This window comes from Anolis sagrei, chromosome 9, assembly GCF_037176765.1.
Source record: "Anolis sagrei isolate rAnoSag1 chromosome 9, rAnoSag1.mat, whole genome shotgun sequence".
Taxonomy (NCBI): Eukaryota; Metazoa; Chordata; class Lepidosauria; order Squamata; family Dactyloidae; genus Anolis; species Anolis sagrei.
In genome coordinates this window covers 29,749,471-29,872,868 of record NC_090029.1, presented here as the reverse complement: position 1 = coordinate 29,872,868, position 123,398 = coordinate 29,749,471, and the positions used below count along the sequence as shown (strand labels likewise).

The window sequence follows — 123,398 nt, the reverse complement described above, 5'->3', positions numbered from 1 at the left end:
TAACACCTCTCAACAAAAGATTCCCCCAGGCTCAGCCAGGCCTTCAAATGCTAATGAAGGTGGTCAGTTGAAACATTCACACCTAGCTCCAGCAGAGAAGAGCTCTTTGTCCCACCCTGGTCATTCCACAGATATATAAACCCATTTTCCTAATTCCAACAGACCTCACTACCTCTGAGGATGCTTGGTTAGATGCAGGCGAAACGTCAGGAGAAAATGCCTCTAGAACAAGGCCATATAGCCTGAAAAAAACCACAAGAACCTAGTGATTCCAGCCATGAAAGCCTTCGACAATACATTGAACTCTACATCTGTATGCTTGTCCATTGTGCCCTGCCTCATGTACAGAGGTGGAATTAATAACAACAACAACAACAACAACACTTTATTTGTACCCCACTATCATCTCCCCAAGGGACTCGGTGCGGCTTACATGAGGCCGAGGCCGAATACAACAATACAAGCAAAACAACAACAGTACAAGCAATTAAAATAGAAATATATTATGAGATAAATGATTATAGAACATTAATAGATAGAAAGCATTGCACTATATGCAACAAACACTTGCAAATGTATGTTTACTTAAATAAAAATAAAATAAAATAAAAAATAAAACATAGACAATAAAATATACAACATTATCAATAAGACAACATGCAATTAAAAAGAGTGGGAAGGCTAAATGTAAAGTTAAAATGGAAATAATGTTGGAACATGGACTAAAAGTGATAGTGGCGTTTGTGGAAGGGCATACGAGCAGATCTAAAAAGTGTAAATTGCTGGAGGTTACAGACAATGCCATTGCTGTTGCCCATTTTTGGTCAAAAGATATTTAGCTGCCTGCACACTTTCTATTTTTATCCATTTATACTAATTTATGCAATGCTTTTGATACAAAATAAATAAAAAAATCCTTTTGGGGCTCCTCTCAATTACACTTTTTTCTATTCTTACCTCAATCAGGGATTTATTTATTTATTTGCAGTATTTCTACCCTGCTCATATCAGCCCGAAGGTGACTCAGAGCGGCATTATCGTTTTATCATTTTACCTCGTTGGCCTGCCCGTTGTGTTTGATTCTATACATTTCAATCTCCTTTATTTATTTTATTTTGCTATTTTATGTATTTTATTCTGATGAAATTTTGTTGCTGCATTTTGTATTTTATTTTGCTGTCTTGTATCTTTGGGCTTGGCCTCATGTTAGCCACCCCGAGTCCCCTTCAGGGAGATAAATAATAATAATAATAATAATAATAATAATAATACTTTATTTATACCCCGCTACCATCTCCCCAAGGGACTCGGTGTGGCTTACATGAGGCCGAGCCCACAGTACATCAATAACAAAACATTTATTTTAATTGCTTTGTATTAGTAGTTGTATTTTGTTTCGTATTGTGGTTGTTATTGCTTGTATTGATATGCTGTGGGCTTGGCCTCATGTAAGCCATGTTTTTACCCTATTTCTCCTTCCCTTCTGTTCCCTCACCCATATTGTGCTTCAGTAGTTATATTTATATTTTTAATGTACCAAACATACCAAGTTTGTATGAAAACGTGACTATTTCCTGTGCTGGTCAATGACCAAAATAAATGATTTGATTTGATACTAGGTGAGTATACCTGGAAAATAGACAGTTGCACTACTTATGTAAGCCTATCCCATAGCTGCATGCTGCAAAATCACACAAATGTAGCTGTGTCATGTGGTTTCCAGGCTGTATGGCTAATGTGTTCTAGCAGCATTTTCTCCTGACGTCTCGCCTGCATCTGTGGCTGGCTCTCCAGGAAAGCCATATGCCACCAATTCTGTTTAGGAGTCAACAACGACAACAATATTTATTACGGCCCATAATAACAAAATCACAACAATCCTTCAATAATAATAATACAATAATAACAATAGTATAAAATATAATATAAAAATCACAGCAACCCTTAAATAATAATACAAAAGAATACAATAATATAACAACAATAATACAATAATAACAAATATCACAACACTCCTTCAATAATAATAATACAATAATAACAATAATATAAAGATACAATATAAAAATCACAACCCCTAAATAATAATACATAGTAATACAAAAATATAATAATAATAATGCAATAATAACAAAAATCACAATTCTTCAATAATAATAATAATACAATAATAACAATAATATAAAATATAATATAAAAATAATAATACATAAGAATAAAATAATAGAACAACAATAATACAATAATAACAAATATCACAACACTCCTTCAATAATAATACAATAACATAACAATAATAACAAAAAATCACAACAAGCATTCAATAACAATAATAATACAACAACAATAATAGAAACATATAAGAATCACAAACTTTATATAATACGTAATATAATAATATAACAATAACAAAAATCACAACGCTCCATCACTAATAATCATAATACAATAATAAGAATAATACAATATAAAAATCACAACAACCCCTAAATAATAATAATATAGTAATAATACAAATATAATAATAATAATAATAATAATAATACAATAATTAAAAAATCACAGCAATCCTTCAACAACAACAATAATGATGTATTGTCGAAGGCTTTCATGGCTTGAATCACTAGGTTCTTGTGGGTTTTTTCGGGCTATAGGGCCATGTTCTAGAGGCATAGAATCATAGAATCAAAGAGTTGGGAGAGACCTCCTGGGCCATCCAGCCCAACCCCCTGCCAAGAAGCAGGAATATTGCATTCAAATCACCCCTGACAGATGGCCATTCAGCCTCTGTTTAAAAGCTTCCAAAGAAGGAGCCTCCACCATACACCACAGCAAAGAGTTCCACTGCTGAACAACTCTCACAGTCAGGAAGTTCTTCCTCATGTTCAGATGGAATCTCCTCTCTTGTAGTTTGAAGCCATTGTTCCCTTGCGTCCTAGTCTCCAAGGAAGCAGAAAACACGCTTGCTCCCTCCTCCCTGTGGCTTCCTCTCACATATTGATACATGGCTATCATGTCTCCTCTCAGCCTTCTCTTCTTCTTGGTGTCATCTGCAAACTTGATGATCATGCCTTCTAGCCCTTCATCTAAGTCATTAATAAAGATGTTGACGTTTCTGATGTTTTGCCTGCATCTATGGCAAGCATCCTCAGAGGTAGTGAGGTCTGTTGGAATTAGGACAATGGGTTTATATATCTGTGGAATGGCTGGGGTGGGGCAAAGAGCTCTTCTCTGCTGGTGTGAATGTTTTAACTGACCACCTTCATTAGCATTAGAAGGCCTGGCTGAGCCTGGGAAAATCTTTTGTTGAGAGGTGTTAAGATGTGCCTGGTTGTTTCCTCTCTGCTGTTTTGCTTTTGTAATTTTTGAGTTTTTTAATACTGGTAGCCAGATTTTGCTCATTTTCATGATTTCCTCCTTTCTGTTGAAATTGTCTACATGCTTGTGGATTTCAATGGCTTCTCTGTGTAGCCTGACATGGTGGTTGTTGGTGTGGTCCAGCATTTCTATGTTCTCAAACAATAATGATATAATATCCTAGGCTTTTGGGAAGAGCCCGATATTCAGAGACGAATTCCAGACACTTGGATTTAATATGCATGTGTGCTGTGTTGTTATGTGCAAACAAATCAATAATAATAATAATAATAATAATAACAACATAAATAATGTAAATAATATATAAAATAAAAATAACATAAATATTAATAAATATAATGAAAATAAAATAAATATGATAAATAGTACAATACATAATTTAAAAATAAAATAAATATGATAAATGATATAAGAAATATATAAAATAATATAATAAATCTCATTTGCTGTGACATACTGTGTTTTTGTGTCAGTAAAATAATAATATAATAACAATAATATTAAAATCTCAGTGCTCAGAGCTATGGGATCCTGGGAGTCATAGTTTTAAAAGATCTTGAGCCTTCTCTGCCAAAGAGAAGTACAGATCTAAGGATTTCATAGCCATGACTTAAGTGGGCCAAACAGCATCCATTCTCAAGTTTGGACTACAACTCCCAGATTCCCGGCGCATCAATGCCAATGGCTGCGCTGGCTAGAGCATTCTGGGAGGCGTAGTCCAAAAGGTGGCACGGCAGCGTGAGGCTTGGCCGGCTTCCGCCTGAGGCGTCTGGACTTCAACTCCCAGAATTCCTGGTGCTTTAATGCCAACAGCTGAGGCGGCTGGAGCATTCTGGGAGTTGTAGTAAAAAACGCGAAGGGAGCAGGGAGGCCTCTTCCTGAAGGAGGCTGTGGGGATTCCGGAAGTGTCGAGCGAGGCTTTGGGCCTTGGCTTCTGGGATGAGGCGGCGGCAAAGAAGAGGGGGAGGGGAGGCGGGGAGAAGCCGGGCATGAGCGACGTGGTGGAGCGGACGCTGAGCGCCTTGCCGGCCTTGCTGGGGCCCCAGGAGCCCGGCGGCGGGAGGGCCGGAGGCGGAGGAGGCGGAGGAGGGAGGCAGGCCGCGTCGCGCCTCGGAGGCCTCATCCGGAGCATCACCGCCCTCGCCTCCAAACACGTAGGCTGGGAAGGAAGGGAAAGGGGCGGGGGACTCTGCACATGCCCAGAGGAACCCTTATATCCCTTTCCTTTGCATCTGTCAGGAAGGAGAACTCTGCACATGCCCAGAGGAGCCCTTATAACCCTTCCCTTTGCACCTATCATGGAGGAGAACTCTGCACATGCCCAGAGGAGCCCTTATATTCCTTTCATTTGCCTCTTTCATGGAGGAGAACTCTGCACATGCCCAGAGGAGCCCTTATAGTCCCTCCCTTTGCATCTCTCAGGAAGGAGAACTCTGCACATGCCCAGAGGAGCCCTTATAACCCTTTCCTTAGCATCTGTCATGAGGGAGAACTCTGCACATGCCCTGAGGAGCCCTTACAGTCCCTCCCTTTGCATCTCTCAGGAAGGAGAACACTGCACATGCCCAGAGGAGCCCTTATAACCCTTTCCTTAGTATCTCTCAGGAAGGAGAACTCTGCATATGCCCAGAGGAGCCCTTACAGTCCCTTCCTTAGCATCTATCAGGAAGGAGAACTCTGCACATTCCCAGAGGAACCCTTTCCTTTGCACCTGTCATGGGGAGAACTCTGCACATGCCCAGAGGAACCCTTTCCTTTGCACCTGTCATGGGGAGAACTCTGCACATGCCCAGAGGAGCCCTTATATTCCTTTCATTTGCCTCTTTCATGGAGGAGAACTCTGCACATGCCCAGAGGAGCCCTCATATTCCTTTCATTTGCCTCTTTCATGGAGGAGAACTCTGCACATGCCCAGAGGAGCCCTTATAGTCCCTCCCTTTGCATCTCTCAGGAAGGAGAACTTTGCACATGGCCAAGGGAGCCCTTATATACGTTTCCTTTAACCCCAGTCATGGGGGAGAACTCTGCACATGCCCAGAGGAGCCCTTATAACCCTTTCCTTAGCATCTGTCATGAGGGAGAACTCTGCACATGCCCTGAGGAGCCCTTACAGTCCCTCCCTTTGCATCTCTCAGGAAGGAGAACACTGCACATGCCCAGAGGAGCCCTTATAACCCTTTCCTTAGTATCTCTCAGGAAGGAGAACTCTGCACATGCCCAGAGGAGCCCTTACAGTCCCTTCCTTAGCATCTATCAGGAAGGAGAACTCTGCACATTCCCAGAGGAACCCTTTCCTTTGCACCTGTCATGGGGGAGAACTCTGCACATGCCCAGAGGAGCACTTACAGTCCCTTTCTTTGCATCTGCCAGGCAGGAGAACTCTGCACACGCCCAGAGGAGCCCTTATTATTTATTTATTTATTTACAGCTTTTCTATTCCGCCCTTCTCCTCACCCCGCAGGAAACTCAGGGCGGATGACAATGTACACATATATGGCAAACATTCAGTGCCAATTTTTGACATACAAACATATACAGATATACACAGAGGCTATTTAACTTTTTCTGGCCACCAGGGGAGCTGTCGCTTTCCTCGTCCATCTGCGACGCTGATGAAGCACTTCCGCATTCCCCGCATGCTTCCCCGCTGGGATGCTTTGCTGGAGTCTTCTTTATGGCCTCATAAATCAGTTAATTTAGCCTCCCCACACTTTAAGGTGGCACCTTATTTTCCTACTTGACAGATGCAACTGTCTTTCGGGTTGCAAAGGTCGACAACAGGCTACACACAATTGGTTGGAAGCCCACTCGAACCCGGGCTGGCTTTGAACTCATGACCTTTTGGTCAGAGTGATCTTAATGCAGAGTTATCTTAATGCAGCCAGCTGCGCCACAAACCCTTTCCTTAGCATCTTTCAGGAAGAAGAACTCTGCACATGCCCAGAGGAGCCCTTCTAGTTCCTTCCTTTGCATCTCTTACGAAGGAGAACTCTTCACATACCCAGAGGAGCCCTTATATCCCTTTCCTTTGCACCTGTCATGGGGGAGAACTCTGTACATGCCCAGAGAATCCCTTATAAGACCTCCCTTTGAGTTTGTTTGGAAGGAGAACTCTGCACATGACTAGAGGAGCCCTTTGTTAGGGAGGAGAACTCTGTACATACCTAGAGGACCCATTGGTTAGGAAGGAGAACTCTGCACATGCCCAGGGAAACCCTTATATTCCTTCCCTCTGAATTTGTCAGGAGGGAGACCTCTGCACAAGTCTATAGGAGCCCTTATATCCCTTTCCTTAGCATTTTCATGGGGGAGAACTCTGCACTTGCCCAGATGAATCCTTATAGTCCCTTAATTTGCATCTGTCAGGAAGGAGGACTCTGTACTTGCCCAGAGGACCCCAAAGTTAGGGAAGAGAGCTCTTCACATGCCCTGGAAAGCCCTTATATTCCCTCCCTTTGAGTTCGTTTGGTAGGGGAATTCTGCACATGCCCAGAGATACCCTTTTAAAAATTTATTGTTTAAAATTTATATGAGGAAGGAGAACTCTGCACATGCCCAGAGGAGCCTTTATAGTTCCTTTCTTTTTCATCTCCCAGGAAGGAGAACTCTGCACATGCCCAGGGGAGCCCTTATATCCCATTCCTTAGCATCTGTCATGGGGGATGCTGTCGGGAAGGAGAACTCTGCACATGTCTAGAAGAGCTCTTCTATTATCTCCCTTTCAATTTCTTTCTGTGTTTGTGTTTCTTAGATAATGAAAGTAGGGAGGGAAGCTAGACCGGAGCCCATATTTAGGCCAAAAAACCTGGGGTAGATCTGTTATTATTATTATTATTATTATTATTAACTTTATTTATACCCTGCAAAATCTTCCGAAGGACTCGATGCGGCTTACAAAGGCCAAGGCCACCAACAACAACAACATACACATACACAATAAAAGTCATAAGCAAATAATAAAACATCAAGCAAAACAATAGAGCAGTAAAACAATAACCTAGATCTACACTGTGAAATTTAATGCGGTTTGACACCACTTTCACGCCATGACTTAGTGTTGTGGAATCCTGGGAGTTGTTATTTGGTGAGGCACTAACGCTCTTCGACGGAGAAGATGAAAGACTTTGCCAAATCTCGTGATTCCATAACATTGAGCGACAGCGATTAAAGTGGTGTCAAACTGCATTCGTTGTAGTATAGATGCACCTTTACACAACAGACCCAATGGGGATTGCAGTCAAGGAAATACAGAGTGTCCCCAAAACAATGTATAAAGGTAAAAGTAAAGGTTTCCCCTTGACATTAAGTCTAGTCGTTTCCGACTCTGGGGGGTGGTGCTGATCTCCATTTCTAAGCTGAAGAGCCGGTGTTGTCCATAGACACCTCCAAGGTCATGTGGCCAGCATGACTGCATGGAGCGCGTTACCTTCCCGCTTGATCTACTCACGTTCTTGTTATTTCCCACAAGAGTAAGCTCATCAAATCAGTTGTTGGATGTTGAGTCAACAAAATAGGTAAATCCAATTAATTTAATCAGTCTGCCTTAGGCAGGACTGTGGATAGAATTTAGGCCATAGCGTGGCAAAGATGCATTTTGTATTTGTGAAATGAAAACAGAAGTAATCTAATGATAAAATGCTCTTGATTTTTTTTTGTCAGGAGGAAGAAAAGTTAATCCAACAGGAATTAAAGAGTTTGAAAGCAACCGTTTCTGCACCCACAACATCACTAGTAAGTTTTAAAGGCAGTTGCAGAAGCTGATATTTGGTGATATGTTTTACATGACTACTGATTGAGCATCTTCTGCCATTTTAAATGTCTCATTTCTTGTATTTCAGCGACTCATGAAAGAGTGCATGGTGAGACTGATATATTGCGAGATGCTGGGCTATGAGGCTTCTTTCGGATACATCCATGCCATCAAGTTAGCTCAGCAAGGCAACCTTTTTGAGAAAAGAGTTGGTATGTTTTTCCCAGTATGTTGCTCAACAAAACCCATGTGTAACTCTGATTATTTTCATAGTATATTATCGTATATACTTGAGTATAAGCTGAGTTTTCAGCCTTTTTTTAGGTTGAACAAGCTCCCCTCGGCTTATACTCAAGTCAAAGTTTGTTTGTTTTTTATTTTGCTGACACAAATACATAGTATGTCACAGCAAATGAGATCTATTATTATTACATTTATTCTTTTACTCAATTATTGTTATTATTGCATTTATTTTTTTCCTCTATTATTATTACATTTATTCTTTTACTTTATTATTATCATTATTGCATTTATTCTTTTACTCTATTTATTATTGTTATTATTCCACTTAATATTTTACTCTATTATTATTACATTTATTCTTTTACTCTATTTTTACTGTTATTATTACATGTATTCTTTTACTCAATTATTGTTATTATTACATTTATTACTTTAATTTATTATTATCATTGCATTTATTATTTTACTCTATTATTGTTATTACATTTATTATTTTACTTTATTATTATCGTTATTGCATTTATTATTTTACTCTATTATTGTTATTACATTTACATTATTTTACTCTATTATTATTACATTTATTATTTTACTTTATTATTATCATTATTGCATTTATTATTTTACTCTATTTATTATTGTTATTATTCCACTTAATATTTTACTCTATTATTATTACATTTATTATTTTACTCTATTATTACTGGTATTATTACATTTCTATTATTTTACTCTATTTATTATTGTTATTATTCCACTTAATATTTTACTCTATTTATTATTGTTATTATTCCACTTAATATTTTACTCTATTATTATTACATTTATTATTTTACTCTATTATTACTGGTATTATTACATTTCTATTATTTTACTCTATTATTGTTGTTATTTTTACATTTATTATTTTACTCTCCATTATTATTGGAAGGATATGCAAGCACATTTACATTGAAGAAGGTTAGAATAATGATTTAATCAGAGTTGGACAGTCTTATCTTAAATTATGTAAATATTCAAAAACATTTAACCTTCTGATGCCTCAATTAATGTAATTGTATTGGTATCTATTTATATTTTGAAACTGACCTGTAGCGGCTTATACTCGAGTCAATATGTTTTCCCAGTTTTTTGTGGTAAAATTAGGTGCCTCAGCTTATATTCGGGTTGGCTTATACTCGAGTACATATGGTATTTGGGAGAAAATAAAGGATTGCTATGGCTGTTTAAGTGGCACATCTACATTTTGGAACCAATGTCATGTAGTGGCTAATGTATTAAAGTGGACTTTAGAGAAATAAAATATATCCGGATCTCTGAAGAGGAAAGTATAGATAAATATTTTTTAAAATGTCACATCTATGGATGAATTTGTGATTCTTTTGGATGAACTGATTTTTGCTGTAATTTGTATGAATTGTATGAAGTGTATTTTAATGTATTTTATATTGATGACCTATAATGTTTTTCTTATTGTATTGAATTTTATGTTGTTAGCCGGCCTGAGTCCCTCCCCGGAGGTGAGAAGACCAGGGTTTAAAAACTCTAAATAAATAAATAAATAAATAAATAAATAAATATCTTAATTTTATTTGTTATTTTCCAGATCCTTTTAGCATTTATCTAGTGAACAGAAATGTTGCGGACAGAAATGTTTTGTCTGTGTTTTGCAAAATGATTTAAGCTTTGCTCAAATACGGAATTTGGAATGCCTAATACCCACTTTTTTCTTTTGCCTTTTTAAAGGTTATTTGACAGTGTCCTTGTTTCTCCATGAAAACCACGAGTTGCTGCTTCTGCTTGTGAACACAGTTGTAAAGGTACAGTTTTGTGAGAGGTTAGAACGGACTAGATCGAAGCTCTCAATATGCCCTTATTACTAAAGACTTGTTTATCAATGACAAGCCAAACAACGGAGAAAATTGTACAGTTATTTCTGCTTATTCATAAATAATAATAATAATAATAATAATAATAATAATAATAATAAATAACACTTTATATCCCACCAAAGGGGACTCAGGGCAGATCACAGTACACATGCATGGCAAACATTCAATGCCGAGAGGCAATACAGAGACAGACAGAACAGAAGGAGGTGTGTTGTTTCAACTCAGCTTTTTGGTGGGCTGGAATCCAGCCATAGGGGGTGCTGTCGCTCCATCCTCTGGTGAAGAGGCATCAGGACTTCCTCCTTCCTTTAGGTTGCCCAGCATTTTCCGATCTTTCTTTATGGCATCGTAAAACACCCCACCCGCTTTTAGCGGTACCTAATTTCTCTAATTGCAGCTAAAGCTGTTTTCGAACTGCTTAGGTCAACAGTAAGCTGGGCTGACGGTCAGCAGCTCATGCCGACCTGGGGCTTTGAACTTGCAGCCTTTTGGTTGGTAGATCTTTTAATTGCTGTAAGGAAGATTATACCTAAAGTTTATGTTATTCTCTATTTATATTTTGAAAACAAAATGAGTTTTTCGGTAGGCTGTTAGGAATTGTGGGAGTTGAAGTCCAAAACACCTGGAGGGCTGAAGTTTGCCCATGCCTGGTCTAGGTGTTGCTTTATGTAGTTTTTCGTTCCCTCCAGTTGTAGAATGTACAAGAAATGAAACTTATCTTAGATGCAAAGAGGGGTATAAGGGGAATTGAACCTCTGCAGGCAGGAAGTTGTGGTTTTTCTCTTAATTTGTACAGTGGGAAGTGCATCGGCAGAGTATTTGTCATGGTGTGTATGGGTTTCAGTAGGAGGATGTACTAGGAACATCCCAAGAAGGAAGCAGCTTGCTTCTTTGGGGTCTTGTTGACATGGTGGATTTCCAGATCATCTGTGCGATACTGTCCAAACCCAGGGTTGTCATGGATCTTGGCAAGGTGGCTGTCGTTTTTGTTCTGCCATGTGCTTCAGAGTCTATATTGTTCTCTCTCTTTCAGCCCATGTTTTTGTTGCGGGGGTGCATTCCATATGGCAGTTGCTGCATCAGTCTAGTGATGCAATGCCTTCTGTTGGCACATTAACCCTGTTGTACCTTGGCCCGAGCCACAAAAAGAAGCGGGTAGTAAAATTATGATTATGATTATTATGATTATTTTTGTGTCAGGAGCGATTTTAGAAACTGCAATTTGCTTCCGGTGTGAGTGAATTGGCCATCTGCAAGGACGTTGCCCAGGGGACTCCCAGATGTTTGATGTTTTACCATCCTGTGGGAGGCTTCTGTCGTGTCCCCTGTGGGGAGCTAGAGCTCGACAGGTGGGAGCTTACCCTGCTCCCTGGATTCGAACCACCAACATTTCGATTGACCAGTACAGCCGACACAAGGGATTATTACACAAGGGATTGTGGCGCAGCTGGCTGAGTGTCAGCTGCATTAAGATCACTCTGACCAATTACATTTTTATTTATATACATATAGTAAATATACAAAAACCCAATCTTAATAATATAGCCCAAGTTGCTGAGAGACAAAGTAACTCACTTTGATTTCCTCATTTGTGGCAGGATTTGCAGAGCACTAATCTGATGGAAGTGTGCATGGCTCTCACTGTGGCAAGCCAGATTTTTCCACGGGAAATGATCCCAGCTGTCCTTCCATTAATAGAAGACAAGCTTCAGCATTCAAAGTACGATCTTCTAGGAAATTTATTTATTTATTTATTTACAACATTTGCTGTATATACTCGAGTATAAGCCTAGTTTTTCAGCCATTTTTATAGGCTGAAAAAGTTCCTCTCGACTTATACTCAGGTCAACGTTATTTAATATTTTACTCTGTTATTATTATTTTTATTACATGTATTATTTTACTCAATTATTATTATTACATTATTATTTTAGTTTATTGTTATTATTACATGTATTATTGTACTATTTATTATTGTTATTATTACATTTATTATTTTACTCTATTATTACTGTTATTACATTTCCATTATTTTACTCTATTATTATTATCATTATTAGTATTATTATTATTATATTATGTTATGTTACTCTCTTTATTCTTATTGCACATTTACATTGAAGAAGGTTAGAATCAGAGTTGGAGAGTCTTATCTTAAATTACAGTGTTATGTAAATATTCAAAAACATTTAACCTTCTGATGCTTCAATTAATGTAATTTTATTGGTATCTGTTTTTATTTTGAAACTAACCAGTAGCTGCTGTATTTCCCACCCTAGGCTTATACTCGAGTCAATACATTTTCCCACTTATTGTGGTAAAATTAGGTGCCTCGGTTTATATTCGGGTCGGCTTATACTCGAGTATATACGGTATATGCCGCCCTTCTTACCCTGAAGGGGACTCAGAGTGGCTTACAAGATATATATACATACAAAACATTATATTATTTGCATAGTACAATATCAGTATTATATATTACTATAATGTAATATTCAATTATATTGTAATTGTTCAATGTATTGTCGAAGGCTTTCATGGCTGGAATCACTAAGTTCTTGTGGGTTTTTTTTGGGCTATATGGCCATGTTCTAGAGGCATTTCTCCTGACGTTTCGCCTTCATCTATGGCAAGCATCCTCTGAGGATGCTTGCCATAGATGCAGGCGAAACGTCAGGAGAAATGTCTCTAGAACATGGCCATATAGCCCGAAAAAACCCACAAGAACTTATTGTAATTGGTGCAACCCAGAGCAGAAAACGAGACCCTAAGATAAGAATCCACCACACTTGACTGTGGGAAAAACAATCCCTTTTTATTGACGAAAAATGGTTACAAAATAGAGGAAAATGCAAAGTCAAAAAGCCACAGTAAAAATCAGCAATCACAAATATCTATGAACTAGATAAAAGACCAAAAGCAACACTGTAAAATCCTGGAACCTGTTAGCAATCCACTAACCGTACTTGGAGCACTAGAAGCCTCTTGGGATGAAGACCACGGGAAACGGGAGATCTGCCTCAGTCTTAAACGATGCCTGATCTAAAGACTCAACCCGGCGAGAGGCACTTAAAGCCGAGGAAACTGTTTCGTGACACGCCTCCAGGCTTTGAAGCCCTTGTTTCTTTTTCTTTTAATCTGCTTGACCTTTGCGGACTCTGCGATTCACTCCTGTTTCTCCAAATCTGTCCTCTTCTATCCTCATTAAAGATCTCTGGAGAGCTATCACCGCTTGACCCTGAAACATTCTCAGGAAATTGTGTACTTTCACTTTCCTCCGCAGGAGTTTCTTCTACACTGACCTCAGAATCAACATTTTCATTAGCATCAGGAGCATCAGAAAATACATTTTCAGTAGCATCAGGAAATACAATCAGAGAAGCAGGTTCAGGTTCACACCCAGGCTGAACCCCAACAGTAATATTATTAGTAATATTACATGTAATATAAAATATATAATTATAATATCAGAATCAATATAAATTATATATTAAATAATTATACATTAAATAAAAATATAAAATTCAGAGTCTATTGTTGCAAGCACTTACTTTTCCAGATGTGTTTGGACATAACAATTGGGTTCAACCACATGAATGAAATTGTTTGTTTTTTAGGGAAATCATTCGAAGGAAAGCGGTCCAGGCCCTGTACAAATTCTACCTTATTGCGCCCAACCAAGTCCAGCACATCCATGACAAATTCCAGAAGGCGCTTTGTGACAGAGATGTAGGAGTGATGGCTGCTTCATTACACATTTATCTCCAGTTGGTGAAGGTGGGTGAATAATTGAATTGAGTTTGTCACTTAAGCAAAGGGCGGAAAACAATAGAAAACACCATGAATAGTGGGTATTAACAACATGGTGTTTTTATACTCCCCATTTCCAGTGTTGTTTGTGCTAATGTAGAAATGCATGTGCACATCTAGTATTTGATTTTAAACTTGAAAATGATCTGTATGAAAAAAACCCCTGAAATTAAAACCGAAACAGCGACAACTTGTGTTTTCTACAGTATTATGTCAAATGTCTTAATGACATGTTTTGCCTTTTTGTCTAGGAAGATTCCTCTGGATACAAGAACTTGACAGGCAGCTTTGTAGCTATTTTGAAGCAGGTCGTAGGAGGAAAACTTCCTGTCGACTTCAACTATCACAATGTACCCGCACCTTGGCTACAGATTCAGCTTTTAAGAATATTGGGGCTCCTTGGAAAGGATGATGTAAGGTAAGCCTTCCCTTTTTTTTAATGCTTCTAGCAAGCGGAGTTATTGCTTCTTGTATTTAGCTAATATTCTTCCATGAAGTAGTGCAAAAGAATTAAGTGGTGTAGTTTTGCAAGATTAGCTCTTCTATTGTAGGCTTGGTCCAATTTCTTAAGTAATCTTTGAGATATGTGTAGACAGGTTAAAAATACTTTGGTATTAATTTCTAATAATCTACTTATGTATGTGTGTGTGTATCTATAGACATAATAAAAGTGAAAATGTGTGTATGTTGCGGAGGTGTCCACTTACACAGACAGCCTCATAGTCTCCTGCCTCCACTAACAGGCTATAGTTCCAAGAGCTGAGAAGCCTCCAAAGGCACTCCCTCAACTGACATTGTAGGTTATCGTGAGCACCATGAACATGTAGCCCAGGCCCTGCCAATATCCTCCCCAAATACAAACAACCCAAGGAGTGCTTTAATTTGGGGAACTTTCCTTCCTAGATGTTCTGTTTTTCTCTCTCCAGAATGGACATCTCAGGGTTCCTTTCTCTCTCCAAATTTGCATGATCCCACCCACTGCCTCTCACTTAACCCTTTCCTATGCATTCCTATGGCACAAAGCCAACAGGAATTGATCAGCAACTGAACAAGAGGTTTGAGAAGAATTACCAAACATGACACACAGACCCAACATGGCAAACTTTGAATACTGATGGGGTTTGGGGTGATAGCCCCACAATTTTGGGAAATGCAGATCACCCACATCCTTATGCATTTTCTAATGGAAGCATTCATAAAAACAACAGGAAAGTCTGGCTTTTTTTCTAAGAAATAGAGCTACAAATTACCAAACTGATATTACCTAACACCCCAAAACAAACAGTGCCTTTTTCAAATAACCCAGGCCAACATAACATACTGGAGGGGTTTGGGAGGCAATGACCCACCCGTGTGGGAATTGCTGTTCACCCTGCATCCACAGATGACCCACCCGTGTGGGAATTGCAGTTCACCCTGCATCCACAGAATTTACCAGACTTCCCAAAACAAACAATGCTTTTCTCAATGTATTGCTACTTTCATGGGTGGAATCACTGGGTTGTTGTAGGTTTTTTCAGGCTGTATGGCCATGTTCTAGAGGCATTCTCTCCTGACGTTTCACTTGCATCTATGGCAAGCATCCTCAGAGGTTGGGAGGTCTTTCTCAAGTAACCCAGGCATTGGCGGGTCCCCAAGCTAGTGTATGTATGTATGTATGCATATATGTATGTGTGTATATATATATATAAAATCATCAAATGAAATTCTATCACCAAAAATAATATACTTTATTTATATTCCGCCCAATCACCCCGAGGGGACTCAGGGCGGATTACAGTACACAAATATGGCAAACATGAAATGCTGTTATATAATGAACAAAGAAAGACAGTACATAAACAGAGATAAAGGCTTCCCATCTTTTTCCGTCACTGGCATCTGAAGGCTGTGCTTGACTCCAGCTACAGGGTGGTGTGTGGGTGCTGTCATTCCCGCTTCCATGCCAAGGAGCTTTGCTGTCTTTAGACGCTTTCCTGATCGAATTGCCAGCATGTCTGCATGGGCGCCTTTTATTACCTTTCCACCAAAGCAGTGCCTATTTATCTACTCACATTACTGTTTTCGAACTGCTAGGTGAGCACCCCAACTCAGGCTTGACCTGTCGACCTTTCGATTGGCAAGATTTTTTTTATAGCTGGTGGTTTAACCCGCTGTGTTAAAGCCTGACCCACCATGGGATGGTGAAATTTAACTGAATTATTTTGAATACTAATTATGTTTAATACTGTTTTAATATTTGTATATTTTAAATTATATTGCAATGCTATTAACGTTATCCCCTTTGAGTCTCCTTATGGAGAGAGAAAAAACTCAGGATATAAATAAAAATTATTTATTTATTTATTTATTTACAACATTTCTATCCCGCCTTTCTCACAATAACAACAAGGGGCTGCAGTAGCGCAACGGATTAAACTGTTGAGCTGCTTAGCTTCCTAACCTGAAGGTTGGCAGTTCAAATCCACGAGACAAGGTGGGCACCCACTGTCAGCCCCAGCTCCTGCAAACCTAGCAGTTCAAAAACATGAAAATGTGAGTAGATCAGAAGGTACCGACTTGGCTGGAAGGTAAAAGGGGGCCCACAATGTCATGCTGGCAACGTGACTGGGAGATGTCTATGGTCAACACGGACTCCTCGGCTTGGAAATGGAGATAAGCACCTCTCCCAGAGCCAGAGATGAAAAGAGAAGCCTTTGCCTTTGTCTGTGTATTTGTGTTTCATTGTGTGTTTCAAAGACATTGAATGTTTGCCTGTGGCTATATATACGCTGAAATCCACTCTGGGTCCCCTTGGGGAGACAGGGCAGAATACAAATGAAGTGTTGTTATTGTTGTTAATGCTGTTATCTTATTAGGTGCACTGTGTGTTTACATTTTGACTTGAGATTTAAATTACAAGATGGATTTTGAATCACAAAAATATTATGCATTTTGCTCACGTTTCTTCCTTGTAGTTGTAAACAGAAAAACATGGTAAATAAACGGGTGTAATCTGTCAGCGGACTATTGGATTGTGTAGCATCTGATTTTTATGCTTAAGTAACTGCTCTTGAAAACTTACCATTTTGTAACAGGACCAGTGAATTAATGTACGATGTTTTGGATGAATCTTTAAGGAGGGCAGAGATCAACCACAACATCACATATGGTAGGTCTAAGTATATTTTCATGAGAAAAATGTATGAGATAATGTCTAGCAGGGGACTAGCTTAAGTCATATGTACAGAAGGAGAAAATGTTTAGGATGGTTGGGTTGTTGTAGGTTTTTCCGAGCTATATGGCCATGTTCTAGAGGCATTTTTTACTTGACGTTTTGCCTGCATCTATGGCAATCCTCAGAGCTAGTGAGGTCTGTTGGAAGTAGGAAAAGGGGTTTATATCTCTGTGGAATGATGACCAGGGTGGGACAAAGGACTTTTGTCTGCTGGAGCTAGGTGTAAATGTTTCAACTGACCACCTTGATTAGCATTTAATGGCTTGGAAGTGCCTGGGGGAATCTTTTGTTGAGAGGTGATTTGATGTGCCTGATTGTTTACTCTCTGTTATTTTGCTGTTGTAATTTTTTGAGTTTTTTAATACTGGTAGCCAGATTTTGTTCATTTTCATGGTTTCCTCCTTTCTGTTGAAATAACCAATGAAACCCTAACCCTAAAAAAGCTCTCAGCAAAAAAAGTATTGGATATTATTTAGTGTTGCTACTATGCATAGTCGTCCTTTGGAAGGTAGTGGTATCTCTATGGATGGAAGTTCCGTAACTGATATTTTCTGCTCTGTTTCCTTTCTCCTTCTTCAGCCATCTTGTTTGAATGCGTCCAGACAATTTACACTATTTACCCTAAATCTGATCTCCTCGAGAAGGCTGCCAAATGCATTGGGAAATTTGTTTTGTCACCTAAAATTAATTTGAAGTATTTGGGTAAGTCCTTAGTTCATAACATCTAATGCGTTTGATGCTGAATACTTTCGTGTTTTGGCCAATGTTGCAGTAACGTCTCTTTCTAGGATTAAAGGCCCTGACATATGTCGTCCAGCAGGATCCCACCCTGGCCCTGCAGCACCAAATAACCATCATTGAATGCCTAGACCACCCTGACCCTATTATTAAAAGAGAAGTAAGTTTGAATTCTAACAATTCTTCCAAACTTCAAGTCAGAATTTCACATTGTAAACGTACTGCTTTGAGGCTACAGTTTGTCATGTCTGAGAAGATGTATAGATACTGTTTTTGAGCAAACATTTGTCAGAAGGAGATATGTTGTAATGATTCAGAGTTTTAGGTTAATCTAGTAGTGGAATATAGGCATGGTTAGGTTCGGTCGGAATCTTCGTAATTCAGAATAAATTCAGAAAGATTTCCTTTTTGAAGCAATTTTGAAGTTTTTAAGGAAACCGGAAGTTCCTTTGCTCTTCCGGAGCCTTTTCTGCCATTTCTCTTATGAATCAGTAAGTGAGTCGGAAATGATTCAGCTTTTCCCTGCTTCTGTTCCCTGGCCTCGTTTTAAGCCAGAGAAGCGTTCTAAACCAGTGTGGATGGATTCCCTTCCTTTCCTTTCCCTCTCGCGAGAGAAGTGGTTTTAACCAGTGTGGATGGATTCCCTTCCTTTCCTTCCCTCCTGCGAGAGAAGTGGTTTTAACCAGTGTGGATGGATTCCCTTCCTTTCCTTTCCCTCCCGCGTCAGTTTAAACCAGTGTGGATGGATTCCCTTCCTTTCTTTTCATTCTCACTTCAGTCTTAAGCAAGAGAAGCGGTTTTAACCAGTGGATGGATTTCTTCCCTTTGCTTCCCCCCCCCCCCTTTCTGGAGTAAAACAACTACTTTCAAAGTAAAGACCACCAAATGAAACAGAACACCCCCCCCCCCCCATGACCAAGGCAAAATATTGGAGAGGTTTGGGAGGAATTTATCCTAATTTATAGGAGTTGTAAGTGCTGGGTTATAAAGTTCACCTGCAGTTAGAGAGCACTCTAAACCCCACCAGTGGTGGATCTGCAACTAACTTGGCACACAGAACCCTCATGACCAACAAAAAATACTGGCCGTCTTTAGGTGGATTTATAAGAGTTGTTTTTTACCTACATCCAGAGAGCTTTGTGAATCCAAAAGCCGATGGATCTGGACCAAACTTGGCATGCATACCTGATATGGCCAAATTTGATTACTGGAGGGTTTTGGGAGAGATTGACCTTGAGTTTTGGGAGTTGTAGTTCACTTACATCCAAAGACACTGTGACCAACCATCACTGACAATAGACAGGGACCAAACTTGACAGACAGAATCCTCATGACCAACTGAACCTACTGTAGGGGTTTGAGGGGACTGACTAACCATGGTGGGAGTTGTAGTTTACCCTGCAGCCAGAGTGCACCCAGACCCCAGTGAGGATACATCTAGAGCAAACTTTCTCAACATGACAAACTAAGTACTGATGGAGTTTCAGGGGGTTAACCTGGCATGATGTGAGTTGTAGTTCACCCATTACCTTATGCGTTTTGTAAAATAAAAAAACTGACTTCATCAAATAACCTGGCCAATACTGAGTCCCCAAGCTAGTGTAGAATAAGGATGAATACTGTTGCATCCCTGATCAAGAAACGAGACCATAAGATTAAATCCACCACACTGGACTGTAGGAAAAACAATCCTTGTTTATTGATGAAAAATTGGTTACAAAAGAAAGGTAAATGCAAAGTCAAAAAGCCACAATAGAAACACAGCAGTCAGTAGAATCTCTGAACTTGAGCAAAATTCCAAAAGCCACAATACAAGAACCAGGAACCTGTTAGCCTCTCGCTAACCATGAACTTGAAAACTAGAAGCCTCTGGGATTACCGGCCATGGAACACAGGAATTCTGCCAAGGCACAGCCACAGTCCCAAACGTTGCTTGATCTAAAGAGACACCCGGCAGGAGGCCCCTTAAACCAAATAAGATATTCTTTGAAACGCCCCTTGACTTTGAAACCTGGGCCTGTCTCTCCTGTAAACAATTTGACCTTCGTAGAAACTGTGAAACATTTCTGTCTCTAACTATCTGTTCTCTTCGGTCCTCATTAAAAAAACCCAGGTGGAGAGATATCACGGCTAGCTTCCAAAACATTTTCCTCCAGCTGTTCAGTTTCACTTTCCTCGCTGCTGACCTCAGCATCAACAACAGATTTCACACTGTCAGGGAGAGCTTGCTCAGTTGGAAAAACTATCAGAGAATCCGGTTCACACAGATCAGGATCAGGCTGAACCCCAACAAATACATCGGTCTTGTTTCAATTTGTATAATTGTTTTATTCCAGGCATATGTTTGAAACACATTTTTGCATTTCTGTATGCTTTTATTTTTCAAAAATATATCTGTTTATACCTTCGTATAACTGAGATTTAATGGGTTTTATACTATTTCTGCTCTTTAGACTGTTCTTTATTAAATTTTACTGTTGCTTGATAGGTCTGTCATGAAACATTCATTCACTTTGGTTTCTCCTTCAGACATTGGAACTTCTGTACAGAATCACCAATGGGCAGAACGTCACAGTCATTGTTCGGAAGATGCTTGACTACCTAACGCAAACCAAGGAAGAGTATACCATTATCAACATTGTTGGCAAAATAGCCGAATTAGCGGAGAAATATCCTTCCTTTGAGAGTTTTTGGAACAGAAACATAAATGGTTATTGAGGGATTTGGAACCCTAGGCTCTCTTAATATTTAGGCTTCCAACTAGAGTAAGTCGCACCCAGCATTGGCTAATGATAGGGAATTGTGGGAGATGCAATCCAAAACATTTGGAGGACCATAAGGACCCTATCCTTGTAGTAGATACACTACTTAGCTCTTGAAAGGAGAGAAAGATGAGAGTGTGTCAGAATTTAATATTAATAATAATATACTTTATATTTCGCTGTATCTCCTTGACGGGACTCAGACGGAGATAATATATTGTATTGTATATACATATAATATTTATAATATTATAATGTAATACAATATAATACTACTTCTAATAATACGATATTATATTTATATTACATGTAATATTACTAATAATACAATATAATGTTATAGTACAATATAGTAATATATAATAGTGATATTGTACTATGCTAATAATGTAATATATTGTATGTATATATATCTTGTAAACCGCTCTGAGTCCCCTTCAGGGTGAGAAGGGTGGCATATAAATGTCGTAAATAAATAAATAAAATACTTAGCACTTGAAAGGAGAGGAAGATAAGAGTGTGTCAGAATTTAATATTAATAATAATATACTTGATATTTGGCTGTATCTCCTTGACAGGACTCAACCGGATTACAGTACATATAATATAATATAATATAATATAATGTATATATATATAATATTTATAATATTATAATGTAATAAAATATAAAACTAATAATAATAATGCAATATTATAATTATATAATTTATATTACATGTAATATTACTAATAATATTACAATATAATGGTATGGTACAATATAGTAATATATAATATTGATATTGTACTATACTTTGGGGTAAGAAGGGTGGCATATAAATGTCGAAGATAATTAAAATGAATAAATATATGGCATATATGACATTATACAATTAACAAAGACAGTATGTAAACAGAGGTAAAGGCTTCCCAATTTTTTTCTATCTCCGGCATCTGGAGGCTTTGTTTGACTTTGTCACTCCATTTTCCATGCTCTTGTCCTTAGAAGCTCCATTTTCCTTAGAAGCTCCATTTTCCAACTCTTGTCCTTAGAAGCTTTCCCGATCAAATTGCCCGCATATCCGCATAAGTGCTCTTATTACCTCCCCGCCAAACCGGTACCTATTTATCTATTCACATTGCTGTTTTCAAGGTGAGCAGAAGCTGGACTGATGGTTGGGAGCTCACCCCAACCCTGGCCTGAACTGTCGACCTTCTCTCAGACAGAGACCTTTCTCCCACTGAGGTTTACCTCTGTCTGACTGCTACTTAGCTACAGGCAGACCTGCCTACCTCACACAGAGGCTTCTCTCATAGACTTAGGCCTACCTCACACTTTGAGGCCTTCTCTCAGACAGAGACCTTTCTCCCACTGAAGTTTACCTCCGTCTGACTGCTACTTAGCTACAGACAGACCTGCCTTCTTTCAAAGACTTCTTTCAAAGACTTAGGCCTACCTCACACTGTGAGACCTTCTCTCAGACAGAGACCATTCTCCCACTGATGTTTACCTCCTACTGACTGAACCTTAGCTACAGGCAGACCTGCCTACCTCACACAGAGGCTTCTCTCACAGACTTAGGCCTACCTCACACTGTGAGGCCTTCTCTTAGACAGAGACCTTTCTCCCACTGAGGTTTACCTCAGACTGACTGCTACTTATCTACAAGCAGGCCTGCCTACCTCACACAGAGGCTTCTCTCACAGACTTAGGCCTACCTCACACTATGAGACCTTCTCTCAGACAGAAACCTTTCTCCCACTGAGGTTTACCTCAGACTGACTGCTACTTAGCTACAGGCAGACCTGCCTACCTCACAGAGGCATCTCTCACAGACGTAAGCCTATCTCACATTATGAGGCCTTCTCTCAGACAAAGACCTTTCTCCCACTGAGGTTTACCTTAGAGTGACTGCTACTTAGCTACAGGCAGACCTGCTTATATAATGGATGCTAAGTCATTGCATCCATTTAACTCTTTCAGTCCTTGATTCACATTTTTTGTAATTTAAAATACCTAGTGATTTTTTAATATTTCTGACACTAACATCATTGATGTGGGATTGGACAGCTGTGAACCTACAAAGGGAGAAAAATCCATACCTGAAGTTCCAATGTACTTTTCCTTAATGTTCACGGCACATATGCTCCTGACAATGAATGGTTCATCCAGACCATGAATGCAGTATTTTCCATAGGAGGGGATAAAATGCATCCAGACATCCCAAACAGTTTCTTGCGACTCCTTGCTGAGGGTGAGCAGAGCAAGTACAACTCCATAGTGAAAACAAATTTACTGCTAATTATTTTTTTAACAATATCAACAAAATCACTGCTAATTAGAAAAGAACTGTTATGTTTTTTCTAGGGTTTGAAGATGAAAAGGAAGATAGCCAGCTGCGGCTTCATGCTGTCCAGTCCTATCTGAAGTTGCTACAAGATGAAAATGCAGTTTACCCACAGAAATTTGTTCAAGTGATGAGTTGGGTAAGAGTAGCGTGGATTCAGAAGTGAGAAGGCAATGCTCCAGAACATGTGCATCAAAAAAAAAAAAAAGATTTCTAATATACTGTTGGCTCTCCACATTTGCAGTTTGATTTTTGCGGATTTGATTAAAATGTTCTCTCTAGAACAGTTTCTCAACCTGGGGGTCAGGACCCCCAATGGGTCACTAGTGAGTTTCAGAGGGGTCACCAAAGGCTATCAGAAAACACATATTTCTGATGGTCTCAGGAACCCCTTTGGCAGAGAAGGCTGAAGATCTCTCCACCTGTTCTTCTCTTCCCATTTGGAAACAGATGGAGAACCCTCCCACCAAAAGCCCTCCTCCTGTTGTGATTGGCCGGCCTCTCCACTGTCCTCTCAGCCAAGGGGAGGGCTGTTTCTGGAACTCCAATCAGGGAGAGGAGAGCAGGCGTGCTCAGTGCACGGTAGCATGGTGTGCAGGTGAGGGAGAGCGTGCAAGGCTGGAGAGAGGATCGTGTCCCTTCAAGGCAGGGGGGGAAAGCACCCTTTGTAGGTTAACTATAAATCCCAGCAACTGCAACTCCCAAATGACTACAACTACAACTCCCAAATGACAAATCGATCCCTTCCTCCCACCAAAAGCCCTCCTCCTGCTGTGATTGGATGGCCTGTCAGCTGGCCTCCCAGCCAAGGGGAGGGCTGTTTCTGAAACTCCAAGCAGGGAGGGGAGAGCAGGCGTGCTCAGTGCATGGCAGCATTAATTATTTTGCTCTATTTATTATTGTAATTATTACATGTATTATTTCACTCTTTATTATTATCATTACATTTATTAGTTTGCTCTATTTATTATTGTAATTATTACATGTATTATTTCACTCTATTATCATTACATTTATTATTTTGCTTTATTTATTATTGTAATTATTACATGTATTATTTCACTCTGTTATTATCATTACATTTATTAGTTTGCTTTATTTATTATTGTAATTATTACATGTATTATTTCATTCTGTTTATTATTATCATCATTACATTTATTATTTTGCTTTATTTATTATTGTAATTATTACATGTATTATTTCGCTCTAGTTATTATTATCATTACATTTATTAGTTTGCTCTATTTATTATTGTAATTATTACATGTATTATTTCACTCTGTTTATTATGATCATTACATTTATTATTTTGCTCTATTTTTATTGTAATTATTACATTTATTATTTCACTCTATTTATTATTATCATCATTACATTTATTATTTTGCTCTATTTTTATTGTAATTATTACATTTATTATTTTATTCTATTATTACTGTTATTATTACATTTCCATTATTTTACTTTTATTATTATTATTATTACATTTATTGTTTTACTATCTTTATTATTATTGGAAAGACATGTAAGCACATTTACATTGAAGGTGGTTAGAATAATGGTTTAATCAGAGTTTAACAGTCTTTCCCACCCTCGACTTACACTTTAGTCAATAGGTTTTCCCAGTTTTTTGTGGTAAAATGAGATGCTTCGGCTTATATTTGGGTCGGCTTATACTTGAGTGTATACAGTAAGAACCTGTTCTAATTTTCCTATGACAGGTGCTGGGAGAATATAGTTGTCTTATGACCGATGTGGACCCAGAAGTTGTCTTGGCAAGTTTGCATAGGATTCTGGAGAGGAAGGCCACTTCTGAAACGAAAGCCTGGATTATGGCTGCGGTCACGAAAATAGCATCTCGTTCGACGTGTTCCGAAACTGTTGATAAACTCATCATGGAATTCAGTACCTCCCTGGATACTTGCATGAGGCAGTACGCCTTCGAATTAAAGCATCTTTATGAAGACAAGGAATTGATGAAGAAGTTGTTCCCCGTTGATGCTAGTTATGAGGATAGAGTGGTAAGTCCATGCAATCCTTTGTCTTTGAAATTGCTACAGAAAGCAATTCTTTCTGTAGATGCTGGAAAGAAGAGTACGTCCGTCTTGTATGTCTTAAAACAAAAGATCTAGGTAGATGGTTGAATTCAGCGGGGTCCAGCCTTTGATCTTCCTGGTGTTTGGGACTCCAGTGCTCAGGAATCCCGGAAGCTGAAGTCCAAAAAACCTCGCAGAGCGAAGATTGGACGCCAGTGATCAGTGGTTCTCAACCTGGGGGTCGGGACCCCTGAAGGGGTCGCGAGGTGGTGTCAGAGGGGTCGCCAAAGACCATCACAGACAGTATTTTCTGTTGGTCATGGGAGTTCTGTGTGGGAAGTTTGGCCTAATTCTATTGTTGGTGGGCTTCAGAATGTTCTTTGTTAGTCGGTGAACTATTAATTCCAGCAACTACAACTCCCCAATGTCAAGGTCTATTTTCCCCAAACTTCACCAGTGTTCACATTTGGGCATATTGAATATTCATGCCAAGTTTGATCCAGATCCATCATTGTTTGAGTCCACAGTGCTCTCTGAATGTAGGTGAACTACAACTCCCAAACTCAAGATCAATGCCCACCAAACCCTTCCAAGTATATTCTGTTGGTCATGGGAGCTCTGTGTGCCAAGTTTGGTTCAATTCCATTATTGGTGTAGTTCAGAGTGCTCCATGATTGTAGGTGAACTATAAATCCCAGCAACTACCACTCCCAAATGTCAAGATTCTATTTTCCCCAAACTCCACCAGTGTTCATATTTGGGCATATTGGGTATCTGTGCCAAGCTTGGTCCAGATCCACCATTGTTTGAGTCCACAGTGATCTCTGGATGTAGGTGAATTACAACTCCAAAACCAAAGGGCACTGCCCACCAAACCCTTCCAGTATTTTCTGTTGTTCATGGGAGAACTGTGTGCCAAGTTTGGTTCAATTCCATCATTGGTGGCGTTCAGAATGCTCTTTGATTGTAGGTGAACTATAAATCCCAGCAACTACAACTCCCAAATGACAAAATCAATTTTTTTGAGTGAAGGACATACATTGGGTTGTTAGGTGTCTTGTGTCCAAATTTGGTGTCAATTCGTCCAGTGGTTTTTGAGTTCGGTGAATACCACAAACGAACATTACATTTTTATTTATATAGATTATTAGTAATATTAGGACATACATTGGGTTGTTAGATGCCTTGTATTCAAATTTGGTGTCAATTTGTCCAGTGGTTTTTGAGTTCTGTTAATTCCACAAATGAACATTACATTTTTATTTATATAGATTATTAGTAATATAAAATATATAATTATAATATCATTAAAGGATGTTTTAATGTCAGGCATCATATCCACAAGTCTTGTATCTAAATTCAAGCACTCTCCCGACTAAAGAAAACAAAGTTGGAAGACATTCAGATGTTGCTGTATCACAACTCCCATCAGCTCTGGTCATGCTGTCCAATAAAGAGGAAAATAGGAGTTGGAGTCTAGCATCTGGAGGGCCACATGAAATGACATGAAGGACCAGATTCAGCCTCTGGGCCTTGAGTTTGAGAGGTGTGATCTATGGTACGGCTTTAACCTCCCCTCCTCCTCAGCTGTTTGATACAGAGATCCTCCTCTTTATGCATTGAAATGAAGTTGGAAGCCTTTAAACAGAGGCTGGATGGCCATCTGTCAGGGGTGATTTGAATGCAATATTCCTGCTTCTTGGCAGAGGGTTGGACTGGATGGCCCATGAGGTCTCTTCCAACTCTTTGATTCTATGATTCTATGAAGTGAGTGGGCAAAGTATAGATGTTGTACTTAGAACAACATGTCCCTCTTTGCATCACAGATTGACCAAAGTACACATAGCTTGATTTGGGGGTAAAGTGTGTTCCAGACTAATAAGAAGATTGGGCTCAGAAAGCATAATGGCATTTACTTGAGGAATGGGGATACTGTGTAATCAAACGTCAAGTTTTTGACATATTCTCTGATTCCTTATAGGTCGATGCTTCCTTATCTTTCTTAGATGGGTTTGTAGCTGAAGGACTAGACCGCGGTGCAGCCCCATACAAACCTCATCACCAAAGGCAAGAGGAGAAGTTGTCTCAGGAAAAAGGTGATTGCTTATTGACTCCGCCTGAAAGCATTTTTTTAAGCATAAGGTTAGAACAGGCATGGGCAAATTTTGCATCAAAATCAAAACTACCGCATCAAAACCAATTGGAAAAATGTCCGTCTCTGCCATAAAAAATATGAATTGTTCAAATGGAATGCATGTTTGTTTTCTTATCTTCTTGATGTTCCATGAAGCTTTTGCTGTGTCCAGGTTGGTTCCTCAGGTGCTCTGCTATGGTTGACTTCTCTGGTTGAATTAGTCTGCAGTGCCTTTCATGTTCCTTGATTCGTGTTTGGGTAACGCTGCGTTTGGTGGTCCCTATGTAGACTTCTTGTCCACAGCTGCATGGCATATGGTAGATTCCTGCAGAAAGTTCATATACTTCTCTTTTCCCTGTATTTGTCTATGTTCTATAAAAGAATGGTGTCAAGTGGTTCATTGTAAGCAGTTAGAACAAATTCTGCCAAGAAAACCCTTTGCCATGTTTCCCTTAGGTTTGGTATAGGTCAGAAATGGAGGTACACAGCAATAATAAGAATGGTTGGTGTGTAATGTGGGATGTGAAATATATGTGTGCAACACAATTTGAGTAAATATGTAGACTTCCCTATGCTGGTTATTGTCGTAAAGATTGATTGTTGAGTTTTAAGAGTGATTCTTAAAATGCAAGATACTCCATTTAGGCAGAAAAAACGAAATGCAAAGATACAGAATGGGGGACAATGCCTGGCTCGAGACAACAAGTTAAACATGAGCCAACAATGTGATGTGGCGGCAAAAAAGCCAATGGGATTTTGGCCTGCAACAATAGGAGCATAGTGTCTAGATCTAGGGAAGTAATGCCACTACCCCTCTATTCCGCTTTGGTTAGACCACACCTGGAATATTGTGTCCAATTCTGGGCACCACAATTCAAGAGAGATATTGACAAGCTGGAATGTGTCCAGAGGAGGGCAACTAAAATGATCAAGGGTCTGGAGAACAAGCCCTATGAGGAGCAGCTTAAGGAGCTGGGCATGTTTAGCCTGAAGAAGAGAAGGATGAGAGGGGATATGATAGCCATGTATAAATATGTGAGAGGAAGCCACAGGGAGGAGGGAGGGAGCTTCCATGGAGATTAGGACAAGGAACAATGGCTTCAAACTACAAGAGATTCCATCTGAACATGAGGAAGAACTTCCTGACTGTGAGAGCCGTTCAGCAGTGGAACTCTCTGCCTTGGAGTGTGGTGGACACTCCTTCTTTGGAAGCTTTTAAACAGAGGCTGGATGGCCATCTGTCAGGGGTGATTTGAATGCAATATTCCTGCTTCTTGGCAGAGCGGGGTTGGACTGGATGGCCCATGAGGTCTCTTCCAACTCTTTGATTCTATGATTCCATTATTCCCCCTCTCTTTGCAGCTTTGAATTTTGAACCTTATGGGCTGTCCCTCTCTCAAAGTTTCTCAGCATCTAGCTTTACTGGAAGGCAGTCCCCAACTGGACTTTCTCTGGGATCCGACATCTCTGGGAATAGCACCGATACAGGACAGAAGGGGTGAGTTATGTTTCTTTCTCCACGGGAGACTTGATTATGTATTTTTGATTTCTTGGCCTGAAATCAGAAAGTGTCAGTAAAATTTGGCCTCAGAGCAACTGCTATGAGGCACGCAATGAAAACAAAGTGTACAGTCTTCATTCAAAGCCTTGAAGTGGCACATTTTATTTAGTTACTTTCTAACAGCTACAAAAACAACAAAACATAACTATGTACAAGAGAAATCACACACGCGTCTTGCTTCCTCTCCGGCATGGCTGGAAGAGAATGCCCAGCAGTCTGTTATCTTAAATCCACGTTATTGGAATTTGTGACGCATACAGGAAAAGCTCACAGTTCACTCTCTAGGCCAGTGATGGGCAACATTTTGAGCTTGGTATGTCAAAATTCCCCAAAACTCTGAGCATAACTTGGGTGGGGTGTCACTTCGAGAGAGAAAAAACACACCATAATTTTGCAATATTTATGGTTTAAATAAGAAAAATATATAATCCATGCTGAGTTATGGAGTGAACAATGCTCAAACATGCAGATGTTAAATTTGTAGAGCCTTTTACCAATTTAAGGATGGAATTAGATTGGCTCTTATAAGGTGTAGTTCTCTGCATGCGGCTGCATGTGTCTGCGTGTCATCAAAAATAGCCATGCGTGTCAGTGCTGACACGCATGTCATAGGTTCACCATCACGGCTCTAGGCAGTAAATCGCTCTATGCCTTTAACTCTTGAATAATATTACATAGCATTACGTCCTGCATCGGACACCCAGAGTTTTAAAACTATAAACTATATTACACACCAGTAAAAACACTATCGTACTGACAATATGCAGCATATCACAAGAAATAAATCAGTTAGTATTAGCTGTGGACATACAGTGGATGGGGCATGTCAGGTATAGTGCATGGGGCAAGTCCTTCCTACTTTTCTTTGTACCTTTCTTCTCTACCTTCCCTCTCTGTTTCCTTCTTTCCTTTCTTCTTTTCTTTCTTTCTCCCTTTCTTCTCTGTTTGCTCCCTTCCTGTTGTTAATAGATACACATGAAAATATTCAGTTTCCCATGATTTTTTCCCACAACTTTTTCATGTAATTCCTCTGACCTATGATGCCTATTTTTTTGCTCTGATCTGTAAATAAAAACCTTTGATGATCTCTGTAGCTCCAGGTGTTTTTTTCCTGGGAGCCTTCTGTATCACTTAGTTCTTCAGCCAACTCCTTATCTAATGTTGCAGTTTCTGGCTCCTCTGACTGACCTTGAAGCCCTGTACTTTCCAAATCATATTTCTCACAGAGAAAAGCATCATTCCCCTGACTTGAATCTTCATCACTTCATGCCCCAGGGAATCCCACAGGCGATCCCATAATCCTCTCTAAATCATCAGTGAACCCCGCAGCCTCAGGAGCCTCTGCCTGATCTACAACACTCCCTTTCCTTCTCGTTTTCTTCTCTTCCTTCCCTCTTTGTTTCCTACCTACCTTTCTTTCTCCCTTTTCATGTAATCCCTCTGACCTATGATGCCTATTTTTTTTTTTGCTCTGATCTGTAAATAAAAACCTTTGATGATCTCTGTAGCTCCAGGTGTTTTTTTCCTGGGAGCCTTCTGTATCACTTAGTTCTTCACCCAACTCCTTATCTAATGTTGCAGTTTCTGGCTCCTCTGACTGACCTTGAAGCCCTGCACTTTCCAAATCATATTTCTCACAGAGAAAAGCATCATTCCCCTGACTTGAATCTTCATCACTTCATGCCCCAGGGAATCCCACAGGCGATCCCATAATCCTCTCTAAATCATCAGTGAACCCACCAGACTCGGGAGCCTCCGCCTGATCTACAACACTCCCTTTCCTTCTCGTTTTCTTCTCTTCCTTCCCTCTTTGTTTCCTACCTACCTTTCTTTCTCCCTTTTCTCCTTCCCTCTCTTTTTCCTATGTGCCTTTTTTCTCCTGAATTAAATGAGTGCACACTTCCATATAATCAATTTTAAAGCAGATAACCTGGATTTTTTATGGCAGTGTAGATGGGGCCTGAGTAACTGAAATAAGGAGGTGCTCTTTCTCCATATCCAAGCCAAGGAACCTGTTGTCCGTAGACACCTTCTGGTCATGTTGCAGGTATGGCTACATGGGCACCTTTATTACCTTCCCGTCAAAGCGGTACCTATTGATCTACTCACATTTGCAAGTTTTCAAACTGCTAGGTTGGCATGAGCTAGGGCTAACAGCGGCAGCTCACCCTGACCTGCAGCTTTGAATTGCCAACCTTTAGGTCAGCAGATTCAATAGTTGTGGCAACGCGGTCCCACCTTTTTCTTTCATCTTCTGGGGGGAAATACCAAGTTTTAACCTTCCCAATTACTATTTCCTTTAGGGCCAACAATTTGAAGCTTGAAGGTATTAAGAAACTTTGGGGAAAAGAAGGCTACCTCCCACAAAAAGAAAGCCCAGTGGAAAATGAAGACAGCATCAAATCAGTTCTGCCCACCAGCACAATTCTGGAGAATATTGTCGGTAACTTTCCATCAACGTCTGAGCCAAAAACGCCTGTCCTTTCGGAGGGAGAGAAAGAGAAACAACAACTAGCTTCAACCCTCTTTGTTGGCCTGAGCTCACAAAGCAGCATCAGTCTGGTATGGCAGTTTATTCAAGCATCATAGCAGTGGCCGATTTCAGTTACTTTTAACATTTAATCTAAAACTGTTCTGACCCTTCTGGCTGGTTCTGAAACATAGAGACCAGTTTCAAAAGCTCTGTTGTTTACTTTGGTGCAACCCAAGGTACAAATAATTGATTGGGTTTCCTAATTTGGGATTATTTTTTTTGTCATGTCAGGAGTGACTTGAGAAACTGCAAGTCACTTCTGGTGTGAGAGAATTAGCCGTCTGCAAGGATGTTGCCCAGGGGACGCCCGGATGATTTGATGTTTTTATCATCCTTGTGGGAGGCTTCTCTAATGTCCCCGCATGAGGAGCTGGAGCTGATAGAGGGAGCTCATCCGCCTCTCCCCGGATTTGAACCTGCGACCTGTCGGTCTTCAGTCCCACTGCGCCACCGGGGGCTAATTTGGGATATACCATATATACTCAAGTATAAGCTGAGTTTTTCAGCCCTTTTATAGGCTGAAAAACCCCCCATGGCTTATACTCGAGTCAAGGTTATTTATTATCTTACTCTGTTATTATTTGTATTTTTATTACATTTATTATTTCAATCTATTATTATTATTATTATTATTATTATTATTATTATTATTCCATTTACATTATTTTATGCCATTTTTATTTTTTTTAACATTTATTATTTTACTATATTATTATTGTTATTATTCCACTTATATTATTTCATGCTATTATAATTATTTCTTTAACATTTATTATTTTACTCTATTATTATTATTATTATTATTATTATTCCACTTACATTATTTTATGCCATTATTATTATTTCTTTAATATTTATTATTTGACTCTATTATTATTCCATTTACATTATTTATGCCATTATTATTATTATTATTATTATTATTTCTATTATTTCTATTACATTTATTATTTTAACTGGAGCACTCAAGGGCCAGGGCTTCCCAGTTCTCAGTGTCTATGCCAGAGTTTTTAACGGGTGCATAACAAAAATAAACATTGAGTCTGTTATTATTTGTATTTTTATTACATTTATTATTTCAATCTATTATTATTATTATTATTATTATTATTCCATTTACATTATTTTATGCCATTGTTACTTTTTTACATTTATTATTTTATTATATTATTATTGTTATTATTCCACTTACATTATTTCATGCTATTATTATTATTTCTTTAACATTTATTATTTTACTCTATTATTATTATTATTATTATTATTATTATTATTATTACTCCATTTACATTATTTTATGCCATTATTTAATATTTATTATTTGACTCTATTGTTATTCCATTTGCATTATTTATGCCATTATAAATTATTATTATTATTATTTCTATTATTTCTATTACATTTATTATTTTACTGGAGCACTCAAGGGCCAGGGCTTCCCAGTTCTCAGTGTCTATGCCAGAGTTTTTAACGGGTGCATAACAAAAATAAACATTGAGTCTTGTTGTCACAAATTGTGGGTTAAGGTGAGCTCTAATTCTGAAAACCCTCCCACCTTAATTATTTTTGAGTTCCCATTTTTGAAAGTGTGTTTTCTTTCTTTGTTTCCTAAGATGGGCAAAGGTGACACCGCAACTCAGAAGTTCACAAAGAAATCCAAAATAAGTGAAGCCAAAGCAAACGAGGGACCTTCCAGTGCCCTTTCTCCTCTTGCAGACACACTCTCAAAGAACAAGGAGTCCTTTCAAAACAATGGGCAGCGTGGATTTAGGAAAGCGTCACTGAGCTCTGTTGAAACTCCTGGATCCAAGGTGGTACCTGTCAGGTCTCACTCTCTGCAGGAAGATGGACTAAACGAACGGCTTTTGGACCACAGACTTTCTCAGTCCTCTCTGTTTGCCGATTGTAATATGGAGATCTTTCCTCCTCCTTCAAGTGCCCAGACTGTAGTTCGTAAGCAGCACTCTTTGATGCCTTACTTACCGGACGAAGCGGCTCAATATCCTCATTCAGAAATGACACAACTTTGCTCCGATGAAACTCTGGTTTTGTATTTTTGTAAAGTCTGGCAGGATGATTGTGTTTCGCTGTTTTTGTTTCTGGCCAATAAGAGCAGCAGTGTTCTAAGAGATGCAAGTCTGGAATTGGAGCGCACAGAGCATCTAAAGGTAATAAGGGGCTACTTAGGCGAAGCAATCCCTCGTAGTCCGAGGATGATGGTCCTCCAGGGTCAGTGTCCCGGCGGTGGGTCCGTAGGTGGCTGTGGAGCCCTATTCCTGATCTGCATCTTCTCCCTCAGTGAGAGCATCAGTTTCCAGGTGAAAGGCGGTCCTGGTCAGTGTTGACTTGACATGCCTTTCTCTTGGCGCATTTCTCTCTTTCGCCCTCCAATTGTGCCTCTTCAAATTCTACAGCACTGCTGGTCACAGCTGACCTCCAGCTAGAGTGCTTCCAATTTCTCAGTGTCTATGCCAGAGTTTTTAAGGTTGGCTTTGAGCCCATCTTTCAATCTCTTTTCCTGCCCACCAACATTCAATTTTCCGTTTTTGAGTTTGGAATAGAGTAACTGCTTTGGGAGACGGTGGTTGGGCATCTGGACAACATGGCCGGTCCAGCGGAGTTGATGGCAGAGGACCATCGCTTCAATGCTGGTGGTCTTTGCTTCTTCCAGCACGCTGACATTTGTCCGCTTGCCTTCCCAAGAGATTTGCAGGATTTTTCGGAGGCAGCGCTGATGGAATCATTCCAGGAGTTGCATGTGACATCTGTAGACAGTCCACATCTCGCAGGCGTATAGCAGGGTTGGGAGGACAATAGCTTTATAAGCAAGCACCTTGGTATCCCTACGGATGTCCCGGTCCTCAAACACTCTCTGCTTCTTTTGGGAAAAAGCTGCACTCGCAGAGCTCAGGCAGTGTTGTATTTCAGTGTAAATGTTGACTTTTGTGGAGAGGTGGCTGCCAAGGGAGTGGAAAGGGTCAACATTTTCTAATGCTACACCATTAAGTTGTATTTCTGGCATTGGAGAGGGATTGGCTGATGACTGCTGGAAGAGCACTTTCTTTTTTTTTATGTTTAAAGACAGGCCGGACTTCTCGTAAGCTTTTGTGAAGGTGTTTAGGGTTTAGTGGCTTGTAAGTCTTCTTAATGTGCACAGACGATGTTGTCATCAGCATACTGGAGCTCTATAACAGATGTTGTTGTAACCTTGGTTTTGGCTTTTCAATAAGGGATTACAATCATGTTTATCAGGGGCTTTGCTTTCCCCCTTTAAATGGTAATAATAATAATAATAATAATAATAATAATAATAATAATAATCTTTATTTATACCCTGCTACAACAGTTTCCGATTATTGACTTCAATTAAAGCAGATTCTTGGCTTTCCTTGACATATTCTGCCAGGGTGTGTTTTTCTTCTTCAACTGCATGTTTGACTTGTAATTATTATTATGATTATTATTATGATTACTACTAGCCAGTCACAAGGCTGAATTGAGTATATGGTTGCAGCCTGTATTGGACGAGGTTACAGTACCTCTGAAGACACAGGTTTGCAGCTTGGGAGTGATCCTGGACTCATTGCTGATCCTGAAACCCCAGGTTTTGGCAGGCCAGGAGAGCTTTTGCACAATTAAAGCTTGTGCATCAGTTGCACCCATACCTTGGGAAGTCTGACTTGGCCATGGTGGTCCACGCTCTGGTTACATCAAGAATAGATTACTGCAATTCACTCTACATGGGGTTGCTTTTGAAGACTGTTCGGAAGCTTCAAATGGTCCAACAGGCGGTAGCCAGGTTTCTCACCAGAGCGGCATACAGGGAGCACTCTACGCCCTTGCTACGCCAACTCTACTGGCTGCCAATCTGCTACTGAGCACAATTCAAAGTGCTGGCTTTAGCCTATAAAGCCCTAAACAGTTCTGGCCAAGCTTACCTATCCAATCTCTGTAATCCACCTCGGAGGCTAACATTGTCAGGGGAGGCCCTTACATCGAGAATAGATTACTGCAACTCACTCTACATGGGGTTGCCTTTGAAGACTGTTTGGAAGCTTCAAATGGTCCAACAGGCGGTTCTTCACAAGTGCAACTGGTGAGAACAAGAGACTGGGCCTTGTCTGTGTTGGCCCCTCGTCTATGGAACTCCCTCCCCAGTGAAATTAAATTGACCCCATCTCTCCTAAAAACTAAAAACATGGCTCTGGGATCCAATTTTTGGTCAATAATAGGAGCAAGGCCATAAAAGATTATAAATTAATCTAATGACGACCCATACTAGCCCTGGAATATGATCAGGATTATGTGATTTTAATTGTTGTTTTAACGTTATGCTTTAATTGGTTGGTTTTAATGTTTTTGTTTATTCATTGATGTATATATACATGTGGCATTGAATTGTTCCCTTTGTAAGGCTTCCTTGAGTCCCCTTCAGGGTTGAGAAAGGCAGGTTAGAAGTATAGTAAATAAATAAGTAAATAAATAAATAATTTTTCTTCCCTTTTTAACATATAGATGGTTGAACGTCTTGGCTGTCATTTTGCTACAATAGGAGCTGAAAGCATAGAAAGCTTCCAAACAAGTGTTGAGATGGAGGAACTTTGCTCATCGGTTGTCATTTTGGGTTCTGTCGTTTACCATCTAGAATCGGAAACACGCCTCAGGTTTTCTGTACCTTTAGTCCTGCTGGATTTTATCAGGTAATTCTCTTAAAACAAGTTGATTCATACATAGTTGGAACATAAAGCATCTGTTTCATGTGGAAAGCTCTCCTGTACGCAAATGCACAATATATTGTGTACACACCATACATGTAAACACACCCCATGTACTTTTTGTTGTTGTTATAAATACCCAATTTTCTCTCTCAAAAGCATCTTACAATATAACCAGTGCAATACAATTTAAAACCTAAAAATATACAAATGTTAAAATAGAATTAAATATTATTTGAAATGTGAAATGTTAGGAAGGGGAAGGCTTTTAGGTTTGTCTGTGTACGTATATTGTACGTTGTTGTTCTTTGTGTAAAGGGCATTGAATGTTTGCCTTTTATGTGTACTATAATCTGCTCTGAGTCCCTCCAGGGAGATAAATCAGAATATAAAGAAAGTGTATTATTATTGTATTGTCGAAGGCTTTCATGGCCGGAATCACTCAGTTCTTGTGGGTTTTTTCGGGCTATATGGCCATGTTCTAGAGGCATTTCTCCTGACGTTTCGCCTGCATCTATGGCAGGCATCCTCAGAGGTCTGCTGGAGCTGGGAAAAAGGGGTTTATATATCTGTGGAATGACCAGGGTGAGACAAAAGGCTTTTGTAAGTTGGGCTAGGTGTGAATCTTTTCAACTGACCACCTTGATTAGCATACAATGGGCTGACAGTGCCTGGAGCAAACTCTTCTTGAAAGGTGATTAGATGTCCCTGCCTGTTTTTCTCTCTGCTGTTTTAATTTTAGAATTTTTTAATACTGGTGGCCAGATTTTGTTCATTTTCATGGTTTCTTCCTTTCTGTTGAAATTGTCCACATGTTTGTGGATTTCAATGGCTTCTCTGTGTAGTCTGACATGGTGGTTGTGAGAGTGGTCCAGCATTTTTGTGTTCTCAAATAAAATGCTGTGTCCAGTTTGGTTCATCAGGTGCTCTGCTATGGCTGACTTCTCTGGTTGAAGTAGTCTGCAGTGCCTTTCATGTTCCTGGATTCTTGTTTGGGCGCTGCGTTTGGTGGTCCCTATGTAGACTTGTCCACAGCTGCATGGTATACGGTAGACTCCTGCAGAGGTGAGAGGATCCCTCTTGTCCTTTGCTGAACGTAGCATTTGTTGGATTTTCTTGGTGGGTTTGTAGATTGTTTGTATGTTGTGTTTCCTCATCAGCTTCCCTATGCGATCAGTGGTTCCCTTGATGTATGGCAGGAACACTTTTCCTCTGGGTGGATCTTCATCTTTACTCTTGTGGCTTGTTCTTGGTCTTGCAGCTCTTCTGATGTCTGAGGTGGAGTCTCCATTGGCCTGGAGAGCCCCGTTGAGGTGGTTCAGTTCATCTTGGAGGAGGTGGGGTTCACAGATTCTTTTTGCACGGTCTGCCAAGGCTTTGATGGTGCTTCTTTTTTGACTTGGGTGATGGTTGGAGTTTTTATGTAGATATCTATCTGTGTGTGTGGCTTTTCTGTAAACGGTGTGACCCAATTGTTGATCTGGTTTGCGGATGACTAGGACATCTAGAAAAGGCAGTCTTCCTTCCTTTTCTTTTTCCATAGTGAACTGGATGTTAGGGTGGATGCTGTTAAGATGGTCCAGGAACCTGTTGAGTTCTTCATCTCCATGGCTCCAAATGGTGAAAGTGTCATCCACATATCTGAACCATATAGTGGGCTTTTTGGTTGCTGTTTCAAGAGCTTGTTTTTCAAATTGTTCCATGTAGAAGTTAGCTATGACTGGGCTGAGAGGGCTCCCCATAGCTACCCCATCTTTCTGTTCGTAGAATTCATTGTCCCACTGAAAATAGCTGGTGGTGAGGCAATGGTGAAACAGCGCCGTGATGTCTTCTGGGAACCTCTGGTTGATGAGTGCCATGGTGTCTGCAACTGGGACCATGGTAAATAGAGACACCACATCGAAGCTGATCAATTTGTCGTTTGTATTTAGCTGGAGATTGCTGATTTTTTCAATGAAGTGGGCTGAGTCCTTGATGTAGTGTGTTGTGAGCCCAATGTGGCTTTGTAACTGTGCAGCAAGAAATTTGGCTAAGTCATATGTGGGGGACCCAATGGCACTCACGATTGGTCTGAGTGGGGTGGAGTCCTTATGGATTTTGGGGAGTCCATAAAGCCTGGGTGGAAGGGCTTCCGATTTACATAGCTGCTGTCGTATGTCGAAGTTGATTGAGGAGTTTTTAATTAGGGTCCCCCACATATGGGTCCATGTGGGTCCATGCCTGGCCATGTTCCAGAAGCATTCCCTCCTGATGTTTCACCCACATCTGTGGGAGACATCCTCAGAATTGGAGGGGTCTGTTGGAAACTAAGTAAGTGAAGTTTATATATCTGGAATGTCCAGAGTGGGAGAAATAACAGAAAGGAGAAAACAGTAAAAATGAACAAATTCTGGCTACCAGTATTAAAACACTCTAAAATCAGGATAGTAAATAAAAAGCAAGACTCAAAAAGCAGGGGGATTCCAGACAAGAATCAATCAGGGCCAGCTAACACCTCCCATTATTATTATTATTATTATTATTATTATTATTATTATTATTGCTTCAAAGCCTGGCTGATTGCTGCCTGGCTTTGGGAGGTGTTAGCTGGCCCTCCAACAAAGGATTCCCCCAGGCAGCAACCAGTCAGATTGTGAAACTGCAAGGCCATTAAATGCTAATTAAGGTGGCACATTGCAACATCCACATGTGCCTCAAGCAAACAAGAATTCTTTCTCCCACCCTGGACATTCACAGATATACGAGAACCTCACTTGCCTAGTTTCCAATAGACCTCACAAAACTTCTGAATATGCCTTCCATAGATGTGGGTGAAACATCAGGAGAGAATGCTTCTGGAACATGGCCATAAAACACTGAAAATTCACAACAACCCTATATGCTTTCTGTTTCTGCATTTTATGTGCCTGATGTACTGGAAAGTTTCCCAATGCATTTCCCTAATTACGGTATATATTTATTTAATTTGACCTCATGTGTAAGTCAAGGGCAGATTTGGATGCTTATACCCTATATACTGTACCTTATTTTAAAGGACTCCTGTCCAGCTTGATCCTTTATGACTCTTGGATGTTGGCTTATTTTTAAGTAATGAGCAGAAAAATATTTGTTTAAATTTATTCTTTAAATTAATACCTCAACTGGGTTGTTGTAGGTTTTCTGGGCTATATGGCCATGTTCTAGAGGCATTTTCTCCTGACGTTTCGCCTGCATCTATGGCAAGCATCCTCAGAGGTAGGGAGGATACCTCTGAGGATGCTTGCCATAGATGCAGGCGAAACATCAGGAGAAAATGCCTCTAGAACATGGCCATATAGCCCGGAAAACCTACAACAACCCAGTGATTCTGGCCATGAAAGCCTTCGACAATACAATACCTCAACTGTTTGTTGTTTTTTTTTCTTATATTCTTTGCCAACTTCCTATTCAGGCCAATGAAAATGACCACTGATGAATTTGGAAAGCTGTGGCTGACGGTTTCAAACGATGTGAAGCAAAATGTCAAGATGACGCCCTCTCAGGGATCGTTGCCCGTTATTCTGAACACCTTGCAGCAAAAGCTGAAGCTACATATCGTTGATATCATAGGTAAGTGGCTTGAGGTTTCTTCCATTGCAATCCAGGAATTGTAATTGGTAACTATAGCTTATAATAATTGCTTAAGGTGAGTACCTAAATTTCCTAGTTGACAGATGCAACTGTCTTTCAGGATGCAAAGGTCGACAGCGAGCTACACAATGGTTGGGAGCTTACTCCAACCCGAAAGAGAAAGAGAAGGAAAAGAAAAAGGGGGAGGAAAGAAAGAGGTAGAGAAGGAAGGAAGGGAGGAAGGAAGGAGATGATGAAAGGATGGAAAAAGGGAGTGAAGGAAGAAGGGAAAGAAAGAGAGAAGGAGGGAGGGCAGGAAAGAAGGAAAGATGGAAGGATGGAAGCAAAAAGCGAAGAAGGAAGGAAAGAAAGAGGTAGAGAAGGAAGAAAGGAGAGAAAGAGGGAGGGAAGGAAAGACAATAGGAAGGAAGCAAAAAACGAACGAAGGAAGGAAAAAGGTAGAGAAGGAAGAAAGGAGAGAAAGAGAAGGAAAAGAAAAAGGGGGAAGGAAATAAAGAGGTAGAGAAGGAAGGAATGAGAGAAGGAAAGGAGAGGAGGAAAGGAAAGAAAGGGAGTGAAGGAATAAGGGAAAGAAAGAGACAAAGAGGGAAGGAGGGCAGGAAAGAAGGAAAGACAGAAGGAAAGATGGACAAAAAGTGAAGGAAGGAAGGAAGAAAAGAGGTATAGAAGGAAAAAAGAGAAAGAGAAGGAAAAGAAAAAGGGGAAAGAAAGAGGTAGAGAAGGAAGGAATGAACGAAGGAAAAAAGGAAAGGAAGGAAAGAGAGCGGAGGAAGGAGGGAAAGAAGGAGAGAAAGAGGGATGAAAGGAAAGACAATAGGAAGGAAGGAAGCAAAAAGTGAAGAAAGGAAGGAGGAAGAGAAGGAAGAAAGGAGAGAAAGAGAAGGAAAAGAAAAAGGGGAAGGAAAGAAAGAGGTAGAGAAGGAAGAAAGGAGAGAAGGAAAGAAGGAAAGAGGGAACGAAGGAAGAAGGGAAAGAAAGAGAGAAAGAGGGAGGGTGGGCAGGAAAGAGAAAAGGAAGGATGGGAGCAAAAAGCAAAGGAAGGAAAGAGGTAGAGAAGGATGAAAGGAGAGAAAGAGGGAGGGAAGGAAAGACTGAAAGAAGGATGGAAGCAAAAAGCAAAGGAAGGAGGAAGAGGAGGAAGAAAGAGGGAGGAAAAGAAAAAGTGGGGAAGGACAGAGGTAGCGAAGGAAGGAAGGAGAGAAGGAAGGAAGAAAAGAGAAGGAAGGAAGGAAGGAAGGAGGGAGGGAGGGAGGGAGGGAAGGAGCAAAGGAAGGAGGGAAAGAAAGAGAGAAATAGGGAGGGTAGATTGACCACAGAAACACGTGGTGGGTACAGCTAGTAATAAATAATATTAATAATAATAATAATAATAATAATAATAATAATAATACTTTGTGGGAATATGATTTTTTTTTCTCCTGCTTTAGGTAATGAGGGAATAGCGTCGTGTCAGCTGCTTCCATCAGTGCCATGCTTGCTCCATTGCCGTATCCACGCCGGCATGTTGGCGCTATGGTTCCGGTCCCCTTGCTCGGCTCTTCCGGACTGTTTGCTTTATCAGTGTCAAAAGGCGATGGAAGAATCCTGAGTGTGTTGCAGTGCCTCCTTTTTGGAAAATCTCTGAATGCCAAGGAAGATTTATGCGGTTTTTGTACAGGGTTTGATCGAAGCTTCTCCGGAGCAGAGTTACACAAGAATAAACTCTATGGACACGAGGATTTAAGGTGGTTCTCCTGCCCTTTGCTCCAGAAAGAGCTCAGGATCAGTCAGTCCCTGACGAGGGACTAAAAGTATGGGTCACGTCTTATGCAACATGAGTGTTTCCTATTTATTCCCATTCATAGGAGCAGCACCACTTGAATTCCTTCACTTACTTGCAGGAATATTCTCAGTTAAGAACTTTCCTTGAAACAGCATCGCCATAGACGAGAGTTAGAGGAATGCAAGGTGCTAACTGTTGATGCAACTGACATTCAGTTATAGGATATCTATAGGATTGTCCCATGCCTGCTGGCTATGGTTTGGTTGTACGAGGGTTGAATGAAAAGTAATGCCTCCACCTTCGTAACTCCTCAACAGATGGCAGTACTGGTATGCAGCAGGTACTGGCTTGTTCAGTAGACTCTCCCCTACAGTTCCATTTTGGCAGGAAGCCTTAGCAGAAAAAGTAATGCCTCCAATATCATAACTCCTCAACAGATGGCAGTACTGGTACGCGGCTGGTACTGGCTTGTTCAGTAGACTCTCCTCTACAGTTCCATTTTGACAGGAAGCCTTAGCAGAAAAAGTAATGCCTCCAGTATCATAACTCCTCAACAGCTGGCAGTACTGGTATGCGGCAGGTACTGGCTTGTTCAGTAGACTCTCCTCTACAGTTCCATTTTGGCGAGAAGCCGTAGCAGAAAAAGTAATGCCTCCAGTATCGTAACTCCTCAACAGATGGCAGTACTAGTATGCGGCAGGTACTGGCTTGTTCAGTAGACTCTCCTCTACAGTTCCATTTTGGCAGGAAGCCTTAGCAGAAAAAGTAATGCCTCCAGTATCATAACTCCTCAACAGCTGGCAGTACTGGTATGCGGCAGGTACTGGCTTGTTCAGTAGACTCTCTTCTACAGTTCCATTTTGGCGAGAAGCCGTAGCAGAAAAAGTAATGCCTCCAGTATCGTAACTCCTCAACAGATGGCAGTACTGGTATGCGGCAGGTACTGGCTTGTTCAGTAGACTCTCCTCTACAGTTCCATTTTGGCAGGAAGCCTTAGCAGAAAAAGTAATGCCTCCAGTATCGTAACTCCTCAACAGGTGGCAGTACTGGTATGCGGCAGGTACTGGCTTGTTCAGTAGACTCTCCTCTACAGTTCCATTTTGGCGGGAAGCCTTAGTAGAAAAAGTAATGCCTCCAATATCGTAACTCCTCAATAGATGGCAGTACTGGTATGCGGCAGGTACTGGCTTGTTCAGTAGACTCTCCTCTACAGTTCCATTTTGGCGGAAAGCCTTAGCATTGAACGGTTGTGTTGTTAAAGTGCGACGTATGGAACCCTGCGCAGGTGGTCGGTCAATGCGACTTAAGCAATGTGCAGTCATTGAATTCTTGACAGCAGAAGGTGTCACCTCAACATCTTTAAACTTACTCGCCCAGTGACGCACAGTACTCACATCAACACAGCCACCATAAACAGCTTGCATTCTCTGATGAATATCCTTCAGGGTGACACCTTCTACTGTCAAGAATTCAATGACTGCACGTTGCTTAAGTCGCATAGACAGTCTGCACCTGGTTCCATACTTCGTACTTTAACAACACAACCGTTCAATGCTAAGGCTTCCCACCAAAATGGAACTGTAGAAGAGAGTCTACTGAACAAGCCAGTAGCTGCCATATGGTAGTACCACCATCTGTTGAGTAATGAAGGTGGAGGCATTATTTTTCATTCAACCCTCGTAGGTTACTGGCATGAACAATCCGTGGGAGCACCTCAAGAACATAGCTGCTTGCACCTCATGAAAGGAATTGCCTAGTTTTTGTGACAAGATGTTTACTCATCATGTGAGTATTAATATTAATAATAATTTTACATAATATTCATAAATATTATTTGTGAATGCAAATTGAGGCTACCAGGAAGTTATTCTTTGCCAACTTCGTTGCCTATCAGAAGTTGGCTTTTAAAATGCAATACCTCAATCACAGAGCTAAGTGTGTTGGGTTGCTGTGAGTTTTCCATATGGCCATGTTCCAGAAGCATTCTCTCCTGACATTTCACCCACATCTATGGCAAGCATCTTCATATCCTTCACAGCTTCTGAGGATGCCTGTCATAGATGTGGGCGAAATGTCAGGAGAGAATGCTTCTGGAACATTGCCATAGACGAGAGTTAGAGGAATGCAAGGTGCTAACTGTTGATGCAATTGACACTCAGTTATAGGATATCTATAGGATTGTCCCATGCCTGCTGGCTATGGTTCGATTGTAGGATACTGGCATGAACAATCCATGGAAGCATCTCAAGAACGTAGGTGGTTGCACCTCATGAAAGGAATTGACTAGTTTTTTTGTGACAGGATGTTTTACTCATCACTTGAATATTAATATGATTCATAATAATATTAAATAATATTATTCATAAATATTATTTGTGAATGCAAATTGAGGCTGCCAGCAAGTTATTGGTTGCCAACTTCGTTGCCTATCAGAAGTTGGCTTCTAAAATGCAATACTTTAATCACAGAGCTAAGTGTGTTGGGTTGCTGTGAGTTTTCCGGGCTGTATGGCCATGTTCCAGAAGCATTCTCTCCTGACGTTTCACCCACATCTATGGCAGGCATCTTCATATCCCTCACAACATCTGAGGATGCCTGTCATAGATGTGGGCAAAACGTCAGGAGATAATGCTTCTGGAACATGGCTATACAGCCTGGAAAACTCACGGCAACCCAGTGATTCAGGCCGTGAAAGCCTCCGACGACACACTAAGCGTGTTGGTTTGCGGCATGTAAACATGCAAGGCCTTTCATCTAGGAAGCTTCTCTTGCTGTGCCTCACAGTCATTCATCCATAGCTGGGCTTTTATGGTATACCAGCCATTGACCTTGATGATATAATTGCATAAAGATGTGCTTGCGCAGCTTGTGCCGCCTCGCCACAGATCCTTTGGTCTTCTCTTCTTCGAACAGGCTGTTTTTTGTGCGACCTTTTTGCTTTTCTATCTCTTGTGTTTCATCTCATGTTTCTGATGCCATTGTTTTCCGTGGATGAGGAGAGCTCTTGCAATCCCAGACACATTGCTGGAGCTCACTAGTCAATATGCAAAACATAGTGCAAAGTAATTAATTTTAAAAGGAAAATACTGTCATTTGGGAAAATGAAGCAGCTTCAGCCACGGCTTCTCTAGGTGCCTTGGTTTTTAGGCCTGTTTCTGAAGTTAATTGGGAGTTTTGTCGTCAAAGGCTTTCATGTCTGGAATGGCTGGGTTGCTATGGAATTTCCGGGCTGTATGGCTATGTTCCAGAAGCATTCTCTCCTGATGTTTCACCCACACTTTTGGCAGACATCCTCAGAGGTTGTGAAGTTTGTTGGAAAGTAGGCAAGTGAGGTTCTTGTATATCTGTGGAATGTCCAGGGTGGGAGAAAGAATTCTTGTCTGCTTGAGGCACATGTGAATGTTGCAATGTGCCACCTTAATTAGCATTTAATGGCCTTGCAGTTTCACAGTCTGGCTGGTTGCTGCCTGGGGGGATCCTTTGTTGGGAGGGCCAGCTAACACCTCCCAACAAAGGATTCCTCCAGGCAGCAATCAGCCAGGCTTTGAAGCAATAATAATAACAATATAATAATAGGGAAAGCAGCTTTTCTAACATAAATCTATTCACTCAAAAAAAAATTAAATCACAAGTGTTTACTTTTATCTATCTATCTATCTATCTTATCTATCTATCTAATAATAATAATAATAATAATAATAATAATAATAATAGCTCATCTTTCGTGCCCCTACTTCTTCTTTTATTGCCTTTTTGTTCAATTGGGAAGTGTCCGACATGTGATCCAATTCAACAGCCAGCAGAGTGTCTGCTGTGGACTCATCTTGTTATGTTTCAAATAATAATAATAATAATAATCCAGTTCTTGTGGGTTTTTTTCGGGCTATTTGGCCATGTTCTAGAGGCATTTCTCCTGACGTTTCGCCTGCATCTATGGCAAGCATCCTCAGAGGTGAGGTCTGCTGGAACTGGGAAAAAAGGGGTTTATATATCTGTGGAATGACCAGGGTGAGACAAAGGACTTTTGTAAGTTGGGTTACAAATAATAATAATAATAATAATAATAATAATAATAATAATAATAAGGATTTAAGGATCGAACTGCAAAGACTTTGGCACAAGCCAGTAAAGGTGGTTCCAGTGGTGATGGGCACACTGGGTGCAGTGCCTAAAGACCTTGGCCTGCACTTAAACACAATTGGCGCTGACAAAGTTATCATCTGTCAGCTGCAGAAGGCCACCCTACTGGGATCTGCATGCATTATTTGCCGATACATCACACAGTTCTAGACATTTGGGAAAGGTCCGATGTGTGATCCAATTCAACAGCCAGCAGAGTGTCTGCTGTGGACTCATCTTGTTGTGTTTCAAACAATAATGATAATCCAACAAATGCTCAGTTCAGCAAAGGACAAGAGGGATCCTCTCACCTCTGCAGGAGTCTACCGTATACCATGCAGCTGTGGACAAGTCTACATAGGGACCACCAAACGCAGCGCCCAGACACGCATCAAGGAACATGAAAGGCACTGCAGACTACTTCAACCAGAGAAGTCAGCCATAGCAGAGCACCTGATGAACCAGCCTGGACACAGCATATTATTTGAGAACACAGAAATGCTGGACCACACCAACAACCACCATGTCAGACTACACAGAGAAGCCATTGAAATCCACAAGCATGTGGACAATTTCAACAGAAAGGAAGAGACCATGAAAATGAACAAAATCTGGCTACCAGTATTAAAAAACTCTAAAATTATAACAGCTAAACAACAGAGAGGAAAAAAACCAGGCACAGATTAACACCTCCCAGCAACAGATTTTCCCAGACTCAGGCAGGCCTTCAAATGCTAATGAAGGTGATCAGCTAAACATTAACACCTAACTGCAGCAGGGAAGAGCTCCTTGCCCCACCCCAGCCATTCCACAGATATATAAACCCATTTTTCCTACTTCCAACAGACCTTCTCAACCTCTGAGGATGCTTGCCATAGATGCAGGCGAAACGTCAGGAGAAATGCCTCTAGAACATGGCTCCATAGCCCGAAAAAACCCACAAGAACCTAGTGATTCCAGCCATGAAAGCCTTCGACAATACAATAATGATAATAATAATAATAATAATAATAATAATAATAATAATAATATATCACACAGTCCTAGACACTTGGGAAGTGTCTGACGTGTGATCCAATAGAACAGCCAGCAGAGTGTCTGCTGTGGAGTCATCTTGTTGTGTTTCAAACAATAATGATAATAATAATGATAATAATAATAATAATAATAATAATAATAATAATAATAATAATAAATCACACAGTCCTAGACACTTGGGAAGTGTCTGACGTGTGATCCAATACAACAGCCAGCAGAGTGTCTGCTGTGGAGTCATCTTGTTGTGTTTCAAACAATAATGATGATAATAATAATAATAATAATAATAATAATAATAATATATCACACAGTCCTAGACACTTGGGAAGTGTCTGACGTGTGATCCAATACAACAGCCAGCAGAGTGTCTGCTGTGGAGTCATCTTGTTGTGTTTCAAACAATAATGATAATAATAATAATAATAATAATAATAATAATAATAATATATCACACAGTCCTAGACACTTGGGAAGTGTCTGACGTGTGATCCAATACAACAGCCAGCAGAGTGTCTGCTGTGGAGTCATCTTGTTGTGTTTCAAACAATAATGATAATAATAATAATAATAATAATAATAATAATAATAATAATATATCACACAGTCCTAGACACTTGGGAAGTGTCTGACGTGTGATCCAATACAACAGCCAGCAGAGTGTCTGCTGTGGAGTCATCTTGTTGTGTTTCTAATAATAATAATAATAATAATAATAATAATACTTTATTTATATTCCACCACCCTCTCCACAAAGGGGGCTTGGGACGGCTAACGTGAGGCCAAGCCCAAAGGTACAATACAACAAAATAAAATACAGACTGCAGGCAACAAAAATTACATCAGAATAAAATATGTACAGTAGCAAAATAACACAAATAAAGCAAATTAACACAATATAAAATTGAACAGAATGGGCAGGCCCAATGTACGAAGTAAAATGATAAAACTCTGGATGAGGTAGGAATAGAAAATATGTAATTGAGGGGAGCCCATAAAGGATAAACAGTGGGGTCGGCTTTCAGTTTAGGACGGGGGAAAGTGCATCATCTGGACAACACTATAGATGGAGCAGACAGAAATGGGATAAATGGTCACTCTCCAAAGGCACATCAGAACAGCCAAGTTTTCAGGTTTTTCTTGAAGGCTGCTAAGGTGGGGGCTTGCCTAATCTCACCAGGTAGTGAGTTCCAAAGGCCATTAAATGATAATCAAGGTGTCCAATGACAACATTCACACGACTCCAGCAGACAAGAGTTCTTTCTCTCACCCTGGATATTCCACAGATATATAAACTCAATTTTCCTAGTTTCCAACAGACCTCACAACCTCTGAGGATGGCTGCCATAGATGTGGGTGAAACGTCAGGAGAGAATGCTTCCGCAACATGGCCATACAGCCCAGAAAACTCACAGCAATCAAGTGATTCCGGTCACGAAAGTCTTTGACAACACTTGTTTGATAGTTCTTCTGTCCTTTGGGAATCAATTCTATGGAGGAACATAGGAATATGGGGGGATGCTATGTAAGAGCTGAACAACTGTGTGTATTTTCAAATATTTAATTGAAAACAATGGTAACACTCCCAACTCTTGGTATTTGTTTCTGCAATGCAAAATGTATAGGAGAGAGTTCCACTGAAATTGCGAGTGACACTCCACATTTACTTTCCGATTTATAAAGTCTTAGAATCTGGCTGCGAACAGTATTGTTTTTTAATGTATGTGTGTATTTATTTAACGTATGTGTTTGTCAACATTACCTACTTGTGCATTAAAAAAAGTACTTCTCAAACCAAATTCTCTTACACCTGAAGCAACTTACAGTATGTTCACAAGTCACTTTGGACACAATGCGTGCCAGCTGAACTGCTGACCTGAAGATTGGGTTGCTGACCTGAAGGTTTCTGGTTCGAATCCGTGAGACGGGGTGAGCTCCTGTCTGTCAGCTCTAGCTTGTGGGGACATGAGAGAAGCCTCCCAGCTAACACATCCAGGTGTCCCCTGGGCAACGTGTCTGTAGACGGAAAATTCTCTCACACCAGAAGCAACTTGCAGTATGTTCTGAAGTCACTTTTTACATAATGTGTGCCAGCTGAACTGCTGACCTGAAGGCTTGATGACAATCTGTTGGGAGTGATTTGATTGTGCTTTTCCTGTATGACAGGGAGTTGGATTCGATAGCCCATGTGGTCTCTTCCAACTCTATGATTCCAAGGCGTGCATTACCATGACGATTAAGGCATAGTGGTTCTTTTATTGGAATTTAAAGCAGTTCAGGGATTGCTTACTCTCAAAGCAACAGTATCCAAGATTCTGGACCGGGAAGATACATACGAGGGTTGAATGAAAAGTAATGCCTCCACTGTTGTAACTCCTTGACAGGTGGTAGTACTGGTATGCTCCAGGTACTGGCTTGTTCAGTAGACTCTCCTCTACAGTTCAATTTTGGCGGAAAGCCTTACCATTGAATGGTTGTGTTGTTAAAGTGCGAAGTATGGAACCCTGCGCAGTCTGTCAATGTGACTTGAACAATCTGCAGTCATTGAATTCTTGACAGCAGAAGGTGTGACCCCAAAGTTGATTCATCAGAGAATGTAAGTTGTTTATGGTGATTGTGTTGATGTGAGTACTATGCGTCATTGGGAGAGAAAGTTTAAATATGTTGAGGTGGGAACATCTGACTTGTGTGACCATAAAAGAGTTGAACGTCCTGTGACAACAACCACTGAGTTTCACAAGCAACACATTGACAGATTGATTCAGCATGATCGCCGTATCACTCAGAGAGAAATTTCAAGCATAATCAGCATTTCACAAGAATGTGTGGGTCACATTATTGCTTTGCTTGGCTATCAGAAGATCTGTGCATGATGGGTCCCCAGGATGCTGATGCCTGAAATGAAAGCGCACAGACTTGAAGCTTCAGAGACTGGATCTTACCACCGTACGGTATCATCCATACACTCCAGATTTGGCACCACCTGATTTCCATCTATTCCCGATAATGAAAAAAGATGTGCAGGGACATCATGATGCTTCTGATGAAGACGTTGAGAGAACTGTGTGATAGTTGCGGAAACAGAGTGTCAACTTCTTCCGCGACGGCTTCAGAAAACTTGTTCATCATTGGCAGAAATACAGGGTGAGGCAGCATAACTTCCTTTTTTCAAAACTTAATAAAACACATTGTATGAATTAGAATTTTTTTTTATAATGTAGGTGCATACCTAAAGTTTTGTTTTATGTAGCTTTGAAGATCAAATTAGGTAGGTGACGTCCCGCATTCTCCATACACTGAGTAAACCGATTTCTGGCGTTTATCCTGACTCTTGTTAGCATCACAGGCGTTATGTTGGCAATTTCTTCCTGAATGTTGGTCTTCAAATCTTGTAGGGTCCTTGGACGGTTCACATAAACACGAGATTTCAAAAAACCCCATAGAAAAATATCACAAGGGGCCAAATCTGGAGAGCGGGCTGGCCACTCCAAATCCGCTCGAAAAGTAGGTCTCAATGGCAAAAGCACGCTCCACTGTTCCAACGCATTATGGCGACTGAACTGTGTCAGGACAAAACTTTATACTCCCGCCTCTCGAACGAGACCACTACGTCTTCAACCGACTGAATGGCGCACGTTTTAAAAAAGGAAGTTATGCTGCTTCACCCTGTATATCCAATTGTCTGGTGATTATGTGGAAAAGTGAATAGTGGTAGTTAAAGAGCACATTCTAAGGATTATTTCTGTGTTTGATTTATTAAAATATTCCCATCCAAACCCAAGTAACGAAGGTCGAGGCATTACTTTTCATTCAACCCTCCTTTTTTAGAAGGATGCAAACGGGGACAGTAGAGATGATGAAATTCTGGAAGACTGTGTTGCTTGATCACAAGTCATTTAATGGATCCTTTATGATAATACAACACACACGCTTTGTGTCTGACTCAGACGCGACTGATATTTTGGAACGGGTTGTTGAACATTGTGAACACACCGATATAAAAGTAAACACAGAATATACATCAGATACCAGTATGAGGGATGCATATGAGTTCCCCTCCCACTCCGTTCGTAAGGCTCTCAAGTCCTATATAAATATCAAGAGAAAGATATTTTACTAAAAGTAGCACAAGTTCAAATACCAAGAAGAGAAAGATGTTAACATCTTCCTTTCCCTTCCTGTATTCTTCCAAATTCCCCAGTAGCCCCTTTTGTCCTTTCCTACCCAACTTCTATGGGAATGGACTTACTGAAAGCAATGGTGTAAGGTCTTGGTAGGATGGAGAATGGCCAGTAATAATAACACAACTGCAATTTAGCAGCACATGAATATGAACACAAGCAGGCACCCTCTCCCTCCTTCAGAGTAGTTACAAACAAAAGATTCCATTTATTTCTAACTATTTTGTGCCATGACTTCTTCAAGGACATGCTTTTGTTGATGTAAAGCAGTGTTTCTCAACCTTTTTAATGCCTCGACCCCTGAATACACTTCCTCATGTGGTGGTGGCCCCCCAACCATAACATTATTTTTGTTACAACTTCATAACTGTAATTTTGCTACTGTTGTGAATAGTAAGGTAAATATCTCATATGCTGGATATATTTTCATTCACTGGACCAAATTTGGCACAAATACCCGATATGACCAAATTTGAATATTGGTGGGGTTGGAAGGGATTCATTTTGTCATTTGGGAGTGTAGTTTCTGGGATTTATAGTTAATTACAAAGGGCGCTTTTCCCCCACCTTGAAGGGACACAAGACTTTCTCCAGCCTTGCACACTCTCCAAATTTGGCACAAATACCCAAAATGCCCAAATTTAAATACTGATGGAGTTGGGGGGATTGATTTTGTCATTTGGGAGTTGTAGTTGGTGGGATTTATAGTTAATCTACAAAGGGCGCTTTCCCCCCATCTTGAAGGGAGGAAGGAAAGAGAGAAGGAAGGGAGGATGAAAGAGTGTAAAGGGATGGAAGGAGGGAGAAAGAGAAAGGGGAGGGAGGAAAGAGAGAAGGAATAAAAGACAAAAGGGAAGGAAGGAAAAGGGAGAGGGGAGGAAAGGAGGAAGGAAGGACGAAAGTGAGTGGGAAGGAGGGAGGGAGAAAGAGAGAGGGAAGGAAGGGAGGGAGGGAAGGAGAAAGGAAAGAGGAAGGAAGGGTGAAAGAGGGAAGGAAAGAAAGGGAAGGAAGGAAGGAAGGAAGGAAGGAAGGAAGGAAGGAAGGAAGGAAGGAAAGGGAAGGAAGGGAGGGAAGGGAAGGGAAGGGAAGGGAAGGGAAGGGAAGGGAAGGGAAGGGAAGGGAAGGGAAGGGAAGGGAAGGGAAGGGAAGGGAAGGGAAGGGAAGGGAAGGGAAGGGAAGGGAAGGGAAGGGAAGGGAAGGGAAGGGAAGGGAAGGGGAAGGGGAAGGGGAAGGGGAAGGGGAAGGGGAAGGGAGGATGAAAGAGTGTAAGGAAGAATGGAAGAAGAGAGAAAAGAAAAGGGGGGAGGAAAGAGAGAAGGAAGGAAGGAAAGACAAAAGGGAAGGAATGAAGAGGGAGAGGGGAGGAAAGGAGAAAGGAAGGACGAAAGTGAGTGGGAAGGAGGGAGGGAGAAAGAGGGAGGGAAGGAAGGGAGAGAGGGAAGAAGAAAGGAAAGAGGAAGGAAGGGTGAAAGAGGGAAGGAAAGAAAGGGAAGGAAGAAAGGGATGGGAAAGGGAAGGGGAAGGGAGAATGAAAGAGTGTAAGGAAGAATGGAAGGAGAGAGAATAGGAAAGGGGAGGAAAGATAGAAGGAAGGAAAGGAAGGAAGGAAAGACAAAAGGGAAGGAATAAAGGAAAAGAGGGAGAGGGGAGGAAAGGAGGAAGGAAGGAAGGATGAAAGAGTGAGAGGGAACAAGGGAGGGAGAAAGAGGGAGGGAAGGAGAAAGGAAGGAGGAAGGAAGGATGAAAGGCTGGAGGGAGTGGAAAGAGGGAGAAAAGGGAAAGGGAGGAAAGAGAAGGAAGGTAAGCAAAGAAGGAAAAAGAGGGAGGGAAGAGGGAAGAAAGGAAAGACGAAAGGGTGGAGGGGAAGGAGAAAGAGGGAGGGAAGGCGTAAAGAAAGAGAGAAGGAATGAGTGATAGGATGGTGAGAGAGAGGAGGGTCTGAGAAAAAAGCCCAAGGGGCCCGCATCCGGTGTTATTTATGTTTGAAAATGGAGGTTTTTATGCCCTCCCTGCCTCCAAGACATTCATCATAACCATCTTATGGCTTCATTCTTCTGCAGCATGAACGGAGTAAGTCTTTTGGCTTGACGTAGATCTTTCACTCCTAACTACATGGCACTGATGAGATCATGGGTATGTAATGTCCTTTGCCCTTCACAAACTATGTCCTTAAATATCTTGTTTCTTTGTTGACTCGATTGTGGATCATTTCTGCATTCTACTAATAGCAAGTGATTTGGAATCAAGAGTTTCTGTTTTGGGGTTGTATAAAGGAGCCCACTCTCATGGGTTTGTTTGCGTTGACTTTCCGTTGTCAGCTCTCACTCAAGTCTTTTGTTGTTAAGGCCAGTTTCAAAGGACTTTCTCATCAAGGAGTTTGTTGATCCCGTCGCAGATTTTTTTGAGGTGCGGCCGACATTCGGCATCAAGGCTATAGAGGGCGGTGAGGAACTCCACGTTTGAAAAATGGTCGAAGACGTGGTTGATCCGCGCGTGAGACCTGGCCGTCAGGTGCCGCTCTACAAGTTCGTGCACAAGGTCTTTGCATTCCTTCAGGATTTCGGAAAGAACGTTTTTGTCGAAGGTGTACTCCACTTCGTAGAAACTGACAATCGTCATGGCGGCTTGGTTCAGCTTCTTGCGGAACTTCTCCACGATCTCCAGCTCTTCGGCGTTGAACTGGTTGTTTCGGTAGAGGATCCCAATCTTGACGGCAACTTTGATCAAGTCCTTCATGATCTTGTGCGCTTCCTTCTTGTTTTTCATGTGCTCTATCGTCACTTTGTATAACTCGTCAAAGATTTCGCTGCTGGTGTCGTCGATCAGCATGTTGGCCACTGTCCGGGTGGCCATTTTACTCAAGATCTTCTTTTGGGCTTGAAGCGCAAGGCTCTTGGAGCTGAAATTTTCAGGACCTAAAACGAGAAGCAGGGATGGAAGTGACGAAGAATGGAGAGAAATGGGTGGGAGAAGAAAAAACAGAAGTAAATTACTTGTAGTGAGTATTTTCACAACTCAAATTATGACTTATTGCCTACAATTCTGTTAATGTGAAATGGACAACATGATACATTCTCATCCTCCTCATTTTTGAAATGCAAAGTAACCTCTGCTACAAGTTGGGCTAATGTTGTCCCTCCAGATATTGGATTGCATCTCCCAGCATCCCGCATCCTTAACTATATGGATGGAAAGTGCATTGGAAGGTCCTTAAATTCCCCATCCCACTTACACCTGTTGATAAACTCTACAAGCTAGCTGGCATTGCCCCAACTAATGCTTGCATCAGAAAGTTGCTGCCAACTGCAAGAGAAATAAGGTTGAACACTGTGAAAGCCACCCAATGTATGACTCTCAGCCTCCTCCCAGTTGACTTAAATCAGTACTCTCAACTTTCCTAATGCTGCAACCTCTTAATACAGTTCCTCATGTTGTGGTGACCCCCAACCATAACATTATTTTCACACACACACAAATATAGTATCATAGATTTGAAAGGGACCCCTAAAGAAGGACAATTCTATATTGCATGTTCCAGAGTAGACAAACCAGACAATCTCCACATCAACACTGACAAAGAAACAACAAGAAATACTGTTTATCCACAAGCAGAAAAACATTACCTATATTAGAAACCAACACTTTCTCATTACTTTATTTTCCAGATCACCAGACTGGGCCACGGCAACGGCCTGGCAGGGGACAGCTAGTATCTATGTAAATAAAAATGTAATGTTTGTTTGTGGGATTAACATAAGTCAAAAACCACTGGGCCAATTGTCACCAAATTTGGACACAATACACCTACTACCCAAAGGAGTGGCCATCACAATACACCTACTAACATAACACAATAGCATATCCACACTCTCTTCTGGACTACAGCTCCCATCATCCCCTAGACCAGGCCCTTTAGGAGAGGAGGATGATCGAAATGCACTACTTCCAAGATGCAAGCTTTCTTCTCCTTGGATTTCTTCAAGAGCATCCCAATCCCTCCATATTTCCAATTTCCTATTCCTGGACTGCAACTCCCAGCAATCCTCCAGTTAGATAGAGTAGATGGAGATAGATAGGTAGGTAGGTAGAGAGATCTATCAATCAGGAAGACTGCTGGGAGTTGTAGTCCAAGAATTGGTAGAGAAGGAAGAAAGGGGAGAAAGAGGAAGGGAAAGACAGGGGGGGGAGAGGAAGAGAAGGAAGGATGGAGAGAAGGAAAGAAAAAAAGGGAAAGAAAGAGAGCGAAGGAAGAGAGAAAGGAAGGAAGGAAGGAAGGAAGGAAGGAAGGAAGGAAGGAAGGAAGGAAGGAAGGAAGCTTGGTCATAGCAACGCGTGGCGGGTACAGCTAGTTAACAATAAAAACACTTTATGTAGGTGGTGAGAACTGGGTATGACTGGACCAAACTGGAGACTGCTATTATAGGTTCTTGTGGGTTTTTTCGGGCTATAGGGCCATGTTCTAGAGGCATTTCTCCTGACGTTTCGCCTGCATCTATGGCAAGCATCCTCAGAGGTAGTGAGGATGCTTGCCATAGATGCAGGATGCTTGCCATAGATGCAGGCGAAACGTCAGGAGAAATGCCTCTAGAACATGGCCCTATAGCTCGAAAAAACCCACAAGAACCTAGTGATTTCAGCCATGAAAGCCTTCGACAATACACTGCTATTATAGTTTGCTATGTGCAAATATGTGGAATTCCTAGACCAAACGCTGGGCGTCACTGTTGCTTTACACTTCAATGGCAGGTAACAACATTGGCCATTCCTTAAAAAACTAAAAGCCAAAGCCACAGGATGTCCAGCTTCCATCTGTCTTAGGCTACAGCTCCTCTGGTTCTGTGGGATGGAGCTGATGGAACTGTAGTCTAGGTAGGACACCACGTTGGGGAAGCCTTCAAGAGAATACCAGGGATGGCGAAAGAGTGGTTTGTCAGCCTCGTGGGACTCCTGGGTTCCCAAATTGTGGCAAAGCTCCTCAACTCACATTAAAGAAAAATCCTGAATTTTTTTAGATAGATTGAAAACCATTTTAAATGCCTAAAACCACCTCACTGAGCAAAATCAAGCCAAGAAATGATGTGACGCAATGCCAAAAAGGTAGAGAGATGACTGTATTTCAAAACATAGCGAGGACATTGGTGTCCAAACTAAAGTCTTTCCCAGCCCAACTTGAAGACGTCAGGGACTCAATAAGCCCTCTTCTCTTTGCAAAATATAATGGCTCACCATTGAGCCGGTTTGCTGTCTCCTTAAAACGCATCTGAGATTATGACATTGGGCGTAAATTCCAATATCTGGAGGGACACATTAGTTGTAGTAGGCAACATCGGCAACCCACCCAAGATACCCAAGTGCAACAAACCAATGTTCATATTACATCCATTTATATGATGTGCAGAGCCCTCTGGTAGTATAGCGGGTTAAACCGCTGAGCTGCTGAACTTGCTGACCAAAAGGTTAGTGGCTCAAATCTGGGGAGTGGGGTGAGCTCCCGCTGTTAGTCCCAGCTTCTGCCAACCTAGCAGTTCAAAAACATGCAAATGTGAGTAGATCAATAGGTACCTTTTCTGCAGGAAGCGCTCCATGCAGTCATGCCGGCCACATGACCTTGGAGGAGTCTACGGACAAGGCATTAGACTCAAGTATATATATAAGCGAGCCCCCGGTGGCACAGTGGGTTAAACTGCTGAGGTGCTGAACTTGCTGACCAAAAAGTCAGCAATTCGAATCTGGGGAGTGAAGTGAGCTCTTGCTGTTAGCCCCAGCTTCTGCCAACCTAGCAGTTCGAAAACATGCAAATGTAAGTAGATCAATAGGTACCGCTTCTGCAGGAAGGTAATGGCGCTCCATGCAGTCATGCTGGCCACATGACCTTGGAGGAGTCTACGGACAATGTATTAGACTCCAGTATGTGTGTGTATATCTATATCTATATCTATATCTAATTGACCCCTTCAGTGGCACAACAATTTAAACTGCTGAGCTGCTGAACTTGCTGACCAAAAAGACAGCAGTTCAAATCCAGGGAGCGGGGTGAGCTCCCGCTGTCGGCCGCAGCTCCTGCCAACCTAGCAGTTCGAAAACATGCAAATGTAAGTAGATCAATAAGTACTGCTTCTGCAGGAAGGTAATGGCATAATTGACCCCTCCAGTGGCACAGCAGTTTACACTGCTGAACTGCTGAACTTGCTGACCAAAAAGTCAGCAGTTCAAATCCGGGGAGCGGGGTGAGCTCCCACTGTCAGCGCAGCTTCTGCCAACCTAGCAGTTCAAAAACATGCAAATGTAAGTAGATCAATAAGTACTGCTTCTGTGGGAAGGTAACAATGCTCCATGCAGTCATGACCTTGGAGGCGTCTCCGGACAAGGCGTTAGACTAAAGTATATATATATGCGAGCCCTGGTGGCACAGTGAGTTAAACTGCTGAGCTGCTGAACCTGCTGACTGAAAGGTCAGCAGTTCGAATCTGAGGAGTGGGTGAGCTCCTGCTGTTCTGCCAACCTAGCCATTCGAAAACATGCAAATGTGAGTAGATCAATAGGTACCGCTTCTGCGGGAAGGTAACATCACTCTAGGCAGTCATGCCAGCCACATGACATCAGAGGTGTCTATGGGCAACGATGGCTCTTTGGCTTAGAAATTAAGATGAGCACCAACCCCCAGAATTGGACACAACTAGACTTAATGTTGAGCCCTTGGTGGCACAGTGGGTTAAACCGCTGAGCTGCTGAGCTTGTTGACCAAAAGGTTGCAGGTTCGAATCCAGGGAGTGTCGTGAGCGTCTGCTGTCAGCCCCAGCTTCTGCCAAGCTAACAGTTCAAAAACATGCAAATGTGAGTAGATCAATAGGTACCGCTCTGGCAGGAAAGTAAGTGTGCTCCATGCAGTCATGCCGGTCACATGACCTTGGAGGTGTCTACAGACAACGCTGGCTCTTAGGTTTGGAAATGGAGATGAGCAGCACACCCCAGAGTCAGACACGACTGGACTTAATGTCAGGGGAAAACCTTGACCTTTACCTTAGACCAGTGGTTCTCAAACTTTCTGATGCCGCGACCCCTTAATACAGTTCTATATGTTGTGCTGACCCCCAACCATGAAATTATTTTCGTTGCTACTTCATAACTGCAATTTTGTTACTGTTATGAATCATCATGTAAATAACTGATATGTAAGATGTATTTTAATTCAGTGGATCAAATTTGGCACAAATACCTGATACGCCCACATTTGAATACTGGTGGAGTGGGGTGGGGAGACTGATTTTGTCATTTGGAAGTTGTCGTTGCTGGGATTTATAGTTCACCTACAATCAAAGAGCATTCTGAACTCCACCAGGAATGGAATTGAACCAAATTTGGCACACAGAACTCCCATGCCCAACAGAAAATATTGGAAGGGTTTGGTGGGCATTGACCTTGAGTTTTGGAGTTGTAGTTCACCTACATCCAGAGAGCACTGTGGACTCAAACAATAATAGATCTGGACCAAACTTCGCACAAATACGCAATATGCCCAAATGTGAACACTTGTGAAGTTTGGGGAAATTAAAGCTTTGTATTTGGGAGTTTTAGTTGCTGAGATTTATAGTTCACCTACAATCAAAGAGTCCCTTGAACCCCACCAATGATAGAATTGGTCCAAACTTCCAACACAGAACCCCCATGACCAACAGAATGTACTGGAGGGATTTGGGATGAATTGATAGTGATTTAGGGGAGATATAGTTCACCTTCCACCTTTCTGATGGGTCTTTGGTGACCCCTCTGACACCCCCTCGTGACCCCCCCCAGGGGTCCCGACCCCCAGGTTGAGAAACGCTGCCTTAGACTTAATGTCTGGGGAAACCTTTACCTTTATACACCAGACACAATTTCACTGCATGTTCATCTCTCCTTTTGAAAAGCCTGAAGTGAATGAGAATTCTCCGCACCAGACACAAGTGTCCAGCTCCTTCCATAGGATAAGTTACTCGTGTATAACACACCAAGAGGAATCTAGCCTTCGACTTCTAAAAGCAACTTTGCAATTCAATTCATATTTATGGCTTCTTGGAACTTTTGAAAAAGCTGACCAGCTTTGGGTTTTGGCTCCCTCCGTAACACAGCTGAAATAAGCCACTTCTGAGATTGCTGTTTACTGCTTGTCAATTCTGAAATAGTCCAATATCCATTCAAACAGGGGAAGCGGGAGAGGCAGACACAACCATTATTTCATTGCTTCTCCTTCAGAACATTTTGAAGGAGCCCAATAATTAGGGAAATTATTGCCAATTTATTTTCAAAGGCTGCCACTTAATAAATGCTATGTTGCAACCGTGAATGCAAATTGGCTTCATCTCTGATTTGGATTAGCGTTCCCTTTCTCCTGCCCGCATGTCCTAACCTTACAACGTCGCATTCTGGGCCGGAGCGTGGCAGCAAAAGTACTGTTTGGTTCAGCTCGGCTGAAGAAAAGCACGTCGGGACACCAAAAATGGGGCTGCCGAGCCACCACATGGCAAGTTAATCGAGTAGTATGTTAAAGACACACATAGGTAATGACTAGTGTACAATTGTTATTATTTATTTACTATATTTATATACCGCCATTCTCAGCCTGAGGGTGACTCAGGGCAGTTTACAAATGGCACAACTTGATGCCTGCAATAACATAAAAACAATTAAAACATTGGGTTGTTGTAGGTTTTTTCGGGCTATATGGCCATGTTCTAGAGGCATTCTCTCCTGACGTTTTGCCTGCATCTATGGCAAGCATCCTCAGAGGTAGTGAGGTCTATTGGAACTAGGAAAAAGGGTTTATATATCTGAGGTTTATATATCTTGTTACATCCCGAACAGACTACTGCAATGTACTTTACGTGGGGTTGCCATTGAAGACGGTTCGGAAACTTGAACTGGTCCAGCGAGCGGCAGCCAGGCTGCTCACCAGGGCAACATACAGAGAGCACACCACCCCTCTGCTGTGTCAGCTCCACTGGCTGCCGGTTCAGTTCTGAGCCCAATTCAAGGTGCTGCTTTTGACCTACAAAACCTTGTACGGTTCCGGTCCAGCATATCTGTCCGAACGTATCTCCCTCTACGTCCCATCCCGGAATTTGAGATCATCTGGGGAGGCCCTGCTCTCGACCCCACCGCTTTCCCAAGCGAGGCTGGTGGGGACAAGGAGCAGGGCCTTCTCAGTGGTGGCCCCTCACCTGTGGAACTCACTCCCAGTGGATATCAGGGCATCGACATCACTCCTGTCCTTCAGGAGGAAGGTAAAGACGTGGTTGTGGGACCAGGCCTTCGGGCAATCTGCTAACTAGGTAAGGACAACCAGACAAATAGGACCGGCAGGACTGATAAATGTGGAAGGAAACTCTGAACTATGAGATAGCGAACATTGACCGGCAATAAGTAATTGGCTTGTATCGGTTTGTATGAAATTTTTATTGGTTTTATTGGTTTTAGCGGGTATAGATGTAATGTATTGTTGTTGATTGCTAATTTGTGCTATTCTGTTTTATTGCTGTTGTATGTTACGGACATCGAATTGTGCCTTGGATGTGTAAGCCTCCCTGAGTCCCCTTTGGGGTGAGAAGGGCGGGGTAAAAGTAAACCAAATAAATAAATAAATAAAAGACTCTTGTCTGGTGGAGCTAGGTGTGAATCTTTCAACTGACCATCTTGATTAGCATTTGATGGCCTGGCAGTGCCTGGGGCAATCTTTTGTTGTTGTCCCTATCTCCATGTAAAAAGTAAAGGTTTTCCCCTGACATTGTCCAGTCATGCCCGACTCTGGGGGTTGGTGTTCATCTCCACTTCTAAACTGAAAAGCCAGTGTTGTCCATAGACACCTCCAAGGTCATGTGACTGGCATGACTGCATGGAGTGCTGTTATCTTCCCACCGAAACGGTACCTATTAACCTACTCACATTTGCGTGTTTTCGAACTACCAGGTTGGTAGAAGCTGAGGCTAACAGTGGGAGCTCACCCCGCTCCCTGGATTCAAACCTGCAACCTTTCGGACAGCAAGTTCAGCAGATCAGCTCTGCAAAGAAGCGATGACCCAAACAATTACCGTCTGGGCAGCCTCACCTCAATACCAGGCAAGATTCTAGAAAAGATAATTAAGGAAGTGTTTTGCAAATTCTTAGAAAGGAATGTGCAAAATAGTCAACATGGATTTCTCAAAAACAAGTCATGCCAGACTCATCTGATCTCTTTTTTCGATAGAGTTACAAGCTGGGTAGATGCAGGGAACGCCGTGGATGGAGCATATCTGGATTCCAGGAAGGCCTTCCTTCAGCAAGGTTCCCCATGACCTTCTGGCAAGGAAACTAGTCCAATGTGGGTGAGGCAAAACTACGGTTAGGTGGATCTGTAATTGGTTCAGTGAACAAACCCAGAGGGTGATTCTCCCCAAGGCTTCCTCTTCATCCTGGAAAGAAGTGACGAGCGGAGTGCCATAAGCAGGGTTCTCTCCTGGGCCCGGTCCTGATCATGATCTTTATAAATGACTTAAATGTAGGCTTAGAAGGCATGATCATCAAGTTTGCAGATGACACCAAATTGGGAGGCATAGCTAATATTCCAGAAGACAAGAGCAGAATTCAAAACGATCTTAACAGATTAGAGAGATGATGGGCCAAAACTAAGAAAATGAAGTTCAACAGGGACAAATGTAAGATACTCCACTTAGGCAGAAAAAATGTATTTGTCATGTCAGAGCAGCCAGTCCATTATATTACATTTCTAACAAAACAAAGCAAACAAACAGAAAAATACACAACTTGTGAGTTTGGTAGCTGGTTAAATGTCCTTTGACCAGTATCTGGCCACTTGGAGTGCTTCCGGTGTTGCTGCAAGAAGGTCCTCCATTGTGCATGTGCACAGAAGCAACCAGCATGCAAGCAGGCAGAAAAAATGAAATGCAAAGATACAGAATGGAGGATGATGCCTGGCTCGAGAGCAGAACATGGGAAAAATATCTTGGAGTCCTGTGCGGAGGAAGGTGAACATGAACCAACAATATCATGCAGCAGCAAAAAGTCAATGGGATTTTGATCTGCATAAATAGGAGTCTAGTGCCTAGATCCAAGGAAGTCATGCTACCCCTCTATATTGCCTTGGTCAGACCATACCTGGCATCACACTGTGTCCAATTCTGGGCATCACAATTGATGGGGGATGTCGACAAGCTGGAATGTGTACAACTACAACTTCCAAATGTCAAGGTCTATTTTCCCCAAACTCCAACAGTGTTCACATTTGGGCAAATTGAGTATCTTCACCAGTGTTCACATTTGGGCATATTGAGGATTTGTGCCAAGTTTGGTCCAGATCCATCATTGTTTGACTCCACTGTGCTCTCTGGATGTGCGTGAACTACAACTCCAAAACTCAAGGTTAATGCACACCAAACCCTTCCAGTATTTTCTGTTGGTCATGGGAGTCCTGTGTGCCAAGTTTGGTTCAATTCCATTGTTGATGGAGCTTAGAATGCTTTTTGATTGTAGGTGAACTATACATCCCAGCAACTACAACTCCCAAATGACAAAATCAACTCCACCTGTATTAAAATTTGGGCATATGGCACATTTGTGCCAAATTTGGTCCAGTGAATGAAAATAGATCCTGCATATCAGATATTTACATTACGATTCATAACAGTAGCAAAATGACAGTTATGAAGTAGCAACGAAAATAATGTTATGGTTGGGGGTCACCACAACATGAAGCACCGGGATTGTGGCACAGCTGGCTGTCAGCTGCATTAAGATCACTCTGACCAAAAGGTCATGAGTTCGAAGCCAGCCCAGGTTGGAGTGGGTTTCCAACCAATTGTGTAGCCTGTTGTCGACCTTTGCAACCCAAAAGACAGTTGCATCTGTCAAGTAGGAAAATTAGGTACCACCTTAAAGTGTGGGGAGGCTAAATTAACTGATTTGTGAGGCCATAAAGAAGACTCCAGCAAAGCATTCCAGCGGGGAAGCATGCGGGGAATGCGGAAGTGCTTCATCAGCGTTGCAGATGGACGATGAAAGCGACAGCTCCCCTGGCGGCCAGAAAAAGTTAAATAGCCTCTGTGTATGTCTGTATATAAGTTCTTGTGGGTTTTTTCAGGCTATATGGCCATGTTCTAGAGGCATTTCTCCTGCCGTTTCGCCTGCATCTATGGCAAGCATCCTCAGAGGTGAGGCTTGCCATAGATGCAGGCGAAACGTCAGGAGAAATGCCTCTAGAACATGGCCATATAGCCCGAAAAAACCGACAAGAACTTAGTGATTCCAGCCATGAAAGCCTTCGACAATACATATGTCTGTATATGTTTGTATGTCAAAAATTGGCTTTGAATGTTTGTCATATATGTGTACACTGTAATCCGCCCTGAGTCCCCTGCGGGGTGAGAAGGGAGGAATATAAATGCTGTAAATAAATAATAAATAAATAACCGTGGCATTAGGAAGGTTGAGAAACACTGGATTAAAGGAAATTGCAATGTTATAAGTTTTTCAGCCTCTGCCAAAAAGTTGTGGGAGTTGAAGTCCAAAACACCTGGAGGGTCAAAGTTTGCCCATGTCTAGTGTAGATGCACCCAAAGAAGTATGTCCATTTTTGGATATGTGGAGAGGAACATCTCCATCAGCTGTGTTGTGATTGACACTTGCTAGACCAAGAATCCCTCTCTCGCTAAAATAAGGAACCCCTTGAGTCCAAAAATAATCTTAACAGCCATCTGTGATGGCTAAGAAAGCCACATAATTCACATGCCACGGATTCAAGACTCTGTCCTGTTTGGGAACAGACATGCCATGAACCTGCTTTGTGGATGGGATTTCGATGCGCATGTGTTTTCCGTCCAGAATGAAAGCATATTTCCATGCAAATATAGCCAAGCCCAGAATGATCCCCGAGCCATGACCGTTTGTACCTTCCTTTCTACCATCTGGATGCAAAATATTCAGAGTATCCACCAGATGCTTGTGTACTTTGCATCTAGAATCTTGGTTCGGTGGGAGGAAGAAAACAATGTGAAGCGATTCCATTTTAAGAAAGCCCTCTACCATTTCTAGCCTCTCTCTACAATTATGGCAGCACAGCAGTGTCAGTATCAGTAACGACCCTGAGCCTCTCTGTCCCTTTCGCTTCCTAATAATCACATTCGTAGAAGGCACGGGGCAACATGTGTTAGGGACAAGACAGATGTTGGGGATTAAAAGAAAGGACTATTTATAATCTTTTTTCCATTGTTATTCTGAGAAGGCTTACTATTGTATGATGTCAAACGCTTGGCCAACAGATGCAGATGCTTCTTTTCATGATATGCCTATAAGAAACGGATTTTAATAGCTAATGCCAATACTCTGCATAGGTATTAAGTCACATATATGATCAGAGGGGTTTTTGTTCTTGACTTACTCTGAGGTTGAGAGAGTGGAACCTGCCCAAGGTCTCAGGTGTTCACAACCTTTCTAATGCCACAACCCCTTAATACACTTCCTCATGTTGTGGTGACCCCCCAACCATAAAATTATTTTAATTGCTACTTCATAACTGTGATTTTGCTACCATTACGAATTGTCATGTAAATATCTGAAATTTACGTTGTATTTTCATTCACTGGACCACATTTGGCACAAATACCCGGTACGCCCAAATTTGAATACTGGTGGTGTTGGGGGTGGGAATTGATTTTGACATTTGGGAGTTGTAGTTGCTGGGATTTATAGTTCACCTACATTCAAAGAGCACTCTGAACTCCACCCGTGATGCAGTTAACCAATCTTGGCACACAGAACTCCCATGACCAACAGAAAATACTGGAAGGGTTTGGTGAGCATTGACCTTGAGTTTTGGAGTTGTAGTTCACCTTCATCCAGAGAGCCTGGGGACTCAAATAATGATGGATCTGGACAAACTTGGCACGAATACTCAATATGCCCAAATGTGAACACTGGTGAAGTTTGGGAAAAATAGACCTTGACATTTGGGAGTTGTAGTTGCAGGGATTTATAGTTCATCGACAATCAAAGAGCATTCTGAATCCTTATTTATTTATCGTGTCATCCACAACCAGAACATTGTATTACATTTCTAACAGAGCAAAACAAACAAACAGTTAAAAACAACAACACAAATTTTGCAGACTTGGTAGCTGATTAAATGTCCTTTGACCAGTATCTGGCCACTTGGAGTGCCTCTGGTGTTGCCACAAGAAGGGGGACATGAAAAAAGCCTCCTCGCAGGATTGCAAGACATCCGGGCATCCCCTGGGCAACGTCTTCGTAGATGGCTGATTCTCTCGATCCAGAAGCAACCAGAGACGACTTGCAGCATTCTGAATCCTACCAACGATAGAACTGGACCAAACTTCCCACATAGAACCTCCATGCATTGAAGGAATTTGCTGGTGCAAGCCTCCCTCCAGCCTCACACGCTCCCCCTCGCCTGCACATGCGCACCATGCTGCCATGCTCTGAGCATGCTTGCTCTCCCCTCTCCATTTGGTGTCTCAGAAACAGCCCTCCCCTTGGCTGAGAGACCAATCAATCACAGCAGAGGAGGGCTTTTGGGGGGAGGACTCAAAGTCTGTTTCCAAAAAAGAAGAGGACAGGCAGAGAGATATTTAGGCTTCTCTGCCAAAGGGGTTCCTAAGACCATCAGAAATATATATTTTCTGATGGTTTTTGGTGACCCCTCTGAGACCCCCACATAACCCCCCCCCCCCCCCCCAGGGGTTCCAATCCCCAGATTGAGAAACGCTGCTCTAGGTCCTCTTTTGCAAACCCATAGCCAACTTTTATTGAAACTGGAAGCCTACTCTGGGGGAAAAGGGACATGAATAATTACCATTTAAACTTTCTCAAGAAATAGCAGGCAGAAGAACTTGGAGCCATGATAGTAACTAATTTCCAAGGCAACTTCCCAAGCTCTGGGACACACACAGATAATGTTTACTCTATCGATGTAGTTGTTTATAGAGAATATATAAGATAAACATTGAGGAAATGAGCCATATGTTCTCCTTCCCCAAACGTCTTGGTGTAAATGCACTGTTAGGCTCATGGTGACAATTGGCTATGGCATCTCTGCACATTCCATCCAGTCAAGGCTTAAAAATAACCCATTTTAAACATGAGGCATTCTGCACTTTGTAAAAATATTTAAATACTTCTCACTTTGCCGAAACTTGATGTTGATTGTGAGCGTAAACACCCATCGGGAAGAAATACGCTCTGAAAGAAAGCGGGGCGCAATAATTCTATCTGGAGTAAACAGTACTTTGAGGAATGTCTCTTGCTATAGAGGGGAAAGCACACTATCCGTCTGTGAGAGATTGATGTGCCAGCCATGAGTTTGCGCACATGGAAACCTAGTGGAACATCACACAGCGTGAAACCTCGGTTGAAGAGAGCAACAGCTAATGTAGGGCCCATCCATCCTTTGTGGCTTGGGAGAGTTCATTTTTTGGACTACTACTCCCAGAACTTTCCAGCCAAAGCCATGTTGGGATGACGATCCCAGGAGTTGCAGTCCAAAAAAGGTACCATATTTACTCGAGTATAAGCTGACCCAAATATAAGCCGAAGCACATAATTTTACCACAATAAAACTTGGGAAAACGTATGGACTTGTTATAAGCCGAGGGTGGGAAATGCAGCGGCTACTGGTAAGTTTCAAAATAAAAATAGATACCAATAAAATTACATTAATTGAGGCATCCGTATCATAGAATCATAGAATCAAAGACTTGGAAGAGACCCCATAGGCCATCCAGTCCAACCCCCTGCCAAGAAGCAGGAATATTGCATTCAAATCACCGTTGACAGATGGCCATCCAGCCTCTGTTTATAAGCTTCCAAAGAAGGAGCCTCCACCACACTCTGGAGCAGAGAGTTCCACTGCTGAACAACTCTCACAGTCAGGAAGTTCTTCCTCATGTTCAGATGGAATCTCCTTTCTTGTAGTTTGAAGCCATTGTTTCGCGTCCTAGTCTCCAGGGAAGAAGGTTCACCATTGCTCAGATGATTCATTAGAACCTGTGCCACAAATACCATCTGCTTGCAACAAAGAACTGGTGGGATCACGAGCCAGAAAAAGTTACCGTAAATGAACACATCAAACTCCTCTGGGACTTCCGAATTCAGACAAACAGAGTTCTGGAGCACAATACACCTGACCTCACAATCGTGTTAAAAAACAAAGTATGGATTGTCGATGTCACAGTCCCGGGTGACAGCAGGATTGAAGAGAAACAACTGGAAAAGCTAACACGATATGAGGCTTTAAAGATCAAACTGCAAAGACTCTGGCACAAGCCAGTCAAGGTGGCCCCAGTGGTGATCGGCACACTAGGCGCAGTGCCTAAAGACCTTGGCCTGCACTTAAAAACAATCAGCACTGAAAAAATTACCATCTACCAGCTGCAGAGGCCACCTTACTGGGATCTGCACACATTATTTGCCGGTACATCACACAGTCCTACACACTTGGGAAGGGTCCGACGTGTGATCTAATACAACAGCCAGCAGAGTGATCTTGTTTGCTGACAAAATTACCATCTGCCAGCTGCAGAAGTCCACCTTACTAGGATCTGTATGCATTATTCGCTGATACATCACACAGCCCGAAAAAAACTACAACAACCCAGTGATTCCAGCTATGAAAGCCTTCGACAATACAACCGTTCAATGGTAAGGCTTCCCGCCAAAATTGAATTGTAGAGGAGAGTCTACTGAAGAAACCAGTACCTTTCGCATACCAATACTGTCATCTGTTGAGGAGTTACGAAAGTGGAGGCATTACTTTTCATTCAACCTTCGTAAAAGCTTTGCCTTAGGGTGGCCATAGGTCAGAAATGATTGAAAGGCATGCAGCAACAACAAAAAGGATCACATATTTCATGTTGTTTTGCTTGGTCCTAATACAACTATTCCCCATCCATAAATTCTGGGTTTTCTTCTCTTTGCTCCTGGCCCCAAATAGCTTCCTTTCCCGCCTCCTCTTTTGTGTTAATTCCCAGCATACCTGTTGCTTGTGTGTGTACTTTTTCGAAACCACAAATCTCAACAATCTGAAGTGGAACTGGCGAGAATTAGCGGCGCTTTCTGCCCACACGAACATGCCCTCGAAGGTTTTTTGCCTTTTAAGGGATGGAAACTGGGTTTAATGGCTTTATTAACGGCACAATCAAGGGTATCGCTCATCAGTTTGAATCCAGGCCCCTGAATAAATCCATTGACCTTTGTCATTCGAGGGAGGCTGGGATGCTTGGAAAATAAATACCAAAATCCAAAAACGCTTGCAACATTTCTCCAATGTGCTCTCCCTACACTGTTGAAACAGATTCTCATTTAGATAAGTTTATATTGGGTTGTTTAATGGTTGATGACACAGCCATATTTTACAGGCTTTTAACAAGAGGCATCTGGGAGTCAATGCCTCCTGTATAGTCGGGAAAAGAGTAAACTTGTTGTTGTTCACTCGTTCAGTCGTCTCCGACTCTTCGTGACCTCATGGACCAGCCCACGCCAGAGCTCCCTGTCGGCCGTTACCACCCCCAGCTCCCTCAAGGTCAGTCCAGTCACTTCAAGGATGCCATCCATCCATCTTGCCCTTGGTCGGCCCCTCTTCCTTTTGCCTTCCACTTTCCCCAGCATCATTCCCTTCTCTAGGCTTTCCTGTCTCCTCATGATGTGGCCAAAGGACTTCAGCTTTGTCTCTAGTCTCCTTCCCTCCAGTGAGCAGTCGGGCTTTATTTCCTGGAGGATGGACTGGTTGGATCTTCTCGCAGTCCAAGGCACTCTCAGAACTTTCCTCCAACACCACAGCTCAAAAGCATTGATCTTCCTTCGCTCAGCCTTCCCGAAGGTCCAGCTCTCACATCCGTAGGTGACTACAGGGAATACCATGGCTTTGACTAGGTGGATCTTTGTTGCCAGTCTGATGTCTCTACTCTTCACTATTTTATCGAGACTGGACATTGCTCTCCTCCCAAGAAGGAAGCGTCTTCTGATTTCCTGGCTACAGTCTGCATCTGCAGTAATCTTTGCACCTAGAAATACAAAGTCTGTCACGGCCTCCACGGTTTCTCCCTCTATTTCCCAGTTGTCAATCATTCTTGTAAACTAGGACCGGATAATAATGTGTATTAGTAAGTGACTTTGTCAAAGCGTATTCGTAAAAAGTGGGACAGGAGAGACTAAAGACCATTGTGACAACTTCCATGCTACTTGCATTACACAAGTCAATAATATTTTAATAAATAATAATAATAATAAAACTTTATTTATACCCCGCCACCATCTCCCCAAGGGGACTCGGGGCGGCTTACATGAGGCCAAGCCCAGCAATACAATGATACACATAGGAATACAACAGTAAAATATAAAGGACAAAAAATAAATAAAATACAAGAAACAATATAAATAAGCACAACAAACCATATAAAATCGCAATAATTGAACACAATTTAAAAAAATAAATAAATGGACAAAAAGAAATGAATAAGTTAAATGGGATACAGTCAGAAAAAAGAGAGAGACTCCATCAAGGAAGCTGAAGCCCTTAGTTTATTATTATTTGAAACACAACAAGATGAGTCCATAGCAAACAAGATCACTTTGCTGGCTGTTGTTTTGGATCACACATCGGCAAATAATGTGTGCAGATCCCAGTAAGGTGGCCTTTTGCAGCTGGTAGATGGCAATTTTGTCACCGCCGATTGTATTTAAGTACAAGACAAGGTCTTTAGGCACTGCACCCAGTATACCGGTCACCACCGGGACCACCTTAACTGGCTTGTACCAGAGTCTTTGCAGTTCGATCTTTAAATCCTTGTCTCATGTCAGCTTTTCCAGTTGTTTCTCTTTAATCCTGCTGTCGCCTGGGATTGCAACATCGACGATCCATACTTTGTTTTTTAACACAATCGTGAGGTCAGAAGTCTTGTGGTCCAAAACTCTTGTCAGTCTGAATTCGGAAGTCTAATGGCATTGGTTCTAATGGCTTGTTCTTGGGCTGCTAGAATCAGGCCCTCCGTCTCCTTTTTTAAAGTTCCATTTGTGATTCTGGCAGCCCAAGAACAAGCCATTAGAATAAATGCCCTCAAAGCCAGAATTGAAAAGTCGACAACAGATCCTAAGTGTAGACTCTGCAAGGAAGCAGATGAAACAATAGTTCACACATCCTGAGCTGCTGCAAGAAGATCGCACAGACAGACTACAAGCAGAGGCATAACACCGTTGCTCAGATGATTCACTGGAACTTGTGCCACAAACACCATTTGCTTGCAACAAAGAACTGGTGGGACCACAAGCTGGAAAAAGCTACAGAGAATGAACATGCCAAACTACTCTGGGACTTCCAAATTCAGACAGACGGAGTTTTTGAGCACAATACTCCTGACCTCACAATCGTCAATGTTGCAATCCCAGGTGAAAGCAGGATTGCAGAGAAACAACAGGAAAAGCTGACATGATATGAGGATTTAAAGATCAAACTGCAAAGACTCTGGGACAAGCCAGTCAAGGTGGTCCCAGGGGTGATTGGCGCACTGAGTGCAGTGCCTAAAGACCTTGGCCTGCACTTAAACACAATCGGCACTGACAAAATTACCATCTGCCAGCTGCAGAAGGACACCTTACTGGGATCTGCACGCATTATTCGCCGATACATCACACAGTTCTAGACACTGGGAAGTGTCCAACGTGTGATCCAATACAACAGCCCACAGAGTGATCTTGTCTGCTGTGGACTCATCTTGTTGCGTTTCAAATGATGATGGTGATGTAATTGTGTTGCGTGAAAAAGCCACAGCTTGGCTGCATCGATATTGCAGATTTAATGCAGTTTGACCCCCACTTTAATTGCCATTACTCAATGCTATGGAATCCTGTAGTTTGGTGAAGCATCAGCACTCTTTGGCTAAGGGGGGTGCACTATGTGAAACTAACTGTATTATTGAAGGCCAGCCACAGATGCAGGTGAAACGCCAAGAGGAAATGCTGCAAGAACACAGCCATACAGCCCGGAAACCACATAATACTCCACAATGTAAAACTATAATCCCTATGTTCTATAGCACCGAGCCATAGCAGTTAAAGTGGGGTCAAACGGCACTAATTCTACAGTAGAGGTGCACTCCTTGCTGAAAAGGAGTACATTCAGCAAAATAAATGTTCTTTCCGCCTGGAGCTGCAAGACAGTGACGAAAGGCAGCTGATGGGAAGGAGATGACAGTCTGTCTGCTTCCAAAATACATTTTGAAAGGAGCAGGCAGCCGAAACAAGGGAGCGGCCTGCGCTGTCAAACGCTGCCAATGCTGAGCTTTGGGTTTTCCGCTGCGACAGTCAGAGGGACTCTTTCCCTCTCTCGAAGAAATGGGGGCCAGCTTCCAAAAGGAAAAGTCTTGGGGAAAACCATCACGCAAGACTTTTTTTTCTGCATTTTTCCTACTTTAAGCTTCAAAGGAAAAGTTGGTCAAAGCCTGGATAGCCAAGCCAGATCCCTCCTCTCCAAGCGAACTGAACAAAAACCTTGCAATGCAAATGAAGAAATAAGGCAAGGCAGGGGAGAGAGGGACAAAAGGCTCCCTCTTCAGAAGCAAGTGTGCCCTGCTAACCTCCCCCTGTTCAGTATTTCAAGCGTTACTCCAAGCAGGCTGCTGATTCTCAGAGGAATAGGAGATGGTCCAGACGGCAGCCAAAGAGAAGGCTCATTCAATACTCCGAAAGACCCCCAGAAATAGACCTGGGACTCATGGCTGCTTTGCAAGATACACAGGAGAAAGGAGGCTTCGCAGCTGCTGTTGCCTGACCTCAAGTCATTTCTGAGTTATGGTGAACCTAAGAAGTTTGCTTGGCAAGATTTGTTCAGAGAGTTTACCATTCCCTTCCTTCCTTGCCCAAGACCACCTAGTGGGTTTCCATGGCTGAGTGGCTCTCCAAGGTCCTAGGGTGCACTTACACTGTAGAATGAATGCAGTTTGACACCACTTTAACTACCAGGACCCAATACTATGGATTAATGGGTTTACAGATGTCACACTCAACTCCTGGAATGATTCCATCAGCATTGCCTCTGAAAAATCCTGCAAATCTCTTGGGAAGACAGGCAGACAAATGTCAGCGTGCTGGAAGAAGCAAAGACCACCAGCACTGAAGCAAGGGTCCTCCGGCATCTACTCCGCTGGACCAGCCATGTTGTCCGAAGGCCCGATTGCCAACTCCCAAAGCAGTGTATATATACACACACACACACACACACACACACACACACAACATACACACACACACACACACACACACACACTAGCTGTCCCCTGCCAGGCATTGCTGTGGCCCAGTCTGGTGATCTGGGAAATAGAGTAATGAGAAAGTGAAGGTTTCTAATTCTGTTGGTCATGGGGGTTCTGTGTGGGAAGTTTGGCCCAATTCTATCCTTGGTGGGGTTCAGAATGCTTTTTGATTGTAGGTGATCTATAAATCCCATTAACTACAATTCCCAAATGTCAAGGTCTATTTCCCCCAAGCTCCATCTGTGTTTGTATTAGGGCATATGGAGTATTCGTGCCAAGTTTGGTCTAGATCAGTGGTTCTCAACCTGTGGGTCCCCAGGTGTTTTGGCCTACAACTCCCAGAAGTTTTGGCCAGTTTACCAGCTGTTAGGAACGCCAAAACATCTGGGGACCCACAGGTTGAGAACCACTGGTCTAGATCCTTCATTGTTTGAGTCCACAGTGCTCGCTGGATGTAGGTAAATTACAACTCCCAAACTCAAGGTCAATGCCCACCAAATCCTTCCAGTATTTTCTGTTGGTCATGGGAGTTCTGTGTGCCAAGTTTGGTTCAATTCCATCGTTGATGGAGTTCCGAATACTCTTTGATTATAGGTGAACTATAAATCCCAGCAACGCATTTGGGCATAACCTGGTTATGAACAGACCATCAAGAACCATTAGTTTTACAAAAGGCTTGCTCCAGATGAAGCTGGAAGATCACTTTGTTGACATAGATCACATAACGTCTGCATTTTGGTGTGTTCCTTGGGGCTATGAGAACTGACCTTATTTATTTATTTATTATTTCAAAGTTTTCTATACCGAGCTTCTCACCTCTTAGAGGGACTCAGCCTGGTTTCCAACCATAAAAACACATACAATCAGTAAAATATCATAGTTCACAATTACAGTAACACATTTAAAATAACAATATATTTAAAACTACGGTGGTCAGCCGTCATATTAAAATCAAATATACATAATCTTCCATCCAAAATCCTAGGGTGTTGTCTCATTCATCGAAAGCCTGTCTCCACAACCACGTCTTCACCCGTTTCCTAAATGTCAGGATAGACAGGGCGGTTCTGACCTCCGGTGAGAGAGAGTTCCAGAGTCGAGGGGCCACCACTGAGAAGGCCCTGTCCCTCGTCCCCACCAGACGTGCTTGCGAGGCCGGTGGGACCGAAAGCAGGGCCTCTCCAGACGATCTTAATAATCTTGATGGTTCATAAGGGAAAATACGTTCGGAGAGGTAAACAGGGCCAGAGTCGTTTAGGGCTTTATAGGTTAAAACCAGCACTTTGAATTGTGCTCGGAAGCTAATTGGCAGCCAGTGGAGCTGGTGTAACAGCGGAGTGGTGTGCTCCCTGTACCCAGCACCCGTTAGTAATCTGGCTGCCGCATTGGACTTGCTGCGGCTTCCGGGCAGTCTCCAGAGGCAACCCCACGTAGAGAGCGTTGCAGTAATCTAAGCGGGATGTAACCAAAGCGTGGACTACCGTGGCCAAGTCAGACTTCCCAAGGTACGGGCGCAGCTGGCGCACAAGTTTTAGTTGTGCAAAAGCTCCCCTGACCACTGCCGAAACCTGGGGCTCCAGGCTCAGCGACATAATGAACACCTAGTCTTTAAAATGAACCTCTACATCAGACACCCCACTTTGCTCTGGGAAATTGAACATTATATCTTAACGTTAAAACCAGTGCTCCGTTTAGTGAGAGAGTACCGTAAATCATTGCAAGGAAAACTTTTCAGTAGGCGAGGGCTGATTTATAGGTGCAATATTTGCCATCTGGGACGGGAAGTAGTAACTCAAGGGTCCCAAACCACCACCGTTCTCTTCAAAAATCACCTTCTTCCTCGTAATTTATTGGCTTTGCATTTAGATGGTGTTCAATTTTGGCAAAGAAGATGAACGACTATGCTAAGCACTCTGGAGTCATGAGGTTTTAGTTACATGCCTGGTTGGAATCAAATTTCCATTTCAGGGTCATGTCATGTTGGTATTGTTTTCCACCATGAGGTTCAGGGCCTTTTCCAACACAAAGATTCAACAAGTGCGCATCTCCAATGAAAGACAGGATCATGTCGAACCTGAGTCTGCTGCACATCTGTGAATCGACTTTGCTGAAATGGAATCGCAGGAGAAGATTCATTAAGGCTATTGAATGTAGTGTCCATTTTGGTCCTCCTCTAACATGGAGGGTATACTACTACTACTACTACTAATAATAATAATAATTATTATTATTCCTGGGAAACATTGAGAGCCAAATGGACAGAGAAAAAACATGGCTGTGGCTCACAAATGGAACTCTGAAAAAGGAAACGGAAGGCCTGATTCCGGCAGCCCAAGAACAAGCCATTCGAACCAAGGCCATCAAAGCTAGAATTGAAAAGTCGACGACAGATCCCAAATGTAGACTTTGCAAGGAAGCAGATGAAACAATAGATCCCATTCTCAGCTGCTGAAAGAAGATCGCGCAGACAGACTACAAGCAGAGGCACAACACCGTTGCTCAGATGATTCATTGGAACTTGTGCCACAAACACCATCTGCCTGCGACAAAGAACTGGTGGGATCACAAGCCGGAAAGAGTTATGGAGACTGAACATGTCAAACTCCTCTGGGACTTCCGGATTCAGATAGACAGAGTTTTGGAGCACAACACTCCTGACCTCACAATCGTGTTAAAAAACAAAGTATGGATTGTCGATGTCGCAATCCCAGGTGACAGGAGGATTGAAGAGAAACAACTAGAAAAGCTGACACGATATGAGGTTTTAAAAATCGAACTGCAAAGACTCTGGCACAAACCAGTCAAGGTGGTCCCAGCGGTGATTGGCACACTGGGTGCAGTGCCTAAAGAACTTGGTCTGCACTTAAACACAATCGGCGCTGACAGAATTATCATCTGCCAGCTGCAGAAGGCCACCTTACTGAGATCTACACCCTCCCCCCGGAAATTCTCATGGTGGTCCGCGAGAAGGCCTTATTGGTGCATTATTTAAACTACCTAAACCACCTAAACTGGGCTCTACAGGCCAATGGATACTCCACCTCAGACATCAGAAGAGCTGCAAAACCGAGAACAAACCACGAGCGTAAAGATGAAGATCCACCCAGAGGAAAAGTGTTCTTGCCATACATCAAGGGAACCACTGACCGCATAGGGAAACTGATGAGGAAACACAACATACAAACCACTTACAGACCCACCAAGAAAATCTAACAAATGCTACGTTCAGCAAAGGACAAGAGGGATCCTCTCACCTCTGCAGGAGTCTACCGTGTACCATGCAGCTGTGGACAAGTCTACATAGGGACCACCAAACGCAGCGCCCAGACACGCATCAAGGAACATGAAAGGCACTGCAGACTACTTCAACCAGAGAAATCAGCCATAGCAGAGCACCTGATGAACCAACCTGGACACAGCATATTATTTGAGAACACAGAAGTGCTGGACCACTCGCACAACCACCATGTCAGACTACACAGAGAAGCCATTGAAATCCACAAGCATGTGGACAATTTCAACAGAAAGGAAGAAACCATGAAAATGAACAAAATCTGGCTACCAGTATTAAAAAACTCAAAAATTACAGCAGAAAAACAACAGAGGGGAAACAAACAGGCACATGAAATCACCCTCAACAAAAGATTCCCCCCAGGCACTACCAAGCCATTGAATGCAAATCAAGGTGATCAGCTGAAACATCCACAGCTAGCCCCAGCAAACAAAAGTCCTTTGTCTCACCCTGGTCATTCCACAGATATATAAACCTAGTTTTTCCTAGTTCCAACAGACCTCATTACCTCTGAGGATGCTTGCCATAGATGCAGGCGAAACGTCAGGAGAAAAATTGCCTCCAGAACATGGCCATATAGCCCGGAAAAACCTACAACAACCCATTATTTAAACTGTTATGTTTATTCATATCATGATCTGATCACCATACTCAATATATCCCATAAGCATGGGGGTATTGGGGTAACGATACAAAAGGTTTGCTAGGGCAGACCCTCTTTCGCTCAGACTCAGCCCCCCCCCCCCGAATCAAACTCAGCCCCCCCCCCCAATCAAAATCCTGGCTACGGGCCTGACCAGGTATCATCTCCTGACCTGACTCCACAAACTTATATAAATAGCCCGCAGCCACAATGGAGGAATGAAGGTATTCTGTTTGAGATCTGGGATTCAGTCCCTGGTCTTCAGAGTCAAAGGTATACAATTCTGCAGCTCTGGTTTCCTTCTGAAGTTTGGTATTAACTGGCACGTGATTGTTTGCTGTTTGGAGTTCTGTTTCCGAATGGTTTTCCTTATTTCCCATTTTGATTCTAGTGTTTTAATACTGGTAACTAGATTCTGTACATTTTTGTGGTTTCTTCCTTTCTGTTGAAATTGTTCACATGCTTGTGAATTTAAATGGCTTCTCTGTGTAGTCTGACTGATCTAGAATTTCTATGTTCTCAAATGCCCCCCAGAAACAGTAGAACTCCAGACAGGTAACAATCAAGTGCCAGTTAACACCGCCCAAACAGAGGATGCCTCCAGGCAACAAAGGCCAGCCTACCTCTATGCAAGGTGGTGCAATGGGTCAAACCCTTGTGTCAACTGAACTACTGACCTGAAGACCTGAAAGCCAGTGGTTCAAATTTGTGAGATGGGGTGAGCTCCCATCTGTCAGCTCCAGCTTCCCATGCAGGGACACGAGAGAAGCTTCCCATAGGATAGTAACACATCTGGGTGTCCCCTGAGCAACGTCCTTGCAGACGGCCAACTTCTCACACCAGGAATGACTTGTAGTGTATTCTCAATATGCTTAAAAAAATACCCTCTATGCAGATACCTTATTGATTGACTTTGTAGCCTCATGGCTACTCAATGCTGGTCAAGCTTGCTAATTGCGACATTCACACTTGCTTCAAGGAGACAAAGATTTTTTTTCTTCCATCCTGGAAATTCCACAGGTAATGGTATATATACACTCCACTTGCCTCACTTCCAACAGACCTCTAAAGATGCCTGCCACAGATGCAGGCAAAACGTCAGGAGAGAATGCTACTGGAACATGGCCATACAGCTAGAAAAACTCACAGAAACCTAGTGATTCTGGCCATGAAAGCCTTTGACAACAAAACCTCTGATTGCTTGACCATGATGACTTTTTTGTCTGATTCGAGTGATAGCGACCCTAAGACAAACGTATTACAGGGTGTCATGGCAAAATGTGTTCAGGAGAGGTTTGCCTTCCTCTGGGGATGTGAGAGTGTGACTTGCACAAGGTCGCACAGTGGGTTTCGAGGCTGAGCAGGAATTCGAACCCTGTCCTCCAAAGCCGTAGTCCAATGCTCACACCTTGCTGGCTCTCTGCCAAGGGATCAAGAGGTAGGTTAGACAGACAAGTGTGAGTTCAGCACCAATCCTCACTTGTTTTGGAATGCTCTTCTGTGGGCTGAATTTCCAGAGGTTATTTTCCCAGGGTAGAAAGGAACTAGCCATGTAAGTTAAACAGCATTTGGCTCAGAAACCCCTCTCCCACACAGCAACAAACACACACACAAACACACACACTGCCACCGATGTCTTTTGCAAGTGCTTGCCACTGCACCAATGATTTCTCTCTGTGCCGAGCTGAGAAACAAATAAATACGGATGGAGTGGGGAGCAGATCACCCAAAGATGAGGGCTGGCAACTAGAATGGCTTTGGGATGCCAGTTACTCTAAGCAGAAGAGAAATTGGGCAGCAGGAAAAGGGAGGGACGAAGGGGGTGCTCAGTAAGTCCTGCGTGGAGAATTGGCATTCGAAGAAAGAAATGGGTTACTACTGAGTCCATTCATATGCCTGCCCTGCAATTCCAACCACTAAAATGGAAATGGGATGCTCAGACTTCGTATAACGATGGCTGAAAAATTGGCTCCTTTCCCCAGCTTCAGCAAAAGGACCCATTAAGTCACCATATGAGACAATCCAAGGACTGAATGGGAATGTAAAACCTCCAGTTTTGGGCCCTGATTTTCAAGGATGGAACAGGCTTTCCTGGTTTGCACTTACAGATAATTATATCGATCTGCTTCCAACCACAGCACTATCGCCTTTTTGGTTAGTGTAGGTAGGCCAAGTTCAGACCTATGTATGCAGTATCAAAATGTCTTGCCCCAAAACACTACCAAGAGTGCACGAGAGGGCATTTTTGCCATAAGTGGAGACCAATTTAGCTCACCTTTTCTGGAAACAGGTGAAGAAAACACAACGGTGATGCACCTTACTAAGAATGACCAGGGGAGAGGGCACAAAACATGGCAAAAGTGCCCCACACCACCTTCAGGAAGCATTGGAGAGGAAGTAATGTGTTGTTGTTGTTGTTGTTGTTGTCTCCATTTATACCCCACCTTTCTCCCTATGGGGACTCAAGGCAGCTAACAGCCTTCCAAGGTCTCCTTCTACAGTTGCCCAAATTGTTATAGAGCAGTGTTTCTCAATCTTCCTAATGCCATGATCCCTTAATACAAGTTCCTCATATTGTGGAAACCCCCAAACATAACATTATTTTGTTGCTACTTCATAACTGTAACTTTGCTACTTTTATTAATTGTAATGTAAAAATCCTGTATATGATATGCAGGATGTATTTCCATTCACTGGACCAAATTTGGCACAAATACCTGATATGCCCACATTTGAATACTGGTGGGGTTGGGGGGGGGGTGTTATTTTCTCATTTGGGAGCTGTAGTTGCTGGGATTTATAGTTCACCTACAATCAAAAAGCATTTGGAACTCCACCAATGATAGAGTTGAACCAAACTTGACACACAGAACTCCTATGACCAATAGAAAATGCTGGAAGAGTTTGGTGGGCATTGACCTTGACTTTTGGAGTTGTGGTTCACCTATATCCAGAGAGCCTTGTGGACTCAAACAATGATGGATCTGGACCAAACTTGGCACGAATACTCAATATGCCCAAATGTGAACATTGTTGGAGTTTGGGGAAAAGGGACCTTGACATTTGGGAGTTGTAGTTGCTGGAATTTTATCAAAGAGCATTCCAAACCACACCAAAGAAAGAATTGGGTCATACTTGGCACACAGAACTCCCATAACCAACAGAAAATACTATGTTTTCTGATTATCTTTGCTGACCCCTCTAATACTCCTTGGTGACACCCTCCCCTCAAGGGTTACGACCCCCAGGTTGAGAAACGCTGGTTTAGCTGGTATGTCAGGCACCACCTGACATCCATCGGGAAGCAGCAGCCTGTAATGAAGGGACAAAGGCATTGACATCCCCGGCCCATCCTCTGTTCAGATATCAGCCAGCATGTAAATGACTTAAATCAAGAAATAGCTTCCTAAGCTTTACAGAGATACTCGCAGGAAAACCTCAGCAAGCGAGAGTCCAAAACTGGCAGGCTAACACCCAGCACCTCAATCAGTGTCTGATACTGGATGAGAGCCTCCCTCCTGGGCACACAGAAGATTGGGTGAACAAATTGTGCTCTGGCACCACAAGATGCAGAGCCAACTTTAAGAAATGGGGCCACAAAGTGGAGTCCATGACAAGCAAGTGTGGAGAAGAGCAAGCCATAGACCATTTATCACAATGCAACCTGAGCCCTGCCACATGCACAATGGAGGTCCTTCTCATAGTGACACCAGAGACACTCCAAGTGGCCAGCTTCTGGTCAAAGGATATTTAGCATAATGCCAAGTTTTTAACTTTGTTTATGATTTTAAATACATTATAACTGTATCCAAGTGGCTTCTGACACAATAAATCTTTCTCTCTCTCTCCCCCCCTCTCTCTCTATTCACAGAATCCCAAGCAGGGAGCATTTTGAATGCTTCCACCTTTTTGATGTGCAGTCTGTCGCATCACAAGGCCTAGCTCCAAAGTCCCCCCCCCCCTAATGTCAGGAGCGAATTCAGGTGTGAGAGAATTGGCTGTTTGCAAAGACATTGCCCAGAAGATGCCCGGATGTTTTGATGTTTTCCCATCCTTATTGAAGGCTTCTTTCATGTCCCCATATGGGGAGCTGGAGCTGACAGAGGGAGCTCATCCGTGCTTTCCCCGGATTCGAACCTGTGACCTGTCGGTCTTCTGTCCTGCTGGCACAAGGGTTTAACCCATTGCGCAACCAGAGCTCCAAAGGTAACCAAATGCACAAAAATGGATAGTCCTCCGTTGTCTTTGGAGATGGTAACAAGGAAGGAATTCCATCCGGCAGCAAAGTATGCTGTTGGATCCCTTCTTTGACCCACCGGTTGCTTGTCAAGAGGGCATCCCATCTTCCTGAGTCAGGTCCCGTTTACCCGTTAACAACCGCCGAGGGTCTGAAGTCTGAGCACACAACCAAAAGGAATATGGCTTTTACTGACAGGATATTAATAGAGTGCCATGTTCTGAGTCAGACTACCCCCAGGTCTGTTTGCCTTCCTCCGTTTAACGATGTAGAGACTAATGAATCTCCAAGGGGGGAGTCAGTCAATGAATATTTCATTTTCGCTCCGACTGCAGTGTCAAATAGCTTTTAGACTTTGTGTAAATACACCTTCGGAAGTCGTCAAAGCGGGCCGCCATCCAGAAGGGAGAGCTTGCAAACGGCGGAAGAGTCACCACCAAGTGAACAGCGGCTGCCTAAGGCTGCGTCTACACTACCATATGATGCATTATGTGATCAGTGAAGATCAGGCATGGGCAAACTTCGGCCCTCCAGGTGTTCTGGACTTCAACTCCCACAATTCCTAACAGCCGGTAGGCTGTTAGGAATTGTGGGAGTTGAAGTCCAGAACACCTGGAGGGCCGAAGTTTGCCCATACCTGCTGTAGATCCATATCATGCAGTTTGAACTGTACAGAACTGCATTTTGCAGGTCTACATTGCTATCATGCAGTGGGTTGAACTTGCTGACCAAAAGATCAGCAGTACAAATCCGGGGAGTGGGGTGAGCTCCCGCTGTTAGCCCCAGCTTCTGCCAACCTAGCAGTTTGAAAACGTACAAATGTGAGTAGATCAATAGGTACAGCTCCATGCAGTCTTGCTGGCCACATGACCTAGGACAGTGTTTCTCAACCTTCCTATTGCAGCGACCCCTTAATAGAGTTCCTCGTGTTGTGGTGAACCCCAACCATAACATTATTTTCATTGCTACTTCATAACTGCAATTTTGCTACTGTTATGAATCGTAATGTAAATATCCAATATGCAGAATGTAATTTCATTCACTGGACCAAATTTGGCATAAATAGCCAATACACCCACATTTGAATATCTGTGGGGTTAGGGGAATGATTGATTTTGTCACTTGGGAGTTGTAGTTGCTGGTATTTATAGTTCACCTACAATCAAAGAGCATTCTGAACTCCACCAAGAATGGAACTGAACCAAACTTGGCACACAGAATTCCTGTGACCAACAGAAAATACTAGAAGAGTTTGGTGGGCATTGACCTTGTGTTTTGGAGTTGTAGTTCACCTATCTCCAGAGAGCACTGTGGACTCAAACAATGATGGATCTGGACCAACCCTGGCACAAACATTCAATATGCCCAAATGTGTACCCTGGTGGAGTTTGGGGAAAATAGACCTTGACATTTGGGAGTTGTAGTTGCTGGGATTTATAGTTCACCTACAATCCATATTAGGGGGTCGCGGCATTAGGAAGGTTGAGAAACACTGCCTTAGATGCTCTCCAGAGCGAATAGCTGGCGTATCCTCATGGGCACATTTTATTACCTCCCTGCCCTCCCTGTGGTACCTATTTATCTACTTACATTTCTGTTTTCGCTCCATCATCCATGCTGATGAACTTTGTTGTCCTTTGAAGTTCTCCTGATCGAATTGCCAGCATGTCTGCATAGGCGCACTTATTACCTGCCCGTCAAAGTGGTATCTATTTATCTACTCACATTGCTGTTTTCGAATGGGTAGGTGAGCAGAAGCTGGGCTGATAGTTAGGAGCTCACCAGAACCTGGGCTTGAACTATCACCCTTTCAGTCAGCAAGAAGGGTATCCCTCCGGGCAGCTAAACCAGGAAACTCTAACTGGATGGCCCTCCACAAGGGAGGGTCTTCCCGCAGGGGCAAATCAAGAATGGGCAACTTAGAAGCCCCCCCCCCCAATCAATCACTGATACATATTTTCTGTTTGTCGTGGGAGTTCTGTGTGCCATATTTGGTTCAATTCCATCATTGGTGGAGTTCAGAATGCTCTTTGATTGTATTTATTTATTTATTTATTTACTTTATTTGCATACCGCACTCTCTCAGCCCTTAGGCGACTCAGTGCGGTTTACAGCCAGGACAATATACAAAGTGCACAACATTAGCATTTAAAACAGTAACTAAAGCAACTACATCGATATAACAATACAACAGTACATCAATATAACATCAATACATCTATATAACTAATCCATTACGTCTCATCAGTAAAGTCATAATCCGATCTCCTCGTCCATTATTCCAAGTTCCAAGATCAATCAGTTGGTTGCACTGCTTAATTAAACGCCTGTTCAAAGAGCCAGGTCTTTACTCTTCTCCTGAACGCCAGCAGGGAGGGGGCCAATCTAATGTCTGCGGGAAGGGTGTTCCACAGCCGAGGGGCCACCACTGAGAAGGCCCTGTCTCTCGTCCCCACCAGCCGTGCTTGTGAGGTTGGCGGGATCGAGAGCAGGGCCTCCCCAGATGATTGTAGGTGAACTATACATCCCAGTAACTACAACTCGCGTATGTCAAGGTCTATTTTCCCCCAAGAGCACCTCGAGAGCACCCCTGGGTAAAATCAACTATACTGCAAATGCTTACTTTGCGTAACTGGTTGAGCCGCCCCTGTCCACTATGCCCTACCTCATGGACAGAGGAAGAATTGTTGGAGGCTACAGACAATGCCATTGCTGTTGCCCGTTTTTGGTCAAAAGATATTTAGCCACCTGCACTCCTTCTATTTTTGTTGATTTTATACTAATTTATGCAATGCTTTTGACATGAAATAAATAAATAAAGCAAGATTTTTCTGCAGCTGGCGGTTTAACCCACTGTGCTTACGCCCGGCCCTTTGTCTCATTTGTGTTCCAAGAAAATTTGGAAAATAAATCCAGATGTTTAGGATCTTTTCACCTTACTCTTTTTTCCTCCCAATCCGACCTTTAGGGGGAAAAAGGGTATCTTAAAAAGAAAACTACTAAAAAAACTGTCATGCAATTTATGATTCCAAATTTTTAAAAAATGCAACACGAACAGACCCACTCGATCACCCTTAATGGCTCCGTGCAACAGCCTTCCGGAAAGTTATTGACTACTGTTAATAATGACAGTCATAAAGTACGAAGCATTGGATCCAATTTCCCTCGACATGCAAACGCACCTGGCAAAGGGAAGATCAGGTTTTCCCCCACACACTTGGCAAGCATATGAAACACCTCATCTTCGAACGCTCTCTACCCACACGCAACTCAGTCCCAGCCTTTTCCCAAGAGAAGCATTTAGTCTTCAAACAGAGGCAGACAGTTTAGCTTTCCCTCTTTCCTCAGGTAAAATAATGTCGCATGTGGGAAGGAAAGCATAAATCTCAAGCTTTTATTGCAACCAATGGAGAGAGTATTATCTCGAAGAAAAGCAATCTTAACAGCTCATTCTAAAGCAAGTACAGGAATTGCTTTTTTGCTTGGCTATCTCATCTCCCTTCCCTTACCTGCCCTCTTTCTTCTTCTCCTTTGCAATATCTATATGAGCCAACAATGTGATGCAGCAGCACCCAAAGCCAATGAAGTTCTGGGCTCATCGATAGGGGTATAGTGTCAAAATCATGGGAAGTAATAGTAGAAGAAATCACTAGATCCCACCCAAGTGAACAATTTTCAACCAGTTTCCAATCTCCTCTTTTTGGGCAAAGTCCTGGAACATGATTAATAGTGAGTGTAATAGAATCATAGAATCAAAGAGTTGGAAGAGACCTCATCAGCCATCCAGTCCAACCCTCTGCCAAGAAGCAGGAATATTGCATTCAAAGCACCCCTGACAGATGGCCATCCAGCCTCTGTTTAAAAGCTTCCAAAGAAGGAGCCTCCACCGCACTCCAGGGCAGAGAGTTCCACTCCTGAACGGCTCTCACAGTCAGGAAGTTCTTCCTCGTGTTCAGATGGAATCTCCTTTCTTCTAGTTTGAAGCCATTGATACATAACATTTTGTATGTTTTTAATGTGCATTTAATTTCAATTCTAAATCTTTAATTTAATGTATTTTAACTGCTTCTTGTTCAAAGGCATTGAAGTTAGGGTCCTCAGCCATCAACTCCGCTGGAATGAAGCTGAGAGTGTTTGAGAACTGGGACATCCGTACAGAGACCAAGGTGCTTGTTTATAAAGCTATTGTCCTCCCAACCCTGCTATACACCTGCAAGACGTGGACTGTCTACAGACGTCACATGCAACTCCTGGATCGATTCCATCAGTGCTGCCTCTGGAAAATCCCGCAAATTTCTTGGGAAGACAAGTGGACAAACATCAGCATGCTGGAAGAAAGAAAGACCACCAGCACTGAAGCGATGGTCCTCTGCCATCAACTCCGCTGGACCGGCCATGTTGTCCGGATGCCTTACCACCGTCTCCCAAAGCAGTTGCTCTACTCGGAACCCAAGAACGGAAAATGGAATGTTGGTGGGCAGGAAAGGGGATTTAAAGATGGGCTCAAAGCTAACCTTAAAAACTCCGGCATAGACACTGAGAACTGGGAAGCCCTGGCCCTTGAGTGCTCCAACCGGAGGTCAGCTGTGACCAGTAGTGCTGTAGAATTTGAAGAGGCACAAATGGAGGGCAAAAGAGAGAAACACGTCAAGAGGAAGGCACGTCAAGCCAACCCTCACTGGGACAACCACTTGGAAACCGATGCCCTCACTGTGTGAGAAGATGCAGATCAAGAATAGGGCTCCACAATCAACTACGTACCCACCGCCAGGACACCAATATTTGAAGACAATCCTCCTCTGACAACGCAGGATCAGCTAAGTAAGTAAGTATTGAATAGTTGCCATATGTAAAGCCGCCTTGAGTCCCCTTTGGGGTAGAGAAAGCCTGGATACAAATAGAGTAAATAATAATAATAATAGTAATAATAATAATAATAATAATAACATGGATTGTCGATGTTGCAATCCCAGGTGACAGCAGGATTGAAGAGAAACAACTGGAAAAGCTGACAAGATATGAGGATTTAAAGATTGAACTGCAAAGACTCTGGCACAAGCCAGTCAAGGTGGTCCCAGTGGTGATTGGCACACTGGGTGCAGTGCCTAAATACCTTGGCCAGAACTTAAACATAATTGGCGCTGACAAAATTACCATCTGTGAGCTGCAAAAGGCCACCTTACTGGGATCTGCACGCATCATTCGCCGATACATGACACAGTCCTAGACATTTGGGAAGTATCTGATGTGCGATCCAATTCAACAGCCAGCAGAGTGTCTGCTGTGGACAAATCTTGTTGTGTTTCAAATAATAATAATAATAATAATAATAATAATAATAACGCGTGGTGATTGCAAAATAATAATAATAATAATAATAATAATGTAAGAGATTGCAAAATAACACAATGTCAAATGGAGCGACCCTGGAATATGACTTGAATTGCGTGATTTTAATTGATATTTTATCATTGATGTTTTAAAATTGTTTGGGATTTTAATGCATTTAGTTATTTATTGATTTGTATATGTGCATCCTTGAATAGCTTGGAGTCTCAGAAACAGCCCTCCCCTTGGCTGAGAGACTGGCCAAACATAGTGGAGGAGGGCTTTTGGTGGTGGGATTCTCTTCCAAAATGTAAGAAAAGTACAGGCAGAGAGATCTTCAGCCTTCTCTGCCAAAGGGGTTCTTAAGACCCTCAGAAATATGTTTTTTATGGTCTTTGGCAACCCCTCTGCAATGCTCATCCAACCCCTCCAGGAGTCGCGACCCCCAGGTTGAGGTACATTGCCCTAAGGGAATAAGTGAAACTATGGATATCAGTTTCATGGATACAGGGGTGGTCCATTCCTTAGTCACCTCCAGATTGGATTACTGTAATGCACTCTACGTGGGGCTGCCCTTTAAAACGGCCCAGAAATTTCAATTGGTACAACAGGTGGCAGCCAGGTTACTAACCGGTGCTTCTTACGGGGAACGGTCAACCCTCCTATTCAAGGAGCTCCACTGGCTGCCATTCATTTTCCGGTCCCAATTCAAGGTGCAGGTTCTTACCTACAAAGCCCTGCGTGACTGCATTTCTGTGTATGAACCCACATGATCTCTTCGATCATCTGGAGAGGCCCTGCTTGCGCTCCCACCTCCTTCGCAGGCGTGATTGGTGGGGATGAGGGAGAGGGCCTTCTCGGTGGTGGCCCCCCGACTCTGGAATTCACTCCCTAAGAACATCAGACATGCCCCAACACTGGCAGTCTTTAGGATGAGCCTGAAAACATGGTTGTTCCAATGTACCTTCCCAGAACAAGGAAAACTCTTAGCAATATGTCCTCAAATGCACTTTAACACTGATTTAGGACTGTCTACGCGCCCTCATCTTTCTTTGAAAACCCTATCCTAGTTTACCTTACCTTGTTTCATGCCTAGCATTTTTAAATTTTAATTATTACATTTGGCCCGGCCATAGGTTTTAAATGCTGTATGTTATTGTTTTTGAGTTTTATTTCAACTGCTTGTATTGATTATTTGTTATCGCTTTTGCTTATTGATGTGCTGTGGGCTTGGCCTTATGTAAGCCGCACCGAGTCCCTTGGGGAGATGGTAGCGGTGTACAAATAAAGTCTATTATTATTATTATTATTATTATTATTATTATTATTCAGTTCTTGTGGGTTTTTTCGGGCTATATGGCCATGTTCTAGAGGCATTTCTCCTGACGTTTCGCCTGCATCTATGGCAAGCATCCTCAGAGGTGAGGCATTTGTTGGATTTTCTTGGTGGGTTTGTAGATTGTTTGTATGTTGTGTTTCCTCATCAGCTTCCCTATGCGATCAGTGGTTCCCTTGATGTATGGCAGGAATACTTTTCCTCTGGGTGGATCTTCATCTTGACTCTCGTGGCTTGTTCTTGGTCTTGCAGCTCTTCTGGTCATTCCACAGATATATAAACCCTTTTTTCCCCAGTTCCAGCAGACCTCACCTCTGAGGATGCTTGCTATAGATGCAGGCGAAACGTCAGGAGAAATGCCTCTAGAACATGGCCATATAGCCCGAAAAAACCCACAAGAACTGAGTGATTCCAGCCATGAAAGCCTTCGACAATACATTATTATTATTGCATTGCATTTCTCTTTTTTTGCAGTACTATCAGTCTGGAATGATACAATTCACTGGATAATGCATTTCCTTTGGTGATGCAATAGGTCTGACGATGCAGTATGTCTGATGATGCAATACCTTCTTCCAATAATGCTGGAAAGTGGGGAGAACCAAATAACTGGGGACCCCATGTGATCTGCGTGCCAAATCTCCCCCAGTTCCGCCCTTTCAAAAATGATTGCTATGATGTATGTGAAATGGTTTGAAGATTATCGAGGAAGTAGAAACAGAAATCCATTTGCGCTCATTTTGAGCCAGTTGCTGAAGATCCGTTTCTAGGAGGAGCACAGAGGAGAGAATCTTTTTTCCCCCAACAGACAAATAAGTGCTTCTTCTTCTTCTTTTTTCCAAAAAAAGAAAAATAAAAGATCTGAAGGTTCGCATTACAGCTTCTATTTTTACCCCAAAAATGCAGTTCCTGCCAAAAAGGCTAAACAGCCTGAATCAGAAGCAAATGAAAGGGATGGAAAAACATTACTCACTCCTCTTTAGCAGCATTGTTCAAACGGGAAACAGGAATTCCGTCGGATTACTTCCAGCATTCGCTTGCCGATGTCGTACAACTGAGAGTGTCAGGATTCACCAAAAATGTACAAACACAACCCCGTGCCCCAATAATCTGGTCTGTGTTATGATTTGAAAAATAGACCACTTACAATAAATAATAATAATAATAATAAATCTCATCTCCATTTCTAAGCCGAAGAGCCAGCATTGTCCGTAGACACCTCCAAGGTCATGTGTCCAGCATGACTGCATGGAGCGCCGTTACCTTCCTGCTGGAGTGGTACCTATTGATCTACTCACATTTGCATGTTTTCAAATTGCAAGGTTGGCGGAAGCTAGAGCTAACAGCGGGAGCTCACATCACTCCCCAGATTCGAATCGCTGACCATTGGTCAGCAAGTTCAGTAGCTCAGCAGTTTAACCTGTTGCACCACCGGGGGCTCCTGCATATATGATATTAATAAAGTAAATCCAACATCTGAAGCACTTCTAGTTCCAAGTATTTCAGAAAAGCTATTGTCTTTCTCCAGGGAAACATGCAGGATTTGAAAGTGACAATGAGATACAAAGCAATATTAATGTGTTGCAAGAAGCATAGTACAAAGTAGACATATCTGTATTGTGTTAGTATAATGTTTTATTTTGTACTGCTCTTTGTAAGAGCTTAGGGTCTTATTATGCTTTAGAAAGTAGCATATTCTTAATATATCTGTGGTTATAAAGTTATGGCCAAAGCTATTTTTAATAATATTATTATATTAATTCAAAGTGCTGGCGCTGGCCTTTAAAGCCCTAAACGGTTCTGGCCCAACTTATCTATCCGAACGTATCTCGGCCTATCAGCCCACCAGGACCCTAAGATCTTCTGGGGAGGCCCTGCTCTCTATCCCGCCTGCTTCACAGGTGCGGCTGGCGGGAACGAGAGACAGGGCCTTTTCTGTGGTGGCCCCTCGGCTTTGGAATGCCCTCCCCATAGAGGTGAGATCAGCCCCTTCGCTGATGGTATTTCGAAAAAGGTTGAAGACATGGATGTTTAAACAAGCATTCGATTAATCTGGTGCAACGAAACTGATGAACAAGGATTGGTTAATTACAGACGACGAAATTGGATTGCGACTACAATTAAGAGATGCATTGGATTATTATTGGTGGCCCAATAATATTGTGTATTGTGTATGTGTTTTTATGCTTTTTAATGGAATATTGCTGCTTGTTGTTGTGTTGTAAACCGCGTTGAGTCGCCGATTTAGGCTGAGAAACGGCGGTATATAAGCACAGTAATAAATAAATAAATAATAAATAAATATTTGAAAATCTATATAAATAAAAATATGTTTGTTGGTGGGATTAACATAACTCAAAAACCACTGAACGAATTGACACCAAATTTTGACACAAGACACCTATCAAGCCAACAAGTGGCTATCACTCACAAAACACTAAAAAACACAGTGGAAGGGACTTAAAAAGCTAAAAACCAAAAATACATTACAACGCATGTGCAAAACCACATATATATATACACAAACACACACATATATGCATATATACAGATAAAACACATACACAGAAAGGGGGAAGGAAGGGGATAAGGAGGGAGAGAAGGAGGGAGAGAAGGAGGGAAAGAAGGAGGGAAAGAAGGAGGGAAAGACGGAGGGAAGGAGAGAAGGAAAGGTAGCAAAGGAAGGAAGGAAAGAAGGAGGAAGCGAAAGAAGGAAGGAAAGAGGGAAAGAAGAAGGGAAAGATGGAGAGAAAAGAAGGAAAGAAAGAAGGGTAGAGAAGGAAGGAAGGAGAGAAGGAGGGAGAGAAAGAGGGAAAGAAGGAAGGAAGGAGAGAAGGAAAGAAAGCAAGGTAGCAAAGGAAGGAAGGAGAGAAGGAGGGAGAGAAGGAGGGAAGGAAAGAAGAAGGGAAAGAAGAAGGGAAAGAGAGAAAGAAGGAAAGAAGGGTAGAGGAGGAAGGAAGGAGAAAAGGAGGGAGAGAAGGAGGGAGAGAAAGAATGAAAGAAAGCAAGGTAGCGAAGGAAGGAAGGAGAGAAGGAGGGAGAGAAGGAGGGAGGGAAAGAGGGAAAGAAGAAGAGAAAGAAGGAGGTAAGGAGAGAAATAAGGAAAGAAAGAAGGGTAGAGAAGGAAGGAAGGAGAGAAGGAAGGAGAGAAAGAGGGAAAGAAGGAGGGAAGGAGAGAAGGAAAGAAAGAAAGGTAGAGAAGGAAGGAAGGAAAGAAGGAATTAAAAAAGTGAAAGAGGGAAGGAAGGAGAGAAGGAACAAAAGAGAGAAAAGGGGAGGGAAGGAAAGCAGGAAAGAGACAAGGAAGGATGGAACCAAAGATCAAAGCAAGAAAAGAAACAGGTAGAGAAAGAAGAAAGAAGGGAAAGAAAAAGAGGGAAGGAAGGAAAGAGGGAGGGAAGGAAGGAGAGAAAGAAAGAAGGAGAGAAAGAGGGAGAGAAGGTTTGCCACAGCAGCACGTGGTGGGTACAGCTAGTGGGATAATAAAACTGCATGCCACTTTCTTTGATTTTTCCAGGCTCGGGATCCATTATGTTCCAGAAGAGCCTAGGTATGTCTGCAGAAGTTTATGCTGGTTTATTTTTCCTCCAATGTACTGCCCACATATTTTACAAATTGGAGTTGTTGTGCGCTGCCGGGTCAACCTTTTTCAGCCAAACTGTATTCCTGTCTCCACCTGAGTCATAGATCTCAAACAAAGGAGGCAGTGAGGAAAAAGGAAGGAATGAGCCAAGTGCCAGTGTTCTTTTCCACAAGGCAATTGGGCTTCCCTGCGGTAACCATCATAAAAATTGCTCCCAGTAATTATCGAAACCACTTCTCAATGCTTACAACCTGTCCCTCCCTCCCAGCTATGTTACCTAAGAGAAAGGTGGAACATTCACATAGGTAGGTAAAGGTAGTCCCCTGACATTAAGTCTAGTCATGTCTGACTCTGGGGTGTGGTGCTCATCTCTAAGCCGAAGAGCCAACGTTGTCCGTAGACACCTCCAAGGTCATGTGACTGGCATGACTGCATGGAGCGCCGTTATCTTCCCGCCGGAGCGGTACCTATTGATCTACTCACATTTGCATGTTTTTGAACTGCTAAGTTGGCAGAAGCTAGGGCTGACAGCGGAAGCTCACGCCGCTCCCCGGAATCGAACCTGCAACCTTTCGATCAACAAGCTCAGCAGCTCAGTGCTTTAACCCACTGCGCCACTGGGGGCTCCATGCGGAATGGGGTGAGCTCCCATTGTTAGCCCCAGCTTCTGCCAACCTAACAGTTCAAAAACATGCAAATGTGAGCAGATCGATAGGGTGGAAGGTAATGGCGCTCCATGCAGTCATGCTGGCCACATGACCTTGGAGATGTGGGCGATACGTCAGGAGAGAATGCTTCTGAAACATGGCCATACAGCCTGGAAAACTCACAGCCAGGGGCAGCTCAACCCATTACGCAAAATAAGCATTTGCAGTATAGTTGATTTTGCCCAGGGGTGCTCTTGAGGCGCTCTTGGGGGGAAATAGACCTTGACATATGCGAGTTGTAGTTACTGGGATGTATAGTTCAGCTACAATCAAAGAGCATTCTGAACTCCACCAATGATGGAATTGAACCAAATATGGCACACAGAACTCCCACGCTGAACAGAAAATATATATCAGTGATTGGATGGGGGGGTAGGGCACCAAAATACTGTTTGCTTACCATTGAAAATTACCTAGGGCTGCCTCTGCTCACAGCAACCCAATAATAAATACTGCTCAGATTACTGAGATATAGGCAAAATTAGGAGAAAACTCTCCAAAATCTCCATTATATTTCCCTCATCCAACATGTGCAAAGAAAGGGAGAGGACAATTCAGTTCAGCAACTTATTTAAATGTATTCCAAACTCACTTAGATGAGTAAACTGAAAAGCAAGGAAAAACCCAAACAAACAGCGGCTCTGCAAAAGAGAAAAACACAATCTGGAGTATGTTTGAATTTCATCCACCTCCAAAAAAACCTGCCAATGTCCATGCAAATCATACTGTAAGATCGACGGTGTACAGGGAAGAAATGATTTGCTAGGCACTGTAAATTAGATAATAAAAGGTACTGGAGGAAACAAATAAATTACCCCGTGGCTTTCGAGCCACGGTTGCAATCATAAATAATGCTTAAATCCAATACTGTGTTTACCGGCAACATTTTTCTTTGCCCGTGATCACGATGCGATGATACATCGTATAATTTAATCATCACCGTCCCTTTCGTGCCAGAATAAAAGATGCAAAAATTGCTCTAAGAGCAGCAGCTGGCGGTGGACAGAATCCTGGGAGGAGGCATATAATGGCTTTAGACAAGTCTGCTGCTGCGGACAGACGCTGGTGACGGTTCCAGCTGTCACAGGCTTGACCTCCTTTGACTTTGGCTGAAGTTTATATCAAAAGGGGACCAGAGAGTTAGCTTTCTCTCAAGGAGACGTCATGTCTGCTCTTAACTGTGATGGAATGGAAAACGAATGACTGTATAAATACCGCTGTTGAAAAAACCATCACTGGACCCCACTCAATTCAACAAGTATTGGCCTGTTTCCAATCTCCCCTTTTTGGGCAAAGTCCTGGAACGTGTGGTGGCCTCACAACTCCAGGTATTCTTGGTAGACACGGATTATCTAGACCCGGCACAGTCTGGCTTTAGGCCGGGACATGGTACTGAGACAGCCTTGGTCGCCTTAGTGGATGATCTTCGCCGGGAACTGGACAGGGGGAGTGTGTCCCTCTTGGTTCTGCTGGACCTCTCAGCGGCCTTTGATACCGTCGACCACGGTATCTTTCTGGGACGCCTCGCGGAAATGGGCCTTGGTGGCACTGTTTTGCAGTGGCTCCGGTCATTTCTAGAGGATCGTACCCAGAAGTTGTTGCTGGGGGACAAGTGCTCAACCTCACAACCATTGTCTTGTGGGGTCCCGCAGGGTTCTATACTGTCCCCCATGTTGTTTAACATCTACATGAAGCCGCTGACTTTTTGGAAGAAAGTAAAAACCTGGCTCTTCGAGCAAGCCTTTGGAACCCCGGAATAGATAGTCAAACTTGAGATGGAGAATGATCCAGGAACGGCCAAGACGATGAAATGGATGAGGATTGGAATGAGAGGATATAGCTCTTTTAAAATTGTTATTGTCTTTTTTTTTGTCTAAATGCACTTAATTGTTTTTGCTGTTGTATTGTATTGATGGCATCGAATTGTGCCAATATGTAGATTGCCCTGAGTCGCCTGCGGGCTGATATGGGCGGGATATAAGTGATGTAAATAAATAAATAAATAAATAAATAAATAAACCAGGTATGAGCGAACTTCAACCCTTCAGGTGTTTTGGACTGCAACCCCCACAATTCCTAACAGCCACAGGCCCCTTCCTTTCCCCCCTAAGCTCCTTAAGTGGCTGAAGGGGAAAAAGAAAGGGCCTGAGGGTAGTAGGTATTGTCGGAGTTGAAGCCCAAAACACCTGGAGGGCCAAAGTTTGCCTATGCCTGGTATATACGCATGTATAACATAACCACATGTATAAGTCAAGGACAAGTTTTGGGGTCAAAATTATTGATTTTGATAGGACCCATGGATAAGCCAAAAATTCTGCAGAAAGAAAACTCAGGGGGTCAATTCAGAAGTCCCAGAGTAGTTTGACATGTTCATTTTGTGTAACTCTTTCAGGCTTGTGATCCCACCAGTTCTTTGTCACAGGCAGATGGTATTTGTGGCACAGGTTCCAAAGAATCATCTGAGCAAGGGTGTTATGCCTCTGCTTGTAGTATGTCTGCGCGATCTTCTTGCAGCAGCTGAGGATGTGATCTATTGTTTCATCTGCTTCCTTGCAGAGTCTACACTTGGGGTCTGTTGTCGACTTTTCATTTTGGCATTGATGGCATTTATTCTATTATTATTTTAAACACAACATGAGTCCACAGCAGACAAAATCACTCTGCTGGCTGTTGTATTGGATCACACGTCGGATACTTCCCAAGTGTCTAGGACTGTGTGATGTATTGGTGTGCAGATCCTAGTAAGGTAGCCTTCTGCAGCTGGCAGATGGTAATTTTGTCAGCACCAATTGTGTTTAAGTGCTGGCCAAGGTCTTTAAGCACTGCACCCGGTGTGCCGATCACCACTGGGACCACCTTGACTAGATTGTGCCAGGGTATTTGCACAAGCTAGTAAGGCAGAAAGGTATGCAAAAGGTACAGCTGTAGGTATGCAGAAAGGTACAGCTATAGAAAAGGCAAAAAGCACAGCTTTAGTTTTACTAAAGCTGCTGGGGATTGCATGTAGAAAAGAGAACGGATGGACTTGACCATATATGGGAGACAAAGACAGACTCAAGATGAGTTTTTTGTGAAAGGGTGAAAAATCGGTCATGAGACTTGCCAACTTTGCAAAAAGGAAGTAGCCAAGGCAAAAGTTAAAACTTGCCAAGATCAGCAGATGTTTTCAGCTGTATTTTGCATGTCGGCATCTTGAGATGTTTCCAAGAAGGGGCTTGCTTATTGCGAAGCGAAACTTAAAAATATATGAGCTAATTGCTTAATATAACTATAATATTGACAGCTTTTTTAACCAATGATTTAATCTTCGGGGCGGCTCTTAAAGCCGAACCCCTTTTGATGTATAAAAGGAACACTACCTTTGATGCTGGTGGGCTTTCCCCAGAGACGCCATTGTTGTGTCGGAGAGCCTCTAGCAGCTGCTAAATAAACTTTGATATTCTTGCTGAACCCAGTTGGCTGTCTTTCCTGACTCATCTGCGTCCGCAATTTGAACTGAAACGGAGCATTTTGGCTGAGCCTTTGAGCAATTGCTCAGGGAAAGAAAAAGCCTGCTTCACTAGTCCTCATATTGTGTCAGCTTTTCCAGTTGTCATTTGGGAGTTGTAGTTGCTGGGATTTATAGTTCACCTACAATCAAAGAGCATTCTGGACTCCACTAATGATGCACTTGAACCAATCTTGGCACACAGAACTTCCATGACCAAGAGAAAATACTGGAAGAGTTTGGTGGGCGCTGACCTTGAGTTTTGGAGTTGTAGTTCACCTACATCCAGAGAGCACTGTAGAGTCAAACAATGATGTATCTGGACCAAACTTGGCACAAATACTCAATATGCCCAAATGTGAACACTAGTAAAGTTAGGGGAAAATAGACCTTGACATTTGAGAGTTGTAGTTGCTGGGATGTATCACCTATAATCAAATAATATTCTGAACTTCACCAACGATAGAATTGGGCCAGACTTCCCACACAGAACTCCCATGACCAACAGAAAATGCTGTGCTTTCTGATGGTCTTTGGTGACCCCTCTGACACCCCCTCATGACCCCCCTTGGGGTCCCAACCCCCAGGTTGAGAACCACTGTGCTAGGTCAAAGTAGAAGATAGACAGACAGAGGAAGAACCTTTCTCTTATAAACAGCCTTGTAGGCATGGCCTTGAGTGAATGGAGTGCAGACCACGAGGAAAAGAAGATGGTGCCCATTTGGCCTGTGGTGTCTCAGCTGTTGCTTCTCCATTTGCTCCCAAAACAAGGTGGAACTTGTTTGCTTTTGTACAGAAATTGCTTTTGGAACATCTACTGATCTTGCCTGATAAATGAATGCATCTGTTACTCCTTCCTTCCTTCTTTCCTTCTATCCATTTATTTATTTATTTCGTATCAAAAGCATTGCATAAAGTAGTATAAAACTGATAAAAATAGAAGAAGTGCAGACAGCTAAATATCTGACCAAAAACGGACAACAGCAATGGCATTGTCTGTAGCCTCCAACAATTCTTCCTCTGAACATGAGGCAGGGCATAGTGGACAAGCATACAGATAATTCCATCCATTAGTGCAGTGTTTCTCAATCTTCTTAATGCCGTAACCCTTTAATACAGTTCCTCATGTTGTGGTGACCCCCAAACATAAAATTATTTTTGTTGTTACTTCATAACAATTATCTTGCTACTGTTATGAATCGGAATGTAAATATCTGATATGCAGGATGTATTTTCATTCCCTGCACCAAATTTGGCGCAAATACCAGATATGTCTAAATTTGAATATTGGTGGGGCGGGAATTGATTTTGTCATTTGGGAGTTGTAGTTGCTGGGATTTATAGTTCACCTACAATCAAAGAGCATTCTGAACTCCACCAATGATGGAATTGAACCACACAGAAGTCCCATGGCCAACAGAAAATACTGGAAGGGTTTGGTGGGCATTGACCTTGAGTTTTGGAGTTGTAGTTCACCTACATCCAGAGAGCACTATGGACTCAAACAATGATGGATCCGGACCAAACTTGGTAGGAATACTCAATATGCCCAAATGTGAACACTGGTGGAATTCAGGGAAAATAGACCTTGGCATTTGGGAGTTATAGTTGCTAGGATTTATAGTTCACCTACAATCAAAGAGCATTCGGAATCCCAACAATAGAATTGGGCCAAGCTTGGCACACAGAACCCCAATGACCAGCAGAAAATACTGTGTTTTCTGATGGTCTTTGGCAATTCCACTGACACCTCTTTGTGACCCCCCCCCCCCCGAGCTTCCCAACCCCAAGGTTGAGAAGCGCTGCATTAGTGTGTTGAATGTCTCCAAATCTGAAATGATTTCTTGTCTTTGGTAAAAGAATGGCCTACTGCACAAAGACCTATTCCTTCTGCACATTTTATTGTACAATTGCAGAAATCTGTAGCCAGTTGCACGTAAAAATAATGTCTGTCTGTCTCCATGGTAGAGGAGACTACACTTCCAGTAAAAAAACTTGAAACTAGAAGTCATTTTTGCATTGTTAGTTTTCAGCCAATTTTGGATACTACAAACCCCAGGATTCCACAGCAGTGAGTCAAGGTCATTGTGACGGCGCGAGTGGCGCCACCTATGTATAGAACTGTTAGTTGTAAGATTTAAACTGTTGTATCATGCTTAATCCTGCCCTTTTTTACCCTGCTTATGTATAGTTGTATGGATTGGTTGCTTGTAGCTGTCAATCAGTACTGTTTGGCTCCACCTCTTCCTGCAAGAGGGGAGAACTTCCTTTCTCTTCATTCTGCCATCAGCGTTCGTACCAGATGGACGTGAGTAAGAGACTTGATTCTAAAGGACCCTGATTTAAGTTACCTCTTAGAACCAGTTCTGAGGTTTTTTACCCCTGGGTCTCATGCTTTATGTCCAGATCGTCCTGGACAATTATTGAGGAGACCCAGGCGCCTTCAAGCCGGTTCTTTTGGCACCAAAGGAAGATCCTGAGTCTTCAAAACATAGGCCATCTGAACTGGGGTTGTGGTTTGCTCCGGCATTCACAGCCATTGAGGAAGGAGGAAACTTGGTGAGGCTTCTCAGCTTCAAACCCCTTGGACCCAGGACTAATTGAGACTGTAATGTATGTTTTCCTTCACCCCTCTAAAGTTTTCCAGCTCATTGCGTTGAAGAAATGACTTTGTGATAAATAAAACTTATTTTGAGCTATTTACAGCGTTTTGGGTTTTTGGGAGTTCCAGTTTCCTATAGGAGGGCAAGAAGCAATCCCCTGGGGGAAAGATGCCACATCCACCCCTCCTTTATTGAGAATACTAGCCCCCAGGCGCGATGGCACAGTCATTAAATTACATTAATTTTGCAGTATAGGACTCTGTATAGGAAAATCCTTAGGGCCTCTCAGTCGAGGCACCCTGGCTTCCCGCTGGGCACAAAGAGCACATCCTGTTCAAAAGCCAACTGCTATAGGCCCAGCGCGTGACAGCACAGTGAGAAAATCAATAGCGCAAGTAAGACCATTTTAAACAGAATACGGCAGAGAGGGATGGGCGGAGCCCATGTCTTTTTCATCCATTTCCTTAGTTGGCACTCGTGCAAATTCTACATTAGATGTGAGCATTTTTATGTTTGTTAAAGGATGCTCGTAAGTGTGCATGTGGTTCGAAGGAAGGCACATGGATTCCCCATGCATTTGTGCAGGGAGCTAAGTTTGCAATTGCATTTCAATATTCCTGAATGTTAGCCGTTTCAAGCATATTGCAGACCCTACTGTTAGGCATTAGTGTCCTCTCTCCTTCCCCGCAAACCTCTCCATTTAGTAAGGAGGGTGTTCTGGGCACCAATGAGCTGCCATACTGTAGCTCTCTCATTTAGTTCCTGGCTCCGTTCTTTCCTCCTCCTGCGCTGTCACTGTGGGCATCTGTTCCCTGGCAGTTTTCCTTCACCACCCTCTGTCTCTACTAAAATTGACAAGGTTGAGAAAATCCTCATCCCTTTCATCAATGCGTCATCGGCGTCTTCTTTTTTCCCTCAAAGTCAGGCATTAATTATGTTACCCGCCTGCCACACATGGGCACACCTTTCACAAGCATGCTGCTTAATTTGGTCAAGCTTCACCTAGCATGCTTGGTTCAGTTTTGGGCATCGCAGCTCAAGGAGGAGATTGACTAGCTGCAAGGTGTCCAGAGAAGGTGAGCAAAAGTCTGGAAAGCAAGCCTTACGAGGAACAATAGAGGGAGCTGGGTGTGTTTAGCTTGGAGAGAGAAGAATGAGAAATGGCACAATCTGTCCTTAAGCATTCCACAGATATATAAACCCATTGTCCTAATTCCAACAGACTTCACTACCTCTGAGGATGCTTGCCATAGATGCAGGCGAAATGTCAGAAGAAATGCCTCTAGAACATGGCCCTATAGCCCGAAAAAAACCTACAAGAACCTAGTGATTCCAGCCATGAAAGCCTTCGACAATACATTGTCCTTAAGCAGTTAATTTTATTTATTTATTTACAGTATTTATACCCCACTGTTCTCACCCCAAAGGGGACTCGGAACACACATACGGCAAACATTCAATGCCAATTACACAATTACCAAGGACAGACTGTGACGGAGCCCGTATATTACTGCTACTAATTGTAAAGGCTTGGCCACTAATTTGTAATGATGCCACCAAATTGTAAGGATGCATACATATAACTGCTACCAATATGTAGAGCAGCATTTCTCAACCTAGGGGTCGGGACCCCTTGGGGGGGGTCACGAGGGGGTGTCAGAGGGGTCGCCAAACACCATCAGAAAATATGGTATTTTCTGTTGGTCATGGAAGTTCTGCCTCGGAAGTTGGTAGACCCTCTATTTTTGGAGGCCTTTGTTCTGGAATAGCTGTTCCAGGAGCTCCAATTTTATTTGCTTTGAATTAAATGTCTGTTTGCAATCCCAGGCTTGGGATTTTGCAGCAGGGTGGCTTCCTGTTATAGTTTGCAATCATAGGGCAAGCCACCTGTCAATTATCGTTAGGTTCCCTGGTCCCGCCCCTTTTTGAGTTTTGGAGGGAATAGGAGCCTTTTTGAGTCAGTCCACACAGAGAAGCCTTTCGCACAGGACATAAAATGAAGAGCTCCTTAGAAAGCTTCATCTTCTACCGCTTGGCCGGGGAGATATACGGTTTGGCCGGGGAGATATACAGCCTACAGCTTGGCCAGGATTATACAGCCCACAGTTTGGCCGAGGATCATACATCCTTACAGGTCCTTTGCTGAGGGACTTCAGGCAGCCATCACCTAAACCTAAACTCCTTCTTTTCCCCTGGAAGTCTACAAAGCTCTGCTTGGTAAGGGTCGCTTGCGGAAGCCAGAAGCAGTTGGTACCGGGTGCAGGGGCTCCACACCAACAGAGGCAAAGACAGACTGCCCAGATTAGAAGTTAAGGATTTCCCCATTAGTTAGTATACAGTTATGAAGATAGTGCCTGTTCCCAGTGAACAAGATTGCAAGAGCCAATAGACTGTTAAGAAAGCTTTAAAATACCTGTTTGTTTTCATCAATAATTTAAGCTTCTACAGAACTTTGTTTTGGGGAGGTCCAAGGGCCTTTAATCTGAGGCAGACCCGGCGTCCCGTTGGGCACACAGAATTTATGTCCTGTCTACAGTCTTATGCACAGGCCCAGCGTGCGACAGCACAGCCTTCACACAGATGATAGATGGGCATCTTTCAGGAGTGCTTCTACTTGTCTATCTCTGCATGGCATGGTGCTTGTGGTGCCTTCCAACTATGATTCTATTAAACTGTATGTTTGTTGTGTTGTCGAAGGATTTCATAGCTGGAATCACTGGGTTGCTGTGAGTTTTCTGGGCTGTATGGCCATATTTCAGAAGCATTCTCTCCTGACATTTCATCCACATCTATGGCAGCCTTCCTCAGAGGTTGAGTGGTCTGTTGGAAACAGTGAGGTTTATATATTTGTGGAATGTCTAGGGTGGGGGGAAAGAACTCTTGATTGCTAGAGGTATGTGTGAATGTTGCAATTGGCCACCTTGATGTGCTGCAGTTTCAAGGCCTGGCTGGTTGCCGCCTGGGGCAATCCTTTGTTGGGAGGTGTTAGCTAGCCCTGATTGATTCTTGTCTGGAATCCCCCCGCTTTTTTGATTCTTGCTCTTTATTTACTGTTCTGATTTTAAAGTTTTTTTTAAAAAATACTGAGTGTCTGTTTGCACTCTCACAACAAGGTGGATTGGTGGAATTGACACAAATGGATAAAAGCTGTCTGGACAGTTTCATCACAGACTGGTGAAGACAGGCGTAGAGGATAGTTGGCAAGGGTCTGTGCTGACTGGGGAACTGAGGGAAATTCAGTCCCAAAAAGGAATGTTTTCCAGCTCTTATTAGAGGAGTAGCCTTTTCTGTATCCACTGGAGGAAAGAGCGCCAACACCGAAGCTGTGTCTTGGGTGTCATTTCACTGTTCAAAGGTTTGGAAGGGCCCAGGTTAGTATGTGGATGGGAGACTGCTAACTGATGGCAGGTGCCATCTATATCTATATCAATAAAATGGAATGTTTGTTTGTGGGATTAACAGAACTCAAAAACCACTGGACGAATTGACACCAAATTTGGACACAAGACACCTAACAATCCAATGTATGTCCGTTACTCAAAAAAATTGATTTTGTCATTTGGGAGTTGGAGTTGCTGGGATTCATAGTTCACCTACAATCAAAGAGCATTCTGTACCCCACCAACGATGGAATTGAACCAAACTTGGCACACAGTTCTCCCATGACCAACAGAAAGTATTGGAAGGGTTTGGTGGGCAGTGTCCTTTAGTTTTTGAGTTGTAGTTCACCTACATCCAGAGGTCACTGTGGACTCAAACAATGATGGATCTGGACCAGGGGCGGCTCGTCCATTACGCGAAGTAAGCAGTCGCAGTACACTTTTTTTTTGCCAGGGGCGCAGAGGCGCCTCTGTAAATGCCCCTCGACCACCACTTGAGGAGCACCCCCTCAGCTCACAACAGCCCTAGCAGTCCGGGGGGAGCCTCGGCTTTCTTGCCTCACTGCCGGGTAATCCTCTCCCAAAGGGGCCGGGCCCTTGAGCCTCGCCTAGCTACTCTCGTTCCTGCTCCACCTGGCCACCGGGTGCGCGAGCAGAGCTGGCACTCAATCATTCTCTGCGCTTGATCCTTTCCCCATGACCGGCTCCCTTTCCCGATCCCCCGGAGCTCCACCCACCTCCTCTCCTCTCCCCAATCCGTGGGGGGGGGGGGAGGGGCGGAACTGCCGCGCCTGGCCCACTTCGGGTCCGGAGGCGTGTCTGAAGACCCCAACGTGTGCACCAAAAGTTACCTCTTCTCCTGACTTTCTCTTCAGCCATTGGGACCAAGAGAGAGAGAGAGAGAGAGAGAGAGAGACCCTCTGGCTGGAGGTATCTCCCACCTCCGCTCCCTCCTTTGTTTTTGCACCTACCTTCAGGAAAGGTGGGCATCTCCACCTCTCTCTCTCTCTCTCTCTTGGTCCCAATGGCTGAGGAGAAAGTCTGGAGAAGAGGTGACTTTTGGTGCACACGCCGGGGTCTTCAGGCACACCTCCGGACCCAAAGCGGGCCAGGCAAGGGAGCAAGTGCGGCAAGTGTAGTTACTGGGATGTATAGTTTACCTACAATCAAAGAGCATTGATTCCAGTGATGGAATTGAACCAAATATGGCACACAGAACTCCCACGACGAAAATATATATCAATGATTAGTTGGGGGGGGGGGAGGAAGGCGCCAAAATACTGTTTGCTTACCGTTGAAAATTACCTAGGCCCGCCTCTGATCTGGACCAAAGTCTACACGAATACTCAATATACATAAATGTGAACACTGGTGGAGTTTGGGGAAAATATAATCTTGACATTTGGGAGTTGTAGTTGCTGGGATTTATAGTTCATCTACAATCACAGAGCATTCTGAACCCCACCAATGATAGAATTGGACCAAACCTCCCACACAGAACTCCCATGTGGGCCACAGCAACACGTGGCAGGGGATGGCTAGTAAATAAATAAAAATGTAATGTTCGTTTGTGGGATTAACATAACTCAAAGACCACTGGATGAATTGACACCAAATTTGGACACAAGACACTTCTCAGGCCAACAAGTGACCATCACTCATAAAAACACAGCAGATGAGACTTAAAAAGCCAAAAAAGCAAAAATCACTATGAACTGACAAGCAACTTGGTCATTCAACAAAGCAGAATTGATTGTCAAAGGCTTTCATGGCTGGAATCACTGGGTTGCTGTGAGTTTTCCAGGTTTCTCTCTTTCACCCTCCATTCTTGCCTCTTCAAATTCCGCAGCACTGCTGGTCACAGCTGACCTCCAGCTGGAGCACTCAAGGGCCAGGGCTTCCCAGTTCTCAGTGTCTATGCCACAGTTTTTAAGGGTGGCTTTGAGCCCATCTTTGAATCTCTTTTCCTGTCCTCCAAGATTCCATTTTTCGTTCTTGAGTTCGGAGTAGAGCAACTGCTTTGGGAGACGGTGGTCGGGCATTCGGACAATGTGGCTGGTCCAGTGGAGTTGATGGCAAAGGACCATAACTTCAGTGCTTTGCTTCCTCCACCACACTGACATTTGTCTGCCCAAATATGTCTAACACCCAACCCCCTGCTCATACAATATCATATGGCAATAAATACATTGTTATGCAAAACTTGTGCTTGTTCCCTTGTCCTAAGCACACCCGCCGTAGCAGTTTCAGGAGGCTTCTGCTGTGGTTAGCTCTCGGTCTTTGCTGGAAACAGCCTTAACAGAGAAGGCTTGCAGTTCAGTTGCATGTAGAACGTCTCCAGTTCGATCTCTGGCCCTTGCATTAGGCAGATGGAGGAAACTGTGGCAGATGGGAAGTGCTGCCTTGTCTTTCCTGCTTTAAGGAAGCAATTATAATTGCTGTTGTTTAGGTGGAGAAAGTCTTGTACAATCAGTCCTCAATTGCATGTTGAAAGAACAAGGTATTCATTCACCTGACTGTAGAAAGAGACTGAGGAGGGTCCCAGTCCAAATTCTTTGGGATTTCCAGAGTCTAGAAGCAGCCAATGAGAAGAGTCTCTTCGATGTCCCTTCCAGATGTACCTTCCCAGCAAATTTCAAAGCATAGTCAGCTTCAAATAACTCCAGATGCACAGCCATGTGCTAATAATAATAATAATAATAATAATAATAATAATAATAATAATAGTATTTCATACCCACCTCTCCTCACGGCTTGAGGTGGATTACAACATTGCAAAACATGATTTATGTGTTCATAGATCAGTGTTTCTCAACTTGGGGGTCAACACCCCTGGGGTTGCCAGGGGGAGTCAAAGGGTTTGCCAAAGACCATCAGAAAACACACTATTTTCTATTGGTCATGGGGATTCTGTGTGGGAAGTGTGGCCCAATTCTATCGTTGGTGGGATTCAGAATGCTCTTTGATTGTAGGTGAACTATAAATCTCAGCAAATGTCAAGGTTTATTTTCCCCAAAATCCCAAAGTTTTCACATTTGGGCATATTGAATATTTGTGCCAAGTTTGGTCCAGATCCATCATTGTTTGAGTCCACAGTGTTCTCTGGATGTAGGTAAACTACAACTCCCAAACTCAAGGTCAATGCCCACCAAACCCTTCCAGTATTTTCTGTTGGGCATCAGAGTTCTTTGTGCCAAGTTTGGTTCAATTCCATTGTTGGTGGAGTTCAGAATGCTCTTTGATTGTAGGTGAACCATAAATCCCAGTAACTACAACTCCCAAATATCAAGGTCTATTTCCCCCAAACTCCACTGTGTTCATATTTGGGCATATGGAGTATCCGTGCCAAGTTTGGTCCAGATCCATCATTGTTTGAGTCCACAGTGTCTCTGGATGTAGGTGAACTACAACTCCAAAACTCAAGGTCAATGCCCACCAAACCCTTCCAGTATTTTCTGTTGATTATGGGAGCTCTGGGTGCCAAGTTTGGTTCAATTTCATTATTGGTGGAGTCCAGAATTCTCTTTGATTGTAGGTGAACTATAATTCCCAGCAACTACAACTCCCAAATGACAAAATCAATCCCCGGCAACCCCACCAGTATTCAGATTTGGTATATTGGGTATTTGGTCCAGTGAATGAAAATACATCCTGCGCATCAGATATGCACATTCTGATACAATTCCTAACAGCCTGAGTAGTTTGAAAACATACAAATGTGAATAGATCAATAGGTACTGCTCTGGCGGGAAGATAATAGCGTTTCATGCATTCATGCCGGCTACATGACCATGGAGGTGTCTACGGACAATGCCGGCTCTTTGGCTTAGAAATGGAGCTGAGCACCAACCCCCAGAGTTGGACACGACTGGACTTGATGTTAGGGGAATACCTTTAGCTTTACTAGGTTGGCAGAAGCTGGGGCTAACAGCGGGAGCTCATGCCGCTCATTGGATTCGAACCAGCAACCTTTCATTCAGCACGTTCAGCAGCTCAGCGGTTTAACCCACTGCACCACTGGGGCTCCTCCTTTAAGAAAACCCTATCACATTCATAGAGTCACTATAGGGACATGAGAGAAGCCTCCCAGAAGGATGATAAAAACATCAAATCATCCGGGCGTCCCCTGGACAACGTCCTTGCAGACGGCCAATTCTCTCACACCAGAAGCGACTTGCAGTTTCCCAAGTTGCTCCTGACATGACAAAAAAAGTGAACAAGAACCTAGAAAGCACGTGTACATACACTGCTTTGGATGGTATGCTGGATAAAAGATCGGATATAAATTCAAACAAGCAAAAGTAAGCTTAAATCCGATTGCTACTTCCAACTAAATCAGATCCACCAAATCAATAACACTTCATAAGTGTATGTTATACATATATATATATATCCTATACCTGCTGTGCACTGATTGACATCTGCCACCCACCCCTCTGGGATTGTGGCCCGGAGCCAGAAACAGTGCTTGCCAAATCCTCCAAAGAGACATAATTACGAGAGATGTTGTGTCAGGGATCTGGGTGTATTATCTCCATATCCCTCCAGCTGGCATTCGGCTAATATCCCTCGGCTGACCCCACAGGGCAATGCCCCCAGCCTCAGGGAAACCCATTCCCAGTCTGGCTCTTGGCTGTGCTACAAATCCATCCCCCTCCGAAGGCAGCGGTGGGGCTTTGCCTTGGAAAGGCTTTGCCTACAAGTCGTGAGTGACAGCATAAGTACTGAACACCCACGGAAACCTGCGTACCAAACGGCGCTCGGCAGGGAAGTGGGCGGAAAGAGTGCGGGGTAGGAACAGGGCACTCCGAGAAAGCGTATTCCAGGGCTCCAAACAAATAATGAGCTGTTAGTAAAACAGGGTTGTTGTTTTTCTGGGGGGGGGGGGGGGCGGTTAAAGCAATGCATAAGAAGATCTGAACCAAACAACACATGAAACAATGTGTTGTCGAAGGCTTTCATGGCCAGAATCGCTTGGTTGCTGTGAGTTTTCCAGCCTGTATGGCCATGTTCCAGAAACATTCTCTCCTGACGTTTTGCCCACATCTATGGCAGGCATCCACAGATATATAAACCTCACTTGATTAACATTGAATGGCCTTGTAGCTTCAAATAATATAATAAATAATAAACTTTATTTGCACCCCTCTCCATCACCTCTATGGGGACTCGGTGCGGCTTACATGAGGCCAAGCCCAAAACAACAATTACATGAAATAAAACAAAACCAAAAACGCAAATAATAAACAATAATAATGCAATTATATAAAACAAAGACAACATAGCAATATAAAATTACAATAAGCACAATCACAATAACATGGGTGAGCTACATGTAATGGATAAAAGAAAGCTGGGTAGAAACAGATTAAAAACTCAGGCGAGATAAACAAGGACAGATTCAGTTCTTGTGGGTTTTTTCGGGCTATATGGCCATGTTCTAGAGGCATTTCTCCTGACGTTTTGCCTGCATCTATGGCAAGCATCCTCAGAGGTGAGGTCTGCTGGAGCTGGGAAAAAAGGGGTTTATATATCTGTGGAATGACCAGGGTGGGACAAAGGGCTTCTGTAAGTTGGGCTAAGTGTGAATCTTTCAACTGGCCACCTTGATTAGCATACAATGGGCTGACTGTGCCTGGAGCAAACTCTTCTTGAAAGGTGATTAGATGTCCCTGCCTGTTTTTCTCTCTGCTGTTTTTGCTGTTGCAATTTTAGAATTTTTTAATACTGGTAGCCAGATTTTGTTCATTTTCATGGTTTCTTCCTTTCTGTTGAAATTGTCCACATGTTTGTGGATTTCAATGGCTTCTCTGTGTAGTCTGACATGGTGGTTGTTGGTGTGGTCCAGCATTTCTTTGTTCTCAAATCATATGCTGTGTCCAGGTTGGTTCCTCAGGTGCTCTGCTATGGCTGATTTCTCTGGTTGAAGTAGTCTGCAGTGCCTTTCATGTTCCTTGATTCGTGTTTGGGCAATGCTGCTGCGTTTGGTGGTCCCTCTGTAGACTTGTCCACAGCTGCATGGTATACGGTAGACTCCTGCAGAGGTGAGAGGATCCCTCTTGTCCTTTGCTGAGTGTAGCATTTGTTGGATTTTCTTGGTGGGTTTGTAGATTGTTTGTATGTTGTGTTTCCTCATCAGCTTCCCTATGCGGTCAGTGGTTCCCTTGATGTATGGCAGGAACACTTTTCCTCTGGGTGGATCTTCATCTTGACTCTCGCGGCTTGTTCTTGGTCTTGCAGCTCTTCTGGTCATTCCACAGATATATAAACCCCCTTTTTCCCAGTTCCAGCAGACCTCACCTCTGAGGATGCTTGCCATAGATGCAGGCGAAAGGTCAGGAGAAATGCCTCTAGAACATGGCCATATAGCCCAAAAAAACCCACAAGAACTGAGTGATTCCAGCCATGAAAGCCTTTGACAATACAAGGACAGATTATTTGCGGAGGAGAGCTCGTTTTGGTGGAGGTCGTGAAGCAAAGCTTTCCTATAGAGGGGAATATACAATATCCAATAACAGAAACCATTAAAACTAAGCAGTAGTATGAGGATGTAAATCTATTCATCAAATGCGCAGCGGAAGAGCCAGGTTTTGAGGTCCTTTTTAAAGGTTTCTAGAGTAGGGGCTTTCCTAATCTCTCCAGGAAGTGAGTTCCAGAGTCGGGGAGCCACAGAGGAAAAAGCTCTCTCCCTTGCACTCACCAGACGAGTCTGGGAGACTGGTGGGGGCGAAAGAAGGACCTCCCCAGAAGAACGGAGGGCCCGAGATGGCGGTCACGAAGGTAGGCGGGTTCCAAACCATTTAGGGCTTTATAGGTGATAACCTGCACCTTGAATTGGGACCGGAAAATAAATGGCAGCCAGTGGAGCTCCTTAAACAGGGGGGTTGACCGCTCCCTGTAAGTTGCCCCAGTTATTAGTCTGGCTGCTGAACGTTGGACAAGTTGTAATTTCCGGGCTGTCTTCAAGGGTAGTCCCACGTAGAGAGCATCACAGTAGTCCAATCTAGAGGTAACTAAGGCATGGACCACCATGGTCAAGTCAGACTTCACGAGGTAAGGTCACAGTTCGTGCACAAGTTTTAATTGCACGAAGGCCCTCCCGGCCACCGCCGACACCTGCGCATCTAGGAGTCTAGGAGGAGCCCCAAACTGCGGACCTGTGATTTCAGGGGGAGTGCAACCCCGTCCAGCACAGGTTGCCACCCAATATCCCGGTCAGCCGAACGACTGACCTGGAGGACCTCTGTCTTGTCAGGATTGATCCTCAGCTTGTTCTTCCTCATCCAGGTTGCCACAGCAGCCAGGCACTGGCTCAGTATCCTTGGTGCTTCCTTGGAGTCAGATGGAAAAGAGTAGTGGAGTTGGGTGTCATCTGCGTAGAGATGGCACTGTACTCCAAAATTCCAGATGACCTCTCCCAGCGGTTTCATGCAGATGTTAAATAGCATGGGGGACAGAATAGAACCTTGCGGGACCCCACAGGTCAATGGCCAGGGGTCCAAGCAGGAGTCCCCCAGCTCAAACCTTGGCTGCTTGCTGCCTGAGGGGATACTATGTTGGGAGGTGTTAGCTGGCCCTCCCAACAAAGGATTCCCCAGGCAGAAAGCAGCCAGGATGGGAGAAAAATATTGTCTGCTTGAGGCAAGTGTGAACAAAATCTGGCTATTGATAAATAAAAAGCAACACTAAAAAAAAAACAGGGGAAATTCAGACAAGAATCCATCAGGGCCAGCTAACACCTCCCAACAAAGGATTCCCCAGACAGCAACCAGCCAGGCTTTGAAGCTGCAAGGCCATTAAATGCTAATCAAAGTGGCCAGTCTCAGAGGCTTACAGTCTCTGTAAGGTTTGTTGGAAACTAGGAAAGTGGGGTTTATATATCTGTGGAATAATGTCCAGAGTGGGAGAAAGAACTCTTGTCTGCTTGAGGCTTGAAGTATGAACGATGCAATTGGCCACCTTGATTAGCATTAAATGGCATTGCAGATTCAAAGCCTGGCCGCTTCCTGCCTGGGGGAATCCTTTGGTGGGAGGTTATACTTGGTCCTGAACAACACTAAAAAAAGTGAACTATAAATCCCAGCAACTACAACTCCCAAATGCCAAGGTCTATTTTCCCCAAACACCACCAGTGTTCACATTTGGGCATGTTGCGTATCTGTGCCGTTTGATCCAGATCCATCATTGTTTGAGCCCACAATGCTCTCTGGTTGTGGTTGAACTACAACTCCAAAACTGAAGGTCAATGCCCACCAAACCCTACCAGTATTTTCTCTTGGTCATGGGAGTTCTGTGTGCCAAGTTTGGTTCAATTCCATCATTGGTGGAGGATATGAGGATATGGATTATATCAGTGTTTCTCAACCTGGGGGTTGGGACCCCTGAGGGGGTCGTGAGGGGGTGTCAGAGGTCGCCAAAGACCATCAGGAAACACAATATTTTCTGTTCAGCATCAGGATTCTGTGTGGGAAGTTTGGCCCAATTCTATCGTTGGTGGAGTTCTGAATGCTCTTTGATTGTAGGTGAACTATAAATCCCAGCAACTACAACTCCCAAATGACAAAATCAATCCCACGTCCAACTACACCAGTATTCAAATTGGAGCGTATTGGGTATTTGTGCCAAATTTAGTCCAATGGATGAAAATACACCCTGCATATCAGATACTTACATGACGATTAATAACAGTAGCAAAATGACAAGTTATGAAGTCGCAACGAAAATAGTCTTATGTTTGGGGGTCACCACAACATGAGGAACTGTATGAAGAGGTCACGACATTAGGAAGCTTGAAAAACACGGATCTAAATCCATTTAACATGGGTGGCATTCTGTCCTTTGCTAATTTGGAATGGATTTTTGCTCCAAAACATCTGAAAAACAGGCATGGGCTTCCGTGCCACAATTTGTGCCATTTCACAGATATAAAACAGCTGTTTTCCACAGATGGAAATGAAAAAGATGATAAGGTTCACAAACTGGGTGGAAATGTTTTTTCCTCCCGGGTCAGATCTCCATGTAGTGAAGAGATCCATATGAGTCATTGTTTTTGCAACTGGAAACAAAGGAGGTGATCGGAAAGGCTTGGACCTGCTCCCCTGGAGAGCTCTCTAAAGCCGTCAACATTGATTTATTAGGAAGGTGTCTGTTCCGCCTGTTTCTGACTCTCTCCCAACAAACTCTCATTCTCTCCACTTTATGCTCACAACAACCCCACGAGGCTGCGGTGGCGCAATGCATTAAACCTTTGTGCTGCTGAACTGCTGACCTAAAGGTCGGAAGTCCAAACCCATGGAACAGGGTGAGCTCCCGCTGTTAGCTCCTGCCAACCTATCAGTTCAAAAACATGTAAATTTATTTATGTATTTAAGGTAAAGGTAGTCCCCTGACATTAAGTCCAGTCATGTCTGACTCTGGGGTGTGGTGCTCATCTCCATTTCTAAGCCGAAGAGCCGGTGTTGTCCGTAGACACCTCCAAGGTCATGTGGCCGGCATGACTGCATGGAGTGCTGTTACCTTCCCGCCGGAGTGGTACCTATTGATCTATTCACATTTGCATGTTTTCGAACTGCTAGGTTGGCAGAAGCTAGGGCTGACAGCGGAAGCTCACGCAGCTCCCCGGAATCGAACCTGCGACCTTTCGATCAACATTAACCATATTTATATACCGCCTTTCTCAGCCCGAAGGCGACTCAGGGCGGTTTATAAATGGCACAATTTGATGCCTACAAAACAATTAAAGAACAATTAAAACATTTAGCATAAATAACAAATAAAATAAGACCAATCTATATAAATAAAAATGTAATGTTCGTTTGTGGGATTAACAGAACTCAAAAACTGCTGGACAAATTGACACCAAATTTGGACACAAGACACCTAACAACCCAATGTATGTCCTTCACTCAAAAAAAAATTGATTTTGCCATTTGGGAGTTGTAGTTGCTGGGATTTATATTTCACCTACAATCAAAGAGCATTCTGAACCCCACCAACGATGGAATTGAACCAAACTTGGCACACAGTTCTCCCATGACCAACAGAAAACACTGGAAGGGTTTGGTGGGTAGTGTCCTTTGGTTTTGTAGTTGTAGTTCACCTACATCCAGAGATCACTGTGGACTCAAACAATGATGGATCTGGACCAAACTCTACACGAATACTCAATGTGCCCAAATGTGAACACTGGTGGAGTTTTCGGGAAAATAGAATCTTGACATTTGGGAGTTGTAGTTGCTGGGATTTATAGTTCACCTACTATCACAGAGCATTCTGAACCCCACCAACGATAGATTTGGGTCAAACCTCCCATACAGAACCCCCTGTGGGCCACAGCAACACGTGGCAGGGGACGGCTAGTAAAGATATAAATCCATAACATCTCATTAGTAAAATCATTATACAATCGCTTTGTCCAGTCGTTCTGAAGATCAAAGTTTGTCTGCTACACTGCATTTGGGAAAGCTTGCTCAAAAAGCTAGGTTTTAACGTTTTTTCGAACGGAGGGTGGTGGCTGATCTGATATCTCTAGGGATGGCGTTCCATAGCTGAAGGGCCACCACTGAGAAGGCCCTGTCCCTCATCCCCGCCAATGTGAGTTGGTCAATAGGTTCTGCCTCTCCATGAAAAGGCAAAAAGACATTTCATGTAGTCATGCTGGCCACATGACCAGGAAGTGTATATGGACAATGCAGGCTCTTCGGCTTGGAAATGGAGATGAGCACTGCCTCCAGAGCCAGAAACGAAAGGAAAAGCCTTTGCCTTTTATGTTTGCCAATTATGTTTAAGTGCAGGCCAAGGTCTTTAGGCACTGCACTCAGTGTGTCGATCACCACTTATTATTATTATTAGTAGTAGTAGTAGTAGTAGTAGCAGCATATATATATATATATATATATATATATATATATATATATATATATATATAATACTATACTTCTTCTTCCTCCTCCTCCTCCTCCTCCTCCTCCTCCTTCTCTTCTTCTTCTTTGACCAAGTCATCTCTCACTGGGAGAACCTCACTGCTTAGTGGAGATGTACTCATATATTAACTGTCCTCATACCCTCAATCTCTGAGGATGCCTGCAATAGATGTGGGTGAAATGTCAGGAGAGAATGCTTCTGGAACATGGCTCTACAGCCTGGAAAACTCACAACAATCCATTGATTCACCTCCAAGTTCATGTGGCCGGCATGACTGCATAGAGTGTCGTTACCTTCCCGCTGAAGCGGTACCTATTGATCGACTCACATTTGCATGTTTTCAAACTGCTAGGTTGGCAGAAGCTGGGGCTAACAGTGAGAGCTCATGCCCCTCCCCAGATTTGAACCGCCAACCTTTTGGCCAGCAAGTTCTGCAGCTCAGCGGTTTAACCCACTGCGCCACTGGACTTAGAATCATTAGTTTTGGACTTAGAATAATAGAATCTTAGAGTTGGAAGCTCAAATCCAGAGAGCGAGGGTGAGCTCCCGCTGTTAGCCCCAGGTTCTGCCAACCTAGCAGTTCGGAAACATGCAAATGTGAGTAGATCAATAGGCGATTTGAACCACCAACGTTTTGGTCAGCAAGTTCAGCAGCTCAGCGGTTTAACCCACTGCGCCACTTGACTTAGAATCATTAGTTTTGGACTTAGAATAATAGAATCTTAGAGTTGGAAGCTCAAATCCAGGGAGTGAGGGTGAGCTGCTGCTGCTAGCCCCAGCTTCTGCCAACCTAGCATTTCGAAAACATGCAAATGTCAGTAGATCAATAGGCACTGCTCTGGCGATTTGAACCGCCAACCTTTTGGTCAGCAAGTTCAGCAGCTCAGCGGTTTAACCCACTGCGCCACTTGACTTAGAATCATTAGTTTTGGACTTAGAATAATAGAATCTTAGAGTTGGAAGCTCAAATCCAGGGAGCTAGAGTGAGCTCCCGCTGTTAGCCCCAGCTTCTGCAAACCTAGCAGTTCAAAAACATTCAAACGTGAGTAGATCAATATGTACCGCTCTGGCTATTTGAACCGCCAACCTTTTCGTCAGCAAGTTCAGCAGCTCAGTGGTTTAAACCGCTGCGCCACTGACTGATGCTAGGATACGAGGCACCTAAATGCCCCCAAAGGCGCCAGTTTCCTGTCTGATCTTGGAAACTAAACAGGGTCACACCTGATTACGCTCACCCAGTTGCACTTTGGAGACATCCTGAGACAACACAACTTACTGGAAAAAATGAACATTTTTTGTTAAAGCAGAAAAGCAAGTAGACACTTTACATTTGGAATTATGCCGTCAAGGAAGCTATGAGTTTGCAAGACCAAAGCAGGACAGGTTGTTTGTATGTTGTGTGTGTCACCTCTCAAGTTGTGTCTGACGCCATGCATTTCATAAGATATATATATATATATATATATATATATATATATATATATATATCAAGGGAAACTTGGGAGTGTTTTGCTCTCCTCTAAAACAAGCTAACAGCAGGCATACACTGCCTGGTATATTCCTTGATGGTCTCTCATTGAGTGGCATCAGCCTGCATTAATTTGACAGTGTGGATATGCCGTACATGGCACTATAACCATCACGCATCTGTCAATATGATCCATACAAAGCAGAAGGAAGGATCCATACTGATGGAAGTTGCCATAGGCAACAATCAAAAGGAATTTTAATCCATTTTTTTGGGAAAGGGGGAGCTAGACTTGTTCCTTGAAATAATGTGTCTTTGAGACAACTAGATAGAATACACGTGGTACTCGGTTGTGTCTTTATTTCTGCGCATGCATGTGTGCATTAATCGCACGCCCACACTAAGAAAAAGAAAGCGTCGCCAGTGTATTTTGAGCATGTCTGCAGACACACCATTTCTCATAATGGTGCAAAAGCAGACCACTTTGTACCTGCAAGAGCAGTGAGCTTCTGAGCATGTACTGAGTGCACAACCTCGATTCCCAACCATTGAAGACAATATTCCTCCTCTTAAGTAGGAAAGAGGCAGAGTGTGGTTTGTGAATGTGTATGTATTTAAAGGTGCCATCTATGGTGTAGAATGAAGGCGGTTTGATACTGCCCTTGCTCAATGCGGTGGAATTATAAGAGTTGTAGCTTAACAAAGAGTGCTGGTGCTTCATCAAACTACAACTTCCAGGAAACCATAGCATTTTTTTCGTATCAGGAGCGACTTGAGAAACTGCAAGTCGCTTTCTGGTGTGAGAGAATTGGCCGTCTGCAAGGATGTTGCCCAGGGGATGCCCAGATGTTTTACCATCCTGCGGGAGGCTTCTCTCATGTCCCCACACGAGAAGCTAGAGCTGACAGATGGGAGTTTACCCCCCTCCCCTTCACTTCTGGTGTGAGAGAACTGGATGTCTGCAAGGACGTTGCCCAGGGGATGCCCAGATGTTTTATCATCCTGCGGGAGGCTTCTCTCATGTCCACGCATGAGAAGCTAGAGCTGACAGATGGGAGTTTACCCCACTACCCTTCACTTCTGGTGTGAGAGAATTGGCCGTCTGCAAGGATGTTGCCCAGGGGACGCCCAGATGTTTTCCCACCCTGCGGGAGGCTTCTCTCATGTCCCCACATGAGAAGCTAGAGCTGACAGATGGGAGTTTACCCCACTCCCCTTCACATCAGGTGTGAGAGAATTGGCCGTCTGCAAGGTCGTTGCCCAGGGGACGCCCGGATGTTTTACCATCCTGTGGGAGGCTTCTCTCATGTCCCTGCATGGGGAGCTGGAGCTGACAGAGGGAGCTTATCTGTGCTTCCCCGTATTTGAACCTCCAACCTGTTGGTCTTCAGTCCTGCCAGCACAAGGATTTAACCCATTGCGCCAACTGGGGACTCACCTTTTCGTGTCAGCAGTTTCTCAAGTCGCTCCTGACATAAAAAAAACAAAAAAACAACTCCCCGGATTCGAACCAGCGGCCTATTGGTCAGCAGTCCCGCCGGCACAAGGGTTTAACCCATTGCACCATACCATAGAACTGAGCAATAAATAAATTCCATTTATTCTACAGTATACATTGGTAGCAAAAACCTCATAAAACTACAGTTTCCCAGTCGCCTTGAGCCATGGCAGTTCAAGTAGTGCCGAACTACATTCATCCTACATCTTGCAATTTAATCCCATTTTACCAAATTTATTATTTAATCAAGTTTGTATTGTGGTTAAACTTATTTTAGTTAAGTATTACAGGAATTTTTGCATAATTATTACTGTCTATTTGTCTGTATATTTTTGTTTATGGTAAGCGGAAAAATTAAAAAAAATAGTCTACTATATAGATGCACTGCTAGCAATTCAGAAGAGTCAAGTAAAACTACAAATCCCAGGATCCCATAGCCTTGAGCAATGGCAGTTCAAGTAGTGCCAAACTGCACTCATCCTACAACATCAATGCATTCTTAGTGATTCATAGAGCTGTCCAAAAGAGCCAAGTAATACTACAAATCCCGCAATCCCATAGCACTGAGCCAAGGCAATTGAAGTACTGCTGAACTGCATCCATCCTACAATATAGAAGCACCCCTAACAATTCATAGAATTACACAGAAGTATCAAGAAAAACTACAAATCCCGGGATCCCATAGCCTTGAGCAATGGCAGTTGAAGTAGTGTCAAACTGCATTCATCCTACAATATTGATGCTCCCCTAGCAATTCATAGAGCTGTACAGAAGGATCAAGTAAAACTACAAATCCCAGGATCTCAGCCTTGAGCCATGGAAGTTCAAGTAGTGCCAAACTGAATTCATCCTACAATATCAATGCATTCCTAGTGATTCATAGAGCTGTACAGAAGGACCAAGTAAAACTACAAATCCCAGGATCCTGTAGCCTTGAGCCATGGCAGTTCAAGTAGTGCCAAACTGCATCCATCCTACAATACTGATTCTCCCCTAGCAATTCATAGAGCTGTACAGAAGGATAAAGTAAAACTACAAATCCCAGGATCTCATAGCCTTGAGCCATGGAAGTTCAAGTAGTGCCAAAGTGCATTCATCCCACAATATCAATGCATTCTTAGTGATTCATAGAGCTGTCCAAAAGAGCCAAATAATACTACCAATCCCAGGATCCCATAGCACTGAGCCAAGACAATTCAAGTACTGCCGAACTGCATCCATCCTACAATATCGATGCAGCCCTAATAATTCATAGAATTGCACAAAAGTATCAAGAAAAACTACAAATCCCACGATCCCATAGCCTTGAGCAATGGCAGTTCAAGTAGTGTCAAACTGCACCCATCCTACAATATAGATGCACCCCTAGCAATTCATAGAGCTGTACAGAAGGATCAAGTAAAACTACAAATCCCAGGATCTCATAGCCTTGAGCCATGGAAGTTCAAGTAGGGCCAAACTGAATTCATCCTACAATATCAATGCATTCCTAGTGATTCATAGAGCTGTACAGAAGGACCAAGTAAAACTACAAATCCCAGGATCCTGTAGCCTTGAGCCATGGCAGTTCAAGTAGTGCTGAACTGCATTGATCCTACAATATTGATGCTTTCCTAGTGATTCATAGAGCTGTACAGAAAAGCCAACTAAAACTACAAATCCCAGGATCCCATAGCCTTGAGCCATGGAAGTTCAAGTAGTGCCAAAGTGCATTCATCCCACAATATCAATGCATTCTTAGTGATTCATAGAGCTGTCCAAAAGAGCCAAATAATACTACCAATCCCAGGATCCCATAGCACTGAGCCAAGACAATTCAAGTACTGCCGAACTGCATCCATCCTACAATATCGATGCAGCCCTAATAATTCATAGAATTGCACAAAAGTATCAAGAAAAACTACAAATCCCACGATCCCATAGCCTTGAGCAATGGCAGTTCAAGTAGTGCCAAACTGCACCCATCCTACAATATAGATGCACCCCTAGCAATTCATAGAGCTGTACAGAAGGATCAAGTAAAACTACAAATCCCAGGATCTCATAGCCTTGAGCCATGGAAGTTCAAGTAGGGCCAAACTGAATTCATCCTACAATATCAATGCATTCCTAGTGATTCATAGAGCTGTACAGAAGGACCAAGTAAAACTACAAATCCCAGGATCCTGTAGCCTTGAGCCATGGCAGTTCAAGTAGTGCTGAACTGCATTGATCCTACAATATTGATGCTTTCCTAGTGATTCATAGAGCTGTACAGAAAAGCCAACTAAAACTACAAATCCCAGGATCCCATAGCACTGAGCCAAGACAATTCAAGTAGTGCCAAAGTGCCGTCATTCTACAAATATAGATGCACCCCTAGCGATTCATAGAGCTGCACAGAAGGGCCATGCGAAACTATAAATCACAGGATCCCATAGCCTTGAGCCAGGGCATTTCAAAAAGTGCCAAAGAACATCAATCCTAAAATACTGATGTACTGCTAGTGATTCGCAGAGTTGCACAGAAGGACCAGGTAAAACTACTAATCCCAATATCCCATATAGCCTTGAGCCATGGCAGTTCAAGTACTGCCGAACTGCATCCATCCTACAATATAGATGCACCACTAGCAATTCATAGAGTTGAGCAGAAGGGCCAAGTAAAACTACAAATCTCAAAATCCCATAGCCTTGAGCCAGGGCAGTTCAAGTAGTGCCAAATTGCATCCATCCTACAATATAGATGCATCCCTAGTGATTCATAGAGTTGCATAGAAGGACCAGGTAAAACTACAAATCTCAAAATCCCATAGCCTTGATTCAGGGCAGTTGAATTAGTGCCAAAGTGAACTCATCCTACAGTACAGATACACTGCTAACAATTCATAGAGTTGCACATAAGGATCAAGTAAAACTACAAATCCTAGCATCCCATAGCCTTAGAGTACCATAGTTCAAAGAGTACCAAACTGCATTCATCCTACAATACAGAAGCACCCCTAGTAATTCATAGAGTTGAACAGAAGGGCCATGCAAAACTACAAATCCTAACATCCCCATAGCCTTGTGGCTGAGTCATGGAAGTTGAGGAATAGTGGCTGTTAAGAATTGTGGGAATTGAAGTCCAAAACACCCTGTGCGAGTCATAGAGCTCTATAGAAGGACAAGGTAAAACTACAAATCCCAGCATCCCATACCCTTGAGCCATGGAAGTTGAAGTAATGCAAAAGTGTATCCATCCTACACCCTAGTGATTCATAGTGCTGTACAGAAGGTCCAAATAAACTACAAATCCCAGCATCCCATAGTTCTGAGCCATGGAAGTTGAAGTAGTGCCGAAGTGCATTCATTCTATTAACACACTCCTCACAGAATGGCAGAGAAGGTTGAGAGACCAAGTCAGACTACAAATCCCAATATCTCATAGCCTCGAGCCATGGCAGTTCCCAGAAGAATCAACCAAAACTACAAATTACAGAATCCCACACCCTCGAGCCAGAGTTCAACTGGGGCCAAACTGCATCCATTCTATTGACGCACTACTTGAAATTCACAGAATGGCAGAGAAGCTAAAGACCAAGGAAGACTACAAATCCCAATATCCCCTATAGCCTTGACCCATGGCAGTTCAAGTGGGGCCAAACTGCAACCATTCTATTGACACGCTCCTTGAAATTCACAGAATGGCAGAGAAGGTTAAGAGTCCAAGTCAGACTACAAATCCCAATATCTCATAGCTTTGAGCCATGGCAGTTCACAGAAGCATCAAGTAAAACTACAAATCCCAGAATCCCACAGCCTTGAGCCAGAGTTCAATTGAGGCTAAACTGAATCCATTCTATTGACGCTCTCCTTGAAATTCACAGAATGACAGAGAAGACTACAATTAATGAAGACAGAGAAGACTACAATTATCTCATAGCTCAAGGCTATGAGATACTGGGAAGACTACAAATCCCAGTATCTCATAGCCTTGAGCCATGGCAGTTCACAGAAGCATCAAGTAAAACTACAAATCCCAGAATCCCACAGCTTCAAGCCAGGGTTTAACTGGGGCTAAACTTCATCAATTCTATTGACTCATCCCTTGAAATTCTCAGAATAGCAGAGAAGCTAAAGACCAAGGAAGACTACAAATCCCAATATCCCATATAGCCTTGAGCCATCAAGAGAGGCCAAACTGCATACATTCTATTAACACATTCCTTGAAATTCACAGAATGGCAGAGAAACTAAAGACCAAATAAGACTACAAGTCCCAATATCCATAGCCTATATTAGGCATAGGGCAAACTTCAGCCCTCCAGGTGTTTTGGACTTCAACTCCCACAATTCCTAACAGCCTAGGCTGTTAGGAATTGTGGGAGTTGAAGTCCAAAACACCCGGAGGGCTGAAGTTTTCCCTATGCTGAAGATAGGCGCATAAGCATAAGCAGAGAAGGCAAAGACCAAGCAGATTCTGGATTCTACCTATAGCCTTGAGCCACAGGTAGGTACAGGTAGGAGTCAGTTCAAACTGCTTGAGTGCAATGCTATTGAATTAGATGCGGATTCCAAAACCCAAGCAAGGACCAATGCAAGAGACTCCACTTAGGCAGAAAAAAGGAAATGCAAAGAGACAGAATGGGGGACGAGGCCTGGCTCGAGAGCAGTACGTGTGGAAAAGATCTCGGAGTCCTCGTGGACAAGTTAAACATGAGCCAACAATGGGATGGGGCGACAAAAACAAAAGCCAATGGGATTTTGGCCTCTATAGTGTCTAGATCCCGGGAAGTCATGCTCCCCATGCTCTCTTCCGCCTTGGTCAGACCACACCTGGAATATTGTATTCAATTCTGGACAATTGAAGGGAGATGTTGACAAGCTGGAACGTGTCCAGAGGAGGGTGACTAAAATGATCAAGGGTCTGGAGAACAAGCCCTATGAGGAGCGGCTTGAAGACCTGTCATGTTTAGCCTGAAGAAGAGAAGGCTGAGAGGAGACATGATGAGGGCAATATACAAATATGTGAGAGTTGACAAGCTGGAATGTGTCCAGAGGAAGGCGACTAAAATGATCAAGGGTCTGGAGAACAAGCCCTGCGAGGAGTGGCTCAAAGAGGTGGACATGTTTAGTCTGAAGAAGAGAAAGCTGAGAAGAGACATGATAGCCATGTATAAATATGTGAGAGTTGACAAGCTAGAATGTGTCCAGAGGAAGGCGACTCAAATGATCAAGGGTCTGGAGAACAAGCTCTATGAGGAGCGGCTTAAAGAGCTGGCGATGTTTAGCCTGAAGAAGAGAAAGTTGAGAAGAGACATGATAGCCATGTATAAAGTATGTGAGTTGCCAAGCTGGAATGTGTCCAGAGAAGGGCGACTAAAATGATCAAGGGTCTGGAGAACAAGCCCTATGAGGAGTGGCTTAAAGAGCTGGGCATGTTTAGCCTGAAGAAGAGAAAGTTGAGAAGAGACAGGATAGCCATGTATAAGTATGTGAGAGTTGACAAGCTGGAATGTGTCCAAAGGAGGGTGACTAAAATGATCAAGGATCTGGATAACAAGCCCTATGAGGAGCGGCTTAAAGAGCTGGGAGTGTTTAGTGAAGAAGAGAAGGCTGAGAGGAGACATGATAGCCACGTATAAATACGTGAGAGTTGACCAGTTGGAATGTGTCCAGAGGGGGCGACTAAAATGATCAAGGGTCTGGAGAACAAGCCCTATGAGGAGCGGCTTAAAGAGCTGGGCATGTTTAGCCTGAAGAAGAGAAAGTTGAAAGAGACAGGATAGCCATGTATAATACATAAGAGTTGACAAGCTGGAATGTGTCTAGAGGAGGTTGACTACAATGATCAAGGGTCTGGATAACAAGCCCTATGAGGAGCGGCTTAAAGAGCTGGGGATGTTTAGCCTGAAGAAGAGAAGGCTGTGAGGAGACATGGTGAGGGCCGTGTATAAATATGTGAGGGAAAATCATAGGGAGGAGGGATTGTTTTCTGCTGTCCTGGAAACTAGGATGTGGAGCAATGGCTTCAAACTACAAGAGAGGAGGTTCTATCTGAACATGAGGAAGAACCTCCTGACTGTGAGAGCCGTTCAGCAGTGGAACTCTCTTCCCCGGAGTGTGGTGGAGGCTCCTTCTTTGGAGGCTTTGAAACAGAGGCTGGATGGCCATCTGTCGGGGGTGCTTTGAATGCAATTTTCCTGCTTCTTGGCAGAATGGGGTTGGACTGGATGGCCCAGGAGGTCTCTTCCAAGTCTGGGATTCTATGCCTTCTCTCCATCCCTCCCTTCCTTTTTGGCTCCTTACCTGCTGGAGGGACCAGGTCCCCGTCGCTGAGTTCCCCGGAATCCGAATCCATGGCGGTGTCCGAAGGGCGAGGATCCGGATCCGCGGCGCCAGGGCTCCCTCCACACCCGCGGAAGAGGAGAACGAGAGGAGAGAAGAGCAGAGAGAAGGAGAGAGAGAGAGAGAGAAAGAAAGCAGGCAAAGAGGCAGCAGGAGCAGCAGCCTCCCACGGGCGGATCGTGGCTTTTGAGGGATTGCCGCCTGGAAGAAAAGAGGAGGAGGAAAAAGAGAAGGAGGAGGAGAGGAGGAGGAGAAGGAGGAGGAAGAAGAGGCCAATCGGAGCCCAAAGTCCCTCCCAGTTGCTGCTTCTTTCAGCTCCCAACTCAAGTCTGGCAGAGAAGGGGAAAGACTTTGTCCCTGCCAGGCTCCAATTGCATCCAGCCAGGGCAGTGCAAGTTGTTAGCATTGAATGGCCTCGCAGCTTCAAAGCCTGGCTGATTCCAGCCGGGGGGAAATCCTTTGTTGGGAGGTGTTAGCTGTCCTTGGTGTATTCTTGTTTGATTTCAGAGTGTTGTTCTTTAATTACTGTCCTGATTTTAGACTTTAAAAAAAATTGCTGGTTGCAATATTTTGTTCAGACTACACAGAGAAGCCACTGAAATCCACAAGCATGTGGACAATTTGAACAGAAAGGAGGAAACCATGGAAATGAACAAAATCTGGCTACCAGCATCTTCACTCCCTGTCCCTGTGAGAGGAAGCAACTTCTCCAAGATTTTTATTTTATTTTATTTTATTTTATTTATTTATTGATCGTGTTATCCGCAACCAGAACATTGTATTACATTTCTAACAGAACAAAACAAACAAACAGATTTTTTTTAAAAACCCACAAAGTTTGCAAGCTTGGTCGTTGATTAAATGTCCTTTGACCAATATCTGGCCACTTGGAGTGCCTCTGGTGTTGCCGCAAGAAGGTCCTCCCTTGTGCATCATGTGGCTGGGCTCAGGTTGCATTGCAGCAGGTGGTCAGTGGTTTGCTCCTCTCCACACTCGCATGTCAAGGATTCCACTTTGTGGCCCCATTTCTTGAGGTTGGCTCTGCATCTCGTGGTGCCAGAGCGCAGTCTGTTCAACGCCTTCCAAGTCGCCCAGTCTTCTGTGTGCCCAGGGGGGAGTCTCTCATCTGGTATCACCCACGGATTGAGGTGCTGGGTTTGAGCCTGCCACTTTTGAACTCTCACTTGCTGAGGTGTTCCAGCGAGTGTCTCTCTGTAGATCTAAGAAAACTATTTCTTGATTTAAGTCGTTGACGTGGTGGCTGATACCCAAACAGGGGATGAGCTGGAGATGTCTCTGCCTTGGTCCTTTCACTATTGGCTGCTACTTCCTGGCAAATGTCAGGTGGTGCAATACCGGCTAAGAAGTATAATTTCTCCAGTGGTGTAGGGCGCAGGCACCCCGTGATAATGCGGCATGTCTCATTAAGAGCCACATCCACTGTTTTAGTGTGGTGAGATGTGTTCCACATTGGGCATGCATACTCAGCAGCAGAGTAGCATAACGCAAGGGCAGATGTCTTCACTGTGTCTGGTTGTGACCCCCAGGTTATGCCAGTCAGCTTTCGCATGATATTGTTTCTAGCACCCACTTTTTGCTTGATGTTCAGGCAGTGCTTCTTGTAGGTCAGAGCACGGTCCAAAGTGACTCCCAGGTATTTGGGTGCGCTGCAATGCTCCAGTGGGATTCTTTCCTTCCCAGGTAATCCTCAGAGCTCGGGATGCTTGTCTGTTCTTAAGGTGAAAAGCACATGTCTGTGTTTTAGATGGGTTAGGGATCAGCTGGTTTTCCCTGTAAGAGGCAGTAAGAGCTTCTGTTCAACCATCTCAAAAGATTATGATAATAATAGTAATAATCATAATAATAATAGTAATAATTTGAGAAGTGTCCGACGTGTGATCCGATACAACAGTTAGCAGAGTGATCTTGTCTGCTGTGGACTCATCTTGTTGTGTTTCAAATAATAATAATAATAATAATAATAATAATAATAGGCTGTAAAGATCAAACTTCAAGGACTCTGGCATAAGCCAGTCAAGGTGGCCCCAGTGGTGATCGGCACACTGGGAGCAGTGCCTAAAGACCTTGGCCTGCACTTAAACACAATCAGTGCTGAAAAAATTACCATCTGCCAGCTGCAGAAGGCCACCTTACTGGGATCTGCATGCATTATTCACCAATACATCACACTTGGGAATGTCTGACGTGTGATCCAATACAACAACCAGCAGAGTGACCTTGCCTGCTGTGGACTCATCTTGTTTCATTTCAAATAATAATAATAATAATAATAATAATAATAATAGGCTGTAAAGATCAAACTGCAAGGACTCTGGCATAAGCCAGTCAAGGTGGCCCCAGTGGTGATCGGCACACTGGGAGCAGTGCCTAAAGACCTTGGCCTGCACTTAAACACAATCAGCGCTGAAAAAATTACCATCTGCCAGCTGCAGAAGGCCACCTTACTGGGATCTGCATGCATTATTCACCAATACATCACACTTGGGAATGTC

General features: G+C 43.0%; 2 protein-coding genes across 2 annotated transcripts; one reads left to right on the top strand and one right to left on the bottom strand.

Moving 5' to 3' along the window:
* The first annotated feature begins 4,226 nt into the window (after window positions 1–4,226).
* Window positions 4,227–44,359, top strand: AP4E1 (adaptor related protein complex 4 subunit epsilon 1). Its single transcript, XM_060755273.2, has 21 exons — window positions 4,227–4,532; window positions 8,038–8,109; window positions 8,217–8,340; window positions 10,118–10,191; window positions 11,862–11,983; window positions 13,881–14,040; window positions 14,325–14,491; window positions 17,151–17,224; window positions 17,870–17,992; window positions 18,079–18,188; window positions 20,558–20,697; window positions 22,915–23,027; window positions 23,141–23,259; window positions 24,845–25,144; window positions 27,141–27,255; window positions 28,656–28,791; window positions 31,158–31,416; window positions 33,001–33,555; window positions 35,903–36,087; window positions 39,533–39,690; window positions 41,139–44,359. Exons 1-21 carry the CDS (start codon window positions 4,368–4,370, stop codon window positions 41,297–41,299), a joined length of 3,432 nt encoding a protein of 1,143 aa, XP_060611256.2. The 5' UTR covers window positions 4,227–4,367; the 3' UTR covers window positions 41,300–44,359.
* A 7,669-nt stretch (window positions 44,360–52,028) lies between these two features.
* TNFAIP8L3 (TNF alpha induced protein 8 like 3) lies at window positions 52,029–121,112 on the bottom strand. The gene is made up of 2 exons (XM_060755276.2): window positions 120,847–121,112; window positions 52,029–53,723 (listed from the first exon to the last, which is right to left on the bottom strand). Exons 1-2 carry the CDS (start codon window positions 120,896–120,898, stop codon window positions 53,161–53,163), a joined length of 615 nt encoding a protein of 204 aa, XP_060611259.1. The 5' UTR covers window positions 120,899–121,112; the 3' UTR covers window positions 52,029–53,160.
* Window positions 121,113–123,398: the final 2,286 nt, after the last annotated feature.

What these genes read in the sequence shown, in the direction of transcription:
- TNFAIP8L3 (XM_060755276.2), bottom strand. Translation starts at nt 120,898, where the DNA reads ATGGATTCGGATTCCGGGGAACTCAGCGACGGGGACCTGGTCCCTCCA. An exon ending in GGACCTGGTCCCTCCAGCAG is followed by an intron (nt 53,724 to 120,846) that starts GTAAGGAGCCAA and finishes TTCTCGTTTTAG; the next exon opens with GTCCTGAAAATTTCAGCTCC.
- AP4E1 (XM_060755273.2), top strand. Translation starts at nt 4,368, where the DNA reads ATGAGCGACGTGGTGGAGCGGACGCTGAGCGCCTTGCCGGCCTTGCTG. An exon ending in GAAGTTGTCTCAGGAAAAAG is followed by an intron (nt 27,256 to 28,655) that starts GTGATTGCTTAT and finishes CTCTCTTTGCAG; the next exon opens with CTTTGAATTTTGAACCTTAT. An exon ending in ACATATCGTTGATATCATAG is followed by an intron (nt 39,691 to 41,138) that starts GTAAGTGGCTTG and finishes CTCCTGCTTTAG; the next exon opens with GTAATGAGGGAATAGCGTCG.